The sequence below is a fragment of the Pan troglodytes genome, chromosome 16 (assembly GCF_028858775.2).
Source record: "Pan troglodytes isolate AG18354 chromosome 16, NHGRI_mPanTro3-v2.0_pri, whole genome shotgun sequence".
Taxonomy (NCBI): domain Eukaryota; kingdom Metazoa; phylum Chordata; class Mammalia; order Primates; family Hominidae; genus Pan; species Pan troglodytes.
This window is the reverse complement of record NC_072414.2, coordinates 81,150,768-81,263,377: the sequence shown is the minus strand read 5'-3', so window position 1 is coordinate 81,263,377 and position 112,610 is coordinate 81,150,768. Positions and strand designations below refer to the sequence as shown.

Below are 112,610 nucleotides of genomic sequence, written 5' to 3'. Positions count from 1 at the left end.
TGCTGAGGGTCTTATGTGCCTCAGCTCATTTAGCCTCCCAGCAACCCTGAGAGAGAGAGAGGCTGCAGCATTCCCATTTTACACGTGGGAAAACTGAGGCCCAGATGGGATAAGTCACTCAGTCAAGGTCACAGATCCTTCTGATTCCAGTGTCTGAACCTGGACTCCGTGTTTCCTGCTCTCTGGCTCCAGGCTCCAGGCATTTAGGATGACCTGACAAAAGGATGGGGTTCCTAAGTAGACAATACCCCTCCAAGGGCCTCCAGCCTGAGGTGCACAAAAGATGGGGTTACAGCAGGCTGGGGGGTCACTCTGGAAGGCCCTACACATGTTCCCTATCCTCATACACATGCCCAACTTGCATCTTCTAGGGTGGAACAGTTAACAAGGGCAGAGACCCCACTTCTGTCCCCTCCTGCCTTGGCCCCTGCTTTGTCCCCCACCCCACTCCTATCCTGAGCTGCTGCCCAGTGGGAGCTCTGTTTAGGGTGGGAGGCCAGGCTGGGGCCTATGAGAGCCCCAGCAAGTACAGGAAAAGGAGGCATTGTGGCTCAGCCCCAGGGATTAAGAGATACAAATTGGATGTGGAGGGCTGAGGCCATTGACTGAAGTCCCTGTGAGCTGAGTTTCCAAGGGGAGAGCAGCCCAAGTTCTGTCCCTGGGCAGCCTGTGCCTGAACAGTGTCCAGGCAGCCTGCTGGGCCTAATCCCGTGGGAGCTGTGACCCAAGGAGCCCCAGAAATACCGCTGCTGGGGAGAGGGGCTGCCCTTGATGGGGTCAGGCAGCCTCACCCTGGATGCTCGGGGTGGCCACCCTGAAAAGGGATGGGAGATGAGAAGGTGCACTCACAGGGGTGTGTGTGCACATATGTCCCTGGCCTGGGCGTTGTATCTGTGTGGGACCCTCTAAAGATGGGCAACCCCATGTATTAGGGACAGTGTCAGGCCCTTTGTGTGTCTGAGGTTTGGGGCACAGGGAACGGGGCCTGAGGTGCCTGACTGAGGGAGTGAGGCATGAGAATGAAAATGGCAGAGCCCCCGCCCAGCAGGCCCAAGTGGGTGCTAAGTGTATGTGTGTGTGTGTGTGTGTGTGTGTGTGTGTGTGTGTACTCGCACATCGTCTAGCGGGGCGCTTGAGAACAGCCCTTCAGAGGTGGTTGGAGGGGCTCTGCAAATTGTAATCAGATTAAGGGACCAATCACTTAGGGCTCTTGAAAAGGCCACAAGGTTTCTAATCAGCCCTGAGCGCCCGGCCCACAAAGCCCTGAGGAACTCGGCGGGAGTCGCCCGCTGGGGGGCCAAGGGGGTGGGGGGCGTTTTTCTTCCCTCGCTGTCTCTTGTAATTATGTCAATTTGCTAGCCAAATTGTTTGCTCGAGTGGACAGGGGGGCTTGTGCCCCATTCATGTGGTAATGTGGGAACTGGCCGGCCTCCTGGCTGGGAAAATAGAAGGTACCAGGGACCCTTCTGCAGGGAGCAGGCGGGCCCAGGGGGTGTGGGTCGCCCAGGCCTCAGGAACTCATTCCTCACCGGCGTGGGGCTTTTTTCCCACCAATTCCAGCACCGTCCAGCTTGTGTTGTTCTCTGGGATGTCCCTTTGGGCTGGCTGAGATGAAGGATGGGGTAGGGAGGCAAGGACCCCCAGAGGGAGGGCTGGACAAAAGAGGTGACCTCCAGGCTCCCTCAAGGTGAAGGTGGGCAGCTCTCTGTCCCCTGTGTCTGTTCCCTTATGGGACAGGCTGAGGCTGGAAGTTTGGGAGCAGCAGAGGACTCAGAGGTGCCAGAAAGACGTGGTCCTGAAAGGGTGAGTCTCACTACACACAGATTCAGGGACAAGCAGAGATTTGGAAAGAAGTTCTTACTTTGTTTCTTGAGCCTTTAGGCAGAGGCACCAATCACTGTGCCACCCTTTGTTTACACAGTAGATCACCAAAACTGACAGCAACACAGAGAAGTAGGTACTGGGTATCCCATTTCACAGACAAGACTACTGAGGCTCAGAGAAGCTGAGTGACTTGCCCAACGCCACAGAGCTAGGAGATGAGGAGCAGAATTTTGAACCCAGGTCTATCTGATCCCTCTGTCTCTTCTGCCCTGCCCCCACCATATGATGCCCCCGTTCATTCCTCCCTTCAACCAGCAAACAGGAACTGGCTGTCCCCCCACCCCAGTTCTGTATGATGCATTAAGGATGCAGAAGACTAAGATAACCAAGGGAGGGCACTGTCAGGGGACGGTTAGCACTAGCTCACTGTGGTGTGTGCTGTGGTCACTGTCAGCATGGGGCTGTGGCACACAGCAGTGTCAAGCCTTGGACACATTGCTCAGGAACAAAGGTCATTAGGAACAATGGTTATCAGTCCAGACACAGAACCTGCAGTGCATGCATTTCCCTGCCTCCTGGGCTACTCAGAAAGGGTCTTCTCTCCTCCCCAGGTCCCCCTTCAGCATGTAAAGACTCCTCCTCTCTTCCCTGGGGGTGGCAACCCCAACAACTCTGTTTCTCAGATTTGAAGGCCTTGTCCACCCTGGCCACTTCCCTCTGGACCCACCTGGGTTGTCAGTTTCCCTGTGAATGTGAAGAGCCCCCTGTCCACAGGTGTTCACAAGGCCACTGTCCTCACCACCCACCCTACCCTCACCACCAGTGCCCCTCACTGTTCCATTTCAGGGCCATTGGGATCTGCCCTGCTGCCAGCTGGCAGGAGGCTGGGGTGCAGGGTGGTATTGGGAGTCAGGGTGTGGAGAGAGATCTCAGAGATCAGAACCCCTTATCCTCCAACTGGGAGAAAAGGCCAGAGTTCATGTTTACTTCCATATGGGATGATGGCCAGAAATTCATTCTTCTTAGAGCAAATACAACTGGTTAGGCAGTTACCATATGACTTCCACTGGGCAACATACTAGGAGGCAGGAGTGCAGGGAGGCCCGGGCACTCTGACCCTAAAGTTCCCCAGTCCTGTGAGGAGAGGCAAGACTGAAACCAATGACATAGTACCCAGTCCAGGACAGGAGAAGACTAAAGACCAATAACAGCAAACACAAGGCACTTCTATGTGCCAGGCACAGCTCTAGGCACTTTACATATATTATTAATTCATTTAATCTTCACAATAATCCTATGAGGTCAGTGCAGTTATTATCTCCATTTTACCTCATGAAGAAACTGAAGTACAGAGAAGTTGAGTAACTTACCCACAGCCACACAGCTAACTTTCAGAGCAGGCCCCTGACCTCACTTCCCTCCCTCCTGGCAAAACCTACAGAGAGCAGTTAGATTTGAAGGGGCAAACAGGAGAATATCCAGTCCAGCTTTCTAGAGACTATGATGTCTAAGCTGAGTCCTGAAAGACCGGTAGGAGTTACTCAAGCAAAGGATTGGGGATGGAGGGACCAGTGCCTGGGAGGCAACAGAACATCCAGGTCAGGAGTGGTGAGGCATGAGGCCGGAGGGGAAGGCAGGGACCTAAACAAGGGCAAATGTGGATCCTATACTAAAGCTAATGGGAATGAGTCATTGAAGAGTTTTAAGCAGTAGGGGTGACAGGATCGGGAACAGCATTCTCCACTCCCCCCTCGCTGTTGGGGATACCAACCTCAAGGCTTCATTGAATTCTAGGAATTAGTCACACTCGGTTTTGCCTCAGGACCTTTGCACAGGCTGTGCCTGATGCCTAGAATGTTTTACATACCCTATCCCATTCCATTTTTTTTCCATTGCTACATATGCCTTTTTTGTACCCTGTACTTTTTCTCCATAGCAGTAATCAAGTTTGTGTTGCTACACTTCTTTTTGTTTGTTTGTTTGTGTGTGTGTGTGTGTGTGTGTTTTATTTTTTTTGAGACAAAATCTCACTCTGCCGCCCAGGTTGGAGTGCAGTGGTGTGATCTCAGCTCACTGCAACCTCTGCCTCCTGGATTCAAGAGATTCTCCTTGCCTTAGCCTCCTGAGTAGCTGGGGTTACAGGCACCCATGATGGTGTAGTTCTTTGTGCCATTAGCTAACGGCCAGTCTCCCCAGTTCCACAAGGGCAGAGACCCCATCTGCCAAGGGATGAGCTGGGCACATTGCAGGATTGATCATTATTTGTTGCATGAATGAGTGAAAGAATGAATGCATGCATTCACTTTGGCTACACTGGGAGAATGAGGTAGAGGTTAGCAAGCAAAGATACCATCTATGAACACTTATGAGGCTTTTCTGGGACTGACCCAGGTCAGCGACGTGCAGGCTGTGAATGTGGGTGGCAGGCGTGTGAATTAAGACAATGGACATACTGAGGGGCTTGGACATTAATTCTGATGCAGGACTTACAGGACCTAAACCTACAACCTGCTGCATTCTTCCCTTATTTGAGCATGGGCTGTAAGAGTAGAAGACCCAGATCCTACCTACAGAATTTTTTCCTCAGCCTAGAAACCCCCTGACACCTTATACACCAAAAAAAAGTTGGAAAGTTGTTCTTCGAGTTGGGGAAGCGGATAACCAGAGTGAGGGGTCTGGGCACAGCACAACCAATCAGGATGGCAGGCAGTAAGAGTGGACAAGGCTTTCACCCCTGGAACTTGCTTTGGGTGCAGAACACCTAGCAGGACCCCCATGCTGACCCTCCTTTCCTTGCTTGCTGATACACTTGGACATGGCTTTTGGCCCCTGTCCACTCTTTTCTTGTTTCCTGAAGGCACCAACAGATGCAAAGCCACCATATTAAAAGATTTTATGCCGGAAACTCTCAACAAGGAAACAGAGCTAAGGACACAGGGCTGGACCACATAGGACCACTGGTAGAGATTGCTAATTGTCCCACTCTCTCTATTCTACCCTTCATAACTATTTGTAGAATAAAGGGGCATGTCACCTCTCAGTATAAAACTACATTTCCCAAACTCCTTTGCAGCTAGCATGTGGTCACATGATCAAATTGTGGCCAATGAGTGGAAGTGGAGTACACAACTTCCTAAGTCAGGCTCCAGGAAGGAAGCCTTTTCTCTTCCTGCCCCTTGACATGAAGATGAAATTGAAGTTGCATGTTCACAAAGGCAGAGCAACAAGACAGAAAGAGTCTGGGTCCCTGATAATTATGGGGCCACCATTCCAGCACTAGGCCATCCATCCAGATTTTTATGTAAGAGAAGTAAACTTGTGTTTAAGCCCTATTCTTGTGGGTCTTTTCATGCAGCAACCAGACTGATATCCTGACAAATATACAACCCATTGTAGGAGGGATAGGAAGGGCTCAGAGAAGGGGATGTGGGTTGGAAACACACCTTAAAGTTGTGAGGATTTGTGAATCTCAGTTTGTAAATTAAGGTAATAACACCCAATCATTATATCACCCCTTTCTTCCCTCCCCAGCCTGGGAGAATTTTTCTCTATTCCAAGGGTGTTGGAGAAAGAAGAATCCCCTCCTTCCTTTGCTGCTCCAAGATATTGTGTCTTTGCTCACAAATCTGAATTTTTCTAGGGGCTTAGGCATTGAGAAGCAGAAGCCAGGAAGGTGGTAATATACCTGTGTTTCCTGGACAGCCCCATCCCAACAGGATGGCAGTGAGTACAGAGTGGACTACCCAAATGGGAGCAAAAGAAAGAAAAATACAGGCGTAGGGGAAGGACATAACTGATAGCTATTTACTTGGGCTCAATGGCACATGTGTGACTGGGGAAGGGCCCAGAGTCTCAGCTACAGGGACACCAAAGCAAGGAAAGACATGCAGTTGTTCCAAGCCCAGAGATAGCAGGCTTCACTAAACAAAACAACATCCAAGAGGGTTTATTCATTAGCATTTTTTTTTTTTGAGATGGAGTCTCACTCTGTCATCCAGGCTGGAGTGCAGTGGCATGATCTAGGCTCACTGCAACCTCCACCTCCTGGGTTCAAGCGATTCTCCTGTCTCAGCCTCCCAAGTAGCTGGGACTACAGGTGCGTACCACCACGCCCAGCTAATTTTTGTATTTTTAGTAGAGACGCGGTTCACTGTGTTGGCTAGGCTGGTCTCAAACTACTGGCCTCAAATGATCCACCCGCCTTGGCCTCCCAAAGTGCTGGGATTACAGGCATGAGCCACTGCACCTGGCCTCATTAGCATCTTGATATAAGGAAAAGAGGAGATGTGTTGCAGTTAGATAGACTTAGAATGAAATCCATCTTTGCTAATAATTACATGTGTGATCTTTGGCAGATCACCTCACTTCTTTGAGCCTCAGTTTCCTTATCTGTAAAATGTGGAAAATAACATCTATCTCAGAGTGAGTTGTAAGCATTAAAGGGGATAATTAGCACATAGCAGATGGGCAACAAATGCTAACTATGAATATGTAGGTATAAAAAAATAGATGACCCCCACTTTCTGGTATTCTTGCCCTTGTGTAACCTTTTCTCCTTTTTGTTTGGCAGGACCTGGAACTTGCTCCTAATCAATAGAATACAGCAAAGGTATGGGATGCAGGTGATTCTGTGTACATGGTTACGTAACTAAATAGATAGGATTGTAGCACCTGTCTTGCTGGAGTGTTTCACACTCTTGCTGGCTTTGATGAAGCAGGTGGCCATTTGAGGCCCAACTGAGAGTGGCCTGTAAAACTGAGGGCAGCTGACAGCCAGCAAGAAAATGAGCCTTCAGTCCTGTAAATGCAAGGAACTGAATTCTGCCAAGAGCTGCATGAACTTGGAAGCAGATCCTTCCTCAGTCAAGCTTCCAGATGAGGACCCAGTCCTGACCCATACTTTGATTGCAGGCTTGCAGAGGGCCCAGCTCAGCCATTCCAAGATTCTTGACCCACAGAAGCTGAGATAATACATATATGCATCGCCTGCCTCTGAATTTGTGATAATATTGTTCTGCAGATATCCATATCTAGCTATCATAAATGATGTATGTAAACAACCACATATCACACATTTGTTTGGCCAAGCATGGTATCCCATCCCTCTGACCACGGTGATTGGCACAGATAAGGGCACTTGACAAAGCTAGGCCAATCAGCCTTCTTCCCCGGGATTTTGTAAACAAAGGCAGAGAAAAAGGAGCCTTGTCTTTCCTCTCGGCTTGCTCAGATGGTATGACGTAAGTTTATGGTTGTGAAATTCATGTTCTTCTCCTACAGCATGGAGGAAACTCTACACAGCAGGAAAGAATAAAACTGGCTCACAAAGAGGAGCCCTGAGACACACTGAAAAAGGCTGGTTGCCATAATCTGAGTAGCAGGGACTGCCACACCTGAGGCCAGCCCAGCCCTAGATATCCCAGGTACATGAGCCATTAAATTCCTCTTTTTGCTTGTCCTGGCTCCCCTTGTGTTCCCTGAGCTCCTGGAGGTCAGAGCATCTGCCAACTTCCACATAACGTCCCCATATGGCCCAGCTCAGAAAGTTTTTCCAGAATAAGTATAGTAAATGGTGACTGGATGTGAGAACCTTACTATATGTCAAGGTCCCCAAAGAGCATTCACTTATATGACCTTATTTGATCTTTACAAACAATCCTGCATAATCATTACTGCATGAGTTAGATGGTTTTGACCATTATTATTGGGAAAACCCCAATAAAATGGCTTAAATCATAAGAGGATTTACGAATTCATATAAGAATCTCCCCAGGGACATTCCAGGCTCATAAGTCCATTCAATTTTGCTTTCCTGTGAGTCTTACGGCTCCACACCTCTTGCCATTGGCTTCAACCTGAGGTCAATATAAAGGTGGCGAGCAGCTCTGGGCATCACATGCAGACCTAGCAGTGCTCAGGGGAAGAGGAATAACCATCTCTTCCTTTCATGTACTTTCTTCTTTTCAGACATATTTTTAAGTGAAATTATATATATATGTGTGTGTATGTATATATATATATTATATATATATGTTGGTTTCATTTTAGTTCTAGAGTCTTTTTTTTTTGAAAAATGATGTTATTTTGCAGCTTACCCTCCTTGTGTTTCTATCAGTTTTACAACATTCTCTAATTCAGTGGCTCTCAAGTGTGGTCTGGACCATCAGCATCACCATCATCTGGGAACTTACTTGCTACAAACACTTGAATGAATGCCTCCCAACCTGTTGACTCAGAAGCACTGAGAATGGGCCTGACCATCTGCATTTTAGCGGGCCTCTGGGTGATCCTGATGTATGCTCAAGTTTGAGATCTACTGCTCTAATTAACTTATTTATTTATATTTTTTGAGACAGAGCGAGAGCTCTGTTGCCTAGGCTGGAGTGCAGTGGTGTGATCATAGCTCACTACAACTTCAAATGCCTGGGCACAAAAGATACTCCCACCTCAGCCCAAGTAGCTGGACTACAGGTGCACACCACCACACTCAGCTTATTTTTTTTTAAATAGAGACAGGGTCTCACTTACTGCCCAGGCTGGTCTCAAACTCCTGGCCTCAAGAGATCCTCCTGCCTCAGCCTCCCAAAGTGTTGGGATTACAGGACAGGTGTGCACCACCACGCCAGCCCCCACTCTAATTTATTTATCTATTTCCCTGTTGACATTCAAGTTGTTTCCAATTTTTTGTTACTTGTGCTACCATACAACCCTTTTTAAGTGCTTTTGCATCCTGTAAGAACATCTCTTCTCTCAAATTTTTCCTGGTTAATTTTTCACGTTGACTTTTCCAGATGAACTCTTCCAGATGAGTGAGTCTGCTTGTAAATTCCAGTCTCAGTGGGATTACATTGAATATATGCTTTAATTTGGGAAGGATTGACATCTTGACAATATTGAGTTTTCCCATCAAATATTGAAATCCTACAGGATTTTTAAAGTATAAGTCACACAATTATATGTAATTTAGGTATGCTTTATTATTATCCCAAATGTAACAATTGTAGAAGATACTATAATGGTCTTCTCCTTTCACTGAATTTTATGAAATTAGGAACATAATAATGAAGGGTCAAATGTACGATCTTCTTGTTTTTCTTGAGATTGTCTCATTTCTTATGTTGGACTCTCAATTGTTATTCAGCTATGCTTATGTCTCTTTTTGAGAGCAAAGAAACCTTTCCCAGAAATCCCCCTAATAGACTTCCCATGTTCTCTTGGCCATGACAGTTTTAACAACGTCGCCCTTAAATTATACCCCTCCCTTTGAGACATGAGGTATATACCCTCCCTTGAATCTGAGCTAGGTGGGTCAAGTTCCTGCTTGACCAATAAACTAGGACAAAAGTGACACTGCCAGTTTCTTAGGGCTCAGACCATAAAAAACCATCAGCTTCTACTTCTTGTCTCTTGGGACACTCACTTTTGGAACCCAGCCAAGCAGGAGTCCCCTGGCCCTCAGCCTAGGCTGGGTGACCAGTCTACAGCTGGCACAACTTGCCAGCCATGTGAGTGAGCCCTCTTGGAAATGGGTCCCTCCGTCCCAGTCAGCTTGGCCCAACTGACACCACATGGTAGAGACAAGTCGTCCTCACTGATTCCTGCCCCAATTACAGTTGTGTTGAGCAAAAGAAATGCTGTTGTTTTAAGTTTTGAAGTAGTTTGTTAGGCTGCAGTAGCTGACTGTGCCAATGGCACAGCACACTTCGATGCCTCAACCACTCACTGGTGTGAGGACTGGGACCTCTGTGAATGACTTAAACCACCCAGAACCCTCCCCCAGAGGGTGGGGCTAGTGCTACTAATAGAACTGGGTTAGTTACCCTGTGGCTGGGCACAGTGGCTCATGCCAGTAATTTCAGCACTTTGGGAGGCCGAGGCTGGCAGATCACTTGAAGACAGGAGTTTGAGACCAGCCTGGTGGCCAACATGGCGAAAACCTGTCTTTACTAAAAATACAAAAATCAGCCGGGTGATATGGCACATGCCTGTAGTCCTAGCTACTCGAGAGGCTGAGGCAGGAGAATCGCTTGAACTCGGGAGGTGGAGGTTGCAGTGAGCTGAGATTGTGCCACTGCACTCCAGCCTGGGCGACAGAGTGAGACTCCATCTCCCCTCAAAAAAGAAAAATTATCCTTGGGCCTTTAAGTTGCTCAGCAAGTCAGTATACATAGTATCATAGTATTGTGTATACAACTCTTTACAGTAATATGCATGTATAAATGTATCATGGATATATAATGTGTAGTATGCAAGAAAGAGTGCATATTCAACTATACTTGCACAGTATTTTTTATTAAAAACATCTTGAGTGTGAATCATTACATGACTGTCAATTAAATGCATACAAGATAAACACCACTGTAAATGCTAGAAGAAGGACTCAATCATTGAATAAACAAAGGAATGAGCCTGGCCTATCTGCTCATCTTTCCCCTCAGACATCTCCCCTGTTGGCCAAGTTTTGTTTATCCTTCTCTTGTGCCTGAAATGCCCCACCTGAGTTGCTGAGAACAAGACAGTGAAGTGTCCCAAAGGCCATAGTTATGAGCAGCACACCAGTGCCTGATACACCAGGGATACACCAGGGGCTGCACCTGCAGCATAAATTGTGTGTGTGTGCGTGTGTGTGTACTTACACACATGGGTACTTGTGAAAAGCTGTGTCATGAAGGACCTGGCATTTCTCATGTTCCTAAGAGATGCCACCATGGCGTGATGCCAACCAATAGCCCCAATCTCATCCCACCAAGGGAAGGGAAGGATAGGGGAACCCCCAGTATTTTAAATCCCATCCCCTAGACTGTACTTGAGGGTATTGTAGGGGAGGAGAATTTTATTTTTCACTTGATCTCCTCCTGTGCTGTTACCCTAAAAACCAATAACATTTTTTTTAATTTTAAGAATTTGAAAAATTGTGTCTCACCTGTTCCCAAATAAATGTAAACTCCTTTGATGGGCAGGTGGCGTCTCCCATCTGCAGCGCCTCCCTGGATCCCAGCATAAGCCCCGCTTCTGCCTTTCAAAGCGTGGTCTAGAACAGGTGAATCCTGGAAGGCTGCATCGTGGACCCAGCACAAGGGTCGATCTGGCTTCACCTGGGCTTCAGATGCAGGTGGGCCTGGCCCGGGCAACACAGCAAAGAGCAAATCGTCTGGGAGGGCGCTGATTCTCACCCCTCAGAGCCTGAGAACCACAGAGACACGCCCCCCACCCCCTCCCGCATCCCACCCCTCAAGGGCACTGCCCACACCTGAAGCTGTGCGCTCCCTGCCTTCTCTCCTCCCTTGGCCTCTCACCTTCTCTCCTCTTGGTCTCTTTCCTTCTCTCTGTCACTCTGTCTCTGGCTCTCTCTGCCTGTCAGTCTTGTTCTCTGTCTCTCTGTGTCTCTCTCTATCTCTCTAGGCAGCCCCATTTCCTGTCTCTCTCTCTCTCTCTGATCCTCCCTCTCTTTCTCTATATTGATCTGATCCTCCGTCTTTCTTTCTCTCCTCCTCTCTCTCTTCCTCTGCTCCCTTGCCTCCCTTCCCTTCTCTCCCTCTACGTCTGCCTCCTTATCTCTCTTTTCTTGGTCTCTCTCTCTCTTTCTCTCTCTCTCTGTCTGTGGCTGTCTCTATCTGTCTTTTTCTGTCTCTCCCACTCTGGTCTCCTCTCGTTCCCTCTCTCCCTCTCTGGAGGACGCTGCAGGATCACGCCAAGCCCAGAGGGAAGGTCAGGGCACCCTGCAGGGACCAGCACACCCTGCCACTAACATGTCACTTCTGCCTCCAGCCTGGGAAATAGCAGGGCTCAGGAAAGGCGAGGAATTGCAGTCGCTGGAGATGGGGCATCTCAATCGGGACTGACAACCGAAAGCAGAAGCCACAGAGTCAGAGGGCTGCAAGCCTGCTCCAGGGTACTACGGCCAACTGGCATGAGTTTCTGGGCACCAGCTCTGCACTGCAGCCCTCTTCTGGCTTCAGGGCAAGGGGGACAGAGGGAGAATCTGGATTTGTGTGGCCACATTGGAGCTTCCCTTGCCTGCAGGAGAGAGCAGGAGGAACACAGTGAGGCAAAACACAAAAGTCTCAAACTTTACTCTCTGCAAGCTATGAATCAGTGTTTTTTAATTGGCAAATCTCCCATTTTTTTAAAAGTCTAAGTTTTCCCCTGAGGGTCTGGCACCACTGGGCTTACCCTGGCAGATCATTGCAAATTCCCCTGTCTCCCTGGCCCCTCCTCGGAGAACCTGGATGACCCCCTGTGGTAACCTGCCTGTCCTCTGTGAGCTCCCAACTGTGTGGTGTCTGGCAGAGCAGAGAGAGTCTTTGAGCAGAAGTAAAGACCCCAAGTGCTATCACCAACTTCTCATGTGACATTGGGCAAGACGCCCCTGCTCTCTGGGCCTCCGCTTTCTAATCTGTAAAATGGGAGTTTGGGTGAGCCCAGCAGTAGGACTTATTTTTTTATTTATTTATTTTTTTTTTTTTTTGAGACAGGGTCTCACTCTCGCCAAGGCTGGAGTGCAGCAGCAGTGGCATGATCACAGCTCACTGTAATCTCAAACTCATGGGCTCAAGGGATCGTCTCACCTCAGCCTCAGTAGCTGGGACTATAGATGTGCACCTCTACACCTGATTAATTTTTTTAAACTTTTGAAGAGATGAGGTCTCACTATGTTGCCCAAACTAATCTTGAACTCCTGGGCTCAAGCGATCCTCCCACCTCAGCCTCCCAAAGCCCCAGGGTTACAGGTGTGAGCCACTGTGCCTGGTAGGACTTACCTTTTTGAGCACCTGGTGAAAGATATGGAGCTTCTTCCTAGAGAAAAAGACCTGTGCATAGAAGTGCCTGTGATTTCGGCGGTTCACCTGTCCCTCTCCTGGGGGGGCTGGGTCCCGGACTAAGAACCCCTGCTCCGCTACAGGGTCCCTTCACCCACCATCTCAGCCAACTGAGTCTGGATTCAGGTGGACCCACAGACTGAGGTCTGACTGCTGGGAGCCACCCCTTCCCCAGTGAGCCAGAGCTCTGCCTGTTTCAGCGGCGGTCCCTGCCGCCCATCGATATGCAGGAGGGGTCTGGGCTGGCGCTAGATTAGCATAGAGCACTCCAGGAGGTAAAGGCCCACCGGGTGGCCTCTGTGTGCAGCGCCGGCCTTTGTCCTGGCCCAGGGACCAAGCAGGAGAGCCCAGGCGGCTCCTACACTTTTGACTGCCAGATGAAAAGGGGCGACATAAAGAGGCTGCCCGGGCCAAGCATGGGGGCGCTTTGTGTCCCTCCAGACGGAGTTACAGACGTCTGTGAAACATCAATTACAGCTGAATAAAGACGTCTGCTCAGCCCAGACGCGCCTCCTTTCAGCTGGGAGGTGTTTCCAGGCCAGGCCGGGGATGCCTTTGGCAACCTAATTTGTGACTCTGTAAGCAGCCCTGGCATTCATCACACCCAGGGAGGATGGGAACAGTCTAGGCTGGGCTGGCCCAGTGCGCAGTACAGCTCCAGGAGGTGTCCTGGAATGCGGGTGGGGGTGGGGAGAGAAAGCAGCCACTGACCTCCCTTTTCCTCTCCTCCAGGCCAGGATGGTGGGGAGGTGCAAGCTCAGAGCCACATGAATCCCCTGTATTAACCAGGCTCCCCACCCAGGCTTTCATCCATGATAAATTCGCTCCTTGCTCCGACAGCTCCTGGCTGTAACGAATTAGGGTTCACTGGTCCCTATCCCTGATGGGCTGGTGTGATGTGTTGTAAGGGGACAGGCAAAAAGAAAACCTCAGACTCAAGTCCCATGGCTACCAGAAAAGCTGAGCCCATTCCTTGACATCACTGAGTCACAGGGCCTACCCTGGCCCACCACCCTCTTGCCATGTGAGATGAATAAGGCTGCATTTGCATTAAGTCCCTGTCCATCAATTACTTGCAGCCGGAAACAATTCTACCTGACCACACTCCTGGTTTTGCACTTTGACAGAAGGGCTTGTGCCATTTAGAGCCACCTTGGGAGGAGGTGACAGGGCCATGATGGGCATGAGGACCCAAGACAGGGCACTGGTTCTGGGCATGGTGAACTGGGCTGCCCCTTTCTAAATGGTGGTGGTCTCTGGGATGCCCTTGCCTCAGAAGACCTCATCCCTGGGCAGTCTTGGGCAGCAAAGGTATTTCCTGAGGACCCCGTGCACCCAGGGGCACTTGTCCTGAAATGTGCCCAGCAGGACCAGGCCAATGACCCTTTGACCACCATGTGTCAGACCCTGAACAAAAGCCAGTGAGCCACCTCTTATGGGGCTGTGGAGGAGAAATGGCCCTAATAACAACCCTCTTGCTTCCTAAGCACCCATTTCTCACCCTATCTTGGATGAGGTGTGTTTAGAAGGCCCCAGAAAGCTGAAAGGAAGCCCCACGATCCACAGGACTTAGAGGCATCCAGTGGTGTGAAGAGGATCACAGCCTCCGAGCCAGCCTGCGTAGATATAATCCTGGCTCCACTGCTCACCGGCTGGGGGCCTTCAGCAAGTCAGTTGACTTCCCCGTGCCTCGGTTTCTAGACTTGCCAATGTAAGGATGCAGGCCCTGGCACACCGGGAGCAGGCGGTGGGGCTGGGGTTCCAACCCGGGGTGGCCTGCCTCCTGAGCTCACGTGTGACCTACTCCCCAAAGTCCTGGGGAATGTGGAGCCTCAGTGCCCACTTTGGACCAGGACTGTGTTAGGCAATGGCCCAGAGGGAGGGGGAGCTCCCTCCTTTCCTCCAGCTCCTCCTCTCCTGGGTGTCACTCACGCCCATCAGTCCCCTGTTCCTGCTTGTGGCTGAGGCAACTGTAATGTGAGGAAGGGCCCAGGCCTGCGTGTGCCTGTGTGCTTACAAGTGCATGTTGTGTACGAGCCTGCGTGCATGTGATTGTACGTGTGTATGTGTCACAGATACATATGGTTGAGGCAGAGACCACGAACCTGCCTGATACTCTGGAGGTGCAAGACAAAGAGGGGCCACAGCCATGTCTGGATGATTGGGTGAGACCTGATGTGAGGCCAGCTAAGTAAGGCCAAGGAAACTGGGGTGGATGCCCCTGAGGAAGGAAAGTGAAGAGCAGGCTTAGCGTTGCCTTCAGCCCTGGACACTCACACGGCCAGGCCACAAGTGGTATTGTCTCAGGGCATGCACCTCCTATGACAGTGTGTACCCATTGGGGTGGGCACGTACAGCTAAGAGAATGGGAACCATCTGCCGGGGGTGGGTGACATTTCTAGGAGCTTGTAAGTAAGCCTATACCAGATCTATGAGGACATATAAGATCATTCATATTAATCTTTTTGAATAGCTAATACTTTCTTTTTTTTTTTTTGAGACGGAGTTTCACTCTTGTCACCTAGGCTAGAGTGCAATGGCACAATCTCAGCTCACTGCAAACTCCACCTCCCAGGTTCAAGCGATTCCTGCCTCAGCCTCCCGAGTAGCTGGAATTACAGACAGCCAACACCACGCCCGGCTAGTTTTTTGTATTTTAGTAGACACAGGTTTCACCACGTTGGCCAGGCTGGTCTTGAACCCCTGACCTCAGGTAATCCAACCACCTCAGTCTCCCAAATTGCTGGGATTACAGGCATGAGACACTGCCCCCGGCCTTGGATAGCTAATACTTTCATCTAGTACAAAAAAAGTTTTGCGGTGAGAAGTCTCCTTCATGGCCTTGTCACCCATCTGCTCAGTTCTCACCACTCCCTAAAAGATAATCACTGTTATTAGTTTCTTATGTGTCCTTCCAGAGCTTCTTTGTACATAAACATGTACAAAGAAGAATGCATGACAATGCAAACGTGACTCTGATTTTCACACAAAAGGTGGCATAGTGCACTATGTCATGCTGTTTTTCTTTGTAGTAGAGTGTCATGGGGATCTTTGCAACCTTTCTCTATCAGAGCAAGGAGATCATTCTCATTCTCTTACTCAGCTACATGGTTTCGCCCGAACCCATCCTCTCTTGAGGCTCATCTGGGTGTTTTCCAACCTTTTTCACAAATGATGCTGCAACGAATAGTCTTGCACATAAGTGAGTTCTCACAGCATGAGTGTACCTGTAGGATAAAGCCCCAAAATGGGGCTTGCTGGGCCAAAGCTTATATGCATTCGTAATGGTGCCAATCTTGCCAAATTGCCCTATAGGCAGCAGGTGCTGCCCCCAACCCACAGCCTATCATTAGGATCTTAACCAGGGGGGGTCACTGATTATTTTGGTCTGGGTTTCTTTTGGAATCAGCTCTCTGTCAGAGATCGAGAAGGGATTTCCTTCTGCAGCATGCTGGCCTTCCCCCTTCCTCCAGCCCTGGTCCAGGCGTACACTAAGCCATGCACACATCTTGGCTTAGCCAGCAGCAAAAAGGCCTTTCCAACTTTCCTAGCCCAGCACATCTGTGCAGGGGTCTGCACAACCACACACAGAGGCCCTGTTCATGCTTGTGACTGTCTCCCTTTCTCTCCTGCCCCTTCTCGGAAACAGTCAATAAGGATGGAGCTCCTTTGCCCCCAAACCCCTGCCACCACCACACAAATACACAAAAATCCCTTCTGAAAAAACTAACAGTAGAGCCCTAAAGGAAGAAGTACATCTTTCCATGTTTACTATTCAACAGATCCATGAGAGCCTACTATGAAGCTGGCACCTGCTAAGAGCTGCAAATGTGACCTTTGATGTTGGCCAAGTCTCTTGATATTCAGGCCCAAGTGCCCTCTTGAGTAAAAAGGCGTATGGACTCTGAGGATTCCAAGTTTCCTTCTAGCTCCAATGACCTACCACCCCCAAATTGTGCTGTCATTGCATGTATATATCAATGGAAGAAGGCTTGGAAACACTTCCACAGGCTGACAAATCATGGCACTTGTTTGCAAGAATGGCTTCAAAGAGATCAACCCGGAGAGCCCTTTGCAAGCTAGTGAAGAGTTTTGCACATGCGTGCGTGTGTGGTGTGTGTATGCATGTTCAGTGAGGTCTCCCATGACCTCCTGCCAACTACATGAAGGCTAGGTTTTGGATCAGCCAGTCCTTGTTGAAAATCCTGATATGACCACTTCTGAATTGTGTGAAATTGTGCCTCTACTTGCCCCTTTATAGAAATGGGCGTCTTCACATTTCTCTCAGGTGGCTATTGTGAAAATTGAATGAGATCTTTTAAAGTGTGGGCACCTAGCAAGTGCTCAGCAAACATGATCTGATTTCCTGGGAGTGTCCGAAAGCCAGCTTGTGGGCTGCCATGCAAGGGCAAGCCAGGGTCAGGCTCGGAGGCGGACCGGCTCGGTGCCCCCCAGCCAGGCTGCTGGTGAGTCTGGCGCCACCGTGAGCAGGGGCCCTGAGCTCTCCCTCCTAGGCGTCTGGACAGGCCGGGGAGGCAGACGAGGCAGGCGAGTGACAGCTGGGAAGGTTTAATTGCTCCTCAGTGGCTTGGGAGCACCTCCCTCCCTTGCCAACGATCTGCATTTCAATGTGAGAAGAGTGGGAAGTGGGATGCTGCTCAAAGGGGTTACAATGATTAATCATTTAAAAAGCAAGATCTTAATTACAGGCCGCAATTTTTGCTATTTAAGGAGTCCATTAGTTGCCAGAAAGAAGAAGAAAAAATTATCACAGGTTATTCTCCTCAGAAAGTAGAGTGGAGGGGGGAGGGACAGCAGGGGAGGGAATCAGCTGCTGCTTCAGATGGAGTGGGGGGCAGGGGTCCTACCCCAGGAAGGGGCCTGGGCAGGAGCAGGATGGGCCCTGCCTCGGTGTGTGGGCAAGGGAAAAAGCTGTTCAGAGGCCCCTGTCTCTCCCCAGCTTGGGCCTGCCTGGAATCCCACCTGTGGGTGTCCCGGGAGGCCTCCTCCTGGGCGTGGCAGCTGGTGGTCGGCCCCTCCCCACCCCCACTGACCCCTGACTCCACCCTGCTCAGGATGCAGGGTTAATTGCCAGGCCCTCCCCTCTGACCCCTCTGTGGATTTTAGTCTTGTCTGGTCTCTCAGCCCCTAGGGTATACAAAGGGGACTGGTGGGGCAACAGTGTTAGGAGTCAAATAAAAACAACCAAGCTTTAGTGGATTAATTGACTGATCCTCAGGGGGCTAACAGGTCAGAAGATCAAGGGCTAGCTTCCCTACCCTGGCCACCTAGAGGTCAGGGCACACTTCTGCCTCAGAGGAGGGCACTGCTGCCCACCCAGGAGATCCAGATCTGAGCTCCAAGCCTCCTCCTGAGCCCTGGCTGGCAGCACGCTGGATCCTAGAAAACAGCCCCAACGACAAAGGGGGCCCCACCAGTGGCAGGCTGGTGCCGTGCAGTCAGAGACCATTCCTGGGGCTCATCCTGCAAGGAATGCCAGAAACCCCAATCCAGATTGCAGTGTGCCTGATGCTACAAGTGCCGACCAAATCAATAACTTGGATGAGTGAAAAAATGAAAAGTGTGAACTGCAACCAGGCTTCAGGCTATCCTTATTCCTATGATACCATATGTTCAAAACATGCTTGCAAGCAAGTTGCAAAGTTTACCAGCCTACCTAGAGGAAGGGTTTATTCCCCACCAAGCCTCCTCGATATTGGGAGTAAAATAAATGAAATCTCCTCTATAAACAGTCCCTCCTGCCAGGCGGATTAAATGGCTCTGTGTGTGTGAGTCTCTATCAGCCTCATCTGTTCTAACATTTAGGCCCCCAGAGGGCAGGCTGCTAAATTGGATTGAATGATAACCCTAGGGATTTGGGGGAGTGGGGGAAGAGAAGACCCTAAGCACAGACTGACAACCTGGGTTGGAAATCAAAATAACCCAACTGATTTCTTGGTGACTGTACCTTTGTCCCTGCCTCCTCCATCCTCAGACCCACCTACCATACTGCTGAGGGGATGAGAGTGTCTGTGTCTTTAATTGCCCTATTGCCACCTCCTGGGGTGTGAGCTGCACAAACCTACCTCTAGCTTCTTCTGGTCCCCCTATCGCCCCCACCAATGCTGATTAATTACAGGGTTAGGCACCCAAAACAGGCAGTGACCAGTGCCTTTCACTGGTCACTGCCTTGAAGCCACGGTAATCAGCAGTTTTAGCTTGTCACTCTCTTGACACTCTACTTAGATCAGGAAATGGCAAACGTGATGGAAATAAGGACTTTATTAACTGTTTCCTCCTTTCCTAGTGATGGGGTGATGGGCAGGTGGGGAGCTGGGATTGGAGGATCGAGAGGGATGTCGGACATTTGGAAGCCTTCAACCGGTTGCCACCTGGGCAGGTGATGTGCAGATCCCGGAGCGACCGTGGAGCATAGCCCGGGACTTGCTGGCCGCACCTCCACGCACGGATCTCTTGCGCAGGTCATCCAGGCCTCTCATCTGCCACTGGGGATGGGATCCCGGCTCCGCCTGCCTCTGAGAGCTGACAAACATCTGCACCAGGGAAGGTGCTTTAACCCCAGGGAGTCCCCAAGGGCTTCTGGGTAGCAGGCCATCCTCTCTTCTGGTAGGGCCTGTGCCCCATCTCGACTGCTGGCCCCTGCAAATCTTTTGTGAAAATTAGGAAAGGGCGCCCCCTTGGGGCAGATGCAGCCCTCGCAGGGCACAGAGCTTAGGAATTGGGGGAAGGCCCGATTTTAGCCCAGCACAGCCCCTCAGGGGCCTGTTAAAGGTGCTGCCAGGTCCTTCCTTCCCTTCAGTCTTCACAACAGCCCCTAAAACAGGCAGGTTGGTATCTGACACATGCAGAAACTGACGCTCCCTGTTCCAGGGTGCTCTCCTGCAAAGGGCCTCATGAGGCCTAGGACCTAGAGTCTCATATCTCCCAGGTAGACACCCCGGCAAGCTGCCACAGCACCCCCACCCCACAGAGACTTAGGATGGCATCAAGACCCAGTCATGAAGGGGGGCAGGTGACTCCCAGGCAACCCAGCCACCACCTACTACCTTCCCAGGGGGCGGCAGGCGGCAACCAGAACCTAGAGCCCCTGCCACTACCCCCACTGACACAGAACACCCTCAGCTGCCCCGTGTAAGCCACTGCAACCTGGCTCCAGAAGCACATTAGAGGGTCCCAGCCACCACCATGGTCTCTGACCGCACGGCACCACATACCACAGACCCTGTGAGACCCAGGAACCCAAGCAGGACGACATCGTCTTGCCTGTACACAGCAAACTTCCCCGCCCTGGAGCTGGCCTACTGCCCCCCGCCCCTTTCTGCTTTTCCAGTAGGGTCAGTGGCTTTCGGGCATTGTCCCAGGAGGGTGGGGGCTGGAATCCTCACCAGGAGAACCCCAGCACCAGCCCCGGCAATGACTGGATGCCAAATGCTTGACTCCTTTTTTCATTTCTATCATATCCACAAATATTTATTGAACCAGGCACCAGGCCCTACCCGAGTGCTTGGGATCCACCAGTGAAAACAACCAATACCCCTGCAGTCTCAGAGCTGACATCCGAACCTGACTCAAAAGCATGAATAGGTGGGTCGGGATCATGGTTGGCTTCATGCCTTTGCTCAAATGTCACCCTCTTAATGAGGCCTTCCCTGGCCTATTTGCAATGGCGGCCCCAGCACACCCTGTTCACCTTCCTGCTTTATTCCTCACCTTCAGCTTATCTCTATGATGTACTTATTTATCTTGTTTATTGCCCACCTCCTCCACCAGAATGTCAGCTCTGTGAGGCAGGGATGGTCATGTGTTTTGTTCAGAGCTGTATATCATGATGGCTGGATCATCATGCTCAATAAAGGGGCTCAATAAAGGTTGTTGAATAAGTGAACACTCAGCCTTGCTTCACTGGCCGGCTCCTTCCTGTGTGGCCTCAGTTCCTCTCTCAGTTCCTCTCCCAAGCCCCACCCACAGGTGCTCCCCTCAGGCTGTAAGGTTTGCTCCGCCCTCCTGGCTCCACCCCTCCCTATGCCCAGGATTAGTGGGAAGCCACAGTGGCCTTGGGAAGAGCATGGGCATCTGGGTGCCCTAGACCTCACCCAGGCCACTGACCCTGATCTGCCCACTGGGCCTGCCTGACCTGGTGCTGGCTTTGTGCCCACTGCCCCAGCTGTGCCCTCCCTCTTCCTCCCCTCCCTCCTCCCTGACACAGCAGGTGGACAGAGCCTGTGCAGCTCTAGCTGCATTGCCTCAGGGGGCAGCTTTCTAGCTTCTGGTGACCTGCCACCCTCTCACTCCCCTCTGAGCTCATGGCACAGTGGACAGCTACCAGCCTGGCTCACGGCAACCTCCAGCTCCTGGGCTCAAGCGATTCCCCCTGCCTCAGCCTCCCAGGGAGTTGGGGCTATAGGTGTGCACCACCACACCTGGCTAATATTTAAAATTTATTTATTCATTTATTTATTTTTTTGAGACGGAGTTTCGCTCTCGTTGCCCAGGCTGGAGTGCAATGGTGCGATCTCGGCTCACTGCAACTTCCGCCTCCTGGGTTCAAGTGATTATCCTGCCTCAACCTCCCGAGTAGCTGAGATTACAGGCACCTGCCTCCACACCTGCTAATTTTTGTATTTTCAGTAGAGACACGGTTTTACCACATTGGTCAGGCTAGTCTCGAACTCCTGACCTCAAGTGATCTGCCTGCCTCAGCCTCCCAAAGTGGTGTAAAAAATTATTTTAGAGACGGAGTCTCGCTATGTTGCCCAGGCAGGTCACAAACTCCTGGGCACAAGGGATCCTTCCACTTCAGCCTCCCAAAGTGCTGAGATTACAGGATTGAGTCACTGCACCCGGCTTACCATTTTCAAGCATGTTGACATTCAGGATTGGGCCTGAGCCCCTGAAACCAGCATGCAGGTAGCCAGGGCAGGATTGCAATGCCCATTTTACAGAGGCAGGCCCAGAACTCACAGAATGAGGCTCATACATCTCATAACTGAGGCTTGGACCCAGAGCTAGTCTCGGAAGGTTCTGGAGCCCTTTGGCCTGGGAAACAGTCCCTGCTGGGATCAGGGACCCGATGCCACCCTCTGGTGAGAGAAGCAGCCCAGTTTCTCCCTGCCCATCTCTGAAGATCCTTGCGGTTTATTCACCAGTTCATTCAATTCTCATTTTCCCAGAGACAGTACATGTCACAGAAGATTCAAACATACTCCTGAACAGGAAACTTTTCTGGGACTCAGTTTCTTTACCTGTAGAAGGGGCTTAATGATAGCATGTATTATTGTTAGTACTTATTATTAGTAATAGAATATAAGAGGTCATTGTGAAGAGTCACTGAGGCATGGTATATAACATGTTCTGCACATTGTCTGGTACATAGGAAACATTCATTATATTCATTAAATAGTAGCGATTTTTATTCTGGGTCTAGGCATAGAGATGCAGCTGGGTGAGAGACATAGACTCCCTTGCTCTGGAAGCCTTGTGTCCCCTGGGGAAGCCACAACCAGAGTGTCAGCATGCAACATGCAGGCCCACCCAAGGAGAAGCCTCGCAGAGGGGCAGCTAAGTCAGCCAATGGGGCCACAAAGGCGCAAAGGCCTCCTAAAAGAAGGGACCACTAAGACCGGATGCATGCTCAGGAGCAGTCCAGGCAAGGAAGGAGGGATAGTGTCTTGCCCAAAGGCACGGCAGGTGCTAACGTGGGTCTGCTGGGGCAAGCGGAGGCAGACGGAGGCCAGCTTCAAGAGGCCTGTGCAAGCCCCTCTGGAAAGCTGGGACTTCTGGGGGCACTGGGGACATGGCACAGCTGAGCTCAGAGAACAAGAGGGTAAATAGAGAAGGAAGAGGGGCTGTAGAGAGAGGTGATGGCAGAGGGAAGAGAGGGGCATGGAGAGGGGCCAGGTGAGTGGGGTGCCCTCAGGCACTGGATCAGAAAGTCTGGGTGTGGGCTGGGGCGGTGGCTCATGCCTATAATCCCAGCACTTTGTGAGGCCGAGGTGGGTGGATTGCTTGAGGTCAGGAGTTCAAGACCAGCCTGACCAACATAGTGAAACCCCGACTCCACTAAAAATACAAAAAAATTAGCCGGGCATGGTGGTGGGTGCCTGTAATCCCAGCTACTTGGGAGGCTGAGGCAAGAGAATCGCTTGAACCTGAGAGGTGGAGGTTTCAGTGAGCCGAGATCGTGCCACTGCACTCCAGCCTGGGTGACAGAGGGAGACTCTGTCAAAAAAAAGAAAAAAGAAAGGCTGGGTGTGTTTACCATCCAGCAAAGGGAGGTAAAGTGATAGGGAGAGGGGTCCTCTTTTCCAACTCAAATGGAGATGCCATATGGGCTAGCTCTGGTGCTGCAGGCAGGACCCCCGTGAGCACTCCCTCTGGACCCAAGCCCTGTTCTGGGAAGGAGTTGCCCGGCTTCCCGATAGCAGTCCTCCAAGCTCTGAGCACTCTTGGGCTGGTGAGCCAGTATGGGATGAGGAGGGGATCCCCTGGTGGTCCTCCCAGAATCCTATCCTCCAAGAGCCAGGACTGTCTGTCATCTACTGTGTGAACTCACAAAACTGTCTTCCCCAGTCTGGGTTTCAGTTTCCTCATCTGTCAAGTGGACCCATTTCTTTTCTCCCCTCAGGTCCTAGTGTTGGCACACATTTAGTCTGGGGTGCTCAGCCAACCAGCACCAGGGACTCCCTGCCACCTGGATCCCTTACTGCTCCCACACCAAGAGGACCTGTGACCCACGAGTGCAGGGAAGCCATGTGAACGGCAAGAACCTAGTTGCTGGACTGAGCAGCCTCCTGCAGACATTCTGGTCTACACCGACCTGGCTCAGCCGGAGTCAGCCCCTCTCTAGAGCTGGCAAGAGGCCCAAGCTTAGCGCCTCTTCCAGAGGGGGTAGCCCATTGCCCTCCCATATCTGACAGGTCTCCTTGTGCTCCAAGGGGCAGTGACGGATTGGAGTGTCTCTTGCTGCCTCTTTTCTGGCCTCATCCCCACAGCTGTGGCTGCACTCTCACCGCTACCCTGAGCTTCTGTGGATGCTGAATTCATATGAAATCTCAGAGGGAGGGCTCCTGGGTGGGCAGACAGATGGGAAGAGGAGATGCTCCAAGGCTTTCCTCCCTGACCCTGCTCTCCCAAGATTGTCCTCTGCCCTCATGTGCGGGGCCTGAGCAAGCAGGACAGGCTGCCTGGTTGAACTGGTGGTCTCATCTCAGGCAGGATCTAGGTGTATGATGTGGCCTCAGGTCTGGGCTGACAGAGGACAGTCTGGTATAACACAGAGGCCCCTGTGGGACCTCAAGCAGGCTCTGGGGAAGTCAGTGACCAATGAGTCCTGAGCAGGAGGGAGCTAGAGCTAATGACTCTAGCAGATCTCATGAATGCTCAGAGTTGGGCCCGGCACAGTGACTCACGCCTGTAATCACAGCATTTTGGGAAGCTAAGGCAGGCAGATCACTTGAGGTCAGGAGTTCAAGACCAGCCTGACCAACACAGTGAAAAGTACATAGCAAAATACATAGCAAAAATTACAAAAATACAAAAAAATTAGCCAGGCGTGGTGGCATGCGTCTATCGTCCCAGCTACTTGGGAGGCTAAGGCAGGAGAATGGCTTGAACCTGGGAGGCAGAGGTTGCAGTGAGCCGAGATTGTGCCACTGCACTCCAACCTGGACGACAGAATGAGACTAGATGTCATATGACTTAGCATGCCAATGCTTAAAGGCTTAAGGAGAGGAGAGGAGGAGGTGAGTGAGACTATGTGACTATGTCTCAAAACAAACAAACAAAATAACAACAACAACAACAAAAACACAGGTGAGAGTTGAGCCAACCCAGGCTGAATCCTTGCTCTTCTGCCTTCTAGCCATGTGACCTTGGACAAGTCATTGGACTTCTCTGTGTTTCAGTTCCCTGTGCAAAGTAAAAAGCAACAGTAACACCTATTCTAAAGGGTTGATATCACGGAATAGATATATAGTACCTGGCACAGGACCTAACACTGAGTAGTTACTCAATTAATGGTAACTATGATTATTTGTATTCCCATGGACAAGTGGCTACATGGTACTTCAGTGCCCTGAGCTATGTGACCTTGGGCAAGTTGCATACCCTCTCTGGGCCCATCTGTAAAATGAGGGACTTCAGTAGAGGAAGCCCAAGACCTCCCTTTGATGTAAGCTTTCTGATTTGTGGGCACTCTGGGTTGATAAGAGGAGACTGCTCACTACATTGTTTATATGAGCTTCAAGTCCTGGGCCCTTGGAGAGGACTGGACGTAGAAGAAGGAGGAAGAGGGATGGAAGAAGGAGGGGACAGAGAGCCCGAGGAAGAAGAGGATGTGAAGCAGGAGGAAGGAAAGAAAGAAGGGGAGGAGGACTGGAGGGGAAAGCAGAGGACAGGGAGAGGAAAAAGGGGTAGAGAGGAAGAGAAGAAGAAAGAGGAAGAGGAGAAAGGGGAGGAGGAATAGAGAGGAAGGGAGAGGAAGGAAAATAGAAAAGAGAAAAGGAGGAAGCACAGGAGAAGGGGGTGGAAGAGAAGGAGGAGAAGAGAGAGGCAAGGAAGAGGCATGAGAAGGAAGTGTCAGCAGCAAGTGTTCGGTCACTGCAGAGAAGTCCAGAAACGAGCTTGCTCCCAAGGACACCAGAAGGACCTGGGCTTGTTGGAGGCTAGAGCAGGGCTGGTTCTCTCTGGAGGGCTGATATCCTGAGCCTGGCCCCTGGGGCTAGGAATGCCCTTCTGGATTCCAGGAAAGGACCTCTGGACCTTGAGTCACTGCCTCGTCAAACCCAGAAGAAAACAGATTGGGTGAAAGCCATTGGCCACTAGGTGGGCCAGGATTTCCTTCAGGAGTGCTCCCGGGGCATATGGATAAGCCCAGGAGCGCCATCCTCAGTCCCTCTGTGGGGGTGAGAGGTGGACAGAGAGGTAAGGGATGAAACCAGGGTGAAGGGCTTTTCTGGCCCTTTCCTAGACAGGCCAGAGCCTTTAGACTGAGCAGAAGGGGCCACCCCCAGGGGATTGGCCGAGGCTGGGTTCCCAGAGAGCCCCAGTACCTGGGCAGGCCAGGCAAGGCAGCCAGCCCTGGAGTAGCCTCTGCAGCCTTGGCCATGTAGTTCACCCCTCTGGCATTCCCTGCTCCCTTTCCTGAAGGGGAAGCACAGACTTAAGTGTCAAAGATCCACTACCTTGAATTCCACTGTGAGACCTCGAGAAAGTCACTTGACTCCTTTCAGCCTTGGTTGTCTATAAGAAGGGGTAGTACTAGTGGTAGAAGGACTAAGTGCAGTGATGGCGGCCCAGGGCTTAGCATGCCAATGCTTAAAGGCATAAGGAGAGGAAAGGAGGAGGTCAAGATGCCTTTCCTTCTCCCTCTTCCCTCCTTCACTCTGTCCCTCCTCTGGCGCAGGTGCTGAGTGCTCACAGCAGGCACGAGGACCCTGAGGGCATGCCTTCCGGTCCATTCCCAGGCCGTACCCCACTTTCCAGCTGCCTCTTGGGGTGGCCCACACTCAATCCACCACCCCAGGCTGCCTGCATGTCAGCAAATCCTCCAAAAATACTTTGCAGCGGGTGAATGGAGCACACGGCGTCTTCCTGGGTCCTCCCTCACCGCCCCAGTGGTAAGCCTGGGAACCCTTTGCCCATGTGTGTCCAGGATGGGCAATGGAGGAGCAGTAAGTCCGTGGCCTCTGTGAATGGCTGGGCCCCCTGGGGGACGGGGGAGCTGGGATAGGCTAGATGAATAGATCTTGAGCCCGGAAGTAGAAGGTCTGGGTCCCTGGCTGCCTAGGAGGGGGCAGGAGGCTGCCTTCTTGAGGAGCCTGGGAAACCCTCTCCCAGACAGGCCACAGGCAGGGGTGGGAAGTCAGGGCCCGCGGGGGCTTTGTGCCCTGCACAATTGCAGCCGCTCTTCTGGATAAAGGGACGGACAAAGGGGCCTTCGGAAGTGGCCACGCTGCTCAGCCCCAGGGAGGCCCCAGGAAGCCGGCTCTCACTGGCCGCCCACTCAGGCATCCTCTCCACACCCCCCACCACCCACCGGGGGGCCAGCTGGGCCCCAGCCACCCACAGCCTGGGCAGCTGCATTGGGAGTGAAGGAAAGTTCCTTTGACCAAGGGACCTGGAAAGGACCAGAAGAGCCCCAAGGAGGGTTGAGTTTGGGGGTGGGGGAATGCTGCTTTCTTACTTCCCAGGACAGCAGCAGGAACGGGCGACGGAGGAGGGTGGGCTTAAGAATGGCCTTCAGGCCTCTGATGAACCATGGGCTACTTTTAAGTCTTCCCCCATGAGGAGCCACTGGTTTGCAGACAGAATGCAGCTCCTGCAGGCTTTGAAACAGCTCCTCTTCCGAACTATCCTCACATCACAGGACCCATTTCCTTAGCCAGCTGGTTTGTCAGATACAGGCACAGTACTCCAGCAAGCACCCCCAAAGCACCCCAACTCGGAATTCAACAAGACTGGGCTCTGCAGTTCTGGCTGTGGGACCTCAGCAAGCTTCACAACCCCACTGATCCAAGGTTTCTCCATCTCTCATACAAGTTAGAGCTACTGCTTGTAGGATGGGGAGTGCATTAAACGAGATGCCTGGGATCAAGCCCCTGACATTCATGACGATCTGGTCTCTAAATAGTAGTTATGTTCCTTAGGCCCAGTGTGAATGTGGAATGGTCATTAACTGCACGTTAGCTGTATTCAGAAGCAGTGTTGGGCTACGGTTTCCAGCAATCTTAGTAAGCAGAGTATGTTGAGGGTAAAGAGATGGGGGTGGTAAACACTCGTGCTACAGCATCCACCTGCCTTTTAATTTTGAAATGACTTTAGATTTGCAGAAACATTGCAGATGGTACAGTGAGATTCCCCTAACATTAACCTCTTATATCGCCATGGTACATTTGCCATAACTAAGAAATTAACATTGTTATAACACCATGGACTAAACTCCATACTTATTGGGATTTCACCAGTTTTTCCGGGAATGTGCTTTGTTCTAGGATCCAGTCCAGGGCACCGCATTGCATTCAGTCACCTGTGTGTCATGGATGAAAGAGCAGAAGGCCCCCTCTTCATCAGCTTTGCTCACTCCCGGAAGGCAAGGCCCGTTTCCTGGAGTGGGGAAACGACCCACACAAGCCCCCTGTCCTGCTGAGTCTCCCCATCAGGAAGTGGGTTTCCTAAGCTCATCAGTGCATTTAGGAGCTCCCTTCCCAGAGCTCTAATGAAGGAGTTCTGTGGCTTCTTGCTAGCATGGAAAGCTGAGGAAAGAATGTCAGAACAGAAGCAGACCACACAGATGGGAAACGGGACACCCAAAACATCTGAGAGGCCCTGTGTCCCTGCTGCTTGGTACACACACACACACACACACACACACACACACCCAAATCAGACCTTCCTGTAGCTCAGAGAGTGGTTCAGAATCCAGAACTCTTTTCCCCAACTCCAATCACTTGAATGAGAATAAGAATGAGTCCCAGCCCATCCCCCAAGCCCACACCTGCCACTCCTCCCACAGAGCTGGTTGTGGTGCCTGGATGTGGGCACTTCTGGGTCCCAGCCCACCCTGGCAGCAAGAGTCAGCCAGGCTCCCAGGAGCAGTGGAGGGAAGGCCCCCTTGGCGTGGGTGAAGACAGGACAATGCCCACTTTTTCAGGCAGCTGGCATAGCCTGCCAGGCCCTGGGTGTCTGAATGCCCATTGGAGCCAGACACTGGACTCTGTTTCCCAGGCAGCCCTGTGCCAGCACCTGCCCCCACCCAGAGAGAAGGAGCCTTTCTTTCCTGCTGGCCAAGGCCAAGGCTCCCAAAAGAGCATCAGCGGCAAGAGGGGCTGACCTTTGTTCAGGAAACTGGAGTTTCCTGGCCACCCGTACCCCACCTCCACTTGGGAACCTTGGAGCTGGAAAGGGAAGTGTGTGTAAGGGCCTCAGTTCCCCTCTGTGAGTCTGCCCTGCTCCCTCCAGACTCTGAAGCTGCAGGACTGCCAGCCGGCCTTGGCAGGCCCCCTCCCTGCCCCCACCCCACCCCACCTATTCATCAAGGGCTCTGAATGCTAAAGACCTTCACAAGGCTCATCCTGTTGGCCTTGAAAGGGACTCACATTAAAGACTGCTGCAGGGTGCGTTTGGAGGGAGGGAGGGAGGGAAGAAGGGATTCCAATTGGAGTGACTGTGCCCACTTGGAAGGTTGCAGAATTGAGACCCACAGAGGTGCCTGATGATGAGCCCAGGCTCCCCAGCTAGGGGAGGGACATGGATTGTGTCTTCAGACACCAGTTCAGGATTTGAGTTGCATGTGGCTTCCAGGCCATTTGCTCTAATGACTCACACCACTAGTTCTGTATAAGGACGTGGATCAAGGTATCCTCAAGGGGCCTTGGATACTGCTGGGGTTATTTGCTATCCAATCCAGACAGTTCCATTTGGGCCCCATGGACGAGCAAGTGCAGGGCCAGCTGGGATTTCTGGAAGGCCTGGGACTCACCCAGAAAACAGCCCCGGAGACATTTTGGTGTGGCTGTCCAGAAAGCCAGGCTGTGGGGCACCCTCTTCCATCAGGCCAGCTCTGGGAGATCCCTAAGCCTGAGAACTGAGGGCAGCAACACCCCAACACCCCTCCCTGACAGCCCCATCCACTCACCCCTAGGCCAGAGAGAGGGAACAGGGGTGGATCTTGTGCCCGTCACACACACCGGTGACATGTACAGAAACATATGCACAGAGACACTAGACCCCCTCACCAATAGATGCAGGGAGACACAAAGATGAACACATACACACACAAGCACACAGCAGACAATGGCTGTTGGATCTTTATCATGGGCACTGTGATGTGTGCCTGGCCCTGATCACCTCATTTACTCCTCACACAACACACAAATATACACAAAATGGGACCTAAGCAGAGAGACCAAGACACACATATTGGAAACCCAAAGACAAATACCTCACAGACTCAGACACACAAAAAGGACAACCAAACCATGGACCCACAAAGATAAACACACCAGTGGTGTCCCAAGGGCCAGGAGATAGGACAGAGCCAGCCAGGAGCAGGCAAGTACTTTGTCTGTAGAGAATTTAAAAGTCACCATGCTTTTGATTATCAACTTGCACTGCAATTCCTTAACCGTGTCCGTAAAACAATGCTCCATTCCCCTCCCCAAATTATTCTGTTAATTCTTACCTGTTTTATTCCAATTTTTTTATTGGGGTAAAGTATGCATAACACAAAAATTATCATTTAACTGCTTTTTCATTGTGATGTTTTAATGATTTTTAAGTGTGCAATTCGTTGGCATTAAGTACATTCACGATGTTGTGTGACCATCACCATGATCCAGGACTTCTTCATCATCCTAAACAGAAATTCTGTACCTATTAAACAATAACTCTCCATTCCCCATCTCCCAGTTCCTGGTAACCTCTATTCTACTTTCTGTTTCTGCGAATTTGCCTTTTCTAGGTACCTCACATGAGTAGAATCACACATTTATCTTTTTGTGTCTTAAACTGTTTATTTTATTTTTATTAGTTATTTATTTATTTTTGAGATGGAATTTTGCTCTTGTCGCCCAGGCTGGAGTGCAGTGATCTCGGCTCACTGCAACTTCTGCCTCCCAAGTTCAAGCAATTCTCCTGCCTCAGTCTCCCGAATAGCTGGGATTACATATGTAGGCTTCAAATATGCACATTTATATTACTTATCCTTTAGTTAACCTTGTGTTCTACATGAAAGTTAATTCCAAGAACTCCTGGCTCCGCAGTTGGCCTCTAGACAGGTTTTGATGGTTGGCATCTACCAAGTCACTTCCGGTGCAGGCTGTGTCTCCAGGCCCTAGCTCCGTGATAGTGAAGTTGTAGAACAGAACTTGAATTGCTTAATTTTATTTGTGACTAAAATTTAAAACTGTGAATCAGAGAGCAAGCTGTGAAGCTGCAATAGTTTTTGTTTGGAAAATGCAAATTTTACATTATATAGGGAATATTTTATTGAATTTGAACAATACGTTTAAAATTGAAGTCTCTTCTTTGCAGATTGTTAGTATTTTAGTCCTATTTAATTCTAATGTAATGTTATTCATTACTGGGACAAATCAGTATGTAAGTATATTTCCCCCCTTTGTTTAAATAATGTAATTTAAAACTATTTGCCCATTTTTCCCCTTTTTTAACTATAATGACTATTTCTTATTTTATTTATTTTTGAATTGGCATGAGTTTATATAGGAAATTCAATAAAAGAAAAATTTGGCTACCTGCCATTTATGGTTACTCATTTCATGATTACTACTGCCAATAATTTTGTCTTATAGAAGAGGGCTGGTGTTAAAAATCTGCTCAGGGTATATGCTAGGTACCCTCTGAGACAGGTGTGCGTGCACACACACACACACACGCGCGCGCACGTGCACCCTCTGCTAAGTGCCCAAGTCCGCTAATCACGAGTGGGTGGGTCTCTCCAGCCAATAGCAGTCCCGGTGGTGGGAGGGTGGGTCCCAGATTGGGCGCCGGCGGACAAGGTGGGGTCGGGAACGGACGGCAGGAAGGAATAGAAGAGGATTCAGGCCCCAGCGAAGGTCCTGAGCCACAAAGACCGCCTCTGCCGCCTACACCTGCCCCTTGCCCCGTCTCTGCTGCACTTCCAAAATCTACCACGAGGTGTCGCTGTGGCAAAGCGATCCCCGCCTCCGGACGCTTCCGAACCCTCTCGGCGACGTTTGCTGAGCGCCCTCGGTGCCAGGTACCGTGACTGGCCCTGGGGAGTCCAGACAAATGAGGTACAGCCTCTGTCCCTGAGCACCGCACAGCCTGGCGGGGGGCTGACAATGAGATCTAGGTGTGCACAGCCTGGCGGCGAGCGAGGACGTGGAAGGGCCCTCAGAAGCGGCTGCGTCACGGAGGGCCTTTAGTCCCAGCCGGAAAAGCTCAGGCTTTCCCACGAGGCGAGCAAAGGTCTGAGCGGACGTGTGCTTAGAAAGGCGCTCTGTGTGCTATTATTTGTGTTTTAAAAACGAAGGAAGGGTGCAAAATAAAGACCATACATTGTGAGTGTTCATAGGATATATCTGGAAGATATTTTAAAATGGGGGACATTTGTGTCCTCAGAAAATGAGATTCGTGGCTGGGCACAGGGATGGGGTAACTTTCACTCCGTGTATTTTGTTCATTTTGAGCTATGGAAATGAATCACCTTTCTGAAAAATACATGAAACAAAAACTATTAAATTAAAATTTGTAAAGTCTTTATAATAAAAACAAGTCAGTTAAGATCATTTCAACTGTGTTGTGTAAGATGAGCTGGAGAGACAGAGGCGGAGGCAGGGAGACCTTCAGAGCTGGGCATTGGTCCTGGGGAGGAGTTGGAGGAGACCTGGCCTGGTGGGGAGGTGGGGCGTGAGCACACCGCTGGGCTCTCCAGCAGTGATGACAGGCACAGGGCTTGGCTTATGGATTTTTCTGGGGCAACAAAAATATAAGGGCATGAAAAACAGAAGTATTGCTCCCAGATTTTTAAAAGGAAACTACAAAATCCAAATGAACAAATGTTTAATTAGATGTCTACAGAATGGAACTCATGCCAACCAGCCAATTGTCACATAATTCACAGAGCAGAATGTGAGTGCATTTTGATAGGTTTGACATGTTGCAGGCAGGGAAGCCCAGTGGGGGATCCCCAGGACCTGCCTCCATTCTATACTTCCAGGGCTGAAGCCAGGCACCAGGGAGGCTCAGAAGTCACATCCCATACCAGGAGCAAGTTTCTGAGGCTTGGATACTCTTAGATATCCTCATGCCAAAGCCCCCTCCTGCCCTAAGTGAGGAGTCTGAGCAGGCCAGGTTGAGGGCAGCCCCCAGCAGCAGGGCTCTTTCAAGGGTGTGTGTGTGGAGCAACAGTGGTGGGATAGCATCAGTGAGTGGAAACTACACCACAATAGTCAAGCCCACTCCCTGGACAGAAAAGGAAGCTGAACCCAGAGCAGGGCAGGGACTGCCCCAAGGCCACACAGCCAGTTAGTTGGTGCACTGAGACTCATCCTGTCAACTCTGGCTTCCAGATCTTGGTGGCCTCCACTGGATCACATTGATGCCCTGCACACCCCAGTCCTGAAGCCAAGAGAGGACCTTCAGGGACCTCTTGGCCTTCCTCAGACAGCACTGCCAGCTATTCATGACTCCAGAGGGTTATTTGGTGGGATTTAGGAGAAAGTCCACATCCCAGGCCTTGCAAATGGCTGTGCCTCCTGGGGAGAGGAGTGGAGGGGAGGGCTTGTCCAGGCTGCTGGACATTTGCCAAGTCTCAAGGCACAAGCCTGTGAGCTGGCCTTCCTGTGTCACAATTCCCTCACCACAGCAGGCCTCCATCACCAGCTCACCCCGCCCCACAATCCTGGTGCATGCAAAGGCATCTGGATTCCCAGGCTTGATTACATAAAAATTTAAAACTTCCATGAAGCAAAAAATACCTCACATGAAGGTAAATGAAAAGTGACCAATGGAAGAAGATGTCTACAACATAAGAGAGGAATGATACCTATAATATGTAAAGAGTTCTTATAAGTTAATAATTTAAAAAAATACGAGTAACCCAACAGGAGGCAAGGGTCCAATGAGGTAATAGCAGGAAAGGAGCTTTGCAGGAAGAGCTGGATATGTTTGAGGGTGAGTGTCCTGGGAAAAGTTGAGAGGAGGAAGCTTATTCTCTCCTGGTAGGCACAGAACTAGAACTGAACCATCTCTGTCTATTCTTTCTTTCTGACTGAGAGGCATGAATATTCCCTATGCCAGTCAGCTCAATGGAAAACACACACACATACACACGCACATATATACACACACACATACACCCCTAAGCAAACGTCCTCCTGAGAGCCCTTCTGTGAGTCTTCTAAGATGTTTCAGTCCCAGAGAGGGACTCTAGACTGAACCATGAATCCTATGAGTAACAGGTGAGCTTGAGGCCTGGGGAGGACACTTGGCAACCTCCCTACCTCCACTCCCTCTTTCTCCTTCCTAATAGAATCCCAGGCAGCCACCCTATCGCAGGCCCAGCAAAGGATTCATGATTGGACAAGACCACAGGTTTTCGAGAGGAGCAGCTGCATCCCACAGAGTGTTTAAATTTTTGTGGAACATAATTGGTAATGATGGGGGCACTGTGGGCATTTGGTGAGCAGGAATCGAGGTTAGAATTCCTGACAGTTGCACATAGCAAGAAACTTTGGCCTGAGCCCCACGTGACTTTCAAATGTTCCACTGGACAGAAATGTAGGTGAAAAATCTGAGCCTAGAATCTAATCTCATGTGACATATTAATAGAAAGGTTTTTTTGCAAGACTTTCATATATATTGAAAGCATACTGCAGCAAACCGCCACTGTGCACATTGAGGAGGCCTATGCTTTGTTTCACTGGTATCTTCCCAAGAGTTACCACCTCAACACAATCATGTCACTGGTAGCAATGTTACCAGTGGCGCTTTGGTCACCAAAACAACCGACCTATATTTGCCCATATCTGTTGCTACCGCATTCATGGAGCTTTTAGGCGCAGGTGAAAGCATCTGATTGTTTCATTATGTTTTCTAGAATACTTTTGCCTGAGCATGTATCTTGAAATATATTTTATTAATTATACATTTCCTTTTGTTTTTCTTTTAGAGTTAGGGCATTGCATTGCTATTTTTGCAATTACATGTGTAAGTAGGTCCTACTTCTACGGATTTCATCAGGATAGTAATATTTGTTATGAGAAGGGAACCCTGAGCCTAATGGGATCGAGAATGGCTGGTCTGAGCCAGACGGCAGATGGAAATCCCCTGGGGATGACTATGGTTTCGTGGATTGGGTGGAGCAATTTTTGGCATCTTCATTCTTTGGCATGAACAAGGAGGCAACCACACGGGCCTGATGGCTACTGGCAGCCATCTTGCGTTCATGAGGGAAATGTTCCTGAGAATAAAGCCAATGTGGAGAACAGAGGTGGGGGACCTGGATCTTTGGTGATGTCACCGAGCCCTGATGCTATGGCATCCGAGGATACCCTGCCTCTGCATCTCCAGCCCTGTGAGGTAAATGTTCTTATGAGGAAAACAGTGGCAACCAACTGTTAGGTACAATGGCATGAATGGTTTGGGTTAAATGGCACTACTACCTCGGTTTCCCTCAGAAAAAGGGATCTTGGTGAGCATGGATACAGCTTCCTCTTACAGTGATGCCAACATGGCCATTCATGTTTCTGACCCTTTAACGGCCACCTTTAAAGGCCAGACCTCAGAGGAGACAGTAGCAGCTGCAGTTTTCTTCCTGCTATAGGCTTCTCTCCACCTCTGAGAAATGTTCATGGGGCTCAAAGTGGGTGGGGCAGAAAGGCTATGAATCTAGGTCTCCATAAGAGCTTCAGGCTCAGTATCCACTGTGTAAACCAAGAGTGGACCCAAGCCACAGAAAATCCAGCCTGGCAGAATCCCGGCCTGTTGCGCACATCTGGAAGACATGCGGGAACTACCCAGTCCAGCTCCCTGTGTATCAGTCAGGGTAGGCTGTGTTATGGTGACAGCAACCCCCCAAATCTCAATGACTTGAAGCAACTATGTTTCATTCCCACTCCTATTTACATGCCCATTGAAGATGGGCAAGAAGCCTCTGCTCATCCAAGTCACTCCGGGACGCAGGCTGCAGGGAGTTCCATGTTGACCCATACTCTCACCATTCCTGGGAGCAGAAGGAGAGCACAGCAAACCCCAAACTTACTGTCCCTTAAGGCTTCTGCTGAAAAATGTCACATATCTCTTCCCCACATTTCATTGGCCAAAACAAGTCACATGGCCATACCTGCCTTCATCAGAGATAGGGTGCATACTTCTCCTGCCAGGAGGGCCAGTAAAGGGGAAGACACTGCATATGAGGACAGTGTACAGCCTCCTACACTTGATTTGTTGTCATCTATGTGGTCACCCTGATTCTACCTGAGCTCCCAGAGGACCTTTCCACGACAGCAGGTCTGACTGTGCTGGCCTCCATGTGAGGGCCTTCAGGGGACCTCATCCCTGACCAGAGGAAATGCAAACCTTCAGCATGGCCATCAAAACCATTCATGAGGCCAGGCACGGTGGCTCATGCCTGTAATCCTAACATTTTGGGAGGCCAAAGCAGCCGGATTACTTGAGGTCACAGGTTCGATACCAGCCTGGCCAACATGGTAAAACCCCATCTCTACTAAAAATACAAAAAATTAGCCGGGCATGGTGGTGCATGCCTGTAATCCCAGCTACTTGGGAGCCTGAGGCAAGAGAATTGCTTGAACCCGGGAGGCAGAGGTTGCAGTGAGCCGAGATCATCCCACTACACTCCAGCCTGGGCGATAGAGCAAGACTCTGTCTCAAAAAACAAACAAACAAACAAACAAACAAATAACAACCACGGTCTAGCCTCTATTTACCTCTCCAACTCCTCCCTCTTTATTTGCTACTTACTCATTCAGCCATAAACATTTACCAAGTGCTTCTGTGTGCTGACCACTGTGCCAAATGCTGAGCATGAAAGGATGTACATCCCTGTGAGCCCCTTAAAAGCCCAGACCACCTCTTGTTCATATCCAAAGACTCCCAGCGGCAGCAGCCTGCCATGTGTTAAAAAAGAATGAGACAGCTGTGTACATCCTGATATGGGACCAACCCTAAAATAGAATGTGAAGTTTAAAAAAGGGAGATGCAAGCCAGCCACAGTGGCTTGCATCTGTAATCCCAGCTACTCCAGAGGCTGAGGTAGGAGGACTGCCTGAGGCCACGAGTTCAAGACCAGCCTGGGCAACATAGCAAGACCTCACCCCACTACCTCCTTAAAAGATTTTTTTTTTTAATTAGCCAGATGTAGTGGCATGCACACATAGTCCCAGCTACTCGGGAGGCTGAGGCAAAAAGATCCTTTGAGTCCAGGAGTTTGAGACCAACTTAAAAACAAAAGCCGGGGACAAGATGCACAACAGGGTGAACAGTGTGCTAACTTTGTTGCACAGTGTGCTTGGACACGTGGAAAATCTCTGGACAGACACAAAATAAACTAATATTAATGACTGCATCTGAGGTGGGGAACCCACCCCAAGGGACTGGGGGACCCACCTAAGAAACTTACCTTTCTTGTCTACCCTTTGTTTAGTTTGAATATTTTACAATGTGCTTTAAAAAACAAAACAAAAAAAAAAAAAGTCAGGGCCTGGTGCAGTGGCTCACACCTGTACTGCCAGCACTTTAGGAGACCAAAGCAGGTGGATTGCTTGAGGCCAGGAGTTGGAGACAAGCCTGGACAATATAGCAAAACCTCATCTCCACTAAAAATACAAAAATTATCTGAGGGCGGTGGTGTGTGCCTGTAGTCCCAGCTACTTGGGAGGCTGAGATAGGAGGATCACTTGAACCTGGGAGGCAGAGGTTGCAGTGAGCCGAGATCACACCACTGCACTCCAGTCTGGGCAACAGAGTGAGACTCTGTCTCAAAAAAAAAAAAAAAAAAAAAACAGAAAAGAAAAAAAAAGAGAAAAATGTTGTAGTATATGCTGTTTTAACTTGGTTTTATTTTACACTCTCCTGATAAAGATTCAAACAGTAGACAAGAATATAAATGAAAAAGTACATGTGTCCCATCCCCTACCCCCTTCCCCCTGCCCCAAACCCAGCTCCTGGTTGCCCGTGCTCAGCTTCTTGTCACACAGGAAATGTGTAGTCATTCCATCTTAGGGGTGCACTGCAGGGGATATTCTCTTTTTATGCTTTTGTGAAATTTTTAATTTTTCTCAATAAGTGTATTATTATGGAAATAAGAAAAAATACATACTTTTCACAGCGCTCTGAATTAAGACAGGGCTTGAGCCTCCTGACTTCCTCCCCCCTTCAACTTGGGAGAAACAGGCCTGACACTACCCCCGACCCCACTGCCATCCACACTGTCCCTGCCACCTCACTTTGGGAAGTGACTGGGTGGCAGAAGCAACCTTTCTAATTCCAGAAAAGGCCTCCAGTTCCATGATGAATAAAATTCAACATGAGTCCCTTCCTCACCTCCTCCTCTGACCTCATGACCTCAACCCTCCCCTCCCTCTCCAAGCCTCTGCCAACCAGGCCTCCTTTCAGATGCCAGAGTAGTACCACAGAGAAGAAACCTGTTGCCCTGTTGATTTTTCAGGGGGACTCAACCCAGGAATTCTCCTCTGTCTCGTTCAACAGGAAGTCTCTAGAAATGGATCTGAAATACAGCAAAGGAAGAAAGGGAAGCAACTTGAAAACTCCCTCTTTCACGTGGATGTCAGGTTAAAAACGACTGGCCTTGTTAAAACCGCACCTTAATGAGGCGCCTTCCCAGCCTAATTGTCACCATGGCAATGACCCCTGGTGGCCATCTTTAATTAACTCCGTTAGAGTCACCAAATGAGCTCCTCCAGCAAATTGCTCGCTAGCCCAGACAGTCACGCGGCCCCTCCTCTGTCCTCTGTCCTCTGTCCTCTCTCTTCTGGCACGGGTGATGGGACAGAAAATTCTCAGCTCTGGTTTTCCTCTCTACCTGCTTGTTCTCCCTGGCATGGCCAGGGAGGGACTCAGACACTGGTAATAATAATAAAGTAATAACAATACTAGTGTTATGCTAAGCCCTTTTTCTGTATTATCTCATTTAATCATCACAGTAATCCTAGGAGGGATGCACTATGATTATCCTTTTTTTGTTTTGTTTTCTGATGAGAAAACTGAGGCACAGAGAGACTCAGTCAGTCATTGGCAGAGCTGGGATTTAAACCCAGAGCATCTGGCTCCAGAGTCACTATGGTAGTCCCTCTGCTGGAGATGAAGCTCACAGGGTCTCCTCCTTCTTCTGCAGCATGATAAAGACCTGGAATTGCTTCCATACCCACTACTTTCCAGCTGTATGACCTTGGGCTACTTACTTCACAAGTCTGAGCCTGGTTCCTCATCTGGAACAGGGAGGGTCATTAAAGTGGGCTGAGGGTGGGTCAGGGGCAGGAACAGCCTCATCAGTTCTGTTCAATAATGACATCCCATCTCCACCAGAACCTTCCTGTTGTATTCACCCTGGTGTGGCTTTAGAAGCAAGATGGCATGGCAGTTAAGAGATAATAAATGAGGCCAAATGTGGTGGTTCATGCCTGTAATCCCAGTACTTTGGGAGGCCAAGACAGGTGGATCGCTTGAGCCCAGGAGTTCCAGACCAGCCTGGGCAACATGGTAAGACCCCGTCTCTAATATATATATTATATATATATATATATGTAATATACATAATATATATTTTTATATATGTAATATACATAATATATATTTTGTATATATGTAATATAATATAATATATATAAATATAAATATATTAGCTGGGCATGGTGGTACGTGCTCGTAGTCTGAGCTACTCAGGAGGCTGAGGTGGGAGAATCACCTGAGCCTGCAATGAACCGTGACCACACCACTATACTCCAGCCTGGGTGACAGAGCAAGGACCCTGTCTCAAAAAAAGATAGAGAGATAATAAATGTCATCATCCATGTGAAGTTCTGAGCATAGTATCTGCCCACAGTAATGTTTAGTGAATATTAGCTGTTATTATTTTTACTAAGTGGATATAAGCAATCCCTGCTGTCCAAACGTGGAGATGCCCCCCCAGAAAGAACTCCTCCAGAAGACAGCTAACAGGAATGAGAGGAAAAGAAAGTAGTACAGCTGGCCCAATTGCTGCCAGTTTTAGAATACACAGGCAATAGGCTTGCACACCTGTGGGAGAATACACTGGGTAGCATGTTACAGCTGTGGACCAAACACGGTAGGCACTTGTGCTGGCCTTGCCCACTGAACACACCTACATCAACCTGATCCGGCTAGATCAGGAGGTCCAGGTGCTCACCAATGAGTCACATTCCATCCAGAAAGAAGAAAGATAATGGGTGATTCCCCTCCCTCCAGGAACACCCCCTGGAAGGTACACAAGATATTTCTGCTTATATTCAATTGACCAGGACTTAGTCACATGTCCACACCCAGATCCAAGAGAGTTTGGAAATGCAGTCCTCATCTTGGGCAGCCAAGGGAAAGGGAGATGATCCTCAGGCTTTGCCACAAACCTTCAGGTCCTTCTCTATACCACCCCAGAGTGGTATGTCTAAATTGCAACTTCTGACCACATTGAACTGCTTCATGGCTCCCCCATCACTTTCAGCATGAGCTCCAAGTTTATAAGCATGAATCATAAGGCTCTGCAGGGTCAAGCCCCCACTCCTTTCCCACTCACCCTTCATTCCAGCCATACCAAGCCACTGGGCATGTTTTGAATCACACAGGCTTCCATGACTATATACCCTTGCCTATGCTGGGAATGCCACTTTATCTCTTCTCCATTTAGTTAGAACACCACTTCCTCTGTAGAGCCTTTCCAGGGACAGGGAGAAAGAGGTGGCCAGGATGGACAGAAAAGGGTGAGCATTCAGACCAGGGCTGGGGAAGGAGGAGGCATTCTTCTGTTCAGAGCTAAAGAAATACCTGAGCGGTAGATGTGCCAGACTTACTTGTACCGGAGGAGGCAAACTGGGGCTAATCAGGGCTTTTGAGACAGGAAAGGATCTTGGATTCCAATTTGTTCTTGTACCTCCATTTGAAAAATGAGGAAACTGGGACCCAGACATAGGCAGTAACTTGCCCAAGGCACACTGCAGCAGAGTTCCCCATCAGTGCTCACATCACACTTTTGTTGCTAGTCTGTAGCCCACGTATAAATGTTTTATGGGACTATGGGCAGTCCTAAGTGTATTGCACAGAGAGATGTGGCTTGTGCAGGGGATGGATCAGCAGGGGTCGCTCAGAGGCCTCACTCTCTCAGCAGCTCCCTTGGCAGTCCCAGGACACCCCAACCTCCCCAACAACTCTCCCAACCCCCTCAGCCCACTCCCCACAAGGCCACCGGGCCTGGGAGTTGCACATGGCCCAGCCCTGAAGTTCCCCCATGACATCGGTAGTGGGTGCGGTGCAGCCTCTGAGGGGCCACCAAGACAGAGAAGGAACCCATGATAATCCATCTCCTGTGCTTGACCTGCCTCCCTTCTGTGGCCCCAGGACTCCTGAGAGTGCAAGATTCGTCCTTGTCTCTGCCCTTGGTGCATGAGATTGGGGGCATCGTGCTCCCCCACTAGATGGCGAACTGGCGACCATTGTTCCGAAGGTGGGCACGAAGCGAGAAAGGCTGCCTCTGCCTCTCAGGGTGGTGCGAGGACCACAGAGGTCCTCACTGGCTGTCGGGGAGCATGGGACTCTCACTGAGCCAGGGTTTCTGAGAGGAAAGCGGGCTACCATCTGCATAACTGACCAGTCAAGCAGAGCCAGACTGAGTTTGGGGGTATTATCTTTCTTGACTTGAAAAATAAGGTGAGAAGAGGTTTCTAGGGTGTTCCCAAGACCAAGCCAGGCAAGGGAGGAGGCCCTGGAGGGCCTCATGTCTGGGCATGTGGCCTGCACATACGCAGCCCAAGCCTGCTCTGATGGGACCCCTTCACTGAACTAGCTCATGTGCCCTGGTGCCCCATGCAGATCACATGTCATCCTGGTCAAGACAAGAGGCTACAAAGTTCTGATCCCAGAAAGGTAAATGTCAAACCACTTCGCCAGGAGGGATTTGAGCTGAAATGAAATAGAAAAGAAAAACCCTCCTAAACATGTGTACCCTGAGTGTCTTACTATGGCCCAGATTGGTTCTAAACTGAACTTTTGAAGCATGTGGAAGAATGAGGACCTGGCCTGTCAACAAGTCACTTACCTGGCTGAAACTGTTTAGTGCTTCACCACCTCTTGGGGTTCCTTCCCTGTGGCCTCCCCACTAGCTCCCAGATAATTTTTCTCTTCCTCAGCCTGCCTGGGTACCATTTCCTCCTACTCTCTATTGGTTCTCCCTCTAATATTCCCTCCCTACTTCCACTTCTCAGAAAGGACCTCTGTGAGGCCATATCGAAAGGTCAATTGTCAATCCTCATCTTTCTTGGCCTGTCAGCATATTGGATACTTTTGACCTCTCCTTTGTTCTTAAGACACCTCCACTGCCCCCAACCCCCAGCCTCAAGTACATCACTTTTTTTGTTCTCTTCCTCTTCAAAGACCCTCCCTCCTTTACTGATTTTCTTCAATTTCTTCCTCTAAAATCAAAGTACTCCAGTGTTCAGCCCCTGGAACACTTTTCTTCTTTGTACTTTTACTCTCTAGTGATCTCATCTGCATGGTTTTAGATAAGACCCATAAGCTTACCTCTCCCCGGTTAATATCTCCAGCCAGGACCTCTCCTCTGAATGCCAAGTTTATATGTCCAGTTGCCTAGTAGACTATCTCCCTTGGCTATCTAGTAGATCTCTCAAACTTAACTTGTTCAGAAACAGCCTCAGATCCCCATCCCCAAAACTCTGCTCCTCCTTCAGTCTTTCCCAGTTCAGGAAACAGAAACTCCATCCTTCCAGGTGCTCAACCTCAAACCCCCAGGGTCATCCTTGACTCCACTATTTCTCTCCTACACACCCCTCTAATGTCTCAGCAAATGTAAGCAGTTCTATCTTCAAAATATATCAGAATTAGTCCAGTTCTAACCCATCACCACCATCCTGATAGGCAATTAATGTGGAAGAAGCAGACAGGGGCTAGATCATTGAGGGGGAGGAGTATCTTAGCTCTAGCAAGAACGTTTAAGTTTTATTCTGAATGATATGGAAAACCATATGAGTACTTTACACAGGATCAGATTTGCTTCTTGAAAAGACCACTCTGGGTACTGAGTGGAGAATGAATTGAGGAGGCAAGACGAGAAGTGGTGAATCCAGTTAGGTGGCTATTAAGGTTTCGGGGAATGATGATGGCGTGGACTACTTCCCTTCCAGGCAGAATCTCCCATCTGAGATGGGAGAGCCCGTCTCAGAGGCGGAAAGGCTGACCCAGGAAGTGCCTGAACAAGTGAGCCTCTGTCGGTGACCCCAACGGAGGCGGCCCGAGTTTCAGCACCACTGGGAGGACAGCTCCCATCTCGCCTCAGAGCCAGAGAATCCAGAGCCTCTGCACTGAGGCGAATCCTGCAGAGTCTTGGGGTCCAGCGCTGTCTCAGAGGCTGGTGGCTAGAAGAAAAAGGCAAATGCCCTTTCTCTGAAAACTTGTGTTTGCTATCCTTCATAATGGAGGTAACGATGCCGCCACACCGCCAAGCCAGACCCTTATGGATTTTAGGGGTCACCAGTGGAAGGGGAGACCCAAAGCAAACCCTCTGAAAATAGCGTCTGTGACAGACACCGGAGTTTATTTCCCCGACTTTGGAAAATTTTAAAAGATGCCAGATGTGCAGTAGGTTGGGGGAAGGGGCGTTTCTGCGCAGCTCCTGGTAGTCTGCACTGCTCTGTTGTGTCTCTGCTAACAAAGCTCCGAAGAACTAAGTTGCTTCTCTGAGAGCTGGACAGTTTTATCATTCCAGACCCAGTGCAGATTTTCTCCCTCCAATGGCAGAGTTTCTCTAGGATGGGGTAGTGAGAGGCCTGCCCTCTACTCCTGGCCCTCGTAGCTCTGTCCTCTCTAACTGAATCTAGTTTCCCCTGATCACTTTTGAACTGGATTGATTTTTAAATCTGGAGCTCATCAGGATTCCTCTTCCAGGAGTTGGGGGATGCCACTTGGCGTCTGCACCTGGGGAAGCCTCGCTGTGCCAATTCTGGCTCCTAAAGGTGCTGTCAGGAGGGTCAGGGAAGATGGGAAGGGTCTCAGCTTTCTCACTCAGAAATGACCTTTGGGTTTCAGAACCCCAAAGAGGAGCTTTCTCTCAGCTTCCCTATGAGAGGGGAAAGGGAGCAGCAAAGACTCTGACCTTGACCTTAGGGATACCCCAGACCACAGTGGGAGCTCACCCTGTCATGGCCATCTGCTCCACAGTGCTAAACCCACCATTTCTGCCATTGCCCAGGTACACATGGGCACCCTGTGCCCACCTAGCCTCCCTGCACTAGGTGGGGGCTTGATCCTTAGGCAAGCTTTGTCCTGGAAATGTCCCTTAAATGGGCCAGGCTCCAACTCCAGAACCACCCTGCTCTAAGGGATATCATAAGGCAGATGCAGAAGTTGGGGGGGAGGGATGCCAGGACTAGGTTTTTGGTGTGAAGGCAAGGCCAGACCAGACCTAGAATCAAATCCCATCCCCTTCTCTTTTTGCTCCCTCATTATGTGACCTGGGGTAAGTCACTTTTCACTTCACTGCTCCTGGCCTTAGGTTCTGCCCCTGTGAAATGGGGGGAAGTAGCTCCTCCCAAGGAGCTGCTGTTGGGAGTCACTGAAACAAAAGTAAACCTCTGGTCAATGCCCCATAATTGGCCCTCTGTTGATAAAATATGAATGCCCTTCCTGGAAAAGGGATACCTGAGGAGACTTCATAGAATTAAGGGAGACTTCCCCTCCCCCAACCAGCCCATATCCTGTATCTTTCTAGACCCCTGCAACCTCCAATGGGGACTGGGCAAATATACTGCCACCCAAAAAGTGAGGGCCTGAAGGTGACCTGTCTTCACCAGGTTCCCACTTCAGTTCCTCAGATCAAGACCCCAAGTAAAGGAGACCTCTGCTCTCAGCCAGAATTATCCTGTGTGCCTCTCCTCCCTCCTGGGGTCCCAGCACTCCATTTTAGGAACTTTAAAAGGGGCCTGAGAAACAACAGGAGGCTTCCAGCTGGCTGCCCCAGGAACAAGGGCATCCGCTCCCTTTCATCAAGACTTCCACTACCCCATCCGTAAAACTGGGAGAAAGACTCCTCAGATGAGGATTAAACGACACAAAAATCCAGCAAGGCATTCAACACTCGGTCTTGACAGGCGTCCACAGAGGTTTACAGTCTCCCTGAAGACACTTGCTCGCACTCCACTGAGGGGCTGGTATTTTGGCTCCCAAGGGTTCAAGAGGTTAAAAGATCTGGCCGAGTTCACACAGTTGGAAATGTGGAGCTCGACGACTCCAACCCAACTTCTCTAGGAGCAGAGCGTCTGGGAGGGCAGAAGCCAAGCTCCTGAGCCTGCCAGGCCAAATGCCGCGGGCCAGGAGTGGGCAGGGGCGGCGGGACTGCCAGCTCCCTCACTAGATCCGCTGGTTCAGCCACTGTTCCGGGACCACTTGGGCCAGCAGGGAACCAAGCGCATGTGCCCCCGGCCCCACCCTCTTCAGATCTCGCTCTCACCTACAGGGCCAAACCCGCCTGCTCTGGGGCAAAGGTAAAACCGTCTCCAATCATTTGCTCCTCAATATCTTTCTGATTCTGGCATCTTTTGAGCCGAGGTGCAACTCCTTTTTCCAATTAGCTGCTATGATGAACTGTCGGGAGCTCTGATATTTGAAAATATCTATGAAAACTACTCCATACATACATAGATGCATGCATATATACATAAACACATACCAGGGCCCCCAGATTAGCTGTCCCTCCAGCTGCCGACCCGCCACCGCAGAGTAGTGGACGAGAAAACCTGGCGCTGCCGGAAGCAGAATGAGGAATGTCCCGTTCAAGGCCAGATCCCATGTGGCACCCCTGCCCCATGCCAAGGTGGAGTCTCCGGGCTTTACCTCTTCCCGGTCTAGCCGCAGGGATGGGGGAAGGGTGGGGTGCGGGGGGATGGTACTGTTTCCACCCCAAAACTGCCATGAGGAGGCCCCTTGTACGCACACCTGCAGCCCGGAGTGTCCCCGCCAGGCAGCTTTACTTCGCTAAGTGAGTTGTACTGAGTGCCTGCTCCGAGCCGGGTGCAGCGGAGAAGCAGAGCTCCTGGTGGCCCTCCTGCAGCATAGGCACGCACCGACTCGGGATAGCGGCCGGGCATCGCCCTCAGCCCCGCGCTTCCCAGGCCAGGCCCCGCCGGGAACCAAACCCGTGCCCCGCTGCAGCAAAGCGACATTCGCCCTCAGGAAGTCGGCCCTGTAGGTCTGCGTTGGTTCAAAAGCACCTCACTGCGCCCTCTCCAAGCCCCCACTTCCCAGTCATCCTGACTTCACGGCGCCCCCCAGCGCCTGACGGGGGCACTGCACACAGTAGGCGCTCGGTCAAGGGTAATTCCCTCCCTCCTTGCGGTCTGGAGCCGGCAAGTGATGACTACCTGGGCTCCCCCTGCTGGAGACCGCAGTAACGACCTGAGGCCCATCCTCTCCGAACCCTTATTTTTTTTAACTGCTGGAGACTCTCAGCCCACCTCCACCCCATCTCCGCCTCCTGCCAGGTACCGGGCAGAGGCTATCAGGAAGATCTTATTTTCCCACAACTTTATCCTGAATGCAAACAAAATGAAAAATGCACACATTTACCCAACAAATATTTACTGAGCACTCACTTTAATATTAATCACCACAGCGAACGCTGAGTACTTACTGCATGGAAGGCATTGTTGGGCTCTTTTACATGTATCAGCTCATTTAATCCTCACAACAACCCTAGCAGGGTGGTATTATTATTATTCCCACTTTGCAGTTGAAGACACCCAGGCCCAAAAAGATGTGGCTAAGCTCTCTCAAAGAGGGGAACAGGCTTTGAACCGGGATGTCTCCGGATCCCTGGCTCCTAACCATTACATTACACCATGGAATGCCATGGTAAAATTAAATATATATATATATATATATATATATATATATATATATATATGACATCAGAAGTGGCTTCAAAGCATCCCTTGTTCTCTAATTCACACTGTGAAATTTGTCCTACGAAGAGAAACAGACACACGTTTTACCTAGAAAGAGATGTTGAGGTTTTCTGGTCATTTTCTGGGTATGCATTTGCTTGGGCCACCAGCAGATATAAGAGTAATATTATATCTCCTGGTTGCCCCACATATTGGTTGCCCCACATATTGAACAAGATGTAAGGTTTAAAAAAAAGTATGCAAACAACTACCAGTCTGAGGTCCCCACCCCATCACTTCAAAGCTGTACTTCCTTCCAGAATAGAAGAGAATGAGGCTCCATAAGACTCAGTGGACTGTTCTTCACTCCTAAGAAGTCAGGAGCATGAAGAAGCCTAACCTACCTCTTTTGGACACTCTTCCCACCCCGCCCCAGCAAACTGAATTAATCACACTCTTTATGAGCCTCTCCTTTGTTCCCAGAGACCCTGAATGGGTCCAGCCACTCCCCTCACTAAGAGCCTGGGCGCAACTTTGGTGGAGGTGATAAGTGCCATGGTAAAGGTACACTGTGCAGAGTGAGTTAGGGTGAGACCACCCACCTTGGGAAGGGGGCCACGGTGAGAAAGCCATGGATCTAGACCAGGAGTACAAGAATTTTAGAATGGAGAGAGCCCTTAGAGGCCAGCTAATGCATCACTTATCCAGCTCAAAGACTTGCAAGATGCAGGGCCAGATGCGGTGGCTCACGCCTATAATCCCAGCAGTTTGAGATGCTGAGGCAGGCAGATCACTTGAGACCAGGAGTTCAAGACCAGCCTGGCCAACATGGCAAAACCCCATCTCTACTAAAAAATACAAAAATTAGCCAGGTGTGGTGGCACACACCTGTAATCCCAGGTACTTGGGAGGCTGAGGCACAAGAATTGTTTGAACCTGGGAGGCAGAGGTTGCAGTGAGCCGAGATCATGCCACTGAACTCCATCCTGGGCGATAGAGCGAGACTCTGTCTCAAAAACAACAACAACAACAACAACAACAAAAAACTTCCAAGGTGCCACAACTGTGCCTTGGGCACAGGATGTTAAGCGATCCACTTCAGTCCCTGATACCAACATTCCATTGTGGAAACTAGAGAAGCATTACATCACTTTCCTCTCTGCCCCAGCCTTATCTCTGTCCCCTGGCCCAGGCCTATCTATTAACTGTGTGTGTCTAGCTTTCCCATTTAAGACTCTAAGATCCTTTGAAGACAGGCTTGTATGTTACTCACCACTGTATTCCAAGCACTGGGCACAGGGTCTGATAGAGAGTAGGAGCTGAACTAAATAAATGAATTATCCCACAACATCTCTGCTTGGCTATCATGCTGCCCCTATTGGAATCCTCCTAGAGATGAGGCACTAGCTATTTCTCCATAGGACTGCATCCCTGTGTGTCAGTTAGCAGGTGAGTTCTCCTGTCTGCAGACTCCCAGACCTAGTTATCACCCTCTGAGCCTTTCCTGAATCCTGAAAAAAGCTACTGATTGTACCAGACAGCCAGACACCTGGCTTCTGTCCTTGGAGCATGGTCCAATCTTGAAAAGGGAGATCTCTTCTCCCCAAAGGACACAGGAGACCCACCTGAGCCCCAGAGAACCCAGCCCACTTGGGGGCTGAGTTCATAGCACAGTGTGTAGCTGAGTGGGGGCTTATCCTCAAAACTCCCTTGCATGTCTGGTAATGAGTGTCTGGGAGAGGCTGGCCAGAAAATATGGAAACACTGTAATGTCATGTTGGTTCTATAGTATTTTCCTGAGTTTTCACATGTCAGTGTGAGCCAGAGGATGGGCATGCATCCATGCATGTGTGTGCATGTCAAACTACTTGCACATAGGCTGAGCATGGACCTAGGAATGCGGCCAGAAGCAAGTCTATATCCTGGGGAGGAGGGGTGGTGCGCCACAGTGTGCACAGGCTGGTGAATGCCCCCAGAAAAACTGGGGTCTGGATGACCCTAAGGGTGTATGTATGTATATGAGTATGCAGGAGTGTGTGTGTGTTCACAAGCAATCTGAGTGGCTGGCCGTGTGTGTGTGTGTGTGTGCACAGATATAAAGACAAACTGCAGTCTGGTTCTGTCTGGGTAACATGTGTGTGATGTGTGTATATTTACAAGTATTTCCTAACCTAGTTTAGTGACGTTGTAATCTTGTGGCTGAGCATGCATGTGTACATGTATGTGTATATATGTGTGTTTACAATGTAATCCCAAGCCTGCAAGTGAGTGACTAGTGTGACCGTGTGTGTTTGTGTTTTACATGCACATTCCAGCCTGGTTCCATACCCCAAGACCCCATAGAATATGAAGGTCCTCTGATGAGCCCAGTACATCCTGACGCTGGCTGAGTGCTGGGTGGAGTATGTATAGGTGACTGGTGTTTACCAGCAACCTTGACCAGCCACCAGCCTTTGTCTGGTGCCCACTTCCCATGGCCCCTAAATTCCTCACCCTGGTAGGACCCTGGCTGTCCTTGCTCTGGACTGCCTTCCCCAAGGAGTCCCTTTAACTCACAGCCCCTTTCCTGGCCAGGGGGCTGGGAGTTGGGGGATATTCATCTCGGGGAGTTTTTGTTCTGCCTCATGAAAAGCCTCAATGGCTGGGAATACCATTCTAATTACGGGGAAGCCCAGCTTATGTGGGGGACACAAAGGGCTGTGGTCTCATAGCAGCTCCTTCCATCCGTCAAATAAGGCCGTCTAATGACGGGGTGAGAGCTGTGAATGCCTAAAACAAACTCGAAAAGGAGGGAAAATAAAGCCGCCGGGGGCTTAAAATATATTAAATTACCCTGATTAGGAGCCGTGGCTTTGCAGGCACTAGTTGGAGAGGCTGGGGAGGCTGTGAGTCCCGCTATTCATGTCAGGGGGGAAGAGGGGTCAGTAGGTCGGGGGCGGGGGGTGTTCACAGAGCCCTAGCCCATTCTCATGCTAACACCAGGGACACACTGCAGGCTTACTGGGCTGGAAAATAGAAATGAATTTGCCGTAATCCTCCTTCTTCTCTCGTTCTCTCTCTCTCTCTCCCTCTGCAGCCCAGGAGAAGCTTTGCCTAATCACAGCCTGTTAGAGCCTGCTGGGCATTGGGGCAGAGCCACACCCCAGAGCCTGTGTCCCTCAGCCCTCTCATCCCCTTGCCCCTTTCTGTGGGGTCCAGAATGAGAATGGGCTCCAGGGCACATGTGAAGGAGCAGTAAAGGCAGGCAGTGGGGTTCCAGTGGATGGGGAGTGCCAGGCCCTTTTCCAGCGTACAATTATTTACAATCCACAATTACCCCTTTAAGCACATGTACACAATTCACAGACACAAATATCCCTTTACTCTTCACACAACTCCTCACAACACATCCCTTCACAAACACACACTTAGATAGGCACAAATACATCTGTACACAATATGCTTCTTCAAGGGCAAATACACATCTACTCCTTCAAGGGCAAATACACACAAATACACACAGGCACCCACGGAGCTCTTTACAGGCACCCACGCATGGAGACGTAGCCCTTCTCAGACAGCCATAGGCTGCCTCCAACACACACATGCACCAACACGTGCACCAACACATATGTGCATACCCATGCAGACTCCTGCACACCCCTTCAGGCATACCTCCAGAACCACGACCTAGTACAACTGCAATGTTTCACAACGGAGGAAACTAAGGCTTAGAGGGCAGCGGAGGGGCCGCCCTTCCCCAGCGCTAGTTGAGTCAGCCCTGTTTGTAAGTGCTGCAGGACCTTGGATAAGTCGTTGCCCTCTCAGGGCCTCAGTTTCCTGCTATTAAAGAGGGTGTTTGGACTAACGTTCTAGAAAACCCTTCCAGCTCAGAAATTGGTTGGAGCCAGTCTCAGGGACTATCTCTTGTGTCCCTCCCCTGCTTCTGCACACTCAGGTGGATGTCCGCGCCTCCACGGTGCACATAGTGAATCCCTCCAGTGTTCGCACGGTTACAAACTAGAGGGTCCGTTGGGGAGTCCCGTACCCACACCCTCGCAGGTCCCGCTGTAAGTGGCTCCGCCGTCCCGCCCGCCCACAGTCAACTGCGCGCTCCTTCCTGTGATTTTGTCGGTGCGACTATCCCGGTTTGGGACGTGAGGGTGTCAGGTGTGGCTCTGAACCACCAAGCCCCACAGCGTGGCGCCAGGGACCCGGGAGAGGCGCCCGAACATGCTCCTCTCGGGCCCCCGGCGCCCTCTGTCGGCGGATCTGGAATAGGAGCGCCCGGAGGAGGCCCGACGCGTGCACGTGACCCTGCGACCTGACCCCGGGAGTCTGTACAATGCAACCTGCGCCCGCTAGTTCTCGGCTTGGCCGTGGGGAGCCAGAGATCCCTAGGCCGGACTGGAACAGAGACCACCAGAGTGAATTGAACAGAGGGAGCGTGGGAAGCGCAAGACCGGCCCCGCCAACCCCTTCCCCCCCATGGCCCCTAGGAACACCCCTATCTGCCAGCCCCCCACACAGAGCAAGCGCGCGCGGGGGTATGCAGGGCACCCAGGCCAAAGCGGGCACACCAGGGCCGGCTGCCTGCTGCTAGCGAACCTGAGCCCATTGGCCTCAGCATTTCCATCCGTGATGTGGCAGCCAAAGTGTGCCAGGGAGAAGCCCCGGGAAGTTCAAGAACCTACCTCCCACCCACCCCAGGCAGAGAAGGCAGGGACCCGCGAGCCCCCACTAGATAGCCCACAAGGGCACCCGGCTCAGCCGAGGCTGCTGCTGCCCCTCTTTCCTGGAAGGCAGTGCCAGGGCTGAGCTAAGCCGCTTGCTGAAAGTCGGTCGGGACAAAACCTGAAACTGCAGTGGGGAAAGCTGGTGCAACCGACATCCTTCTAGCCTGGGCATCAAGACGCTCTAAGTGGTGATCTGACGTCATGGGAGTTAAGCAGGGTCCTGGGGAACCAAAAGCCACCAGCTTTAAGATGGACGCTCCTGGTGTAGGCTAGATTGTTTCAAGGAACCCAGGGGTTTCAGTAGCCGACATGAGAGGGGGACCACAGATCCCTCCCTAACCCCTCCAAGGGGTCCGAGGCTTGCACGTGATGACTATCCAGGGGCCACAAGTACTCCCAAGGAGGGATGTGAGAGCCCAAATCTCAGGCTCTGGCATTTGGTGCTCCATCCTTGCCCCTGTGGACACGCTGCTCCCTACCTGGTCTCAGGTTTGCTAGGCCCTCACTGGAGCTGTCTTTTTGGGGTTTATCTAGGTGGAACCCCACGTGCCTTCTCCCGGCTTCCCAGCTCCAGGTCAGCTTCCTGCACACTGCTGTCATGGGCGGAGGCACTCCCGTGGCCACCCCTTCAAAAGAACCAAGATGAAGAGGGGTGATTAGTGAGGGTGGGCTGTAGTGGGGAGATTTGGGGAGGTGGGAGGTTTGAGGACAAGCCACACTATGTGAGAGGGCTGGGCTTATGCTCTTTCCTGGGGCCTGAGTCCAGTCTGGAGGGCCTCGACCCCAGGGTTTCCGAAACAGCTGTCCCAGGCCCCGGGCCTGGCTGCACCATGCCAGTCGGGGAACCGGCCCTGGGGGAGCCCTGCTCTGCCCTGATTCAATTCCACTTCTCCTTGGTCTTCTGTGGGGGATCTGCTTGGGACCCCAAGGGACTCAAGAATGTGAACCAAGGGCATGGCTGAGAAGGGTGAAATGAGGGCTCCTAAGAGAGAGGGAGTCGAGTTGAAGCCTTTACCACTTCCACCACGCTCTGCTCCAGCCGTGCCTTGGGGGCCAGTCCCGGGCCTGGAGAGAGCGTGCAGGCGCCCTCTCTTGTCCCCCAAACCTTTCCCAGCCGCGCTCACCGCCCATAAATTCCATAAATTTGTGAGGGCGCGCACACACCTACGCCATCAAGGCATTTAACACAAACACACAAGAGCAACGAATTCGAATTCTGGAATTTTCACCACATAAAATTAAGCTTCACCTGGGGAAGCTCATCCCCTGCACCTGGAGGTGGGGAGATGGCGCAGAAGAAGGCGCTTGTGAGATGCCCTGCGGAGCTGGAGGGAATCCCTACCCCCCGCCCTCTCGTCGGCTTCCCGCGGCCGCGACCTGGAGCCCTAGTTCCAGGACTAGGAAGGCTCGGGGCTGACTCCACGGGGACTAAACGCGCCTGCGTGGGCTGGAGGCAGCCCGAAAGCCACGAAACAGAAGTGTCTGGTTTTCCCGCAGGGGTCCGATTAGCAACCGGAAAGGCCGGAGATATTGGGAATTTGGAGCCGTTCCTACTTTAAAGCCTACGTCCAGAAGTCACCTTCACCCCACAGTGTCTGCCCTCATGTAAATGGCCCTCCCATCAGTTACCTCCCGTGAATCATAAAGACAAACAAGATCTTGTTATTTTTCTAGAATATTCCAAAAATGAGCATCTGTGTTTGGAGCGAATTCCAGCGGGGCCGAGCTTGTCTTCTCCGGCATGATGGCACCGCCAGGGCTCTGGGAGGATCTCCGGGCCAGGCGCCGGCCTAGTGACTGGGGCTGGGAGGAGCTGGGGAGGCATGGCCATTGGCGTTTCTGCGTAGAACCGCAGCCCAGGGATCCCGCATCCGGCCCCGCAGCAGTCTCGGGTTCTCTGGCGCGCCCGCTCGCCTCTCGAGAACCTAGTCCCCGCGCAGGCCTCCCCAGATCGGAGCCGGGAACACCCTCCAGCACGGTCGCAGGACCCCGAGGGTCCTACCCAGTCATTAGCAAGAGTCGAGGCTGGATTTTCAGCGGCCGCCTGCATTCAGTATAAATGGAACGTGCTAGGAAACTCCGATATGCAGCGATTTTCTAAACATCCCGTATCCCTGAAACCCGTGTGGCCACCGCCATGAGTCATGCAAGGACTGGGCGACAGAAGCTCTGAGCTTCTATTTGTAAAACACAAAATAAATCGGGAGAGCTGAATGAAGACAAAGCCATTTTTAAACGTTCGATCGGTGAGATCTCCCCCACTTAGCAAACGCTTTCATTTTCAGAGCTGCCTGTGGCCGTACGCAGGTTCAGAAAATCGATTGTACTCCTGGGTGAATTCCACCCAGGGAACCGAGTCCTGGGAATGCGCGCCCATGTACACAGAAAGCCCACATTTTAGAAGGAATGTATGAGTGAAAAAGAAGCGAGTATTCCGGACGCAAATGAGTTTGTAAATTTACTCTCTTGCCTTCGTGGGAATCTTCAAATTGTTTACCCTGCTTTTATTCCCTCTGTGGTGCTGCCACGGGTGCGCGGGCTGAGCAGGCCGCCCTTCTCCCCACTTGGAGAACTCTGAAACCTGAGGGCCTCTGCCGGAAGCTGCTGTTCGGCCCATCCGGGTTCCCAGAGGAGCCACTTTTCCTCCTACTAGCCCGGGGATTGCAAAGTATCTGGATCCTTAAATTCTCTATCCCATATGCCCATGACTTAAGAGCCAGACCCAGATGTGGGGCCCAACTGGGGGAAAGTAGGGGAACCCAGGGTACAGCTGGGGCCCACCCGACCAATGCTGGCAGGCACCACAGACACCTCGGTCCACCTTTCCAATATTTTGCTCAATGTTTGGGGTACCCAAGGGGCAGCGTGCCCGCATGTTGATGCAAGTGTGACCCCTGTGGCTGGAACGCCGGACAGGGCTTTCCTAAGGCCCTGCATTCCGCGCACTGACTTTTCCTATCAATGGGAGAGACGCAGGCTATTGACCCAACGGCCTCCTCCTCGCCGCCTATTGTCGCGGCTCAATCACGCACTTACCGGAAGAAAAGCGAGTTTATCTTAGCTTGGAGGAGCCTCGTGTTGCGAGTGTGTGTGTGTGTGTGTGTGTGTGTGTGTGTGTGTCTCAAGGGTGAGGGGAATTCTGCAACCAGAACTGCGCAGATGGGTTGTGGATAGACACTTTCAGAAAAGGGCCAATTTCCCCTTCACAATGAGCGCTAAGTACCTGATAAATGGGGTTGGTGTTTATTCATGAGCAGGTACTTGGAGACGGCGATTAGAACAGCCGCCTGCGCTGCCTCGCCAAGGTACTTAAATCCGGGCAGGTGCAGCGCGGCGCGCGGCCCCAGCTCACAAAGCCCGCGGCCGCCGTGGAGCTGGGAGGGGCGTGAAAGCTGGTCGCGCCGGGCCCCGAGGGCGCGCTGCGCGCAGGCACCTTAGTCCTTTGTTCCTCACTCGAAGCCAAGGCCACTTCACCAAGGGGCGCCCCGGGAAAACCTCCCCTTTAATTACTAGGAATTTCCCTTCGTCACTCCTCTGGGAGCACAGCCGGGCAACTATAGGTCTGGCGGCCGCGGAGACTCAGCGTGGGTCCAGGCTTGGCGTTTGCATAAATGCTGCCTGTGAGCTGTCTATTAGCTAACCGGCTAAGTAACTAACTAAAATAGGAAGAAACAGAACCCAGGCCTGGGAACCGCGCGGGCACGCGGCTCTGGTCGCCCCCGCCGCCTAGGCGCCACCTCTGGCGGTGCGGGCAACCTCGGGCTTTCAGGTTTTGTTTCAACTCCAAGGGGAGAAAATTGGGGTCTGTCTCTTTCTACAGCTTCCTGGCGCCGAGGTCGTGGGACAAACCCGATCTCGCCCTCAGAGCGGCTGCGGAATCTCTAACAACTCCCAGCTTTTGCTCACGAGAGGCGGCCTCTCCTCGACGCGCGCGGAGAGAGCTCAGCAAACGCCAAGACCTTGGGGGACAGAGCGCAGGATCCTCTGCGCTTGCGGACTGGGAGCGGGCGGAGGGACTCCTGGGGCTGCTCCCAGAAATCTTGTCTGATATACCACTAGTAGCTCAGGTGCTTGGGGTACGTAGCGTCCGGAGGTCTGAGGCAATAATGGCTGGCGCACCTTCAGCCCGACTCCTCAGGCCTGCCCGGATGCCTCTTAAAAAAAAAAAATCTTTTCGAAAAGCAGATCCAGATTTTTCTCCAGTGCAGAAAGTCAGAGAGGAGAAACCTGTTTCAAACAAGTTGGATTTCCTTTGGGGAGAAAATTCTTTCAGAGTGATAGGAAACAAGGCACAGGGACCTGAAGTCACCCACTGCGAAGAACCCGACGGCTCTCTCGCCCGATGCAGATTGACCAGGAGGCTGTAGATATTAACGTTCATTACAGATTTTCTTGGAACCTTGGGGTTAGAATAAATTATAGATAAAATAATTATGATTCCCTGGGAAATTCGACATCCCGGATGTAAGCGCAAACCGAAAGTGGTAATCCAGGGGCGCCTCGGGAAGGAAAATAGAGGTGGGTCGAGTGCCCACGGCCTGGACCGCGCCTCCACCAGCCAGTCCTCTACCGAGCAGGACTAGGGGCCAGATGTGCGGGCGGCCGAGATTTATTAAGAGAGCAAGTCTTCCTCTCGCATCTTTTGCCAGGACCTGAGTTAGGGTTCCAGGGTGAAGTGTTTTCTCCGGTTACAGCCTGAGTCTCCTGCGCCAAAGAGACGGGTGAGGTGGTTTGCAGGACAGTCTGGCAAGCCGTGGAGGGCCGAGACGCGCGCCCCGCCGCGTTGACAATGCCATGCGAATAGTCTCGTTGCACGACGGCCTCGGGTAAACATTACTGAGAGGTTGAGGGGCACTGGCCTGGACGCTCAGCTCCGTACGCCGGAAAGGCATGTAGCCCACAATACCGGGCACAAGAAGCGAACGGCATCACCAGGCTGGGGTGGACAGAGCGCGGCCTCCCCTATGCCGCCCTCAAGATCATGGCCGGCCTCGGTAGGGGGCCCCGAATTTAGGCTAGAAGTAGAAAATATATTGGAATGGGTGGGGGAGTGGGGGATAAAGATGACGCATCACGAAGCAGTTTTTATATTTTCCATTCCCAAGACCTTTAAGGCACACTCAAGAGATGCAGGTGTGATCAGGAGGGCCACCAGTACTAACACTCACTATTGACTTTCTTCGCATGAAAGATTTAGAATAAATTATAAAAATACAATGAATGTGATTTCTAGGGAAACGTATGCCCAGGTGTAATCCTTGCAGCCCCCTCCTCACTTCCTTGGTGGGGCTCCCCACCCACCTTTTCCCCCAATCCCAAACCCTAACCCCTCACCCCTCGCTGTAAGTTTGTTTTTTCTCAAATGGAGAAAAAGGCTCCCCAAACTGGCAGGAAACCATACCCTACAGAGGCATTTGAGCACATACATTCCGGGCCCGCGCGGGCACCTCCCGCCTTCTGATTTGTGTATTTCACTCTGGCTAAACCCCACTGACCTCGGGTCCCCCTCAGGCAGTCTAGTGAGTTAGGCCATGAGACCTGCCAAGCAGGAGCCCTGGGCGGGCACGGCTGGGTAAATCAGACCAAACGCACCCAAATCTGACTCCAGAACCACCAAGGGCAGAACCCTTTCCACCCATGAAAATTTTTATGTGGTTTTGGGGTGCGTTCGAACAGGAACCTCCAAAGAGTTTTGGTTACTCCAGCTACTATATCACAAATGCCTTATCTTTCTGTTTGGTGATAGAACCTCTATGTCCAGGCAGGAAAGTCAAGAACATTTCATTAACCTGGCATTCTCTTCATTGCCAGTCCAGTGACTGATGTAAAGCTGGTGCTACTAATGTCAAATTCTAACCAGAAACCACCAGGCTAGAAGATAGCTCCTTGACTCACAGGGTGTGGTGCAGGCTGGCTCTTCCTGAGGCTCACTTCCCACCCCAGCTCCCTCCTCACTGCAGCAACCCCCTCCATGGGGTAGGACAGTGGTAACCTTCAAGATGGAGCCTCTTTGGGGAAACTCAGAGGAAGCCCACCCCTGCCCCCTTTCCCCTAATCCTCCATCCTCTCTCTTGGTTTGTGATGAAAGGACTAAGGTTCCTCTGACCCAGGACCAAACAAGGCAGGGATTTGGTAAGCATGTGATTGGGTAAGCAGGATCTCCCACCCACCTCACCCTTTGCAAAGCACCTTCACACACAGCATCTCCTATAATCCCCCACTTGCCAGGCCTCCCAAGGAGGCACTGTCAGCTTCCTTCAGGAAATAGAAGCTCAAAGAATGGATCTGGGTTACCTGGAGATCTCCTAGCAAGGAGAGGTAGAGCTAGGATTCCTCCTGGCATTCTGATTCCAAGTCCAGGGTGGTGGTCCTTGACCTTCCCCCCACAATTCCAAGGAGGATGGGGGGCATCTTTCAGGCAGCCTTGTGGGATAGTATGGGGACCTGACTTGGCACCAAGAGGTGAAGACATTCAATTGAACGCCACCGTCATTTAGTCCCCACTTCTGTGCAAGGCACATACCAAGAGTGGGGAGGGCAACAAACGTGGCTTCCATGGCCCCTGGCTCCGGGATGGAGAAAAGCTCCCTAAATTGGCAGGAAACCATATGCTACCAAGGATATGCCCAGAGCATGGGCAGTGCTCCAGAAGGACAAGGACATTTCTCCAAGGACCAGATATAAGGCCCATTGGCTAATTGGACACCATGGTACCTCGAGTCCACTAAGGCCTTTAGAAACTATCTGGGACTTCTTTACAGAGTAGGCAGCTGTTTTACTCTGCTGGTAGTAGAAGTTGCTAGGCCCTTGAAGAGGCTCCAGTAAGGTAAGCAGCTCTTCTCCCCAAGACCTTGACATGCAGCCCCAGTGTGAGCTCTGCTAAGAGATCGAGATTCTAGTGTCCACTTTGATAATGGCCTCCAGCAAGTCCTTCTCCATCTGCTTGTTTCCTCAGCTGCCAAGTGAGGGGGCTGGTAAAAGAAGGTTCCTAACATCTCTAACCTGGGCCTCTAAGAAGTGTGAGGGAGGGTGGCTACGGAAGAACCCCCTGCTGACTTCTAAGGACACTTGGAGAATGAGTTTTACCCAAGAGAAGTGCACATTTCTTTCTGAAATTTGTCCCTAAATAAACAGTTTGATAGTGGGATAAGGCACATAGATCCTGGAGCCAGCTCCCTGGGTTCAAATCTGCCCCCGATCTGCCAGGGAATAGCTGTGTGGCCTTGGGTCACTTTACTCAGTCTCTCTGTGCCTCAGTTTCCTCATCTCTAAATCAGAGGTCCTGGTGAGGATTAACGGGCACAGGCTAGCTATTAATATGATTTGCCCACACCCCTGGATACAGCCTTGTCCCTTCCCAGTCTTCTTGGTTTCTGCCATGGACTGTCACCATTTCTGCCCCTGTTCCACTGCCAGGATTTCAGCCTTGCCTGGATCTAGCATCTGGTCAGGAATGGGATGAAGAAGGCAGGCACCGGTGTATTGCCTGCTTGATGGGTACCTTGCCTGAGTAACCTTTTTACCTCAGCCTGTTACTTATTTTTGGATATAGAGAGAAATTGAGCCTGTCTCTGTCTCTTTCCTTAATAATACCCCCAAGTGGAGACAGCTGTGTGAAAACACGTGTCCTTGGCTTTAAGGGGTGAGAGAGTGAGGGAGACCAAGCTGACCAGTCCCACTCATGAGGGATCCTGTCAGAGGCAGGTACAGCACAGAATTTCTGATGTTTTTGTTCTCCTTACACACACGCACACACACACACACACACACACACACACGTCAGCTCCCTGAGGGCAGGGGCTTTTCTGTTTTGTTCTCTGCTGTATACCCAGTGCCTAAAACAATGGCTGGCACAGAATAAGCACTGAATAAATAAAATAAATATAAATTACTTGAAAGGAGGCAGAAGCATTCCACTGACTAGATCTATTATACTTCCATAGCACGGTCTAGTCTTAATTTATTTTCCTCATCAATAGGTAATAGTCAGAGTTTATGGCTAAGAAAGTGAAAAAGAACATGCTTCAGATTTCTCTCCTTAAGAGTCATCTTGGCCTCTAATTCTCTCAATTAGCCACAGGGCCTTTCAACCCTCCCCCCACCCACACACTCACACCTTCCTAAGTGCTGAGAGCCCAGGAGAGACAAGGTTTCAAGGGTCTGTATTTAAGACATCGGGGGTCCACAAGACCTACTGGGAGTTTGAATTATTTGCGTACAGAATGAAGCTGCTATCATTCCACAGTCCTGGCACCCCGGGCACTTAAAGCACATGGAGATGTATTGCTGTTGTTTTTTCTTTTCTGAGTGGGGAGGGGCACTGTTTTCTGAAAATGCATAGTGACAGTAAATTGTCATTAGAGGTGATTGCTGGTAATAATAATGGCTGTCATTCAAGGATACATTTATGACTCAGGCCCTGGGCCAAACCTAGCATCTTCTTTCATCCTCACAAGTCCATGAGATGAGATCAATTTGCAAATCCATTTTACAGATGAGGATATGGAGATTTGACACAAGTCACATGGTATGTAAGGGAGAGAGCCAGAATTTGAATGAAAGACTCCAAAGGAAGCTGTTCACTGTCCCCCAACCCCTGACTCCTTTCTGTCTCTGGGTGATAAGGAAAGCAAGGAAATCCACATGAAATGTGACTTGGGAGAGGAGGCATTTAGCCACTACCTTAGGAGCAAAGCTACAAAGTCAGTAGTATAGTAAAGCACAGTGAGTCTAACCCTTCCTGCCAAGTATAAAGCCTACTGGACCTTCTTCGGGATGTGAGACTGAAGGCAAGTTACTTAACCTCTTCATACCCCAGTTTCCTCTTCTATAAAAGGGAGCCATCTCCTTTAGTTGGGAGGACTAAATGAGTTAATATATAAATAAATTATTGTTCTCTCAGTCTACTGCAGAGTAGTATTTATACCACTGCTTGCCAACTGTGGCTGCCTTAAATGTCCTCATTTTACCCATCCAAATTAGGGAACCTACAGGAGAAAAATAGTGGTTTGTCCGAGAGCTCAGGCCAGAAGTGCCCAGGAGGAAGAGGAAGAGTCTAGAGCAGCCTTTACAGATGGTTTTACAGACGGTTTTGCAGAAAAACGTTTCGCTTTCCCTTTTTTAAAAAGAGGTAAACATCTTCCCAGGCTCCTCTGACATCAGCGTGTCAGTGATGAATCATCGGGAATTTAAACACACGCACTAGGTAGGTCAGTCTCCATTTTTAGTCAAGTTTCTGGTGGCTCCACGGAGACCTTGCAAAGGGGTCCCAAGTCATGTGCAGTTCATGAAACCTTAGCTCCTCTAAGCCCTCTGGGGGCCCCGTCAGATGAAGAGCAGAGCTGCACAGAGGCTGAGGGGATCCCTTCTGGCATTTCTTCTTCTTTTTTAAATTTTAAAGCAATTTGCATAGAATTTTTCTTTCTTTTTTTAACAGAGCACACAAAACCAACGTTTTCAGGCTGGTTCTTGCTTGCAAGTGAGAGACTTCATATGTGATGGAACAGAGGAGAGGAGCCCCTGGGAGCTGTTATATTTAAATCAATATTAAAAACAAAAATTCGACCATATCAGTGCTTGTTAGATTTATGTGTATGTATGATTTTTTTATTCATTCATCCAGAAATGACTTCATTTACTGAGTATTTACTAAGTACTCAGATGTGCAGCTGACCCTCTGCTGAAGGTGTCAAGGGAGGGAGAGATGTGGAGAAAATCTGGGTAGGCCTCCTGGAGGAGGAGGCACTGGACAAAGTTTGGCCAATTGGAGTTGGGAAGGAATGTACTCAAGTAGGCTGGCAATTCAGCATGAGTAAAATCCCAGAAGTGAGAAATCCCAGGACAACACAGAGAAGAGGGGAAGGAACGCACAATGGGAGCAGTACAGCTGCAGGGAAAAGGCCTTCTTCCCCCTTCTAATTTGTTACTTCTAACTTGCTGTGAATTTAGAAGCCAAATATTGTGGATGTTAGAACAGTATGTAAAGCATGGGTACATAAATGACCTCAAAGCAAGCACCTGAGAGTGAAAGGCAGGTATAGGGGACAAGATTTGGGCCACTCAGAAGAAGCCCCCGTGCCCTTTCAACTTGGCAGTGCACTGGGTGAGGTATGAGCTAGGTACAAGCTAACACCTGTCACCGCACGGAATCCAGGAACTAGGCAAGCAGGGACAGCAAGAGGTCCCCCCCCACACACACACACACAAAAGAACTCGTATGGCCCCTGCACTGCCACTAAGTCACTGCCCAGCCCAGCCCACTCCACCCCAGCAACCACCATTTGGCCCAGGACTTTATTTTAGGCTCTGGGAATGGGATGGGGGAGTGAGTGGGCACAGCTGATTCCCCTAACAGCTGAGCCACACACACATCTCCGGCTCTTCACGAGGGGCCTCAGGACCTGGCTGAGCTAGATTCTAACTAGGATCCCCTCCAGCCAAAATCCGAGAGGAGCCAAGGAAGAGCCAGAGCCAGAAACACAGAAGGGGAGACCAAGAGGCTAGCCGAGGAGAGATGGGTGAGCCAAACGCCTTTGGGAAAGGCCGGCGATCTTACTGGGCCTCGGCTGGGCGCACTTGCCCTCCATACCCACCGCCCAGGCCTGGTACTCCCCAGAGCCCTGGAGCGACAGTGCGCCCCCCACCCCACCGGAGGCCCAGCGGGGCTGCCCAGCCGGTTTTCAGCACACCATCCTCCGCCCCGCTCCTTGGGGCCCGCGTAGTCCCAGGCGGGGGGCGGGGCACAGGGATACGGGCGAACCCCGCAAAGGGCTCTTACCTCCGCGCGGGCATCCGTCCGACCAAGCACAGTTTGCCGCTGGGACTGCGGGGTTGGGGAGGCTCCCACGGGTTCGTATCGCGCCTCCACTCCCCCCTCCACCCCCTCCCCGGCCCGAGCCCCTAGATCCTTCGGTGGCACCGAGCGGGGAAGCCGGGACCAGGGGACAGGCGCCGCGCCGGCGGGAGGAGGAGGCTCCTGCGGGGCGCGGCGGGGCGGGGCGGGGGTCTCTGCTGGGCCCCGCCCGGGAGGGGACGTGGGAGCGATTATGCCAGAGAACAAAGGCGGCCGGGTAAGGCTCAGCGCCCCCCCGGGCCTGGCCCTGAACTTGAACTTGTACTTGACACTTTGTCCGGAAGATGGCGGGGAAGCCCATCTGAGCTGGGACGGGGCTTGTCCGGCCACCTTCCGTCCTGGGGAGGAGGCAAGCCCGCCCTTTTCTGCGCCCAGAGGGAGCCAGGCATCCTAAGGCTCCCGGCGCGCTCCAAACAATCTTGGGCTCGAGAGTCCTGAGATCCCCGCGTTCCCTCGGAGAGTTGGAGTGCGGACGAGGTCCTGGGTCTCCGGGCCAGAGGAGTAGGCCGGGGCCCTAAGCCGCGTCCCCCTCCCTCGGTCCCACCCTATCCCGGGCCTGGCCCGCCGCCCTCGCTGCGCGGGGCAGGCGGGATTCTCTGCACGTCGCGTCGGCGGCCGCTATTCAGCCGCTAATTGAACGTTAATGGCAGGTGCGGATGAGGTCACCGGAGCTGGCTTTTCTCACACATTTTTCATGCAAATTCGCGAAACTCTAAACAAATTTGAATAAAAAGCTCTTTGTGCCGCGCGCCCCCCAGTCGTCTCCCTCCCGCTCGGGGTCCTTACTCCTCCCGGTGCCCTGGGGCTCGAGCCGGGAGCCCGGGGGAGCGCCGCCTGCCGGTCAGTGGTTCTGCCCTACTAGTGGTCAAACGCGGCCCGGGCTGCTGGGGGGCGGGTGAAAGATGTTTCATTTGGGGTCGTGGGCCCGGGCTAGGTTGATGGGGCCTTTAGGGAGGCAGTGTGTGCAGTTAAGTGCCTGGCATCCGGACAGACAAACGTGACTGTGCTGGCTTCCTGGCTGCAATCCCCCCTCCCCCACCACACACGGAGCCACACGGGCCACTTTGGATGGCCAACTTGGCCTCACTCTCGTTCTTGGTTAAATAGGAATAAGGATAGTGCCCAGTTATGCACACAGATGTGAGGATTAAGCCACGATTTAATACACAAACTAGCACTTAGAATAGGGCCTGGCACAGTAAGTCCTGATTATTCTCTGCAGTCCAAAGGCCTTGTGAGAATGAATGCTGTGATGAAAGCAGGGTTGTGAATTTGCTCATACATGAAAAAACTTATCAGCGGCTTTCAAGAGACTCACCACCCCCTGCATCCCATTCTGGTCACAGAGATGAGATCTGGAGGCCGACTCCACTGCTTCCCAGCTGTGTGGCTTTGCCTATTTCTTAGTCTCTCTGAGCCTCTGTTTCCTAGTCTATAAGACAGAATTCAGTCTTATGGGGTCATTGTGAGAATCACATGAGAAGACACTGATGGAGGTTGAGAAGGAGCGTGGGGGCTAGCTCCCAAACCAGAACCTCCAGGACCCCTCTCCTGAGGGCAGGGCACCCTCAAGGCAAGGTAGGCCTTGCACTGGCCATGACCTTCACTTCTTGCCCAAATGACCCTAGCTCAGGTCAAGAAGACAGACTTTCCAAGCCTTGTAAGACTTCTTGCTCCATCCTTTGCACCCATACCAGTGTCCCCACCACACCGCAAGACACAAGCAGTTGTTTTTGCTGGTGGCGGAGTGCTACTTTCCTCACTCATGTCCTCCTAGAAAAACTGACCAGAGACACGGAAGCCTTTGCAAAGAAAATTTATTCGTTGTAGGCTGCAAGAAAGGCAGGGGGTTCACAGCATAGGAAGAGACCTCTCCCAGAGCTGGCCCTAGTACTCCCTCAGAACCTGTGGGGCTTGGAAGGGTCTTGGTGATTCAAGCTACCTGAGTGCCATCTCTGCCCTCCTACTTCTGCTTCTCCAGCCTCAGCCTTCCCAGAGCCCCACACCAGGCCAGCCTCTGGGAAGCACTGGAGCAGGCCTCGGAGCAATCCTCATTTTCCTGCCAAGGACCCCAAGGAACAGCCAATCCTGCAGGAATGCAGATGACCAGCAGCCATGGGCTCCTATCTGTATGAGGCTCTGTAACCCTGTAAACCCCTCCTCTCACCCCACTGCCCAGTTCAGGTTTGGGCAAAACCCAGGGGATGGCATTAGGTGGAATTGCAGGAGAAGCCCAGCTAAAAGACTATTTGAGGTGACCCTGCAGGGGAAGGGTTAATGTCTCTATATGTGGGTGCTGGCAAGGGGAGTCTGCAGCTTTAGGGACCTCCTATAAGTGGCCAAACCAAACAGGATCTCTTTGGGGTCAGAGTACAGACTTTAAAGTCAAAGAGACTTGGTTTTGATCTCAGTTCTGGCACTTACAAGCTGTGACTTAGGACATGTAACTTAACTTTTCTGGGCCTCGGTGTCCTCATCTGTAAAATGGGTGTACCAATGACACCCACACCCCATAAAATGATGAGGAGTCACTGCACTAAGGCATGTGACCTGGGACCTGACAGCCTTCTGCACTTGGTCACTCTTATTGCTTTTTTCCTTCCCAGTCCACTGGCCCCACAGCCAATTTGAAGTGATTGTAGCTGTGCCCAGGCCTCAGGGACCAGGTTTCCCAGGCCCCTCTGGACAGCCCCATTACACCTCTTTCCCTGCCCCCTGCCCCTGCTCCCTCCCAGGCTACTGAGGCCCTACTGAGAGCTCTGCAGGCTGCTGCAGCCCCCGACCTAAGGCAGGTGTAGCCTGACCCTGCCCCCAGGGAGGGTGGTGTGCAGCATTACCTCTCAGAGACACTTTCCAGGCCATTTACTCTTTCAGGGATGAAGTAGGGGTGGCAATTGCACTCCTGGGCACCCGCACTCTTCTGCTCTGTGATGTCTTTCTCTCCAGACACATGCTGCTTATGCAAATAGGCCCATTCACAGCCCTGTTCCCCATCCCCCAGCACGGTGATACTTCTGGGCTGTGGCCAGATGGGAGCACTTCCCAGTTCACCATGTCCAACACCTGGCATGACCCTGGTGCCTCTAAAGGCCTCTTCCCCCAAACAAGCAGGTCCTCAGGGCAGAGGGGCAATGTCTGCCCAGAAGGAAACTGGGAGCCAAGACCTATCCACCATCCCCCACCCACCTCCCCTGTCCCTAGCCAAGCTCCTGGCTCTGCCCTTCACCTGCAAAGGAGCTCCAAGAAACCAATTAACCTCTTTTGATTTGGTGAAACTGGAAAAATGACATCCACGTAAGCAAGACCCAGAGACAGTAAGCCTGGCACTTAGTAGGTTTTCGATTAACACTAGCAACCATGATGATATGTGATTATTAGGCCCCTAAATGGCCCGTGGCTGAGGCCACTAGTGATTGTGGGATACTTTCTCCAGCAACATCACCACCACCCTCTTAAAGCACCCACGCCAACTTAGTTGACAGAAGTTAAGCCTATTACATTGAACCCCTTTACATCTTCCAACAAAAGTACCTTAGGAGCACGAAAAGAAAATATAACAGTATAGAAGAGTGCATTCCCCCATCCCCACTCCCCAGAGGTAGCCTTCCAGTACATACTTCCAGAAACGATCTGTATATAAGCATACTTATGACTCAGTTTTAAACATCTACAAATAAGATCATACTCCATAGCCTGTTCTGTAACTTATTCTATTCACCTTATCATGTGAACTGGCCAACCTTCCACATCAACTCATATGCGGAGATCTACCACACTGATTTTTACAGCTGCATAGGTATTCCACCGTATGAACGGACCACAGGTTCATGTCCATTTCTTTACTCTTCAAAAGAAATGCTCTGATGAACATCCTTGTATATAATTCTTTGGCAACTGTTACAAATATGCCCACAGAGTAAATAGTGCCATTTGTTTGTGACCAAGTATGTGTGCCTTTTACATTTTGATATTGCCACATTTCAGAAAATATTGTACAATTTACACTCCCTAACCGACAGTGCTGGAGAGTGTCTTAAAATAGGCATGTGATGGTACAGAAACCACAAAATTAGCCAGCCAGTCGGTACAGGCCACAAAGGCACCCACAGAGCCAGCGAAGAATGGCACTGGACTAGCATGTTGTCCTTAGGGTGGTTCCCAGTGGTTTCTTCCTGTCCAGGCCTGTATAGGCTGGGGGCCCAAGGGTGCCCTGAATCAGAAGGGAGTGGGGCCCACAGGGGGACTGGGTGGAGGGCAGGCCAGCATGTCCCGCCTGAATGATTTCCTGCAGCCATTGTCTCTGCCCTGCCTGGTCTCCTTGGGGGGAGTTTATTCAGGGGCCTTTGGAGAGGGGGCTAGGCAGGAGGAGGGTGTGCAGTCCTCACCAAAGGCACCCAGGAATGTGTCATAGGAGGGGGAGAAAGAGGAGGGGGGAACTCATCCCTGGGAGAGACGGGACGTCAAGAACCCCTGACTAATGAATAGCGAGTTTGCCCTTGAACCTCACTGGGTTTCGCCATTCTCAGGCATAGAACAAGAGCTGAGACACGTCTGAGCCCAGCTGCACAGGGACGGCGGCGGTTCATCTCAGACACTTTGACAGGCCGGGCCTTTTCCCTGCATAGCTCAGATCTGCCTCCGTGCTCCCCTGGCAACAGCACAGCAGCATGGCTCCCGGGTCTAGGCCCTGCCTGCTGTGAGCAGGAGGAGGGAGGAAGAGGAGCACCAAGGGGAGGACAGCTGGGGAGAGGGAGTCATTAACTCCTAAAAGGCTGGAGTCCCTTGCTTTGGCAACTTTGCCAGTGTGCTGCCCTTGGTCCCAGGCTGGAAACACGGTGAAGAGCTTCCGTTTGCTGGAGGCCTACCCAGAATGTTCCATGCACCTCAGACCCAAACAGACCTGACTAGGTGTGACAAGAACAGACACGGTGAAGAAGGAGATGCTAGGCCAATGGGCCAAAGACAAAGGCCCTTAAGGGATGGGTTGGGGTACATTTTCCCAGGTCCCCTGCCAAGTCCCAGATGGGCAGATTACGGGGTCCTCCTCCTCCATCCTGGCCCCTGGCTGTTACAACTTCAGGACAGAGGCTACTTGTTCTCCCTTCCTGCTGGGCTTTTTCCCTTCTGAGGCTCTTGCATGTCCTGGGGTGGCTTGGCTCTGTATTCCAATCCTGTGACCTTGGCAAGAGCCACAATTCCTCTGTCTCCATTTTCATAAAAGCTGAAAAGAGGCTGTCCGATCATACTTCACTTCACAGGACAATCTAAAGATAAGAGAAATAATATGTGAGAAGCTTTGCACTCTGGGGAGGAAGGTGTCCTATAAATCTCATTCAGGTATTATTAGGGCTGAAACTAGGTATTTCTGCCCCCTGGGGAAGGAGGGGCGGTGGGCTGGGGGGAGGAGCTCCTCCAAGGTTGTCTCAGCACTTCCCCAGCAGGGCAGTCCTGAAACTCAAAGGCAAGAGGTCAGGAAAGCTAAGGGTTTATGTCTGTGGCCTTTGAAGCCTCTGGGTGCAGCTGGCACTAGAAGGTAAGAGAGAACATCATTTCAAGGTACTTTATCTGTGTTATTTCTATGCCTCACTGCAACTTTATGAGAAAGGTGTGGTTATCTTCATGTTAGAAATAAGGAAATAGAGGATCAGAGAAGCTAAGGAGCTGGCCCAAGGTCATGCCAGTCATATAAGATGCTGAGCCCACATCCATGTATCAGCCGTACCAGTGGAAGAGCCTCCTAGCTGGGGTGCTGCGGAGAGGGGTCAGCACCAAAAAGTAGTGTTTCCCCCATGGTTGCTTCTCAGGGATTGGAGCTTTTGAGTCTAAAGGTTCTGGCCTAAGGAAGTGGAATGGGACAAATCCCAAGGAAAGCACTGCAAACCCACCTTGAGGGCCACCTGAGCAAACAGAGCCACCAAGGCAAATGCCATGCAGAGCAAACAGAAGTAGAACAAAGGACAAAGGCATCCAGATTAAAGGCTGGGAGCGCACCTAGGTGAGACTCATGCTGTCTGCCCAAGTCTTGCTCCAGGACAGGTTACTGCCCAGCCCCACATCCCTTGCCAGCAGTGAGCTGGGTTTTCATTTTTGTAGCCTCTAGGTAATGGTGCCTTGTTGCATCCCAGGCCAGCTTGAATGGGACAAAGCTAACTATGTTTCCTGTGAGCCAGGGGGCTGGGAGCAGGGTTACTGGCAGGTAACAGAGTAGAAGAGGCAGGAAGAACTCCCAGATGAAAAAATGCAGTGCTAAAAGGGACCTCAGATACCATTTTATTCAATGTTCCTTTTCTTTTTTCTCTTTCTCTTTCTTTTTTAAGAAATAGGATCTTGCTCTGTCATCCAGGCTAGAATGCAGTGGTATGATCACTGCAGCCTTGGAACTACTGGGCTCAAGTGATTCTCCTGCCTCAGCTTCCCAGGTAGCCAGAACACTTGGCTAATTTTTTCATTTTTTAAGAATAGGGTCTCACTGTTCTCAAACTCAGGCTGTTCTCAAACTCTTGGCCTCAAGAGAGCCTCCTACTTCAGCCTCCCCAGTTACTGGGATTACAGGTGTGAGCCACTACACCTGGATCAATGCTACTTTTCTGGATCCAGTAAAGGAGGTGGCTTGCCCAAGACCACTCAGTGGGAAAGTGGGCTAGAGTCCAAATCTCTGACTTCCAGCTAGGTAAGGTTGTGTCTTCCTATGCCCTTGTCACTTAACCAGACCACCTTAGGCCCTCAAAGGCATTAATTTCACCCAACAAGGCAAAGAGATAGGCCAGGCAAAATAAGTCAGTGTTGGCTAAGTGCGCCACGTGTCCAGGTGTGGCCTCAGAAAGCCTGGGGCTGGGGGAAGACGCTGCCTGCCTTGAGGCCAGAATCTTTCCATGATGATAGAACATGGCTCCACACTACCCCAACACCACACTCCCATACTCCACAGTCAGATAACAGAAACCATGAACTTCCCCAGGCTGACGAAGAAACAGGCACGAGGAGTTAGATCAGAGAACAAACAGACCCTCTAATCCTGACCCATGGTGCTTTTGAGAAGAAGGGACAGGAAGGAGGGGCAGCTCTGGGGGACGTGAGGATGGCGAAAGCCCACAGAAGCAGCTCTTCCCCAGAGCCTGGTGGCAGGTCTGCTGCCAGCTTGGGGCAGGAGCTGGGAAGGCCCTCAGCTCACTGCCCTCTGCTTCCGGGTCCTCTTCCAGGTCAGGCAGGGTGCCCCATGCTAGGCAGGCCTGACTTGCTTGAATGCAAAGATCTCAGTATCCCGCATCCTGCAACCTCCTCAGGAGCTGCCCTCAAGGGATGTCTGTATGCTTGCTGATAAATGGACTCATGATGGGGCAGAAAGATATAGGGAGAAGTTCTGCTCAGCTGTGCCCTCCTCTCTGGGTGATGATTTGGGCCAGGTGTCATTCTGACTGGTTGGTGCCCAACCTGTACAGGTGGTTAAATATTCTGAATATCACCACTGTCCCCATTCCCCAAATCTCAGCTATCTTAAATGACCTGGAGAAGCTTAACTCCTTCATCTCTGCCCCATATCTAAGGGAAAAGGAGAAGAAAAATTAACCCCACTGAGTGTTTCCCGTGTGCCCAAGAGTCTTCATAGCAGCTCCAATGGAGGTAGGGATTATGATGCTCATTTTACAAATGAGGGTTTGGAGGCTCTGAGACATCCAGGGTCTGCTGCAGAGTCATGGCAGAAGCAGAGCCCTGGGCCTCGACCCACAGCATCTTCTCCTCTGTCCCTACCCTCCAGCCAAGGTCCAAGGCCTGGGCTGCCCCAGTTCTGCTGAGCTGGATGCCTCAGAACCACTTGCACTTGCATTCGCACCCCCACCTCAACTTCCTGTCTCTCCTGGCTTCTCTCAGGGCCCGTCGCTGAGAGAATCAGGGGTTCATCTCAGGGGTTCTCTCCCCTTCTCATCTAGGCAGGGGAGCCATTCCACCCGGCATACTTGCTTAGTTCTAGACAAATCCCCACCCCCGACTACCCCAACAGCTGACCAGGGGGATGATACCTGTGACTTACAGAGACTTCTTCTAACTGGGATTGGCAGCCAGAGGATTTGGGAGCTGGGGTAAGGGTGGGGGCAGCTACCAAACAATAAAATCTTAGCCATGCAGAAAGGGCCAGAAAGCCCTAATCTTGGGAACTTTCCTCTTGAGCGACAAAGAGGAGGTGATGCCCGACTGCGTGCAGGGCCTGTGCTTCAGGCCTCCACTGGGCACCACCCGTGCTGGGTCCAGCCCTGCCGGGCCACTGCCTTAGAAGGAGGAGCTGCGCTCGGAATGTGATTCTCCAGCTTTGCATGACACTCTGTTAGCAGAGTGCGACTCCCAAGATCCCCTGTCACCTCCTAAAGCCTCTGCCAGCCCGCCCCCCAGCACCACAAGGATCACCAGATTAAGGAGCTCAGAGCTACAGCTGAGGCGGCTAAACCCTGGGAGGTAGGAATGGGGAGGGGCAGGGAGGGCAGTGGGCAGCTCTCCCAAGGCCCTGCTGCCCTGCCTCTTCTCCCAACCCATACTGTAGGCAACTCTCTCACTCTATCCTTGCCATGAAGCGCTAACTTCTATCCTCTTTTCTTCATCGAGCTTTGGACTTTACCACCAGTTATCCAGCTTGAGTTAGGAGCAGCTCAGGGAGACAGGGAAAGGGGTAGAAAAAGAGGCCCCCCAGAAACAGAAATAGAAAGAGAGAGAGAGGCGGAGAGGGGAAAGGCAGCCCAAATGGAAGGAACAAGTGCACTGCATGTGGGAACTGGCTGGCACAGCAGCATGGGAAGGAAGGTCCCTGCTGGAAGGGAGGCCCAGGGTCTCTCCCCTGCCTGGCCTGAGTGGCTACCTGAGGTTAATTCCAGAGGCTCCTTGTGGGTGGCTCTGGTCAGCTGCCTGGCCCCAGTGCAAGATACATCCCACAACACCTGATGAGAGAGTGGGAGGGTGCCAGAGATGGGGAGGCTGGCAAAGAAGGAGCCAGACACCCTGACCGCTGAACCTGAGACCCCCGCACTGAATAGCAGGGTGATGCTTCATCCCACTCCCCACCCACCACCTGAGGTTATTCTGAAGGGCTATGGAGAGGTGGGAACTCTGAAGTTCCCAGATGAACTCTGACCCTTCTCAGCCCTGTCCCCTGCCCACCCCCACCAACCCCATCCCAGGACCTGCAAGGGGCAACCAGGACACACCCAGGGCCCTGGCCAGCAGCTGCTATCCCTCCAGCTGCTTCTTTGCCACTGCCAAGCTCCCTTCTGCTGGGCCAGGGCCTGCTTCTCACCACTGCAGGGTAGGGATGGGGAAGGGCTCCTCTGTGAAGACCTGGGAAGACAGGCTCTGCCTGCTCCTGGTCCTCCCCACACTCTGAAAACAGGAGTCCACACTGAATATCAACAGGGATGAACTCCTTCCTGCAACACTCCCCTCCACCCCAGCCAGAATTCATTAGTCCCATTCCTGTCATTGTGCTACATCAGTGAATGCTACATCAACACAGTTTTGAAATGATCACCACTGTTACCACCATCAGAGGTTTTCTGAGCTAGAAGAGAGCCAAGAGATTCCTAAGCTCAACTCACTCCTCTTGCCAACAAGAAAACTAAGATTCAGGAGTCGGGGTCACTTGGCCTGCCTGAGGTCACATAGAAGCTGGTAGCAAGGACATACATGCCTTACGCCCTGTCTACCAGACCCCTTTCCTTTCAGGGCCAGGCCTCTATGAGGTCCTAAAAGGGAGCTTCTCCATCATATCCCACACAAGATCCTGGTCCAACCACAGGCGGCAGGGGTCTGGGGACAGGGGAGGCCGTAATGCGATCAGCAGACTGGCCATCTGGCTCGGGGACGGAGAAGAGTCCAGACTGGCTGTTTCTGCTGCCCGGTCCCGAGGGGCCCTGTGTCGCAAGAGACAGACTGCCAGATGGACAGGCACTGGCCTGGGTCTGGGAGGAAGCCAGTGAGTCCCAGTAGTCAGAGCTGACCAACTTTCAAACATGGAGGAGTGGCAGGGAGAAGGCATAAGGAGCAAAGCCAAGCCCCCCAGAGGTCAGAGAGACAGAACTACAGGATGGGAAAGCTGTGATTCCCCAGCCAGGCTCAGAGCCTGGCTCCCCAGGTAGGCCCAGCCCCTCTCAGCGCCAAGACCCCAGCCTACTGGCCAGCCACAAACAGGGCCCCCTCCCGGGGAAAGGCAAACACATCTCCCCTGGCACCTTCTCAGACATGCATGCAAAACTAATTAACATGGGGAGACATGCGAGCAGCCGGCCAGCTCCACACCCTCGAGTCCACGCAAACAAGGCGAGCCCTTGTCCAGGGGACGTGCACAAAGCTTTGTTGCTAATTTAGGCATCTGTCTCTGTCTGGTCTGGTCCTCCTGCCTGCGCTGGGGTTTTTCCCAGCCCCTTGGACAATGCTGGGAACAGGCCCACCGATCCCTTATTCAAATCACACCCGGGACAATGAGCTCATTGTGCAGGCCACAGAAAAGGGGATGCTGGGGGTGGGAGTGTATAACGGGGCATCAGGGAGTAGAGAAGGGTGGGGGGTGTAAAGAAAATGGGAACCCAGGAAAGTGTTTACTAACACAGCCCCTGCAGCTGCCTTGGGCCCCCTTGCCCCCCCTCAACCTGGCTTGGAGCTGGGGTGAAGTGCTGGGACTCAGAGGTGGGGGGCCCCAGAGTAGAAGAAGGCTCAAACCTTCATTTTGTTGACCTTCTCCCACCTTCAACAGTTTATAGCTACCTCTGCATGTCCAAGGCCAGGCACATTTTTTAATAGGGTGGTTTGGGGGTTTGTTTTATTCTTACTTCAGGCTTAAATGTGCAGATCCCAACTGCAGAAGAGGAGACAGGGCTGAGGGGAGAGATGCTGTTGGCTGTGCAGGGTGGGACCTGCTGTCTCGGCCATTGTCTTCAAGCAATGTTTCATGTTCTCCTCCTTTCCAGCTAATAAATTAGAGAGGAGACGGTGAGCTGCGAAGGGAGAGGCTCCCCATGGATGGCGGCAGAGGGCTAGAAGGCAAGTCTGGGAGCTCACAGCAGCTGGGGCTCACCGAGCCCAGCGGCTGCTCACACCACACCTGGTCAGACACTCGCATGCAGCCCCACACAATGAGCAGCATGGAAAAAAATACACACACACACACACACACACACACACACACACACACACATCTCCTGAGGTCCCTGAGGAGGACAGCTGGGCTTTGAAATGCCCTTCCTCTTTACCGCCACCTCCCCCAGCTCCTTGTTGCACTGAGCGCGCCTAGACAGGCCAACAGAAACAGACACACATAGCCCGACACTGACATGCAGACACAAAAAAAACCACGCACACCCAGAGGCAGCCCCAGACACACACACTGACAAAGGTGTAATGAATGCAGGAGGGCAAGTGCATTCAGTCAAAAGCCCACACCCTGGCTGCCCAGCACTGGGGTGGCTAAAAGGTGATGGAGAGGCTGTGAGCTGGCTCTCCCAAAAACCTCCTCCCCAGGGCTCCCAGGACTGCTGCCGGTGACACAGGAGGTGAAGTAAAATACCGTTTCAGGCATCCAGATGGAAGCAAATTCCTCTGGAGACAGAAAAGCATGGAACTGGTCTCAGCCCTTAGTCAGTATTGGCTGAACTGTCTGGAATTTTTTTTATAATAAAAGAAAGGGTGCTCAAAACTCATCTGAAGTCCCCTGCATTTTGAGACGATATACCTTGAAGCTGGGGCAAGGTGGAGCCTTGCTAGGACAGTTTCCTACTGCAGTACAATCCACAGGCTACAGTCATCCTTCCTGCTGTTAAAAAAAAAATTCTGTGAAGGGTATCGTAGGATGAAGAGGAACACAAATGGTTAAAGTATCAGAAACTCTTTAAAATGTGTTTCTGGGGATCCCTCTACCATCCCAGAGGAATGGAACTGTAACAGGTTGAACCATAAGAAATTGCCAATATTTGACTATTTTTCATCAACAAGAAAGAAATTTCATATGGGTCAACCTGGTAAGTGCTGGTTCCAAGGACCACCAAGGATATTTTCCCTTTTTAAATTAAATTACTTTTTTTTTAGAGACGGGTCTCATTCTGTCACCCAGGCTGGAGTAGAGTGGCGTGATCATAGCTCACTGCAGCCTGAAACCCCTGAGCTCAAGTGATCCTCCAGCCTCAGCCTCCCGAATAGCTGGGACTGCAGGTGTGCCATCATACCTAATATTTTCCCCTTTTAAATGTCCTTCCCAAACTGGGTTATTTTCTCCCTGAAGTAGAAAAAAAAAAACAGTATTCCAAAACCTAAATCTACCTTGGACCATCCATCTACAGCCACATAAATACACTGCACAAAGAGGTCAGAACAGCAGCTGGAAAGAACTGCGAACACACATGCGCAGCCCAATGCCCATGTCAGGAAGGAACCCACCTTCAGACTCTTGCCACCGGGGCTTCTGCTTCTCTTTTCGCTGTCTTCTGACTCCAGAGTATGTCCTAGATGGGGACAGAGGAACATGAGAGGGAAAATAGAACTGGAAATGGGTCAACTGCGCACCCGGCCTCTCCAGCACTGGACTCTGCACGTGCTCTGCCTTGGAAGAAGCATCTCCTGGGCAGCCTCATAACTGAAGCACATGCTGTCCACTGGCTGCCATATTCAAACCCAAGGCCAGCCTCTGTGCATGCGGTATTCATCCAGCAAACCACCTCCAGGAGACCCAGGCAATGGAAGCCGGAGGGTGTGGACGCCACCCAGCGTAGGGAAGGCCTACTCATTGCCAGCATCTGGACATCCACTGGTCCCGTTGCTCACTGTCACAGAAGTCAGAGCACACTGCGTCTTCCTGGGAAATCACCCTCACCAATCTCTCTGGGGCTTCCTAGGGAAGGAAAGGTTGGAGGCTTCAGAAGCAGAGCCCAGCACTGCTCTGTGTCTCACCACCTGCTTCTCACCTGGCCACAGAGGAAAGCCTGTTCCATGTGTGCCCATGCTGCTCACCAGCAGCAGCTGCTGAGGGTGCACACTTCCCCTGAAAACCTTTCTGGTGGCTAAGGACCTGGGGCTCTATTTAAAGATATGGAACCACCTTCTATACAGCCAGATGTGGCACAGTCCCTCTTATATCCTTGACAAATGCTATGTAATTTCTGAGAGCTTTATCTTACTGACATACACACACCAACCTCAACAAAACCACCAAAATAGCAATAATAATAAGATGAAACTTACTGCCCTTTCCACTCCTGGAAGGTGAATGACAGAGGCTGCAATTTGGGCTTTAGGGCTGGTGAATTCATTTGCAGGACTAGGCCCAACCCAGGGGCTACAAGAATGACTCCCCAAAACCTCAGCTGTATGAAGAGAGGCAGCTGGGTATCCCCCATTGCTAACTTATATGCAGGCCCACCTGCCAAAAACTGTACTCAGGATCCAACCTGGGTGCAAGGTAGCATGAGAACCAGGGTAAAATTCTAGCCTTGGTGCTCTGAACAGCATCTGATTTCTTCTGAGGAAGAGAAACCTACACGTGAATTCATCAAGATGTAAGTTATTGTTTGATTACATTTAAGATGTTTCCTACCAATCTCACAAGTAAATCTCCATAGATTACTGCTATTTTGATTTGTAAAATCAAACTGCCTTTTAGTCTGGGTGTGGTGGCTCATGCTGTAATCTCAACACTTTGGGAGGCCCAGGTGGGAGGATCGCTTGATGCCAGGAGTTTGAGGCCAGCCTGGGCAACAAAGACCCTGTCTCTACAAAATAAAACATATTTCCTTATTTTTATAAAATAAATATAAAAGTCTGGGTGTGGTGGCACATGCCTGTAGTCCCAGCTACTCTGGAGGCTGAGGCAGGGGAATTGCTTGAGCCAGAAGTTCAAGGTTATAGTGAGCTATGATCAGGCCACTGTACTCCAGCCTGGCTGACAGAGCAAGACCTTGTCTCAAAAAAAAAAAAAAAAAAAAAAAAAAAAAGGTGTTTTTTTAAATGAAGAAAGGGAAACTGAAATGTCACAATTCTATACAGAAACAATGGAATCTAGAGAATTACAGTTCTAGCTGAGGCTAAACGACAGCTTAAGGTCATCATGGGCAAAGCATGACATGGCCTCTGACCCTGTTCTCCCAGGCTCTTGGGACATGGAGAGGGGCAGGAAAGCCAATAAGCCACAAACTGATGATAACTGTCAGACCCGGAGTGCCTGCTAATCTAGCAAACCACCCCCGCTAGCCCGGCCTTCTAGCTCTAGATGGATATATGCCTTTCCACATCACAAGCGAAAGTGCTGGGCCAGGGAATGTGGTTTCCTTCTCTGTATCCCCAGGGCCTTGCCCAGAGGCTGACACATAATGTGTGGTCAATAGACATTGAATGAATAAATGAGTGTGGTAAGAAAAAATACAGTGTGGCATGGGAAGACTTCCAATTTCAGAGCCCCGCAGTTCCCTTGCAAAGTGGGAAATGGCTCCACAGCACAGCCCTGGGGCTGCTGACGTCCAGGCCAGGAACCATAAGAGGTGAGTGGCACAGGGTGGGTGTGGCTGCTCAGCTCAGGTTGGCCTGGGCAGCACAAGGCCTGACAGCCTCCAGTGCCCACCCATCTTGCACATGGTGACCATACCAATTCTCTTAGCCTGCTCCCTACCTCTGTCATTCTTATCCTCCACCATCTGACCTGACCTATACCCAAATCTCAGGCCCAGTCCAGCAGGACTCCTCCTCCCGCTTCATCTCCACCTCTAAGGTCCTGGTCAGAGAGTTCTCCCCATTGGTAGGGATGCCCTGTCTTGCCCTCTCAACAGCCTAGAAGACCTGTTTGGGCACAGTGAGGCTTCTCCGCCTCAATCTAATTCCTCTTCTCTTAACTCCCAAGGACAGAGACAAAACATCAAAACAATCTGCCCCTTGGATTTTTTGTGCCGCCTTAGGCTAGTAATACTAGTTTCTCTGCTTCTAGAGGTCAGGGGTTCTCCCTGCACTGCAGAGCTTATGGCTGGTCTGTAAACACCACAGCTTATTGTAGAGTGACTAACAGAGAGCTGACTGACCCTGGTCCCTTGCTGGCCACCTTACCTGGCCTTTACTCGTGACAGACCAGCAAGATGGGGGATGCATCTTGAGTGTCACAAGGTAAGTATTACTATTCCCAATTTTGCAGATGGGAAAACTGGCTCAGAGGAAGAGGGGAAGGGGTGTCCTGTGGGTTCTCAATTAGGTCAGACCAACCCCTCCACCTGGATACCCACTGGGCAACACTGCCTCTGCCTCACACCACCATGGTCTTGGAGTCTGTGACCCACAGTAGAAGAGAGAACAGTGGACTCAATACTGGGTAAAAGAAGCTGCAGATTCAAAGGGAAGGGGTGGCTATAAACTTGAGACTTGTTTCTTTACTCTCTTTTCCCCCAGCACTCATCAAGGATGTAACATGCCTTCAGAGGCATGTGCCACCTCTCCTAACCTAAGGAGACAGCAGGAGCTATAGTGCAGAACTGGGCAGATAGGAGGAAGGCTTGACATTCTCTGCTTAAGGACAAGATGAGATGGGACAGAGGATGTGGGCCCCCTTCCCTCCTCCAGAAGATCATACGTGCTACATCAGGGGGATATAACATTGCAGAAAGTAAAAGGCCAGCATCATCCTGAGCAGCCACAATCCCTTGGCACTGTGGGCAGGCTGGTAGGCTTGGGCCAATCCCCTAATTTTACAGACTGAGGCACAGCAAGGATATGGAGCACACAATTAGGAGATAAATCCGGACCGGGTGGTATGCTGCTCACCCCTCTAGCACTGCACCAAGGCTCCCAGGGGCCCAGCATGGAGCCCTCCCATCTTGATTCTCCAGGTGTACTGCCAGCCTCAAGCAGGAAACACTGCAGAGGCATCCTGTGGCAACCCAAATGAACTCATGCTGCTTCCCAAAGCCCAGGCTGATTCTTTGGGAGACAAGGACTCACTGGGGGCTGATAGTCCCTCCTATGCAAGGGCTGTAGCTCCTGTAACACACCCCATGCAGTCACCCAAATGGCATTTGGCTTAGAAAAGAAGGGCAAATCCCTGGTCAAATTTACTATTCTTTTTTCTCCCCAAGAGATGGCCCTCAAAGGAGATACAATATACAAAGCATTAGCACAGAACCTGGCAGAGTCAGTGCTCAGTAAATGGTTCCTGTCCCCATCGTCATGACTCATTATGGCCTCCTCGATGCCCCTTCCTTACCTCCCAGGCTCATGTGAGGGGCCTTCTTTTTATAAACTCAAGGCTTACTGGAGCTGGAAGGCCCTTAACCCAGTCCAGGGTTTCCAGGGGAGGAAACTGGAGTTTCTGAGGGGGAAAGGGAGCTGGAGGCAAGCCCAGACCCACAGCCAGGGGTCCTCCAAGGGCAGAAGGCTAACTGAGGCCCCTCTGCCCTTTGACAGCAGTATGAGCCCAGCATCTCCCTGGAAAATCTCTCTGAGGCCCTGAGGTTTGGCAGGGAGCCAGGGCAGGAGGCCTCTCCAAGAAGACGCTGGCTCTGAGCCAAGACGCATCCCAGAAGCTCCAAGCTCACAGAGAGCAGCACAGGCTGAGGGGAGGAGGGGCAGCCAGGAGAGGGGCAACAAGGAGCCCTCGGGCCAAAGGAAACAAACCTGCTGAAAGTGGGTTTGGCACGAACCTGGGATGCATGGCTGCCTTCCCATGCCCTGTGGTTTCTGCACATCTGGGAGACTATGAAATCACTGCTAGGGACAGGGGAAGGAGGACGACCCTCCTGTTATCTACAGCTGTGCCCATTCAAACTCCACTGGGGCACTGCTAAACCTTCATCCAAAGACTTTTCTGGGGTTTACCCACTGGCTGCCTTGTCCCCACCTTAAATGCTGAAAAATACAATGTTGCCTGCAGATTCAAGCCACGACTTCTGCCTCCAAGGACTGGGGGGTAATCCCCATTTAAAGGGCTGTACTAGGCACTCCTAAAAGCCCCTTAAGGCCCGAGGCTCTCTACTTGCCTCCTCTCTAGCTTTTCCATGGACCTCTATGCACAGAGCCCTGTGTGGCCAGAAGCCTCCTGGGGGGAGATCAGGATTAGTTACTAAGCACTGGGGATGGAGGAGGTCTTGAGCATCTAGTGTAGACCTCACTGTCCAATGAAAATATGTCAGTTCCAAGTATAATTTTAAATGTTTCAGAAGCCTCATTAAAAAGTAAGAATGAACAGGTCATTTTAACAATATATTGTACTTAACCCAACATTATCATTTCAACATGCCACACTGACCACATTTCATGAGATCAACAGCATGTGTGTCTAGTGGTTATCATAAAGGACAGCACAGCTCTTGACAACAGCAACTTCTCCCCATTTTCAGGAGAGGATGAGAATGTGGTCCAAGTATCTAAGAAAAGCACACAAGGATAGAAAGGGAAGCCCCAGCTGTGCCCATCAGCCTTTCCCTTCAGCTTCCAAATACATAGTCATGGCCTATGAAATAGATAATTTTATGATCAGTCAAATTCAGGGAGACTGCAACATAAACCTACTTTGAAACAGACAACCCAGAAATGAGCAGAAATGAATATACTTGACATTACAAGGCTAAGGAACAAAGACCAACAGGAAGACACAAGAGGGAGGCTCTGGGAGACCTCTGCATTAGATGCCAGTCTTGCTAAGGACCTCTATTTGTACAATCTATGCTCAGGGCCACCTGGCTCCTATGGGGTGTAAATACTCACACTCCAGCACTGGGTTTGGTGAATTTTCTACCATGTATCCCTGTAGGAACTACCCACAAAAGCTCCTCTCTGCTTTAGAAGGCAAGAACAAGTCGTGCATTTACCCAGTGCTTCTAGTCTTCTTACTCCGAGTCGCCATGCCAACACACAGTCATAATTACCGAGGAACGCGTCAATAGTGGCAGCATTGACAAAGACACTATATCAGGGCCTGTAAGCTAAGCAAGGTCAGGCTCCTCGAAGCCCCCCAGCTTCCTTCCCACTTCCTTTATTCCACTCTGATCCATTTCTTTCTCTTCTTTCTTTCTCTCCCACCCAGATGGTCTCTGATTATATTTTCTCTGCAGAGAAAGGAACTACAGCTCAGCATATAAAACACTTTTATAGCAATTGGGAGACAGGTTCTCCTTGGAGTCCTGATTTTAACTTGTGGGAAAAGTCACTTTAACATCCAGGCCTCAGTTATTTTGCCGTGAATGGGGAGAATATTTTGGATATTGCCTATTCAGCAAATGGGTGGCTGCATTTAATTCACCTTCTAAATTCAGGGCTGATTTGTGTCATCTGGCCGACTCTAAGATCATCTTTCTGATCTGCACCAGAGGTACCAGAAGCTCAGGGAAACAAAAGACGGTTCAGCTCAGAGAGGGAGCTGGTTTTAACACCTCAAGAACAGCAGGGCTTGTATTTCTCCCCAGGAAGGGCAAAAGTCTCAAAAAAGGAGCCAGGAGCAGCTGAACGGTGGGCTCTATCAGATTATAAAAAGATAAGTGGGACAGATGAGAACTATCAGGCTAAGTGACAAGCATCCTGAGGCCCCCAGTGAGAAACAGGACATGCACCCATTTAAAACGAGAGGTCAGAAAAAGAAGGCAGACAGCCATCACCAGAGCCCTACACAAGAGCGCCCCAATTTCAGAACACCCAGTGCACCAACATCTGAACTTACAAAGGAGATAAATTGGAGGCTGATGATTAGCATCACAAAATGATTATTCCCTTTGTAAAAGGCTTCACTGCAGGACTGCTTTAAATAGTGCATTTAAACCATGATCTGATTTGCTAAATTCGATTTATACACATCTACTGCCTAAGCTGGCGTGCGGCTGTATTTACATGTCTTCCCTTGGCACAGAGGAGGGGAGAAGCCAGCCATTATTTGGGGCCTTTAATCCTTGTAGACAGTAACTAATCTGGGGAGCTGAACCCTGTTTTTCTTCCACAGCTGGGGCTTTAGCTGCAAACCAGCCCTAGTTACCTACTCTGCTTTGCCCATGCAGATTCTACCCAAAGATGACAGAATTTGGCCAGGATCTGTTGGAGCCTTTCTACCAACGGGGGCTCCCATCAAGAAGCATAACCCTCCCCACATCCAGGGGTGACACCTTTCCAGCCTAGAATTCCAGAGAATCTGGTCTGTTGCAGGGTCACTAAATTTATTCAGCACCTACAGTTATCATGCCAGGGATTCAAAGGCTACCTTTTGGGAGCCATGGAAATTTACTAATCTAAGCCACGTTCTGTGATTTGTACTTAAGCCATGGGAATCAAACCTGAGCAACTACAGAAAGGCTGACTCTCCACCCAAAGAGGATAAAAGAATGAGTCGGCCAGGTCTCATGGCCATTGTGCTGGTGGGGAAACCTCCCTCAGTTCACCTAAAGGGACTTGCAGGTGTCACTGACAACATAGTCCCCCAAGACACAAATGACCCTTTCCTATAAGGTTCAATAATGTGATGGGGCAGTTAGGAATAGGATGACTGCCAAAAGGGAAAACACACTACCCACCTCGTACCACTTGCCAGGAGAGAGACCTAGGGAATTAAGGATCAGGAACCTAACATTAAAAAAAAAAGGCCCCCTAGAAAACTGAAGTCAGGGACTTCCCCTCTACCACCGCCCCCATCCCCTCATTATCAGAAGTTTTAGCCCCACTCAATTATCAAATATTTAGACACCCACAATGATGAATCCAGCCCAGCACTAGGAACTGGGGGCAAAGAAAGGAACAAGGCAGCATCCAGGTCTCAGCAATTTATAGTGAGGAATGGAGTCGCTAGACCACAATTAAACTATCTCCAAGTTGAGAAGCCCACTAAAGCCTGGTCATGAGAGGATGGGAACTGGACTGCGAGTCAGGACCCCTGGGTCTCAGTCCTCACTGTATGAGCTAATTTTGTGACCTTGGTGAAAATCACTTAACCTCTCTGGACCTGGTTCCTCATCAGTGACATGAGCAGTTGACCTACATAATCACTAAGCTTTACATTTTCTATAAGTCTTGTGCAGGAAAAATGTTCATCTCTCTAAAATCCTGATGAGCTTCATTTTAAAAACAAGGTTATAAACCATCATGTTTGCTTTTCTTGGCTGCCAGGAAGCTCAGAACAAACACATTATTCAGTCACACAATCTATCTGAGGCCAGGGCTTTAGACTGGGAGGTTGGGGGATGACAGGAGAGCCCTCACTTGTGAGGCAGGGCTGTGTGGGGATGGGGACTTGGATTCAGGAAAGGCTTGGTGCTTATTTGAAAGATGAAACCACAGCGGTGATGAATCCCTGTGTTCCTGTGTATGTGCAGAGAGACAGGTTGGGAACGCAGGCCTTGGGGCAGATAGCCCCGAGTCCACAACCGGCTCTGCCGCATCCTAGCTACGGCAAAAGCCACAAATAGTGAATCATCACCCTACCTGTCAAGGTGAGGCTGAATTCTCCTGAAGCTGTTAGCACTAGCCCTGGCAAAAAGTGGGACTCCAAAGACACAAACTAGTATTACTGAAGTTTCTTGGTCACTCTGCATATAAATGCACACGCCTGGGACCTGCTTCGAGGTCGCGGTGGGTCAATGCGGACAGCTAGAAAAACAGTGATTGTGCTTAAATTATTCACGAGGGTAGGATAGGGGCAAAGAAGGCAGAAGAGCAGAAGCTCTGGCCCTTAGGCCTGGAGAGGGCAAGCTCAAACATGCAGCTCCACTGCCCGGCCCGCTTCATCCGCATCTGACCCCCAGCCTGCCCTGCGATGGTGTGAATGGAGCCTCCAGGACGGTCCTCAGTCCCAACCACACGGACGATGGAGGCCCACGGCTCCCTGGCCACTCTCAGCGCTCCGGACCACACTCAGCCCCAGGAGGGCGGCCACGGCCCGCTCGCCATTTTGGGCTTCGTGGTTCCAAGAAAACGCGGGCGTTAGCCACGCACCTAACACTCCTCGAAAATAATCAAAGAGCTTGAAGCGCTCGCGGTTGCAGACTCCAAAATAACGCCATTGTTCCCCACGCGGGGAAGGCCGTTTCCGCCCCTGCCCGGGGTGGGCAGCCCAGTGAGGGGGGCTCTTACCGGACGCCTCTTTCTCCCCAGCAGCCACGACACGCACAGCCGGGCTCGGCGGCTGCGGCTCCGGGGACCGGGCAGCCGCGACGGAGGGTCCGGCGGGCTGTGGGCAGGAAGACGGCAGCCACTCTTTCCTCTAGGCCTCGGGGTAATGAATAACCGGGCATCTGTCTGGGGCGAGCGGACAGGGCGCTCTCGACGCGCGTTCCGCTTCTGTGGGCCGCACGGCTGGACGAATGCGAGGAGGGGCTCAGCGGGCCCTTGGCGCGGCGACCTTCCGGGTGCCCACGCAGCCATCTTGCCGCCCCTCTTCGCGCTCTCAAAATGGCCTCCCGGGCCCTCTGTGCGGACCGAGGGGAAACAGCCGCGGGCCTGCTGGCGCCCTTCTCTCCTGCCTACCCAACCCCGGGCGTCCGGTGGGCGCGCGCCTCCCGCGCCCGCACTCTGGGGCCTGCGACGACCTTCCCGGCCTGATGCCAGCTCTGGGCTGCGGGCGCTTCGGGTTCGGAAGGCCGTAGGCCCAGGCGGTGCCCTGGTGTAGACGAGGTGTGAATCTTGGAAAGGATTCTTTGCTTAGGCTCTTGCCGTACCGCGGCTTCCGAGTTTGTGCCTGTTTTTCCAGTTTCCCTAGCTCTGGATCCAGATCCAGGCCCGCGGGGGCCGGCCTGATCCTGCGCGGGCGGGAAGCAGCCGCGCCACTCCCAGCTAAGGCTCTAGCAACCGAGCGCCTCAGGCTCCCGCGAACGCCGGGTGTCCAAGAAGCCGCCTCCGGTGCTAGAACCGCCAGAGCCGCCATTTACTTTGCGCCCACTGTGTGCTACACGCCGTGTTCTGCCAAATTATGTCACAGAGCACAACAAGCCAGCAGGTGTATGGTTAAAGCCATTTCACAGGTTGAGGGTGAGGGATGACATTGGATCCGGGCCTAGGGAGGAGGGGAGTCGTCTTGCTGGTGACCCAGGTAAAAACACAGGCGCACTACCAACCTGATCCTGGAATTTCCCAACCTCCCAACCCGCAGCCCACTCTCTGAGACATCTGGAGCGGAGTGCGGGTGTGGGCAGCCAGCTCCTCCACCCACTCCCTGGCTCTGGTCGCTCACCTCTCCTCCGGCGGGCCCTCCTACTAGTCAGTGCTGCTAGCTGCTGGCGAGTTCGTGACTGCGAAGAGGGCGCCGATCGCAGGTGGGAAGCGCGCCAAGGAGGGAGGCACCAGCAGGGGAGTAACTGTAAAATAGAGCGGAGATATCAGGCACCCCCCACGCCCGCCCAGAAACGTGCCCGGCCTTCTTGAAGGTGCACTCAGGGTCGCGTAGCGGTGGCCTGGGGGCGGGGACACACGCGTCCTCAGGTCACAACCACAGCCTGGGGAGGTTGCTGGGCACCGGTGGCGCCTCAACCATGCCCTCCCAGGACGCAGGAGAGAAATCGGGTGGGGCACCGGCTAAGGGGGTTGGGGGTCGTGTTCCGTCTCACCTGGAGCTCCTTACCTGCCAGCTAGCCACGCTTCCAGCCACCTGCTTGGCTACCGCAGGGGCAGGCGAGGGGAGCGACCCTCTGCCTGCTCAGAGCTGGAGCTCCGGAAATGGAGAACCGTGAGGTTCTCACCTGCGACCCAGCAAGCGCATCGCGGAGAACCTGCCCGAGACCACCAAGGGACAACCCTGGCTGCTCCGGACAGCGCCGCTCGTGAATACTGAGATTCGGAACCTTCCAGAGCTGGAACCCCAGGCCATTTTCCGCAGGCGCCAACTGTTAGAAATGCCATACCCCAAGCTAACCTGGGCCTCCCGGCAGCACCCCCTTGGCTCCCAGCCCCAGCCCCCTGAGCAACGCAAGTCAGTCCAGATCCTGGTCCCTTCAAATCTCTAAAGACATTTACATGCTCCCCCTCCCCAGGCAGCCAAGCTGGGAACTTTACACCCATGTGCAACCCCGCTCCACAAGCCGTTTTTTTGGGGTCCCGATTCTCCCACTTCAGGCCCAGTGTGTATGGCATGCCCTGGGGGAAGAAGGCAGCTGGTCATCCGTCCTTCTGTGTGATTTGGGGTATCTACTGGGGTGTTCACTGTCTCCAGCAGGTGGAATTTCAAACTTCAGATCCAGACATTTATATGCATCCCTTGCCCCAGCCTTTGCTCAGTGCCTACTGTATGCCAGGCACTTTATTTGCATATTTTACTTAATTCTCACATAACCCTTGGAGGTATGGGTACTATTGTCCCCATTTCACCCAGAGATGCCTGTGACTTGTCAAGGATACAGAGTCGTAAAGGCCAAAGCATGCAAAAGAACTCTGTCCCACAGGCATGGGCATGTCCCCAGCCCCCAGCTGCTGCCCTTCTGGAATCTGGACTGCCGGTTTATTAACCTGGTCCTGGATAGTCCTGAGTCTTCCACCCTAGTGCCTCAAATCAGGAATTGTCACCTCCAGAGGCAGAAGAGGCCACAGAGGCAAGCCAGTCCTGCTCTCCCCATGACCAGTGACGAGGAATTTCTGCAGCCCTTCTGGACACCCCAGAAGCATTTCCACCCCTCTTTAGCGTAGATCCAGAACCTTGAGGGAAGCTGGTGAAGTGCCACACTGTCCAATAATTCTCTCCCAATTTTTAAAATCCTAGTCTACACTGTCAAAGAAGTGGGTGATCTCTGATTATCAGGATAATTCAAGCAGAAGAGAATGAGATGCATTGTCAGGGAGGGCTTGGTATTTTTACACACAACCCCAGTGGAGACCTAAGGAGACTCAGGAGCTAAAGAAAGCATTCTGAGGAAACGCTCCTCTCTTGAGTTCCTTACAAGGGATTTCATCCCAACTGATATTCAGGCAAGAAACCCTAGCTTTCCCAACCTCCATTCTGAGAGGTGCTTTTTCTTTAAATGACGTTAATGGGACATTGTTTCTCCTTTTTCAATGAAACCTCTGTAAGAGACAACCTCCATTAAAATATATATATATATGTCCATTGGGCCTGAGGTGAAAGAAATAAAAAGCAAAAGTGAAGGAAAAAAATAGGTTTTTCTTTTTCAGAAGAGGGTCAAGGACACAGCCCCCACCTGTAGGCTGCCTGAGATGGCAAAGATGGCAACTGTAGTTGACATGGGTGGGTACCATCAGACTTGGGAGACATCAGGACTGGGGTAATGGAGAGGACAAGGGTCTGAAGTCACAGTCTCCAGAGGGCAGAGGAGAGAGGTCTTTCACAAAACAAACTCAGGTCGATGATGTAAGTCCAGCCTACCCAGGAGGGTGGCCATGGTGCCCAAATCCCTTTCCAACTCCATCTTCCAAGTCCATCTCCACCCCAACAAGAGAGAGAAGCCCTGAGAAATACCACCCAGTACAGTTCTGCAATACACAAAGAGCCGGGATTTGACCAGAGCTAGAGGAAAGCAGCTCCACTCATAGCACCCCCTAATTCATGGGGGGTGGGGGGGACAAAAACTAGGTTGCAAACTGAGGGGGGTTGGGACGGCGAGGCTGACCAGTGAGGGGCTCCAGTGTCTGCACAGATGGAAGCTGAAAGGAAGTTCTAATTAGCACAAAGCCGGCACCTTCCATTAATAGCTCACCACTGCTCCTGGATGCCGCTGAAGGCAGCCAAGTTGGAACGTGTGAGGCTCACCTGTCCCCAGCTCATTAACAGACCTCAGGTGAGAACAGGGCTCTCCTGGAGGACAACCAGCCCATACCAGCTCTCCCAAAGGAAAAAAAAAAAAAATCTAATGACAGGTTTGACTTCTGGGCCCATCCAAGGGGACAGTGTTTAACACAAGTCCAGTGCTCCTGGACACAAGCTCAACCAGGCCTCCCAGGACATTGCTCCCTCCAGACTCTAAATAAATTCATTTTCAAAAGCCCTGGCATACATTCCATTTATATGAAACTCTAGGTAGGTAAAACTAATCTATGGTAAGAGACATCGGAATGGGGACTGGCAGGGATTGACTGCTGAGAGGTAGGAAAGAAGTTTTTGGAATGAAGGAAATGAGGTTTATCTTGGGTGTTGGTCACATGAGTATAAATGCATTTGTCAGAACCCACAGAACTGTACACCTATGATCTGTTTCTAGGTGTAAATTATACCTCTATTAATATATGTGCGTGTATGTGTATGTGCGTTTATATCACACACATATCCATACAAAGGTCTCGGCCCCTGACTGTTTTCCCCATAGCCTGTGATCTCGTTGATGTGAAGGTTCACACCCTTTTCAAGGGTCACAGTGGAAAAAGAGGCCAGAGCAGATGGGGAAATGGGGCTGTGCACATCTCAGAAACACGAGGCCAGGGCCGGGCGGGGAGGAGGAATGTCTGAATTGAATCAATTAGCTGCAGAAAACTTCAGAAAAGAAGTAAGGCCCTTTATAAAAACAAAGCCCACTCCTTAATCCCCAAAGGCAATCCTCTCCCCCACTCCCATGGCCATTCCTCAGTAAACAAAGAAATCCCTCCTTCCATATCCACACCTCAATATTCATTATGGGCTGACGTTAAAGGCTGCATTCCAGCCTCCCAGAGTGCCCTAATGACTGGAAACCCACGGGCAGATGACTGAGGGCTCTGTCTCTCTCTTTCTCTCTCTCTGCATTCTCTCCCTATCTCCTCTGCCCATCCCATGGCAGTCTGTAGCAGTGTTCTTTCTTTCCTTCTCTCACTTTCTTTCTTCAAATTAGTGAATAAGCAAGCAAATCAAGGCAAAGACATCCCTAACTCTACTTTGTTCATTTATTTTGACAAGTGCAGTTTAATTTTAATTATTTATGGTAATACTTCATAGTAGGCAAGTAAATGTGCCAGGGTATATTTGGTAACATTAATGAAGTCTGCCTAATAGGAACCTTCACTCCAGCACCCCGCCTGGAGAACTGCTTGCTGGAGAAGTGGGGTGAGACCACTGGTCTGTGGTAGGGTTTGCAATTTTTTGTGGGGGTGGGGAGGTGGGGAACTTAATGGGTTTGAGGATTAGCGAAGGGAAAATTAACCCGATTCTAGAGAAGAAGCAAATACGTAAGCCCATAATCATGTGTCGATGTGGATTGTGTGTATTTAAACATTGAGAGAGTACACTTTGTGATAAGGAGGCCCAGGCATGCACACATGCCACACGCATATTTACACACGAATCTCAAATGTGCAAATCAGCAGAGGCCCACAGAAATTAGGCTCTGGGCATTAAAAATTGAAATACAAATGGAAAATGTGATACACAGAGTTCTATATCTCTTCAAAGTGCCTTTCTCCTATTTATATGCATCAAGTGGGCAAACACAGTGAAAAATTTGGATGATAATAAAAAAGGTAGGGGATTTCTTCAGCCTGTGATCACATAGGAATGCTCCCCTCAACACACAATGAACCATGAAACACTAGTCTCAGTCAATGCAATGTTGTTATTTTAAATGGGACTGATGATTTATAGCACCCCACCCTGCCTCCATCCTTAACATAACTGATTGTTAATATAAGCATATGATTTGGTATATAGACCATGTATACACACATATATATATATGCACACATAGAATGGGTATATTATATATTCATATGTGAAATCATTTAGTCCAAACACATAGGTAACTGGTACACCTTAAGATACATGCTTCAAGGCATTTATATTAAAATTATCTATAATGATAGATTTAAATCATAACATAATTAATGCTGGACTTTTGAGAATAGAAATATTTGACCTTTTTTTTTAAGTACCAAGGCTTCCTGTTTCTCATCTCTGCTTTGTTTGTCCATGCCCAGGGTAGTGTAAGGACATTTCAAGAGACAGAAGTGGGTTATCACCTTGAGACCAACTGCATACCTGCCTCAGGATGGAGTCCAGGATGCCCCCTGAATATAAAAGTCTGGGTTTAGTCCAGCTCCTGGGGCAAGAAATATTAAACTTGGCCATTGCTGGCTTCTTTTACTGGATGATCCCACTTGAGAAAATGGGGCCTCTCCACCACTAAGGTATGCCAAAGGAGGAGGCCCCTTTCTTGGCACAGCCACGTGTAGAAGGTTAGGAATGCATCCAGCTGACTCTCGAGTACCTGACAGGCCATAAATGCAGGTGCCCCTGGAAGTGGCCTCACAACAGCTTCCTACCCTCTCCAACCAGAGGGCTGTCTTGGCCATGACAGCAGGGTCATCAGCTGAAGGCACCTCATTCCCAGCTTTCTTGCCTGGCCCCAAGCTCCTTGAACCCTTCTCCTTAAAGCCATGGTCTGGCTCTGGCGTGGGAAAGGCGGTTTGGAGCTTTTCACAAATCCAGTATCCCCTTGAACCAAAACCAATTAGCCTGGCCCAAGGTCCTGTCATTGAGGCCCTGGCCCTCTTTTCAAACCCCTGCGGCTCAATTGCGGTGAGGGGCTGGCCAGTGAATGCCGGGACCACTTAAAGTGGTGCTTAAGCCAGACCAGGCTTGAAGGAAGGAGCCAGAGCTTTAGGAGCTGCAGCGCCCCATTCTCAGAGCCACTGACCAAGGTTTTGTTCCAGCCACAGCCCCCACCCTGGCTCTATTTTTAAAAATCCTCCCTCCTCTCCCAGCTGTCTGGAGGAGAGATGAAAAGCTGGCTCTAGGAAGCCACGAGACACCCAAACTTGGCTGCCCTAGACAGAAAGGACATCCTCAGGTTCTGAATCCTGCCCCCAAAGGTCTTGCCCAGGGAGAAGGAGCTCTAACACTGATAGAACAGCCGGTGTGCACTGAAGGCTTTCCATGCATGAGCCTGCACAGCAGCCCATCTTCTGGATGCAAAAACTAAGACCCAGGGAAAGCGACTTGTCTAAAATCACAGCACTTAACAGCAAGAAAATTGGGGGGAAGCGTCTGGGGGCTCCTGAACACCACTGTCTTTGGAAGAGAGACATAGAAGAGGATGAGAGACCAAGATGAGCCTTTATACCAGAGCTAGGTCCTGGGGGGGATGAGAGGACTCGTGGAAGAGCCGCCCCAGGACAAACCCAGGCCCCTACCCAGGCCCCTTCCACACCATCCATTTGTCCCCTGCCTGACCCAGCTGAACTGACCCTAGGCAAAATGGGGTGGGAAAGCGGACGAGGCACCACGGCCTCCCTCCATCCGCCCCTCCCCACCACCTGTCCCCACTTTCGCTTTACACCCATCTAGGCGGAGTGAAGACTTGCCCTCTGCGATGGGCAGCACTGCCAGGGCGCCCTAGCCGTCGCCATGGTGACGCGCATCCCACCCTAGGTCAGAGCTGATTGGTCACTCTATCCAGGCTGGCGGAGGGGGCAGCCAAAGTCAGGGTGGGATGGGGGGAGCTGGGGACACCCAGCCACACCGTACACGAGAGATGCCAAGGGGGAAGGAAGGCCACTAAAATGGCGCCGCGGCCTCCAAAGGCCGCTGCTGTGGGTGCGCATACCCAGGTTGGAGAAATCCTGGCGGTTCTGCACCGCGCGGCCTCGCCTGGGCCCTGGAGGGCGCATCCGTCCCGCCTGGGCTGTCCCGCGGCTCATGGCCAAGCGCTCCTTGCCCAGCCCGGAACCGGGCGCCCGAGCCAGCGAACAGGCCGGCTCGCCCCAGCTGGCCGAGCCCGACCCGCCGCGCGCTCGGGCCAGGCGAGCGCGGCGCGGCGGATTAGCCCTGAGCCCGCAGCCTCGAGGGCGCGGAGCGAGCGCGTTTGGGGTATGAGGGCGGGGCGGGCGGCGGCCGCGCCTCTAATCCCGGCGCTGCGTGTGGGAGCGGCCGGATCAGGGAATTAGCGCTGTAACTTCGGATTAGTAACGCTCGCTAAATGAGTGCCTAATTCCGACCCTTCATGCTTTTCAGCGTCGCGGCTGAGTCCTAGGAGGCCTCCTGGCCAGGCTCCCTCCGCGCTCTGGTCCCATTTCCCGGGAGGTCCGGCCGCGGCCGGCAGAGAACTCTCCGGCCCTTGGAGATCAGGCCTCAGGGCCGCGCCGCAGCCTCCTCTCGGCAGCGCATTTCATTGGCCCGGGGAGAGGCCCATGCAGTCCCACAGCGTTCGGAGTTGGGAGTTCGTGGACCAGAGAAAAGGAAGCCCCGGATGCCTCGCCCACCACGGTGGCTGTACTGATCGCTGCCCTGTCAGTGGCCTTCTGTGCGACCTTCCGTGAGCCACTGGGCCTTTTTACACCATTTCTAGGTGTAAAATGAAAGGAATGGGGTGAGAAGTATCCGAGATTCTCTAAGATTCTGGCTTCCAAGCTGCAGCAGATTCTCGGGATCTCCAACGCCTTTTTGGATGAAGAAAGAGTAGCACAAACCGGAGACAAAAATGAAGCCCAAACATGGGGAGCCAGTGGCCAGAGGAGGCTTGGGGAAGGCCTTCCTGGGGCACAGGAATGGAGGAGACGAGGGGCTGAGAAGGCCCCAGACCCGTCCGGCTACTCCAGGTCCAGGCAGGCCAGAAGACGTTGATGGGCCCAGGCACCAATTTTGAGTCTGTGCCTTGGGCTTTAAGTGTCCAAAGGGGATTCGAACATTGCTCTAGTAGGGGCAGGCATTCGTACCAGGAGGCCGAAATCGGATGGGTTGGCCTCTGGCCTCTGGCCTCTCTCCGAGGGCCGTTTAAGGAAGGTGTGGGATGGGCTCCTGGAGATTAGAACTGGCATGCTCATCGCCCTCCGCAGCCCTGCTGCCGCGATCTTTCTCTGAAGCGGGAGGTTTGCATCAACAGATTTTCGTAGAAAGCGGAAAAATGCCGCGTTGCCCTCCCGCACAGACTCCTCCTTCATCAGACCCTCAACTCGGGTTTCAGACCTGCCCAGATGGTATGGGACAGTGGTGTTTAAAAGCAACACTCATCTGAACTGTGTAGACACTGCTGGGAAGCTGCAAAGCCACCCTGGCAAGTGAAGGACTAGTTCTTGCAACACAGCAAACGGGTAGGGGTGGTGGGAGGGGAAGATCGAAGCCCGGTGCCCAGGGTTTGCCCACACCCGTTGGCCGGTGAGGGAGGAAGGCAGGGAGTGCAGGGCAAGGAGGCAGGAAGTGCTGCTCCGGTTTCCTCCGAAATGAGGTCACCATCAGCACACAGGCTCCCAGGTGCGTTGGGAAGGGAGGGACGGCCCAAGGGATGCAGCCCATAGCCTCGTGAATCCCGAAACACTCTAGTCACCCTTCACCAGCCTCCTGTCAGAAAAAAAGGGAAACTGGCCTTTCAAAATGGAGGTGGGGTACGAAGGGATTCAGAAAACCTTCTGCCCATGATTATCTCTGAGGAGAACCGGGGACCAAAGTAGGAGGGCAGCTGACTTTCCCTGCCTGGTCTTTTGTGTGTATTTTTTATTTAATTTTACTGTGAATGCTAACACACTCACAGGGTTCACAATTCCAAAGGTATACAGTGAAAAGTCTCCCTCTACCATCCACCTCAGCCACACAGTTCTCCTCCCCAGAGCCAAGGGGTTTTCCTTTTGTACTGTTTGAATTTTCACCATTTACATATATACCCTATATTCAAAATAATTTTGTTAGGCAAAGAACAAAAAAGGTTTGCAGGAGTGAAGATGGAAAAAATATTTCTATTTTTACAAGAGGGCTGGGCAAAGGCTGGGAGAAGAGGGGCCGTGAAAATCACTGAGGGAGAGGCTCCAGGGAGTGAAGTGAGCCAAGATGTACGTAAGGTGGCCTGGGGTCCAGCTCTGCCTTCTGAGCTGTGTGACCCTTAGGGAGTCACTTCAGATCCCCAGATCTGTTTTCTCTCATGTAAAAGGGTGAGGGGATGGGGGTCAGAGCTGGGTGGTGGTGCCAGTTCCTTTCAGCCTGTCTATCATAGCACTCACATACCCATATACTTAGAAAGCCCCCCTACCAATCGGGGAGTCTGAGCCTACCTTTCTTCCTTTCTTCCCTGAAGCCGGGCAGGGTCCCTTCCTTGGTCTACAGCCACTCGCTGGGGAGCTTGGGAGGTTTCCCAAGCTACAGGGGCCCTGAGCTTCAGGACAAGCCAAGGCATCAGGGTGGAAAGTGACCTGAAGGCAGATGAGAAACTCGAGAGGGACCCTAGCACTGTGTGGGGCCGGGACCCCCACGCACTGAGCAGGGGCAAGCCCCACTCCCTGAGCCCAGTTAAGAGGGGCTGGGAGCCTGAGTGGCCGGGTGTGCTGCATTGGGTTGCCATGGGAACGAATTCAGATTTCCCCCAATTGCTTTTTTATTTGCTAGACACTGTAATACATCGTATGTCGTGACTTCTTGGGGCAGGGAGGAGGGGGAGCTCTGGGAGCTTGCCTGCACCTTAACCTCGCGGGAAGTTGGGGAGGCTTGGGCAGGAGCAGCCCGGTCGGGGCTGGCGTAGAGGTAGCGGGAGACTGAGCTCGGTTCCTCCCGCCCGCCCGCCGGCTCTTGGTTTGTATGCAGGGCAGGGCCGGCCCGTCGGGGAGGGAGGCCCCTGCCCTGGCCCCTTGCCATTGAGCGCACTCCCCGCCAGTTCTGCTCCGCTTCACGCTGCACACAGACCCCCCAACTGCACACAAAGGCAGCTGCCAGAGCCCGTGAAAAGTGATCAAATTATCAAGAACTTGACCTCACCGAGGGGCGAAGCTCCGGCAACCCCCCAGCCGTATGCTAATGGCGCTCAGGGGCTGACTCGTCGAATAATTCGATAAAGGCCGCATTGTTAGCGGCAGGGCAGCCCCCAGCCCACCCCATTCACTCCCTCCACCCACCCCCTACCGACCGCTGTCTCTCTCCCATCGCATTTGCATCCCAAAATCCCCGTCCACGGCTCCGGGAGCGGATTGTTCCAGCCTGATTTATGGGGTGAAGGCGAAGGCTGGCGCCTTCCCCTTCCAGCGACCCCTCTGCAACCCCAACCCCCTCCCTCTCCCCGGCCCGCTCCACTTTGGGGTTCCTGCTCCGGCGCTGGGGGATAGGGGTGGGGGACCAGGAAAGAGGAGGACTGGGGGAAAGCTGGCACTGCAAGTGTCCCCAGAGAGAGAGCCGAGGTCAGGTACCTGGTCGGGGCGCGGCCGCTCCGTCGAGCTGTAGTCCGCTGGGCCGGCGCTGGGCTCCTCTCGGCTCCTCTGGCTCTTGCGGGGCGGGCGCTCGCACGCAGAAGTTGTGAGAGTCATTTCTACTTTCGGTTATCTAGCTTTATGACGGCTCTGTGGCACTCATACAGCTAGATAACCAAAGAGAGAAACGGGCCTCCCTTAGCCAGTGCCGCTGCCGCGCCGTGGGCTCCACGTGCTGCTGCCTGCCGAGCGCGGGAGCCTGAGCGGACGCCGTGCCCGGATCCTGGGGCGCACGCGGAGAGCCAGAGGGGATGGACAGACACACGCACACGCTGACTCCCGCCACCTAGGCCCGCAGCCCCCGCCCAGTTCCCTTCCTCCCTCGCCCTCCCGGCGCATTTCTCCCCTGCTCCCCGTTCCGTGCGTCCGGGCACCGGCGCTGCCGGCCTGCCTCGACGGCGTCCCGGGGCTCACGTAGGGCACCCGCGCGGAGCGCTTAGAGAGCCTCGGGCGCCCCGGCCGCCCCCAGCGCACTGGACCGCCGGCCCTCCTCTCGCAGGCTAATCGCCCCGCGGGGAAGTGACGTCAGTCCAGGGATCGGCCAATCACAGGCTCCCATTCAAATCCCAGCCCCCTTCCCGCGCTCCGCACCACCCAGCCTTACAATGGCCTCGGCGTTCACGGCTTCCCCGCCCCGAGGGCAAGGAAGCGCACCCTCTGCCCTCAGAAGCGTCAGGGCTGCGCACCGTCTGATCTTTCACCCAAACTCCTCCGTCTTCCTCCCAGGGCCCAGGGAGCCCAGTACCCACTGCGGACCATCAGAGTTTGGGAGACAAGAATGCTCGAGTGACAAGGTTTAGGGACGCGTGTGATAGGACGTGGCGATCTCCACAGGAGGGCCGAGAGCGCTCACGGAGAGGCCGAGAGCAGAAGCCATTTCACCTTTAACTTCTCTCTTCCTTTCCCCATGCCCAGCACTTGCAGTAGATCTAGCCCACGCGGCAGAGACCAGGGATTGAAGGAAGAATTAAGTGTCCCGGTGAGCGCAGGTCGGTGTCCCACCCATAACACCTGGCACTCAGAGGTTCCTCAGCTATGCTCCACTTGGGCGAGGCCCTGGCCTGGGCCCTGAGTACCAAGCTGCTGGGTCCCTTCTCTCTCTCGGTTCCTAGACACACTAGGAGTGTAAAACCGATTGTGCCAAGCACCTTGGAGAAGTCCTAGGCTCTCTCTTGGCTCCTGGTTAAATTCATATTTCACCAAAAATTAAAGCACAAAGCCATGCCTCCACTCTCCTTCTTCAGCTCTCAGCACACACCTGGCTACTCACTCCAAGTAGCCGCAACAGTGGAAAGGGACTGCCACCTTGGGTCTCCCGGAATCACCCCTAAACTGAGCTGGCAGCTGAATTGGTGGTACCATTGCAGCCTTCCAGATGTGAGTGGCCTATGGGTACCACTTCGTGCTCATGCCAGCCATCACCCCCTTCTTCCTTGCTGCTGTGGCTACCCTCCAGCCTTGAGCCCTATGATTCACCTCCGCCTGTCAGCCATCCCCAAGATGCAAAGGATTCAGTATGAAAAATGCAATATCTTTGCTCCTAGATAACCCCAGAAAAATCTTAAGCTCAACAGCTAGGGAGAGATTTTATGTGGGACTGGGCAAGTGGATTCCCAGATTCCAGCAGTCAATACACGGGAGTCAAAGAGACTCTCACTGCTGCTGTCTACAGTGAGCACTGTGGGGTTAGGTGGAGGTACCCGTGCAGATTCATTTTAGTGGGGTCTGGGGCACTGGGCCACTCTGAGCCAGGTAAAACCCTGGCAGGATGGGTTGGAAAGAAGGGGCCAAAAGTGGATGGTTTGGAAAAGATTTCATGATTTTACTAAAAATCCCTTCCTTCCATATACTCCCCTAAAAATGACACATGTGGATTTTGTCAAGTTCTGGATTTTGTCAAATGCCTCTTTCCCCATTGCTTGTCTGTGGTTTGTTCTAATTTCATCCCAACTCTAAATCCGAAGCAGGTGACATCCTGCTCTCATCCCAGCCAGCTTGTGACCAACCAAATCTGCTATGTACATGTTTCCCTCGAAATCCCACTTCGCAGACACATTCCTTTTTCCAGAAGGTGAACAAGGGCCGGACAGCTGAACCAGCAGAGGAACAGAGAGGCCAGCCACGGTTCAGGAAGGAAGCTCTGAATTTGGGCCCGAGACAGTTAATTCCATGAATTTCCATAATTGGGAGGCGCCCCTTGCTTCCCCTCCTCCTGCAGCTCCAGGAACCTGCACCCTCTTCCCTTCTTGATGTGTGTGTGGGCGGCCTTCTGAGCCCTAGTCCTTTCGGGGCCACCCAGGGGTGGGAAGGGTGGGGCTGCGGAGGCAGGGAGGGGCCCAGAAGCATGTTTCACCTGAGAGAGAGGGAAGAAAGAGAGGAAGCGAGGGGGAAGAGGGAGCGAGGAACGAGCCCCTCGGAGTGTGATTTAAGCAGGATGCTGCACAAAATGGCTCCTCAGCGAGACTCACGGTAACCGCGCGCGGAGGCCGGCCTGCAAGCCTAGGGCGGGTGGGGGCTTTGGGAGAAAGAATTAAAAACCTGATTTTGATTCAGTTCAGATGCAGGAGGCCACTGTCATCAGAGCCACATCTCTACTGTCTTTTTGGGAAATCGAGTCCCTTCTTGGGAGCAGGTGAGGCTGACCAGGGGGAGGCTCCCACACCCTGCTTGAGTGAGACCGGCCCCAGAATCAGTGCCTCCTCCATCTCACTGTAGCCCCACTCCCAGGAAGAAGGCCACAGAAAGACCGAGCCTCAAGGCCATAGGCTGCTGAGAGGAGGCTGTTCCGGTGGGTCAAGGCAGCTGCAGTCTCCGTGGGTTGGCAGCCGGCTTCCACACACAGCTTAACAGGAGCCCGGGAAGCCATCCAGGTCGACACCAGGCAGAAGCGCATTGTGTGGGCTGGGCACTGCCAGCTGAGGCTGGCAGACTGCTGGGCAGGCCAATTCAGAGACCAAGTGGGGAGAACCTGACCAGCCACCAGCATTGACCCAGATTGCCCCTTTGCCTGCAATTCAGGCTGGGTCTGGGTTCCATGAGCTTTCCCCACACCAAGCCCCTAGCCTTGGCCTTCAGCCCCAGCACAGTCCCTAAAGTTTCGGAAGATCAGGTACTGGGTCTGGCTGGCCACTGGGCACCCAGGCCAAAGCACCAGTGGCAGTGGTCGGGCCCTGGCCATGGTGCTGAGAGCTGCCTGCCAGGCCTGTCTCTCCACCTCCCCGCTTGCCCTGAACTTCTTCCACCTCGCCCCCTCAGTCCTAAACCCAGGCTCCAGGGGCACCTGCAGCTACCAGGAGAAGCTAACAGCCAGAGAAAGAGAAAGCCTCAGCGACTAGGTGCCTCCACTGAGGGCCTGGGACTCAATTTTTCGTATTCAAATCTCCACTGAGGAAAGAGAGCCCCTGGGCCATGAAACTCCCATATCCAGATCAACGGAAATGCCCATTCCTGCTGCAACCACATGCATATCCTGCACTCCCTCAACTCACCAAATCTGCACAATACCCCCTCACACACTTGGCCCTCCGTCTAGCAGCCAGCCTAAGACAGGTGGCTGGTACCTTGCCCATGCATGTGCACGTGTACACTCTTGTACCCATTGGCAGTGGCAGCTGCTTGGACTCCAAGCTGGCTTTGGCCCAAGTTCCTGTTTCCTATTGGTAGTTACACAACTCAGCGCGGGGGACCTAACAACCCACAGGAGTGTGCCTTCTATTTCAGGACATAGCAAATTAAGTGGTTAAGTGGCAGGAGAGGGGGACAGTTCTGACCCTAGCCAACAGCCCTGTGCAGGCACCCTTCTACTGAGACCAGACTTGCCCTGATCTAGAGGCTGGATGGAACTCCCCAGGCGCTACTCCAGGCAGATGCAGCCACCCAGCCTGCAATTCAGCCTGGAGCTAGTGCTCCTTTCCTGAGCCCCACAGGTTCTTAATTAGGAGACAGTGTCTCCAGCCACAATCTAGGCTAAGTCCAGGGTGCCCTCACCCCACTGCCCCCTCCCTCCTTTGTTCCTTCCTCAGGCCCAAGCTTTGATTAAGCTGATCTCCCTATTGTCTGGAGGCCAGCAGGACTGCTAGCTGAGAGACCCAGCATTGGGCCAGCTCAGATGGACCCAGCTCCCTGCACCCAGGAGGTCCCAGAGCCTGCACACCCACCTTCATGTACACGTGGTCAGTCGAGCGGTAATGCTCTCTCTGGCTCCCACATCCAGCCTCTCTCCTCAGCAGCTGAGGTGTGGGCTCTGGGGAGGCCTAAACTGGGCAGGAACCTGAAAGCACCCCTCCTGAAAAGGCCTGGACAAAGGACTACCCCTTCCCTGGGGTCTCCAGCAGCAGATACTGCTAATGGAAGTCCTGAGGTGGACCCTGTATGATGCCCCCATCTCAGTGCCCACTGAGCCTAACCTCTGGCTGTTCCTTGATTGAAAGGTAGACCCTCAAACTCCATCCTCTTCCCCTCCATGGCTTAAGAATCCCCCTCCTCCAGGATATGGGGACACAAAAGGGGGCTCCCTTTAGGCCCAGCACCTCGATTTCTGCCCAGCCACAAAGATTCAGTGTGTTTTTCTGGACTCCAGTACTGCTTCTGTGATCCGACCCTGGAAATTCTCCCAGCTTCTGTTACCTCCCTGCTCTGACGGGTCCAAACTGGACCAACTCCCCCACCAACCCTTCTTCCAAAGAAGCCCCTCACTTGACTCAACCTCCACCGCTGCCCATATTCTTCTCCAGCTCAGTGGAGCCTAGGCTGGAGGAGGCTGCAGAGACGCCCACAGACAGATCAAAGAGGCCTGTTCTGGGGCACGGAGTGGGGAGCAGAGTGAATAGGATTTCCCAACAACTTCCCATTTCAGAGGGGGGAAAACGTCATAAATCTTGTCTAGAGTGGGTGCTGTGTGGTGCATTTTTCTCAAAATATTTTTTTCAGGAAGCTGCTTTCTAGGTTATTATTTTTTGTGGGGGAGGGGATAAGAAGGAAGGGGTAGGGGGGCAGTGGCTAGGGAGAGGGCGATCCTGGGACTCACAGGAACCTCACTTCAGAAACCTTCCTTTCTGCTAAACCTGTCTCAGCCCCACAACTTCCAGCCGACCCTGCGCCCTTCCCCTTTCCGCTCACCCAAAGTCCTCACCTCTGGGCGCTTCCCACTGCCCCACAACCCTTTGCCCGGGATGACTGGGTCCTGCCTCCCACCCGCAGTGGGAGCGCACTTCTCATCCCGCCCAGCGGCAAAGGGAAGCCCCAGCTGCCTGAGCTGCCCAAGGGGGCCGGGCAGGGATGCCCCAGCCCCCTCTCTCAGTCCAGCCCAGCTCCCTGACGCTGCCCTGGCCGAAGCCACCGCCCTCACTCCCTAGCCCTCGCTCCCCAGCCTCGCCGAGACACAGCGGGCAGTGGCACTTACGGACCAGGAAGGGGGCCCGGGCCCCAGCGAGGCAGCGGCGCGGGTGGGGCGGCTGTGGGGACCGCGGCTCCGCCACCCCTGATCAGGCGCGTTCCCGGGCTCAGGCCCAGCTCTCGCCGCTCTCCGGGCGCCCCTGCCCCGGCGAGCGCATGGCAGACAGCTGCGGGAGGCAGGCACGGCAGTGGCGGAGCGGGGGCTCCTGGCCGCGCGCCGCTTCTCTGGGCTCTGAGCGGCTCCCAGCGCCGCCTTCTCGGGCGGGCACGGCCCGCAGTGACGTCAGCGCGGCTCCCCCCGCTCCCCCCTTCACCCCGACCAGTGCGGAATGGAGGGGGCGGAGGAAGGCTGTGAGGGGCGCCCAGCCGTGTGCCTTGGCCTTTCCTCCCCACGCCCCGCTTGCCTCCCAGCTTTTCCCTGGGAGTCGCAACGCCATTCGTCCCCCCTCTCCTCCCCGCGCTGCCAGACTCACTCGGAGCCACCAACGACCTGGGAGGTGATGGCAAGCAGCGGGTTGGAAGCCTCGCTGGCAGCTCCAGACTCAGGGATCCGAGCTGCTTTGGGAAGAATGGAGAGCTGAGGGCATGAGGGGCGTCCACCTCCTGGCTGAAAGGGGGCGTCTTATCTTTCCCCCCAGCATAGGTGTTGGTTAGGCTGGGGATATCCACGCTGGATTGGCTGGTCCCGGGGCCCCCGTGTGAGCTCAGAAGGGATCTTTTATCTCGGGAAAACGTGTCCCATTCGGAGCTGGGGATGCCCTCTAGGCTGGGTCCTGCTTCTCCAAGACCCAGAGCAGCCCTGCGGCCCTCCTACCCGCCATCTGCCCGAGGCTGTTCACCCGCAAACTCGCTGGGCCGACTGAGCCCCAGAGCCGCTGTCCAAATGCTGAATCTGGCCTCCCCTGGGCTGGCTCCCGACGTCCCGCTGCCTATGGCTCCGCGTTTCCCTCAGGGGCAGGCAAGGGGTTCTGGGACGCACAACGCGGAGGCCCCAGGAAACTTTGGGGCTCCAAGATGATATTGGAAAGCCTCAGGATAGGGGGCGATCGGTCGAAGGGAGACAGAAGCCAAGAGAGCAGGCAGAGCAGCGCGCCTGGCACGCCGAACCACGCGCCCTTGATGACTCGCCCCGAGTCCCCTCCGCCCGTGTGTGTTTCTCCCACTTCCACAGCAGGGGAGGTCCCTAGGCTGAACTTGTCAGCGGGTCTCACCATTCATCACGAGCCAGCCAGACAGGCCAAGTTCATGAGCAATACTGTTAACCCCTTGCAAGCCAAGCACCTCCCACAGGAGGAAGCCTCCTGGCCAGGGAGCGTTCTCTAAGGTTCCAGAGGCACTGCCTCCCAGGAACGTGGCAGCCACCGCTCCTTTTTTCTTTTCGGCTCGTCTCCTAACCATTTATTCCGTCATTTTATTTACACTTTTGGTTTCCACAGTCTTTCAAGTTCCTTCTCTTCTAAGTTAGTTTGATACCAGTATAACTGACTGCCTTTTAAATGTCTTCTTTTCCTATGTTGTGGCTGTGTTCATTGTGGAAACATTAGAAAATTTTGAAAAAATGAAATAAAATAATAATTGGCCCTATATTTTACACCTAGAGGCCTGACTTTAAAATACAAACTATATATTCTCATAGAAGAACCTAGATTGCTGGTTGTGCGGGGTGGGGAGTGAAGAAGGGGTGGAGAGAGAGAACCCAGTCTTTCTGAACTGGATGGGGAAGGAAAAACAAAAGCTCTGCGAAAGGGCTCAAAGAGGGAGCCCTATCCTCCTGTTAGAGGAGCCAAGGAGGGAAGCAGCGCCATGTAGGGCTAGAAACAGGGGCCCAGACACCCCCTCCACTCACTGGTTCCTGTTCTAGCTCCAAAGCCCTAGGGAAGCTTCTCCTGGCCTTGACCGTGTGTGTGTATGTGTGCGTGTGTGTGTTGTGGGGGGAGGTGCTCTCTGCCCTGGGCGAAAGCTCAGTTCTGCCCCGGAACCCCAGCCATCTCCTGGAGAACTTTATCTGATTCTCCTTGCGGTCTGGTAGACTTGGGCCACCCCCTCCCCCATTTCCTATTGAATTCCTGGCGTCTGGTAGCTGGCGGCAACTAGGGCGACCTACCAACTTTTCCCCTGGGCATTTTCTCACTCTCTTCACCCCCCAGTGCTTTCTTTTCTTCTCCCAGCGCTCCTTTTGAAAGGAGGCACCCAGGCCCAGAACGTGTTCTGCAGTTTAACTACTTCCAAATTCTTTGTTCAGGTCACCCCGGGACTCCATTGTCCGCTATTGAGAGCGCGGGCAGGCCGCCGGGTGCGCCTCTGCCGTGCAGGCCTGAATCCATTAGGCCACCGATCCGGCCCCTGCGGCCCATTGACGCGCCTCCCTCGCCCGAGCGCCGGTGGCCCCCCTCCCTTCCCCTCCGCTCCCACCCTCAGCTGCCTTTTGGACTCCGCGGTGGAGTCACAGAACGCTGCGGGTCCGCCCGCGGGGGTTATTTGGGTCTCGCTCTGTCTTGAGGGGCTGGTCACGGTGCAGCCTCGGATGATTCTTGTGGGCTCTGTCCTATCCTACAAGCCTCTTCCGGGGTGCTGCCCAAATTCTACTGCTTGGCTGCTGGGTGCTACTTGGACCTGCAGGGCAGATTTTGAGGGGGCTGCAGCCCCAACCTCAGGAATGGGGGTGGGGGAAGAACAGCCAGCAACATCCTTCCTCCAGCTTCTCCAGCTTTCCAGCTGCTCCCCCACAGCCCGGATTTCTGTTCCTCTCTTTCCTCCAGGCCTGCGCCCTCGAGCTCCCAGTAGGGTCAAGCCTCTCCTTAGCTGGGGGAATGAAAGGGGGGCCATCCAGTTTCAAGGGGTAGCACAGCAGGGAGGGCCGGCCGGTTCCTGCCCCAAACACGCGCTCATGACGCCCTCGAAGGCTGGTCTCCTCAGGAGGGTGACTTTCCCCCAGCTCACTGGAAAAGAGGCAAGAGTCGCTCTGGCCTCAGATGCACGTTCCAGGCTCCCAGGGTGACAGGGTACGGCTAGGGGGAGGAGGCTCAGTCCGCCCCTGAAGCCTCCTCCTCTCCTGCCTCAGGACTCAGGGAGACGCAGAGCTTGGGAGTCCCCAGGGGGCTCAGCTCTGAGGTGCGTGCCTGGGGAAAGTCGAGGTTCAGAGGAGCAGCGCTCCCAGAGCCAGTGTCCAGAAAAGTATGGCTTGCCGTTGCGTATCTTTTTCTCGGCGCCTGAAGGTTCCCTAACCCCGTAGCGAGCCTGTTCCTCCTGCTCTGGGGTTACTGGGTCACTGAGTCCAGGGCGAACATCGACGCCCAGCCACGGGGCTTCTCGAAATCACTCGGGCCTCTGCTGGGGCCCGCCTTCTCCAGTCTGAGAATCGGCCAAACCCTTCCCGGAAGCTTAATTCCAGGAGAGAGCCGTGGAGGAGCCACGGGGGCCGGCGCGGGTACCACGAACGGGGGCGCAGGGAAACTTGGCCGGAGAAAGGGTGCGGATGGGGGTGCAGGGCGCAGAGGCGCAGGCTGGATGGTGGGCGCCACTCCCCGCCGGCCGAAGAGGGAGGGAGGGAGGGAGAAGAGGAACGGGTGGTCTCCGCCGCACCTTCCCCGACCGCTTGGCCAGGACCTCGGGTCGCGGGGCGCCGGGCGCCGGACCTCGTGGAACCGCCGCGGCCTGGATCGGCGGCGAGGAGCCAGCTAGCGCCCCCTGGCGCCTCCGCCGAGCCCTCACAATGCCGTCGCCCAGTCCCCCATCCCGCCGGATTCCAGACCTGAGGCTGGGGAGGCTGGTGTCCGCGCACCCCCGAGACCTCGCCGGACTACGCCAAGCCTCTTAGAGGACGTAGGAGCTCCTGAAGGTCTCCCACGCTCCAACCCACGGCCTCCGCTCGTCCTGCCCACCCGCCCCGAGTGCTCCAGTCGGCGGTGCTGACCTCGCAGCTCTTCCGCCCCATAAGCGTGGCTCTGCGCGCTGTCCAACAGCGCCCTCTGGCGGGAGCTCCGGGGAGATGCAGGTGAGCGCGGCTGAGGCTGCCACCGATGTCGGGAAGGCTCGGGACCCGCGCAGCGCGGGCGGTGCTTGGGCACCTGCCTGGCGGTTTGTGGCTAAGTGCAGGGGACGGAGATGCAGTAGTCTAAGGAGAGCTGGGCACCTCTTTGCCTCTCAACCACTACAGGTCAGGAAACAGAATGAGGGACAGGGTGAAATCTCACCTCCTCTTCCACCTAAGACTGGCACCTCTGCTATCTTGGCCTCCTTCAGGAAGGCTTTCTGGAGACTGAAGCGGACTGGGCAGGTTTGGGACCTTACCCTCGATTCTTGCAGCCTGGCAAGAACCCTGCCTTCATGGCAGGGCCAGTCCATTTGCAGCTTTGCCCTCCCCATCTCAGTGGCTTTCTTTTCCGCCAGGGTTCCTCTCATATCTGCAGGGCCTCAGAAAATTAAGAAATAAAAGCCCTTTCTCATCAGATCCGGAGATCCCTTATTCCAAGGGCAAGGTGGGAGATGGGCAAGAGGTAACGATGAGATGAGCGAGCAAGGCCCGGGATTTGGAAGGTCTGGAGATGTTTCCCCAGGCTCCCAGCCCCGTGACATGAGTGTCCTTTCAGGCTCGGCATGGTGTTCTGTCTTCAGTCTGGCCATGCATTTCGATGGGTTTTTGACATTCATTCACTTATTCATTCAACATATATGTGCTGAGCTCCTGCTATATGCCAGGCACCGCTAGGGATAAAGCTCAGAAAGGGTAAGTAATGTGCTCAAGGTCACACAGCTGGAATCTGCCGGAGCCACAGTGCAGCCCCAGCCACTCCAGCCCTACCTCTCCCCTCTCACCTGGATGACTTCAGAAGTCTCCTAACTGGGGCTCCACCTCAGAACTCAGCCCCCTCCAATATGGCATCCACACTGCTGGGGAGAGAGCTTTGTAAAAGGCCAATCTGATCATGTCTCTTCCTTGCTTGACAAGGGTCTTCTGGCTCCAAGAGAAAGCCTCGAGTCCCTCACAGGCATACGAGCTCCCCCTGAGACTTGTCCCTCTGAGAGCCTTGTTCCCATTTTCAGGAACCCGACACTCCAACCATCCCAGGCATCTCTCATTTCCTTAAGGCCCAAGCTCTTGCACCCCTCCCTGCCTTTGTGTGCCCCTACAGTGTCTCTGCCTGGAATACTCCTCCCTCTGGGGTGTCTTTCAGATTCTCGGTGAATGTCACTCCTCCATGAAACTTTCTGACCTGAACATATCCATCGTGGCCTCTCCCTTCACCTAAAGACTGGATGGGCCTAACTGGCCATACTTGTATGTCCTTCATCCTCCCTTCCCCGCTGACAACTAATTAATTGAAGCTGGCATGGCCACTGACCCCCGAGGGCTAATCCCTGGTCTGGCCTGAATGTACCAGGGTCTCTCCTGAGCACTGAAGTGAGACCTGGACTGGAAAGGTGTGCAGTGAGCAGGGGGAGCTCAACAGCCTCTGGAGTCAGTGCTGTGGTCAGGTGATAAGGGGACAAAGAAACTGGGAAAATGGAGCAGGCGAGTCAATAAGCTAGCGGAGAAAAGGCCGTGGGACTGGCAAGAGATAAAGGGCAAGAGAGAGACTTTCTCAGATGGCTTCTGCCCTGCCCTAGCAGGAGTCTTGCTCCTTTCCTCTGGCCTGCTTTGCATAGGATTCTGCCCTCTGACCCCAACCCCCTTCTGCCAAGCCCAGCCCTTTTTCTCTGTGTGCCTTCCCGCCTAAGCAGCCCCTGGGCTGTACTGCAGGACAGCTAGCACGTCTCATGGTGGCCAGCCTCCTGAAGGCCTGGCACCATTCAGAACTGGCATAATTCAATTTCCCCAGAGCCAGCAGCAGGCACGCCACCACGTGGCAATTGTGACAAACACAGTTTGCAATCCATTTGGACGCCAGCTCAGAATGATGAGTTTATTGATTAACGTTTAAAATGTTTTAGGATTTGCATTTTTCAGATTTGTTCACAGGGTGAGAATTTGCTAACAGTTAACGATTACTGAGTGGGTATGCTGTGCCAAACACGACTGCAAGCACTTTGTTATTAATCTTCACAGCTGTGCTTATGCCAGAGCTGCTCTTACTATCCTCACCCAGCAGATGGGAAAACCCAGGCACAGAGAGGTTAAGCAATTTGCCTCAAGTCTCAGCTAATCAGCAACTGAAACAGGATGAGAGCCCAGAGTCCAAATTCCTAGACTCTATGTTACACTGCCTTTTAATAATAGTTCAACGCACCACTGCACTCCAGCCTGGCGACACAGCGAGACTCTGTCTCAAAATAATAATAATAATAGTTCTATATTGTCCCATTCCTGGTTCACATAATCCAAATGTCCATAAAACAAGCCAGCCAGTGCTTATCAGCAGACTCTATTGCAAGCCTCTTTCTTTCTTTCTTTCTTTCTTTCTTTCTTTCTTTCTTTCTTTCTTTCTTTCTTTTTTGAGATGGAGTCTCGTTGTGTCACGCAGGCTGGAGTGCAGTGGCACAATCTCGGCTCACAGCAATCTTCACCTCCCAGGTTCAAGCGATTCTCCTTTTTAAAATGCCAATCTGATCGTGTCTCTTCCTTGCTTGACATCTGTCAGTAAGGGTCTTCTGGCTCCAGGAGAAAGCCTCAAGTCCCTCACAGGCGTATGAGCTCCCTCTGAGACCTGTGCCCCTGAGAGCCTTGTAATCCCCAGTAGCTGAGATTACAGGCACCATCACGCCCGGGCAAGCCTCTTTCAACTCATCTGCTTCCCCCATATGACTGTGAACCCACTGAGGGGAGGAATGCTGTCTCAATTATCCCCAAACTCCCAGCTCCTGACACAGAAGACACACTCAACATTTGGTGTATTGAAAAATGGCAACTTCCAGACATAAGAAGCTGTGGAAACACCCAGCATGTTTCTATATGTTTTCTTTGTTCCCATGGCAAATTCTGGCATCTCTCTGAAAGAGACTGCAACAAAAGCCTTTGAATTTTTCCACACACAACGTCCCCACACGGTGTACCCTGGGGCAAGTTTTGGAGAAAAAAAAATCTAGGGTTCCTATGGACCACAAGTTTATCACAAACAAACAATTTGGTGGCAAGAGTGCTAACAAAGTTAGTTAAATGCCAACCTGTACTGTACAAACTAGAAAAGCAGAACTACTTTACCTAGATGCTCTTCAAACTAGTATTCTGGATATGAATTAGATGCACTAATTAGAAGCAATTTGCAAGGGGGGAAGTGAGGCAGGGGCCATCTTCCAGCTGCCTTTAAGCAATGCAGTGGAGATGTGGGGCTTTTCCACCAAGATGCTCCAGCATGCAAGTCTTCTGCTTCCTGATAGTCTAGAAGCAATGTCATAGTTGGCAGTGGTGACGACTTTTTTTTTTTTTTTTTAGACAGGGTCTTGTTCTGTTGCCCAGTCTGGGGTGCAGTGGCACAATCTCAGCTCACTGCAACCTCCGCCTTCCGGGTTCAAGCGATTCTCCTGCCTCAGCCTCCCAAGTAGCTGGGACTACAGGCGCACACCACCACGCCCAGTTAATTTTTGTATTTTTAGTAGAGATGGGGTTTCACCATATTGGCCAGGCTGGTCTTGAACTCCTGACCTCAAGTGATCCACCTGCCTTGGCCTCCCAAAGTGCTAGGATTACAAGTGTGAGCCACTGTGCCTGGTTGTATGATGACTTTTTGATCCCTGGACCACAACCACAGCAGTGTGTTCTTGAAGTCAACAGTTCTATGGGATGGCTCTTAGTTTCCTACCTCCCAGCTAGTGACAGAAGTGGTAGCTCTTGCAGCCAGCTGGCTACTGTGTTCTGGGTGTGTTTCCTGCAGACCTAGTCCACAACTACTTTTCTAGCCATTCCAACAATTTTGTAATTGCCTAATTCCCTATATTAAGTTCCTTTCTGCTTAAAACATCAGCATTGTTTTTAGTTCCTACACAAATCCTGGTTGATATTGTGTTTTTCCTTCCTTTGTTAATTTCCCAGACACTTCTTGGATATGTGGCACAGATCAGGCAGTGCACTGGGTGCTCATACCAGGAGACTGGTAAACAAACAGCTCCTGGCCGGGCGCGGTGGCTCATGCCTGTAATCCCAGCACTTTGGGAGGCCAAAGCAGGTGGATCACCTGAGGTCAGGAGTTCAAAACCAGCCTGACCAACAGGGTGACATGGTGAAACCCCGTCTCTACTAAAAATACATAAATTAGCCGGGCATGGTGGCGCACACATGTAATCCCAGCTACTCGGGAGGCTGAGGCAGGAGAATTGCTTGAACCTGGGAGGCAGAGGTTGCAGTGAGCCGAGATCATGTCACTGCACTCCAGCCGTGGGCGACAGAGCAAGAGTCCGTCAAAAAAAAAAAAAAAAAAAAAGAAAGAAAAGAAAAGAAAAGAAAGAACAAACTCCTGCCCTTCCCAGACCTGTGTGTGGAGACCATCCTCGGGATGGCTGCTGCAGTGGACAGAGCTGGTTCTCCACCCAGATCCCCTCCCAACCTGCTTACTGGATCTGTCTGTCCATCCCCCAGCACCTGCAACCTCCTTCAGAGGACTGGAGCTTCATCAGCTGCATGAGCAGAGCTGCAAGTGCCTGGGAGTTTATGCCCTGACCCCAGCCCCCAAGCAGCCTGAAGCCAATGATGTCTTGTGCAGGAGTAGGAAAGCTCAGCTCCCTCAAGCGAGGACAAGCTCTAAGGTGCAACCCACACTCTGAAGCCCTCCACAGGATTAGGCTGAGGCTGAGACTTCACTGGAAATCCCATCCTTCCCTGGCTTCTGCCCCTTCCCTGGCTTGCTTCCCCCACTCCCCAGTTCTCCTGGAAGTCCTTCCCCAATAAATTATCAGCATGCGGATGATTGGGGTCTGCTTTAGGAAATGCTGACCTAAGATGGGTACCATAAATTAAAAGGGGCAGCTGGGCACAGTGGCTCACGCCTATAATCTGCCAAGGCCGGCGGATCACTTGAGCTCGGGACTTTGAGACCAGCCTGGCCAACATGGTGAAATCCCATCTCTACTAAAAATACAAAAATGAGCCGGGCATGGTGGTGCACACCTGTAGTCCCAGCTACTCAGGAGGCTGAGGCAGGAGAATTGCTTGAACCTAGGAGGTGGAGGCTGCAGTGAGTCAAGATTGTGCCACTGCACTCCAGCCTAGATGATAGAGACTCTGTCTCAAAAAATAAAAAGGTGTGGGGGAGCATTGAGGGACTGAGTGTCCAGGCCAGTGAGGACTTTGGTCATCAGGCTGAGTGAGTAGACAAGCCTGGAAGGAGTTTGTCCTAGAAAGAGAAGACCGAGAAGGTGCTTGGCCATTTTCTGCAACATCTGAAGGGTCCCCCTGTGAGAGAGCGGGCGGAACAGTGTGGGGTCACTTCAGAAGTCAGAACTGCCCTTTGAGAGGGCGGATGGAACAGTGTGGGGTCGATCCAGAAGCCAGAACTGCCCTGTGCTGGTTAATTTCATGTGTCAACATGGCTAGGCTATGGTGCCAGTTGTTTGATCAAACACTGGTCTAGATGTTGCTGTGAAAGTATTTTTTTAGATGTGATTAACATTTAAATCAGTAGACTTTGACTGAAGTAGCTTATTCCCCATAACTTGCTGGGCCTCGTTCAATCAAGTGAAGCTTTAAGAGAAAAGACTGAGATCCCCCAAAGAGAAAGAGATTCTGCCTCCAGATTGCTTTTGGACTTAAGACAGCAAAGTCAACTCATGTTGGAATTTCCACAGCCCCAAAATTGTGTGAGTCAATTCTGTGAAATAAATCTCTTTCTGTCTGTCTCTCTCTCTCTCTCTATATATATATTTATACACACACACACATACACATACACACACACACACATATACACACACATACACAGATACACACCCTATTGGTGGTTCTGTTTCTCTGGAACACCCTAACACATGCCCTAAGCTGGGGCCGGCTTCAGGTTGGTAGCAGCCAGCAGGGTTCACCACAGGAGACTGTCAAGTCAGGGCAGTGTAGACACTGAATGGGAGTAGAGGAGAATAGGGACCCACACCCAAGGGACATGCAAGTCAGCAGCAGGAACACATCCTAAAGGCTCACTGAGGACGGCCCTGCCGCCCTAAGCCCTAGCTGAGCAGCTGAGCAGAGGCCGTGGGGCAGTGGAGCAGGGGGACCAACCCCAGAGCCTTTCCTGGTACTTCTACAGAGAAGTGTGTTGACCTGCCTGGCACCTGCCAAGTGGGGTGAGACTGGAGTTCCTCATCAGCTCCACTGGGGACTCTGAGCCTGAGACCAATGTTCTCATCTCCCCGACCCCCATTTCTACCCACTGCTTATTTTCTGTGGGACTTAGGCCAACTGACAACTTTTTTGTACTTGAGTTTTCTTTCTTTTTCTTTTTCTTTTTTTTTTTGAGACGGAGTCTCACTCTGTTACCCAGGCTGGAGTGCAGTGGCATGATCTCGGCTCACTGCAACCTCCACCTCTCGGGTTCAAGCGATTCTCCTGCCTCAGCCTCCCTAGTAGCTGGGTAGCTGGGATTACAGGTGCGCACCACCATGCCTGGCTAATTTTTGTATTTTTAGTAGAGACAGGGTTTCGCCACGTTGGCCAGGCTGGTCTCAATCTCCTGACCTCAAGTGATCCGCCCGCCTCGGCCTCCCAAAGTGCTGGGATTACAGGCATGAGCCACTGCACCTGGCCATATCTGAGTTTTCATATCTGTAAAATGGGCTAGTGGTAGTCCCCTCCTCACAGGGTTATTGAAAGGGTTAAAGGGGACTGTTTTTAGAAAGCACTGAGAATAATGGCTGCAAGTAGGTGATCAATCCATGTTAGCCACTGGCAGCTACTATAGTTGCCTGAGATTTTCAGTAACCTGATTTGCCCAGTTAGGAGATGGGCTTCCTGCAGAGTTGGTGAGCTCTCTGTTGCTGGATGTGTGTAAGCAGAACCATGAGGGTGGGTGAACCAGGCAGGAATACCCCCAGGCTGCAGGTCATCTGGGCCTTTGGCAACTGCATTCAAGCCTGTGTGCTGGGCACGTGACCCGGTGCTGCGCCCTCCTCAGGTTCTACCCTTCAGTGGATGCTGGTCTCCATCTCCTGCTTTCATGCCTCAGTTTTCTGTCTCTGCCAAATCACTATAACTTGGCTGCCTTTGTATCCCTTTTAGTGAGTACAGTGACCCTCCTTGCTAAGGCCACAGGATACCAACCAAGGTTTGGATACCACCCTCAGGCCTGAAATAAGTTTTCAGGTTCCTGCTCTGTCCTCGGAAGGAACCTGGCAGGCACTCTCCCTCTCTGCAGACATCTCTGCCTGTATTAGTGACTGCTGCAATCCCCACACTGTGACAGGTCCAGCTTTGACAGCTTGTAGAGCAACTGTGTTCAACTGGGTTTGCCTCCTGAGCCAGGGACACCACAGACAGTTTTGCAGTTTGGGAACTGCCTAACTCTGGGGGGGCACCCTTCACATGTGGCCTGGTCCTTCCCCTCAGCAGTGCATATTGCAAAGGGAGAGGAATTAAGGGGAGATGATGCATATCAGAAGATTTAAGTAAAGAGGAATGCCACTTATTAAAAAGTCCGGCCAGGTGCCTGTAATCCCAGCACTTTGGGAGGCCGAGGCAAGAGGATTGCTTGAGGCCAGGAGTTTGACACCAGCCTGGGCAACAGAGCGAGACCCAGTCTCCACAAAAAAAATTAAAAAAAGAAAATTACGCAGGCATGGTGGCACGTGCTGTAGACTTAGCTACTCATGAGGCTGAGGCAGGAGGACTGTGTGAGCCCTGGAGATTAAGGCCGCAGTGAGCCACGATTGCACCGCTGCACTTCAGCCTGAGCAACAGAGTGAGAAAAAAAATAAAAATAATAACTTTCAAAAATCCTGGCCAGTCATGGTGGCTCACATTTGTAATCCCAGCACTTTGGGAGGCCGAGGCAGGCAGATCACTTGAGGTCAGGAGTTCAAGACCAGCCTGGCCAACATGGCAAAGCCTCATCTCTACTAAAAATACAAAAACTAGCTGAGCGTGGTGGTGTGTGCCCGTAATCCCAGCTATTTGGGAGGCTGAGGCAGAAGAACCACTTGAACCCAGGAGGTAGAGGTTGCAGTGAGCACATTGCACTCCAGCCCGGGTGATGGAAGTGAGACTCTGTCTAAAAAAAACAAAACCAAACAAAACAAAATCCTAAGTTGAGATACAATTTCCTTTGTGGAAAAATGAAATTCTGCATTGTTTATGCAATGCACCTATAGAAAGTAAAGGTAAGCAAAACCTTTCCTTCTGCTGAGGCCTATGGAGAAGACCTTGATTCTTAATGGTGTGTGCAACCAAGAGGGAGGGCAGGAGACGCTTAGGTCTGTTAAAAGGTGATGGGCCAGGCACAGTAGCTCACGCATGTAATCCCAGCACTTTGGGAGGCCGAGGCAGGCAGATCACCTGAGGTCAGTAGTTCAAGACCAGCCTGGCCAACATGGTGAAACCCCGTCTCCAGTAAAAATACAAAAAAAATTAGCCAGGCATGGTGACAGGTGTCTGTAGTCCCAGCTACTCGGGAGGCTGAGGCAGGAGAATTGCTTGAACCTGGGAGGCAGAGGTTGCAGTGAGCCGAGATAGCGACGCTGCACTCCAGCCTGGGCGACAGAGAGAGTGTTGCTCAAACAACAGAAATTTGTTTCTTCTCAATTCTCATGGTGTTGGCAGGGCTGGCTTCTTCTGAGGCCTCTCTCCTCAACTTGTAGGTGGCCGCTGTCTTCTCCCCAGGTCTTCACCTGGTCTTCCCTCTATGTGTGTCTGTGTCCAGATCGCCTCTTCTTCTAAGGAGGACACCAGTCATATTGGATTAGGGCCCACTCCAACAACCTCATTTTAACTTAATTACTTCTGTAAAGACCCTCTCTCCAATTACAGTCATGTTCTGAGGTGCTAACTCTGGAGGTTACAACTGTAACACACGAATTGAGGTGGGGGGACACACTTTAGCCCATCAGAGACAGGCACCATCCCAACCCCATGTCCCACCTTGGCTGGTGAACTGCAGCCTGCTGGGGCCAGTGTGGGTTCAGGAGCACAGGAATTGTTACAATGCAAAGACCACCTCCATCCATTTCCCCAAGTGTGTGTTCCAGGCTCACAGGCCTTAGCTGCCATTGGGTCATTGGGTCATTTGATCACCGGGACTCTCCTGCCCCGCTGGCTGAAGTCCCCACCACCATCCTTTCTGAAAGCCCGTTTTGATCCCTCTCTCCCTGAGAGACCTGCTGTCATGTTCTGACCACACACTCCCCTGTGCCCAGCTCCCACACACTCAGGAACCTGCCATCAGCTCCTTTTAGC

The 112,610-nt window shown here is 52.2% G+C and overlaps 1 protein-coding gene and 1 long non-coding RNA gene across 35 annotated transcripts; both read right to left on the bottom strand.

Annotated features, from left to right (window-relative positions):
* Positions 1–42,352: 42,352 nt before the first annotated feature.
* LOC134806969 (uncharacterized) lies at positions 42,353–62,027 on the bottom strand. The gene is made up of 3 exons (XR_010151513.1): positions 61,802–62,027; positions 51,504–51,650; positions 42,353–42,787 (listed from the first exon to the last, which is right to left on the bottom strand). It is a non-coding gene; the product is annotated as an uncharacterized LOC134806969 (long non-coding RNA).
* A 1,649-nt stretch (positions 62,028–63,676) lies between these two features.
* Positions 63,677–99,552, bottom strand: LOC112205616 (uncharacterized). Of its 34 annotated transcripts, none has more exons than XR_010151508.1 (7): positions 99,315–99,550; positions 84,018–84,141; positions 74,669–74,735; positions 74,285–74,349; positions 73,584–73,661; positions 72,685–72,822; positions 63,677–67,140 (listed from the first exon to the last, which is right to left on the bottom strand). XR_010151508.1 is itself a non-coding variant. In XM_063794340.1 (7 exons), the coding sequence occupies exons 1-3, from the start codon at positions 93,968–93,970 to the stop codon at positions 74,680–74,682; spliced, it is 297 nt and encodes a 98-aa protein (XP_063650410.1). In that variant the 5' UTR covers positions 93,971–99,305; the 3' UTR covers positions 63,677–67,140; positions 72,685–72,822; positions 73,584–73,664; positions 74,285–74,349; positions 74,628–74,679. The 34 variants fall into 34 exon arrangements, 11 of the variants coding, with proteins under 11 accessions (XP_063650410.1, XP_063650411.1, XP_063650409.1 ...); XR_010151503.1 differs by having other exon boundaries at positions 73,584–73,664; positions 99,315–99,549; XR_010151502.1 differs by lacking the exon at positions 99,315–99,550 and adding an exon at positions 90,298–90,460 and having other exon boundaries at positions 73,584–73,664; positions 74,628–74,735.
* Positions 99,553–112,610: the final 13,058 nt, after the last annotated feature.

Bases quoted from the DNA above. Each gene is read 5' to 3' on its own strand.
- LOC112205616 (XM_063794331.1), bottom strand. From the start codon at position 83,212: ATGGCTGCGTGGGCACCCGGAAGGTCGCCGCGCCAAGGGCCCGCTGAG. The intron at 74,736-82,921 runs GTAAGAGCCCCC...TTCCTTCCCTAG, and splicing joins TGGGGAGAAAGAGGCGTCCG to GAAGCCCCAGAGAGATTGGT.